At 42.5% G+C, this 113774-nt stretch overlaps 1 protein-coding gene across 3 annotated transcripts; it reads left to right on the forward strand.

Moving 5' to 3' along the window:
* The first annotated feature begins 10544 nt into the window (after positions 1–10544).
* On the forward strand, positions 10545–92466 carry SPATA7 (spermatogenesis associated 7). 3 transcript variants are annotated; one of them, XM_054024786.1, is made up of 13 exons: positions 10545–10664; positions 39621–39695; positions 40037–40099; positions 41234–41326; positions 44122–44169; positions 57241–57374; positions 71459–71940; positions 74391–74457; positions 81319–81386; positions 83820–83873; positions 89363–89440; positions 91074–91131; positions 91612–92466. In XM_054024786.1, exons 4-13 carry the CDS (start codon positions 41290–41292, stop codon positions 92092–92094), a joined length of 1509 nt encoding a protein of 502 aa, XP_053880761.1. In that variant the 5' UTR covers positions 10545–10664; positions 39621–39695; positions 40037–40099; positions 41234–41289; the 3' UTR covers positions 92095–92466. The 3 variants fall into 3 exon arrangements, with proteins under 3 accessions (XP_053880761.1, XP_053880759.1, XP_053880760.1); XM_054024784.1 differs by lacking the exon at positions 40037–40099; XM_054024785.1 differs by lacking the exons at positions 40037–40099; positions 41234–41326.
* Positions 92467–113774: the final 21308 nt, after the last annotated feature.

Here is a 113774-nt window from a genome sequence, read left to right on the forward strand (position 1 = left end):
GGGAACCCCAACCCCCTATACCCACCTTGTCTCAGTGGCTACTGCCATTCATCATCTAGACCCTTCTCTCAGGGGCAAATTGCAGTCTGTAATGGCCACTCATCACTGGCAAAGGGGTTGGACCTGCTGCCTTTCTAGCCCCAGCTGCCTCCCTGCAGCCCTATTGCCTCCCTGGCCTTTAGCAAAGCTTCCGCCTGGGGACTCACCAGGCTAGAACTCCCCAGCTCTGCCTGCCTTTCCCCAGTCCTGCTCTCCCAGGCAGCCTGGTCTTCTTTGCTCCCCAGCTAGAGCAAGAGTCTTCTCTCACTCTCTCAACCTGCCCTTTTATCAGAGTCAGCTGGACCCTAATTGGGTGCAACCACACCTTTGGCTGACTACCCAACCAGCCTCCCTTGGCTGCTTTTAACGCCTTTCTAATTGGAGGGGGGATGACCCTCCCACTACAGTCTTGTACAATGAGAGGTTACTGAAAACCCAATTCACTATACATGAGGTTCTACCAATCCCAAAGGGTCAGACACTTACCCCCAGGTCAATATATATTTCAGATCTTACCCAAATATTAGGCTGTCAGCCAATCCTTAGTAAATTAGCTAACAATTTATTAATAAAAAAGAATAGAGTTATAAATGGTTAAAAGATCATATACATACAAATGTTTGCAAAGTCTTTAGATCAGGTTTGTAGCAGTGATGGAATAGACTGCTGGCTTGCAAAAGTCTCTCTGGCAACTTCCAAAAGATTGGAAGGTCCTCAGTCCATTGTTCAAAATAATCCTTTTAGTTGCAAATCCACATTCCAGAAAATTGGAGTAGAAATGACGCAAAATGGAGATGCCCCAGACTTTTTATATCCTCTGCCATGAGCATGGATATTTAATATCCCAAACAAAGCCCACACCCCCTGCGTATGGAAAGTTACTGACAAAGATGGAGTCTGAGGTCACATGTCCACATCACATGCCCTTACATGTTTTGCTGAAACACAGGGTTGGCCATTGGCTCCTTGCTGTTTGAGGCGCTCTGAGGAAGAGCTATCTGGAGAGTTGATTTTTCTTAATGGCCCATCAAGCTTGAGTAGTCCATTCACAATAGGCTGGTGAGACTGGATATAAACTACCTTGTATGTGTCACCCTGAGAACAAACACATTTGAGATACAAATACATAGTCAATATTCATAACTTCAGATATAGTCATGATACAGGGATTTAACCAGGATAATCATACTTGACAGATTGTAACTTTTTCATTGACACCTTACATGATACACGTTGTATCAAATTGAGTGCAATTGCGCAGCAGTAGTAGCAACAATGATATAAATCAGGGGTGGCCAACCTGAACCTGAGAAGGAGCCAGAATTTACCAATGTACATTGCCAAAGAACCACAGTAATACACCAGCAGCTCCCCATCAGCTTCCCCCTTCCCCCGCTCCCAGCACCTCCCGCCCACCGGCAGCCCCTCTGATCAGTGCCTCCCCCTTCTTCCCTGCACCTCCCGATCAGCTGTTTCGTGGCGTGCAGGAGGCTCGGGGTGGGGGAGGGAAGAGCGAGGGCATGGCAGGCTCAGGGAAGGGGGTAGGGCCTGTGGAAGAGCCAGGGCTTGAGCAGTGAGCACCCCCCCAGCACATTGGAAAGTTGGCGCCTGTAGCTCCAGCCCCGGAGTCGGTGCCTATACAAGGAGCCGCATATTAACTTCTGAAGAGCCGCATGTGGCTCTGGAGCCCCGGGTTGGCCACCCCTGATATAAATGGTCATCTTCAATCATATAGCATCACACTTAACATATAAAATAGTCTGGGTGTGTATATTCCTGATTATTAATTATTAGTACTAAGCATTTGCCTATGGTCCTATCTCCTTACAGAGAGAATAACAACAGATCTTACATCTGGATGACTGATATTAGATTCACAGATACACAATTACTTTAAAATTCCAATTTTAATTAATTGCTGCCTGAATTCTTTAATACCTACCAATTCAAGTAAAGTAGAACAGAACAGCTCTCAGCACTAATACAGTACACAAGCAATTTTTCATGTCCAATCTCCTGTCTGAATTTTTGAGGTAACAGTAGATAAACAGAAAGTGGCATAGTATAAGAACAAACTGTAAGCAGATCTTGGGCCACATCAACTGCTAGGTTTTACAATGCATCAGAGTGTAACATTGCTAAACCATTTAGATGGTCCTAGGATTTATCTCTCTTTCTGCATTTAAAAATAAGCACTCATAGGCCACTTGGATGGGTGCAATAAAAGAACATGAACAGAACTCAACAGAAAGATTAGGCATAACTGCATCACATAGGTGGATTGTTAATATTTATTTATACTGCAGGAGAGTTTTTTCTAAATTGTTAAATGGGAAAGGACTGTGTCATTGTCCCCACTGCCAGCCTATGTAACTACATACTTCTTAGTTACCCTCATCCTCTCTTGCCCCATTCCCGCCTATTGTTAGTCACACTCACTCACTGCACCCAGGGCCGGCTCCAGCTTTTTTGCCGCCCCAAGCGGCGAAAAAAAAAAAAGAAGGAGAGAAGTGGAGTGATTGAGCTGCCACTGAAGTGCCGCTGAAGAGGAAGAGAGGGACTGAAGGACCTGCTGCCGAATTGCCGCCGCAGACCGTGCCGTGCCACCCCAATGACGGGTGGAGTGCTGCCCCTTTCAATTGGCCGCCCCAGGCACCTGCTTCCTTCGCTGGTGCCTGGAGCCGGCCCTGATTGCACCTTGTCTTAAGATTGCAAGCTTTTCAAGAATTGTTTGTATAGTGCCTAGCTCAGTGGGGCCCCAGTCTTGACTGAAATATTTGGGCACTACAGCCAGACAAATAATATATGTAAATAGTAATGGAGTAACCAAATGTGTTGCCAACATGCAGCATATATATGCACCACAGGCCAATGGAAAGAGTCCCCCTAACTTCAACAGACTTTGGATCAGGCCCAATAAAAGTATAAAACCCTAATATAATTTTGAAGGTTGTGAGGATGATTTCAGTGCTTAACATACCATTCACTTGAAGAACCTGCCCCTCCATCACAATTAAGGGAGATACACAGAAATTCATCCTCCCTCCAAACAAAAAATATGCATTTAAAAACACTATTTTAAAAACAGATACTTTAGTCTCAGTCCCCTCTCTTCTCCTCACAGCAGCTGCATGAGAGGTACTCCATTAATAATATATGGAGATATCTCAGAGAAGTGGAAGGAACCCTGAAAGGTCATTGAGTCTAGCCCCTGCCTTCACTAGCAGGACCCAGTACTGATTTTGCCCTAGATCCCTAAGTGGCCCCCTCAAGGATTGAACTTACAACTCTGGGTTTAGTAAGCCAATGCTCAAACCACTGAGCTATCCTTCCATTGGCTGACAATGGAATGTCATTAGTAGGTATCAGTAAACTGCTAGGACTTGAACAGTTTAAATGCACTTATAAAGAAACTATTGCTTCCTCTGATGGAGCAGAGGAATGTTTTTCTTACTAGACAGCAGTATCAGTGTGAACAGCAAGGTTTAATGGTCTGAATTTGCCAGTTAGGGATGCTCCATGACATCAACAGCCTGTTGAGAAACTAGTGATGAATCCAGAGTGGTAACACAGGGAAACCTGATGTGGCAGTTATCCCTGATTGGCAAAGGTGCACTATTGCCAAACCCAGAGATCAGCAATCAGAATATAAACCCAAATAAACCTATGAGATTTATTTCCAACTTGAAATGTACATTGTGATGGATTTGAAGCTGTTCTGTAATAGTTTGTAAATACTGTATGTTGACCTGGTTATTTGGGATGTTTACTATATGAATATATTGATTTAGTTTAACAAGGGCTGGAACAAGCAGAAAGGGGAAACAATGGCTCCAGATAAGCCGCCCCTCCACAACCACATGAGGGTTGTTAACGGACAATGCCTGAACAGTTAGCTTTGAAGATTTTACCATCTCCTTAACCAACCTGCAAAACTAGTTTTTTCTAGAACAGCCAACACTCACAATGCAGAAGAACAAAAGACTTTTGGCAGTTTTAAAAGTCTCTCTTTCAAGACGGGGGGAGTTTTGGGGGAAAGCCAGACTGAGATACATGACATCATACTGGAGGTGCCTGGAGAAGTTAGGCCTGTCTAGGTTACCATCAGGGGATTGTAAGCCTTAGGTAAGATAGACATATGTAGACTGTGGTTTTAAAATAATTTTTCTCTACAGGCTTTGTTCCAACTGTGGAAATAAACTATGTTTGGGTTTTAAGAAGGCTGCTTGATTGCAGATTTACCACTGATCACAGACTACCAAAGGGAAGAACCACAGGTGTCCAATCTCAGTCAGACTTGCTGGGTAAGTCCACGTGATACACAGGGTGTTGTAGCCCTGGGCCCAGTCTATGAATAAAATAATTGCAAATTTTCACCCCAGGAAAGGTAAAGGCACAAGGCCTGCCATCTGAGGGGGTGCGCTCAGACAAAGACCATAAAGGGGACAGAGGTGCAGCTAGTCCAGCAACCATGAAACTTGCAACATGTTCCCAGTGCATTATGGCACCATGGCCTGTTGCACTGTGTCCTGAAAAGAGTGGAAAAGACCACTACTGGGGAAGGGTGCCTGGGTATTCAATGCTGTGCCCCCTGTTTGTCAATTAGGGGAAAATATTGCAGACTCATTTGCATCACTGCTCCCTTTGTAGTGAGAGAGCTATTTCTTTTGTTTAGAACAGTGACTCTAACTGATCCAGCCCTCTTTCAGCCTTATTTTTGGTCAATATATGTAGGCACATCCTGGTGCGTTTGTGCAGAGTTATATATCTAAGCCCATTGTTTATACTTTTGGAGATATTCCAGCAGGTAAGAATGTGCCACTCTTAAAGCCAACAGGAAAAAGATTTACAAGAGGCAAAGGGAGTGTGAGGTACTTTAAAAACAGCAATGAAGCCATCTCAGCACAAGTCAAACTGGTGAGACATGCAGGAAGCTTTGAAGTGTGTGGCCATAGGAGGGCAAGAATTTCAGACCCAAGACATCTTTAATGTAATGTGGCAGCTGATGGGCAGAAAAACAATAGAAATAGCTACATTCTTTAAGTGATAGGGACAGGTTGCCTAGTAATCAGGGAATGGTTGTGATACTCTTGAAATGTTTTGCTCACACGATTAGAGTTGGGTTTTTTAATTCTCAGACTTGACCCACTAGGTTGTGGAGAGAATTGAGAGGTACAGAAAGAGAGAGACTGTAATGGAAGGATAATCTGAGCTAGGCTGATGAGCCTGGTTATTGTCTGACAGTTACACTGCTGGGAACTTAGGGTTTTATTTCTGGATGAAGGAATCATTCCGAAAATATCAAACCAGTTAAGAGAGAGAAAGCATAAGAGAAGAGAAGGGAGTATCTTCTGTATTATGTGCTAAAGTTCTAGCTTAAGCATATAAGTAAGGTTGTGTTTTATGACAATTTATTTTTATGTTCTGTAGCAGTAAATATCTTACTTAAGATAACTGTAGTATTTTATTTTAGGTAACACGAAATAAAATCATATTAATACAATCTCTGTTTCCATCATTTGAGGGTTTAACCCAGGGGTCAGCAACGTTCGGCACGCGGCTCGCCAGGGTAAACACCCTGGCGGGCCGGAGCAGTTTTATTTACCTGCTGACGCGGCAGGTTCGGCTGATCGCGGCCCCCACTGGCCACGGTTCGCCATCCCGGGCCAATGGGGGTGGCGTGAAGCGGCGCGGGCGAGCAATGTGCTGGGGCCTCGATTGGCCGAACCTGCCGCGTCAGCAGGTAAATAAAACTGGCCCGGCCCGCCAGGGTGCTTACCCTGGCGAGCCACGTGCCGAACGTTGCCAACCCCTGGTTTAACCATTTAGGCTAGGATTTTCAAAGTAGCCTAAAATTCAATGGGATTTGGGCACCTAACTCTCTTTGGCTCCTTTGAAAATCCCAGTTACCATTTAACATGTAATTGAGCATTCATTTTACTTTTTCCACTGTTTAAGAGCTCCTGGAGGTTTAGGGTGTGTCATGAGGAACTAAGAGGATTGCTTCTCTCACCGCCAGAAGAAACGTAACATGTAAAACAAAACTGATGCTCTGTGCACATAAAGGAACTTCCCCAAACCTCAAGGGAGGATTTGGCCATGTCAAAAAACAGGGTATTTGTAACATCATGATTCATACATGTGCTTAGATACCATGATGAGAGGCACTTTAGGAAAACCTAGATACACAAACTGACTGACAATCCCAGGATCTGAAGGGTCCCAAGGTGTACCCCTTCTCTTCTGCCTTCTCCCAGCAAATTTAAAATTGATCAAAGGAAATAATTTTTTTACACAATGCACAATTAGTCTGGAGAATTTATTGCTACAAGATATCAAGTTTCCAAAAAGGATCTGCTGTTTATATAGCTAATAAGAATATCCAGTGTTAAAATAGAGGAACTAAAAAATGTTGAACGGGATATAAATATTAATATTTCAAGGCATAAGCCAACCACTAACTGATGGAGGTTAGGAAGAAACTTTGCCTAAGGGCAAATTATTTTACAGTTCTCTTCCTTCCTCTCTAGTATTTAATGCTGGCAACTGTGAGACAGAATATTGGACTAGATAGACCAGGGGTAGGCAACCTATGGCACGCGTGTCGAAGGCAGCACGCGAGCTGATTTTCAGTGGCACTCACACTGCCCAGGTCCTGGCTACTGGTCTGGGGGGCTCTGCATTTTAATTTAATTTTAAATGAAGCTTCTTAAACATTTTAAAAATCTTATTTACTTTACATAAAACAATAGTTTAGTTATATATTATAGACTTATAGAAAGAGACCTTCTAAAAACATTAAAATGTATTACTGGCACGCAAAACCTTAAATTAGAGTGAATATATGAAGACTCGGCACACCACTTCTGAAAGGTTGCCGACCCCTGAGATAGACCATTGGTCCAATCCAGCATGGCAATTTCCATGTCCCTATAAATTAACAGTTTTGTCTGAGTTAGAAGTAAGAACAGAGCCCCTGTAAATACTATTTCATTGTTTTTGTAACAAGTTTGAACTGTTCCAGGTTTATTCAGACATTTCTCCAGGGATGCCAGAAAGGCAGCAAACCATATATTTTACCCATAATCAAATTATCTTTTTGGATGATGGGAAGGAATTACTTGCAGACAAAATGATCACATTGTAATGAATATTCCTTTACCTTCCATGTCTCTGACATCTCATGTTCAGATATGAATGATTTTAATGAAACACATTAAGGTAGGGAAGAAGCAAAACTCACAGCTATTATAGCATTAATCACTCTAAATATTCCTGATTTTTTCAGAGTAACTTCATGGCCCTCTACAGATGGGGGATCAGTTAGCGAATAATACCCTGTCAGTTATTTCTTACCTATGGGACTAGAATTTTAATCCATCCTTAGGTCTTCGGCACATGTGTAAACATCTGTTGTAGTATTAGCTAGTAAACCAGTGGTTTACAGCTCATATCTGTAAATTCATAACTAGCTCAACTGGTCGCTCCTCTGGGCGGGTTGAAAGTTAAATAGCACATGCAGATGTCAGCTAGAAAAATTTTTCCTCCCAAACACTGTAGTTCCACTTCCAGCTCAGCCATACTGGGGAAACGCCTAACCTTTCCTCAGGTGTATAGGGACTGAAGGGCAACAGAAACAAGGCATGAAGGGAGGAGGGCAGGGAAGCTGTGCTCTGCAGGAGTTTCATCCAAGGTAGCAGGGAAGGGCAGACAGGAGAAAAGGTGGAGACATGGTGAGTAGATCCATGACTAAAGAGATCAACCTCGCAAGGCAAGGTTAGCAGTAGTGGCCATAGAGCAACTCCACTGGTGCTTCACAGGCTGAGAAGAATATTCTGTGCCCCAAGCCCCCACAGAGAATCCTTTGTAAAGCCATCTTATTTGGGCTTTGGGGAGGGGGGAAACAAGTACTCCTGTTCTTCTTCTTACTGCCTGTTTGTGGCTGCAGTCTCACTGGATGACTTGCAGTTTAACAATTTACAGAGAAATGATGCTGCTATAGTTACTGTACTACGAGTGATAAAAAAACCTCCCCTTTTTAAAATATCACCTTTTTCAATACTTTATATAGGTGAGATTATTAGAAATCTCTTTTAGGCCAGCACTGTAAGAACAGGACTAATTTAAGCATACCGAGAGTTAGAGTCCCAAGTTGGCACAGTTTTTAATTATGCTGTCATGCTGGTGTTTTGACACTAATGGAGAAAGAGAAGAAAAAGTAGTCCCTCCTCCCACTGTACTACTGAGATTAATAATAAAATAGTCCTTTTTATTATTATTTACATTGGGTCATAGATGTGTGCAGCTGTTTACAAATTACGGCTTACAAATTATCCTTTTGCTAATAAAGGTAAAGCCCTATTCTTCTGTAATGTACTGCCTTTTAAAACTAAAAATTTTTTACTAAAAGATATTTACTAAAAAAATATCTGGGCAGCTGTGATTCAGTGTTCTCCAGTTCACTGTTAGAGTTCTCATAAAAAAATTAGAGCTTTCAAAATTGACTTTTATGTATGGATAGCCAGTCTCCAGGGGACAACTTTCCACGTTACAAAAACACCACCACAGAAGATATAATTGCTCCCATTTTTGACAGCCTCAGCACAGAAGTAAACAATCTGAGGGCTGATCAGATTCTAAAGACAAAAAGACCACTATTATCATCCAGTAGTCGGAGCTCCTGATAACACTGGCCACAGAACTCCCCTAAAATAATTCATACTTGAACTACAGCAGCAGCCCCCAAACTTTTGAGAGTCATGCCCACTCTTGCCCCGTCAGCACCCTGCTGGAGTTAGGCTGGGAGCGGGGCTGCGGCTCTGGAGGAGTGGGAGGGAATGTGGACAAGAGTAAGGGGGCCAACGCTGAGGCCACAGCTGGGGGTGGGTCTGGGACTGGGAGTGCGGTCACAGCAAGGGGCCAAGGCTGGTGGTGGGAGTGGAGCCAGAGCCACAGCCAGGCTGCAGTGGGGGCCGGCAGCTAGGCCAGGTGCAGCTCCGCTCCCAGCCTCGGCCCCAGGCTGGGAACAGAGCTGCGGCCAATGAGGGAGGATAGCATGGGAGCAGAGCCACCACCAGGCCGTGGTGGGGGCTGACAGCCAGGCTCCCGGCTGGATGTGGAGCTGCACCGAAGCTGGGGACAGGGTCAGGCACAGGGCTGGGAATGGAGGGACACAGCTGGGAGTGAGTCCGGAGCAGAGCTGGGGGGGGGTACTCCCTCTCCCCCTCCGTGTGGGGGCTGGCGTGGGCCCCACCCCTGGATGTTCCTCCACACACCCCTAGGGGGGCGCACCCCACAATTTGGGGACCTCTGAACTAGAGCATAGTGTTGTGCATCCTCATCTCTCACTGAAGTCAGGCTTTGTTGGTAGCTGGACACTGCAAGATCAGGGCCTTCTTAGTCTGAAGATTCACTTACCTATTCATTCTCTAGAGGGTGATGCTCCTGATAAGGGCTGAGGCTCCCTGGAGTAGCAGCATGGGTAAAGCTTGCCCTGCCACTGCCCATGCTGCACCTGATCTGTGTACTGGATGTCAGTCCCCAGGACCATCAAAGCAGCACCTTCTACCAGCAGTGTTTTAGCCCAATGGGGTCCCATCTTGGTTAGTTCTCATTCACTACTGTAATAAACATGCTAAATAATAATTCTTCTATGATGGGTGGCAGGTGGTCCTTCATTTGTTAATGTTACTGTTCTAGGAATGTCTCTGTAAAGAAGTAACATTGCCCACGGCCAAGAGACTCCCCCAAGCACACAAAACAGAGCTACACCCTTTGGATAGGGCCACTAGCTACTAAATTACCTATTGCCATGGCCTATTGTGGCTCCTAGCTACAGCCCAGAGATGGGTCAGGTAGCCCCAAACAGGGCCAGATGGGACTTTGATAGGGAAGACAACAGGTGTTGTACCAGCCAATGCCTCACACAACCCCCTCCATGGTCATGCCTGGGTGGGCTGCACCTTCTCCATCCTCTTTACCCTTACCCTCTCCTCTCCCCTCCCATCTCCATCCCACCCCCCGCCATCTCCCCTCCCATCTCCATCCCCCCCGCCATCTCCTCTCCCCTCCCCTCCCATCTCCATCCCCCCCCCGCCATCTCCTCTCCCCTCCCCTCCCATCTCCATCCCCCCCCGCCATCTCCTCTCCCCTCCCCTCCCATCTCCATCCCCCCTCCCATCTCCTCTCCCCTCCCCATCCCCCCCCGCCATCTCCATCCCCCCCCCGCCATCTCTCCTCCCCTCCCATCTCCATCCCCCCCCGCCATCTCCCCTCCCCTCTCCATCCCCCCCCGCCATCTCCTCTCCCCTCCCATCTCCAACTCCTCTTCCTTGCATTCCCGCCCTTAGCCTCTCTCTTCCCCCGCCCCCCTCTGAACTCTCTCTCCCCGGGGCTGCCGGGCCTCGGGACGTAACACTCCCAGCGACGTGACCGGGTCCGTGGTCATAGCAACCCTGCATGCGGCTAGAGCGGCCCCGCCCCGGCTGGTGGGGGGAGGGGCCGCCGCTACTCCGGAGCCGAGAGAAGGGGGCCGGGCCGGGCCGGCTGCGGCTCAGGGAGAGGAGCCTGGGGCCAGGCCAGGAGCATGGGCGTGAGGATGGAGAGCGGCAGCAGGAGGAGCCCAGGTAGCGCGGGGCCTGGCGCCCCCCGGCGGAGGGACGGGGCGGGCCTGCAGGGACCCTCCAAGGGCGAAGCGGGGGGGTGACCTCGGCAGCAGCAACACCTTCCACACGGTCGGAGCTGTTAGTCGCTAGCTGGGGGAGGGGAAACCGATAGCTCCCAACATCTATTGCTCTACCTGCTCCGACAGGGTGGGGGAGAGCTCCCAGCATGCATCGCTCCACCCTGATCCCAGGGGACAGGCCCATGCGGGGAGAGCTCCCAGTATGCATCGCGCCACCCTGATCCCAGGGGGTAGCCCATAAGAACGGCCATACTGTGTTTGACCAATGATCCATCTAGTCCAGTATCCTGGCTTCAGACAGTGGCCAATGCCAGATGGTTCAGAGGGAATGAATAGAACAGGGCAATCATCAAGTGATCCATCCCCTGTCTTTCAGTCCTAGCTTCTGGCAGTCAGAGGCTTAGGGAAACCCAGAGCATGGGGTTGTTTCCTTGATCATCTTGGCTAATAGGGTCCATGAATTTATCTAAGGCTACATCTACACTACAGCTGGGATCGACTCTCTGAGATCGATCCACCAGCAGTCAATTTAGCGAGTCTAGTGAAGACCTGCCAAATTGACAGCAGATCGCTCTCCAGTCGATCCCTGTACTCTACCCCCGACGAGAAGAGTAAGGTGAGTCAACAGGAAAGTCGACCTAAGGTACGTCAATTCCAGCTACCTTATTCACGTAGCTGAAGTTGCGTAGCGTAGGTCGACTTACTGCGGTAGTGTAGATATAGCCTTATTCTTTTTTGAACCCAGTTATACTTCTGGCCTCCACAACATCCCCTGAGTTCCACAGGTTGACTGTGCGTTGTGTGAAGCTTTACTTCCCTTTTTTTTTTTTTTAAACTGCTGCCTATTAATTTCATTGGGTGACCCCTGGTTCTTGTGTTTTGTGAAGGGACAATAGCATTTCCTTATTCACTTTCTCCATACCATTCATGATTTTATCATTATGATACTTCTATCATATCCTCCTCTTTAGTTGCCTCTTGTCCAATCTGAACAATCCCAGTTTTTAAAATCTCTCCTCATATGAAGCTGTTCCATACCCCTATTCATTTTTGTTGCCATTCTCTCTACCTTTTCCTATTCTAATCTATCTTTTTGTGTAGAGGTGATCAGCGCTGCATGCAGAATTCAAGGTGTTGGCATACCATGGAGTTATATAGTGACATTATGATATTTTCAGTTTACAGTAAACGCTCAGTAGCAACATATGCAAGCATCTGTTGCTGTTATGGGGAGTGTCATCTGACCAAAGGCATATGAAGAGTAAAGGATGTTTTGGAAGGAGAGGAGCAGCCACTTTGTGTGTGTGGGGTGAGGGGAGGCGGGAGTAGGGAACACCAAGTTTGAAAGTGGAACCCTGGGTTTGGCAGGGGAGCCCCCAGTCACAAAATGGCTGAGTGAGCCTGGCTGTCGGACTTCATGTTCCACCTTGGCGAGGCGAGGCTGGGGAGGGCACCGTGCACAGTCTGCAGGGGTGGAAGGGGCAGGCTCCTAGCACTGACACTGGAGATGGGAGGGGGAAGGGGACGGATCAGTGCCCTGGGGAGGGGGATTCCCCAATCCCCCACTGCAAAACAGCACACCCACACCCTGCCACCAGCAACCGAGATGGAGGGGATAGCTCAGTGCACGGGGGGTTCCTGATGCTCCCCACTTCAAAATAGCAACCTCCCGTCCCCCCAACCTCTTGCAAGCCAGATGCTGAGGAAGGGAGGAGGAGACCTTCCTGCTGCGCTTCTGCTGTTCCCCCTAACCCCAACTTCCCACCCCCAAAACTCACCCCTACACATGCTCTCCACGCAGGCTCTGTAAGGCAGGGCAAGTGGATGGGGCTGTGTCCCTGAAGCTGCACTGAAGAGCCAGGGTTGGGAGGGGAGTGAAAAGATGTACCCTGTGAGTACTGGGTCCCTGTTGGACAGAGCCCCCTGTTACTCCAGCCCTCGAGTGCGGCCCCATCTGCTTTCTCTATGCAGGCTTTCTCAGGAAGGGCAAGTGGCGGGGCTGTGTGTCCTGGAGCTGTGCTGAAGGTCCAGGATCGGGAGGGGAGTGGAAAGATGAAGTTTGGGGGGGCAATGCCTCTAAATGTCCCCCCCAAATCTCCGCCCTGGATGTGATGTCACAACTGTTGCTCTTACGTGGCAGCTATGTTGCTGTTACCAAGTGGTAGGGAAAATGTTCCCAGTGGAAATGTTGCTCATAAGTGGTGGTTGCACTTATGAGGTGTTTCAACAAACAAGCATTTACTGTATTATCTGTCAGTTTCCTAATGGTTTCTAACATTTTGTTAGCTTTTTTGACTGCCACTGCACATTCAGCGGATGTTTTCGAGTACTATCCACAAGATACCAAGATCTCTTTCGTGCGTGTTAACAGCTAATTTAGACTTCATCGTTTTGTATGTATAGTTGGGATTATGTTTTCCAATGTGCATTACTTTGCATTTATCAATACTGAATTTCATCTGCCATTTTGGTGCCCAGGCACCCAGTTCTGTGACATCCCTTTGTACCTCTTCACAGTCTGCTTTGGACTTCACTATCTTAAGTATGGCTTAAGTATCCCTCCTTTGTATTGCCTCCAAACTTTGCCACCTCACTGCTACCCCTTTTTCCAGATCATTTACAAATATGTTGAATAGCATTGGTCCCAGTACAGATCTCCCTGCTATTTATGTCTCTCCATTTTGAAAACTGACCATTTATTCCTACCCTTTGCTTCCTGTCTTTTAACCAGTTACTGATCCATAAGAGGACCTTCCGTGTTATGTTTATTTGGGGTATACATTAATCTGAACCTTATTGTGGAGTTTTTAGAAAGTTTCCATGCAGCTTGCAGGCATTTCACTCTTGTGACTGTTCCTTCTAATTTCCGTTTTATTAGCTTCCTTATTTTTGTATAGTTCCCCTTTTTGAAGTTAAATGCAACTGTGGTGGGATTCTTTGGTGTTTTCCCCTCCAACAAGGATGTTAAATTTAATTACATTATAATCACTGTTACTGAGCAGTTCTGCTATATTCACCTCTTGGACCAGATCCTGTATGCCATGTAGGACTAAATCAAGAATTGCCTCTCCCCTTGTGGGTTCTAGTACTAGCTGCTCCAAGAAGCAGTCATTAATGGTGTCTAGAATTTTTATCTCTGTATACCATCCTGAGGTGACATGTACCCAATCAGTAGCCTCTCTAATCTCCCTGAGCATTTCACAATCACCATCACCATCCTAGTCAGGAGGCTGATAGTATATTCCTATTGCTATACTCTGATTATTCAAGCATGCAATTTCTACCCGTAGAGATTCTATGGTACTGTGTGATTAATTTATTTTTATTATATTTTTATAAATTATTTTTATTATATTTGACTCTATGCTTTCATTCCTTTATTGTTCCACTCCCTCATCAGCACGACCCACTCTGTCATGCCTATATATTTTGTATACTGGTATTACCATGTCCCATTGATTATCATCATTCCACCAAGTTTCTGTGATTCTTATTATAGCAATATCCTCATTTAATATCAGGCACTCAAATTCACCCATCTTAGTATTTAGACGTCTAGCATTTTTGTATACAAGCACTTATAAAATTTGTCAATATTTAGTTGTCTGCCTTCATGTGATGTGACTGAATGAGTCTTTTTTTCATTTGACTGTTTCTCTTCAGCTCCTACCTGTACTTTGTCACTTTCTATCCTCTCCTTTTTATTAGGCTATAGAGAATCCCTATAAATAAATCCTCCCCTAAGGGATGTCTCTGTCCAAACCATGTGGTCCTCGACACTTGTCAGCTTTCCCCCAGCCTTAAGTTTAAAAACTTCTTTACAACCTTTACAACCTTTTTAATTTTACATGCCAGCAGTCTGATTCCGTTTTGGTTTAGGTGGAGCCCATCCTCCTGTATAGGTTCCTCTTTTCCCAAAAGCTATGGTGACCATATTTTTCTAAGAGAAAACAGAACACCCCCAGCCACTCGCCCAAGGCTTGCCCCCCCACCCTTGCTGTTGCCAGTTGCTGGAACCTTGCCCCTACCCTGAGCCAAGCTGTTGCCCGGTTGCTGGAACCCTGTAGGGGGTCCACATGCTGGAATGCTGCTTTCCCCCACCCAGCCCCATCTCCGCTCGCCCCCTCCATACCACACCGAACTTTTTTGACCAAAGTGGTCATTTGTCCTATTTGCTCTTGCCAACTGATCAAGTCAGCAAGAGCAAATGGGATAAATTCCTATTTGGGGGGGAAAAAAAGTTGGGACGGCTGAGACAGGGCTTAAAAAAGAGACCGTCCTGGCCAAAACGGGACTTATGGTCACCCTACTAAAAGGTTGCCCAGTTATGAAAATGCTCCTCCCTACACCATTATCTCATCCACATGGCCCTGCATGTGGAACTGGAAGCATTTCAGAGAATGATATGAAGGTCCTGGACTTTAATCTCTTACCTCGCAGCCTAAATTTGGCCTCCAGGACCTCTCTCCTTCATTTCCTTATGTCATTGGTACCTACATGTACCACAATCACCAGCTCTTCCCCAGCAATGCATGTAAGTCTCTCTAGCTGTCTTGAGAGATCTGCCACCTTCACATCCAGCAGGGAATTTACCATGTGGTTCTCCGAGTCATCACAAACCCAACTATGTATATTTCTAATAATTGAATCCCCCATTACTATTATTTGTCTCTTCCTAATAACTGGGGTCCCCTCCCCTGGAGGGTTATACTCAGTGCTAGATGATATCCTCAGTGGCAGAAGGGTCCCAATAGAGGGATTGTTGCCCTCCAGTTCAGTTTGATGTTCTCTTTCCCGAGACTAGCATCCTCATTAATAGCACAGAGGCTGTCAGACAGTGGCTGGGATGGCTCTATGTCTTGGAAAGTCTTGTCTATGTACCTCTCTGTCTCCCTTAGCTCCCAGCATGCATCACTCCACCCAATCCTAGGGGGCAGTCCCATAGGGGGAGAGCTGTCAGCATGCATCACCCAATCCTAATCCCATAGGGCAACTCCCTGGGGAGAGAGCTCCCAGAATGTACCACTCCACCTTAATCCTAGAGGGCAGCCCCCTGGGGAGAAGGCTACCAGTATGCCTTGCTCCACCCTGATCCCGTGGCACAGCCCCATAGGCAGAGAGCTCCAGCATACCACACCCTAACATGATTTCATGGAGCTGAAGCATGTTGAAGGGATTCTGCCACTGGAATTCCAGTCAGTATCAAAACAGAAGTTAAAAGTAGTTTCAGATAATACTATACTTGCACCTGAGTCCCTTTTTGTCAATTTTTTTAGCTTTTCAATCACATTTTCCAATTTTTTTAAATGGCACAAAGGTCCACATGGATCAGATTGTAAAACAGAGACCCTAGTGACTGTAATGCATATAAGCAGCTAATGAAATGAAGCATTATGCATGTTCTTAACTTTATGCACTGCGCTTAGTTCCGTTGACTGCAAAGAGATTACATCAGTACATAAAGTTAAGTATGCACATAAGTCTTTGCAGGATCAGGGCCTTAGAAGGTCTGCTTTATAATAATAATATAGCACATGTGTGTTTTTAATGGTATCAAGTGCTAATATGGTAAAGATTTGAGTTTCTCACTAATAACCACAGTTTTCAGAGTTTAGACTCTCAGGGTATTTGAAATCAACATAATTTTATTTTACCTAAAATTGTTATTAATAGTTTATGGTGAAAATAAAAATATAACTTGGATTCTGATTCAATTTTCTTGGTTTTGAGGTTTTTGGACAAGTTCTAATTTAAAAATAAAAGGTTTGGAGATTTAAAAATTATTATTTGCATGGATTTAATCCTTTGTGTCCTGATCCTGCAAACACTTATGCACACATGTAACTTTACTTCTGAGAATAGTCCCATTGGCATATATGGGACAAAATAAAGGAGTAAACTTAAACACACCTGTGTTTGCAGGATCAGGCCCTAGCTGTTTTTAAAATGCTCAAGATATTTTTATGTCTAAAACAACAACATGTATATAATATGTATGTGCTAATTTCCTAGCTATCTCTTGTGACAATTGTATAATGAGGATAGTACTAATCCATGGCTGCTATGCTATTCAGCACCATGTTGAAGTGCCATAGTGATATACAAGCAAGTTTAAGTCAACGGGGATGACATTACATTATCATGCAGTGTGTCAGTTCAAATCTGTGGTGACACTGACAAGATGATTTCTCCGCAGACATTGTTTTGCCCTCAAAACCACAGTTTTAATGTGAGTTTTAATAATGCTTAGAAAAATGAAATTCGGTGCAGAAAAATACTATCTGTGCCCAAGATTTTTAGTAGTAAATTCTCTATAAGGTATTCTCAAACTGTTTTACCTGCAGATTACTCACTCAATATAAAGAAGATCCACTTACAGGCTCACTTCCTTCCCAAATCCTCCTCCATCTCTTACTTTTGGTTCTCAAAATATTTTTTTGTGTGGTCCCATAAGGATTCTGTGGGGTTCTGGTTGTCCAGAGCTTCAACTGAGACTAGTAGTCTGTAAGATCTAGTCTTCCATCTGTGCAGTGGTATTTGCATGAGTTACTCCTGCTAGTGTGAGTGTAAGAGTGTAAAATACATTACACGCATGGAAGAATTAGACCCTTATATTTTAAATACAATTTTACACTTATTCCATATATCATATGAGACTTCTGTTCATGTCAATGTGAATTTTGGGCAGAGATCAAGCTTTAGGATATTCATTGCCTTAGGTTATGTTATATTATTTAGTGGTGTGGAATTCTTCAGGACCATATGTGATGGAATGTCTTGGCACAGTTCAAACAAGGGTATGGCTTCTTGCCCTATAAAAATGTAAAGTATTGTTGTTGAAATATAGGGTAATTGGTTCTTTTTTCACCTAGGATTAATTTGAAAAGAACATGGTTCACTTTTTAAAATTCCAGATACAGAATTAAACCCAACAGTTATTTACTGTACTGATCCCAGAAGCCAGTTAGGTTAGTCACAGATTCATGTTATTTATGGTGTAGTAGGTCCTAGCCGGGGCTCGACCCTTCCAGACAGGAGGGGAGCCACACCGACTCACTACTGTGGGAACAAGTAGTCAGTTAGTCCCGGAACTCCGGCTCTTTAGTGCAGAGTCGGAGCAACCACAGTTAAAGTTCAGGCCCTTTACTGCAGGGGCTGAGCGAGCAAATAGTTCAGAGCCCAGGCCCTGGATCAGGGCGGGGCAAACACAGTTAGGCTCAGGCCCTTGTTTGCAGGGGCTGAGCGAGCAAAGAGTTCAAAGCCCAGGCCCTGGATCAGGGCGGGCAAACACAGTTAGGCTCAGGCCCTTGGTTGCAGGGGCTGAGCGAGCAGACAGTTCAGAGCCCAGGCCCTGGATCAGGGCGGGGCAAACACAGTTAGCTCAGGCCCTTGTTTGCAGGGAGCTGAGCGAGTGAATAGTGCAAAGCCCGGGCCCTGGATCAGGGCGGGGCAAACACAGTTAGCTCAGGCCCTTGTTGCAGGGGCTGAGCGAGCAAATAGTTCCAAGCCCAGGCCCTGGATCAGGGCGGGGCAAACACTGTTAGGCTCAGGCCCTTGTTGCAGGGGCTGAGCGAGCAATTAGTTCAAATCCCGGGCCCTGGATCAGGGCGGGGCAAACACAGTTAGCTCAGGCCCTTGTTGCAGGGGCTGAGCGAGCAAATAGTTCCAAGCCCAGGCCCTGGATCAGGGCGGGGCAAACACTGTTAGGCTCAGGCCCTTGTTGCAGGGGCTGAGCGAGCAATTAGTTCAAATAAGATACGCCTAGGCTTCTGTAGCCAAGCGTTGGGTGAGGGGGAAGCCTGCCACCCGTGCGGCGGGTGGCAGGGGGGAACGCAGGCCCACCCACTCCACTGCGTTCCAGCCCGGGGCCCTAACAGCGGTTGCTGCCGCTGCTGGTCAGTGGGGTATCCAGACCGCAACACACTGATATAGGCTCACACTCAGTTGCAGCCGGACCGGTGTCGGCTATCCCCGGGCTACTTCCGTGATCCCCCTCCCAGCCTACCTCGTTCGTTACGCCGGGATCGGGCCAGTCCATCTCCATGGGCTCCTCTCTGCCCGGGCTCGGTGGCAAGTCTGGTAGCTCTGCCGGGAAGTCCGGCCAATGGTCCTCAGGCGGCTCCTCTGGATAGCAGCAGGGGCGACGGGGTTCGGGTCCAGTCTCACCCTCAGGGTTAGTGGGGTCCGGTTCCCAGGGGTTCTCCCAGTGGCGGGCGTGAACGGGCTCCGGCGGCTCCTCCTCGTAGCGGGCCCGGGGTAGCTCAGGCCAGCCAGGGTCCAAGCCCCGGTCTTCGACGGTCTCCTGGCCAGGAGCTACCGGCCGCACGTCTGCTCCCTGTGGTGGCTGAGACCCAACTGAGCTCTGGCGGCCGGCCTTTATACTTCCTGTCCCGCCCCTTGACTTCCGGGGGGCGGGGACAGGTGGTGGTGGTCCCACCCACTCTGGTGCCGGCACGTGGGCTCCCTCTTCTGGACAGGAGGGGAGCCACACCGACTCACTACATATGGCCATATAAGGAATATAACTATCCAAACCAGCTTTATTATTTAAAGCTAGTGGTCTACATTTGGTTCTTTATCTTCCACTGCCTTTCTTGGCACATTTCTGAACAGTAATAAAATTGTAGGCTTATTGCTTATCAATGATGCACAAATGTGATGTTGCTCTGTTACGGCAACACAGAAGTCATCATTTAATTACCACAAGGATGTTGCTATGATATTTCTGTAATTTGAATGGGCTTCAAAGTGTACCAAACAAAAATACTTTATTTATTCACAAGCAACACCAGCCCTTTCAGTTTCTTCCCTCAGCGTAGATACTGACACTGCTCTGATCTAACTATGAGCTGGAAGGGCATTCTGAGTATTTACATGCAAATATGACCACCTGTGCTGCTTGTGTATTTCTCTGTATAACACTTTGCTAACAAATAGGTTTTAAACTGGAGCAGGACTATCATATCCTCGGACTAGTCTGAGTTTTTCAGAAATCAGAATTGCCCCAAAATGTTCATTGATCGGTCAGGCAAGTGGAAGAATAATGCATTAGTGATGTCTAGGGGGAAAAAGCAGTCAGAGGCTTAGAAATAATGTTTGAAAGATAAAGGCACACTTTAGACATAGTCAGGAGAGTTTCCCATTTTGGGGGCAATTATACCTTAGGCTTCTATTCAGCAAAACACTTAAGAGTGTATTTAACTTTAAGCATTTGAATAAGTAAAGTATATGAGTAGTTCCATTGAATTTCAAAGAAACTACTAGGGAGAAAAGGTGGGCGAGGTAATATCTTTTAGTGGAAACAAGAAAACTACTGACATGTACTGCATAGGCACAGCTGTGCCACTGTAAGCTTGCTAGTGTAGACATGACCTGAAAAGCAGTAGCTGGATTGACAGAAGAATTCTTTCGTTGACCTAGAGCTTTCTACACAGGGACTTAGGTCGGCTTAACTATGTCGCTCAGGGGTGTGGATTTTTCACACTCCTGAGTGATGTAGTTATGCTGACCTAATTTTCTAGTGTAGATCAGGACTACACTACATGCTACAGTGGCACAGCTGCAGCGCTGTAGCTGTGCTGCTGTAGCATCTGTAATGTAAAGAAGCTGCTAAAGTGTTAGGCAATGTCTAAACTGAAAATGCTACAGTATAGACTCCTCACTACAGTGATGGGAGGGGTTCTTCCTAATGACTTTAACACTGTCTGCATCGGGGGTTAGGTCAGCATAGCTATGTTTCTGAAATATGGCTTTCTCACATCCATGAGAGACGTAGCTGTGCCAATGTAAGTTTCCATTGTAGACCAGCCCTTAGTGCTCCTCAGGGTGGATTTGATTTAAATCATGATTTAAATCACTAGTCGGGAAGACTCAATTTAATCATGAATTTCTACATAAAAGTGCATTCTTGTGGGTTGTTATAACCTTAATACATATTCTTCACAACTCAGAGATAGATGTAAGTTTCATTTTTAGAAGGTACACACTATACATTTTTAAACAGTGATTTATTTTGAAAACTTTTCAGATTAGTTTTACAGCTATATCAGAAAATGAATGATTGTTTGGTCATTTCATTTACCAAAGGTAATTGAAGGAGATATTTATGAAGTCATTGGGAGGTGAACTATCTCCAGTTCAACAGGTTAATCATTAATATTTGGAGGATTTTCTTGCCATGCTGTATTAAGAGGAGAGTGTCACCAGACAGACATTTAAATTGTTTTATTTAACTAAAACAACAACCTTAAGCATTCTGGATTTTTTTCTTCAACTGCAAACGTAGAATATTTTAACAAAACAAGCATATGTCCCTCGCTTCTCACATTTATCTCCAGTCTTCATCTCCTTGTCCAGATCTAGTCCACCCCCAACAATCTTCTATTCATTGAACTTTTTGAAACTTTGCACTTTTAGAGAGAGGTAAGCGATTGCAAATTTGTGTACACAGAGTCAGAGGGACAATAGAGTTGAGGTCTGTTATTTCTCACCTCTATATATTATTTATTTATTTTATTTAAAAACATTTTTGCTGTTAACAAGCATGTTACCTCTGAAGACATAAATCCACAGTTTGAGAACTGCAAAACTAAGCCTCTCTGATGGTATCTTCTAGACTGAGCATTGAGTCCCATTGGGCTTTTGGGCTTGGGAAACAAGCACTGAGTGGTGGCATCACATCGTCATGTACGTCTGGGATGATGATCAGTGGCTGCAGAACTTTCGGATGAAGAAAGCCGCATTCATAGGACTGTTTGATGAGCTCGCCCCAGCTCTGCGGCACAAAGACATAAGAATGAGAGCTGCCCTGTCGTTGGAGAAGAGCGTGGCGATTGCACTGTGAAAGCTGGCTACTCCAGACTGCTACCGATCGATTGCTAAACAGTTCAGAGTGGGAAAGTCGACTGCTGGATGCGTGTTGACAGAAGCGTGTCAGGCCATTAATCGCATCCTGCTCCGAAAGACCATGACTTTGGGCAACGTGCGTGCCATTGTGGATGTCTTTGCACAGATGGGCTTCCCTAACTGTGGAGGGGGCGATAGATAGTACGCATATTATAATTCTTGCACCAGCCCACCTAGCAACCGAGTACATTAATCAGAATGGGTATTTCTCTATGGTTCTCCAGGCGCTTGTGGATCACCGTGGGCATTTCACGGACATTAACGCAGGCTGGTCCGGAAAGGTGCATGACGCACGCATCTTTCAGAACACTGGCCTGTTCAGGAAGCTGCAAGCAGGGACTTTCTTCCCAGACCAGAAGATCACCATAGGGGAAGTTGAAATGCCCATTATGATCCTGGGAGATCCTGCCTACCCCTTAATGCCATGGCTGATGAAGCCATACACAGGGAACCTTGATAGCAGCAAGGAGTGGTTCAATAACAGGCTGAGCAAGTGCAGAATGACTGTTGAGTGTGCCTTTGGCCATTTAAAGTCCTGCTGGCGCTGCCTATATGGGAGGCTGGACCTGGCCGATGACAATATTCCTATTCTTATAGCTGTGTGCTGTACGCTCCATAATATTTGTGAAGGGAAGGGTGAAAGCTTCACTCAGGGCTGGACTGTTGAGGCTCAGCGCCTGGAGGCTGAATTTGAACAACCAGAGACTAGGGCTATTAGAGGGGCGCAGTGTGGGATCAGGGATGCCTTGAGGCAGCAATTTTAAGCTGAAAGTCACTAATATTTGTTGCTATGCTCGAGAGTGCAGTGCTAGTAATACTAGGAGATGATTGAGATTGGTGCATGTGATGCACTGTGAAGGTTTAAGAAAATTGCCTGTTGCTTTGAAGGGCTCTGTTTGCTTTCAGTTAATGGAATAAAGATTGCTTTCAAACCAAAACAATTCTTTTATTAAAAAACAACAACCGGAGGAGAGAGACAAACAGAAAAACACATCAGCACTGTGGGGAATGGGGGAAGGGAGGGTCTCAGGAGGAGGGGAGGTCCCGGGACAGTGAAAGATTTGTGTATGTCCAGGTATCATATGCAACCTTGTCCTTTGGAGTACAGTGCAGCAGGTACTGTACTTCAGCAGGGCCTAATTGCAGAGGGACGGGTGCTGAGTGCAGTGGGTACTGGGAGTCCGCAGTGCTGGACAATGACAGTAGAGGAGTGGAATGTCGCGGGTAGAGACTGGAGCCAGGAGGTTGATAAGAGTGTGTTGGTGGTGTCTGAGGGTCGCATGGGAAAGAGTTTTGCGACAGCGGCTGTTGGGGAGGGAGGGCGCGGAGCTGCTTGGTTTGCAGTGCTAGTAGCGCCTGGAGCATGTCCGCTTGGTGCTCCATAATGTTTAAGATCCACTCCGTGGCTTTGTTCTGGTGTGCCGTGTTCTCCTTTCGGTCCCTCTTCTCACTGTCCTGCCACTCCTTCAATTCTTGTTTTTCGGCCGGGGAGTGCATCATGACATCACGCAGAAAATCCTCTTTAGTTCTTCGTGGCTGCTTTCTAATTCTGCGCAGCTGTTCAGCCGGCAATAATAAAGAGGGAGGTTGGGCTCCCAGGTCATATCTCTGAAGCCAAAATGCAACATTTTACAGAAGCAGTATTGTTTGCAACACACAGACCACTGATTCAGTGATTTAAAACACAGCCACTATTCACATACCTGTCACTAACTGGCTGAACCCAGGCAAGCACATATGAGCCACAAGACCCCCAAAATGGTGAGTAACCACAGGGGCAGGAGAAATCAGTGTTCCAGGACCGTACTGTACACTGGGCACGTGGCTCTTGGGGAGAGCCAGCACTGTGGGGGAGGGGCTTATAATCATTACTGTCCCCACATTTTCCACAGGCTGTGTTCATTATGGAAGATATCTCGCTGCTGAGGGTGAGCAGGGAATCAAGGGAGGGTCTTCTCCAAGACTGCGGCTTCTGCCCTGACCCTTATGCGGCTCGCCTCTGTGCAGCAATGGTGTCTGTCCCCCCACCCGCAGTGACGGCAGAGCGGTGCGGGAAAGTTACCCTTAATGGGGCAAGAAACAAAGCAGCTCTGCCAAAGAACCTGCGGCAGCGGATTGCCCAGTATCTCTATGAGAGTTTCATGGAGATCTCTGAGGGAGATTCCCATGAAGTGAGGGAGTCAATCAGCACCCTGTTCCGCCACTCAGACTAGGCATGTGGTGGTACATGCATCATACAGACACAAGCCTGCTTTCTGCAGCCCTCCTGCCTCTAACAACTCGCTTCAGCGCTTCTCAAAATCAAAGCCACTTTCCAGGGGCCTCCTCTCTTGTTTGCACTTCGCAAAGTTCCGAAAGCTGTGACTGGCTAGCCTCCTCCAGGGTAGAGAAGAGCTCTGGCTGCATGCATCTCTGACCTCCTAGTTGTCCTCTGCCTCCGGGTCCCCCTCCTCCTCCCCATCCTCTTCTAAGATTTCCTCTTCCTGGCACAGTCCACTCTCGACTGGCATGCGAGCCACGGAAGTATCCACGGTGGCCTTCGCAGTGGAGGTGGGGTCGCCACCAAGTATCGCATCCAGCTCTTTGTAGAACCGGCATCTCGTGGGCACAGCACTGGAGCGGCGGTTGGCCTCCCACGCCTTTTGGTAGGTGTTCCGCAGCTCCTTAACTTTGACCCTGCACTGCAATGTATCCCAGTCATGGCCCCTTTCTGTCATGCATCGTGAAATCTGTCTGTAGGTATCAAAATTCTTGCAGCTGGTGTGCAGCTGGGACTGGACAGCCTCTTCTCCCCAAATGCTGATGAGCAAGTTAACACTGGCAAGTTTCTGCGCAGTAAAGCAGCTTTTTGCACTCAAACTGCAGGCGTGTGCACACTGCCAAGCCACTTTGTGCGCAGCAACTCCTCAGTTGCAGCGCTGCAAAAACCCACCCGATGAGAGTCATAAGGCTATTTGTGCAGAGGCTTCAGCGCTCTATTGCCAATGTAGACACTTGATTGCTTTGTGTACTGTAATTGGCCTCTGGAGCTGTCCCATAATGCCTCAGGTGACTGCTCTGCTCATTGTTTTGAACTCAGCTGCCCTGGAGACGTGCGCCCCTCCCCTTTCAAAGCACGGTTTCTGACAGCCATTGTGTGCTGTGCTGATCTGTTCTGGGACACAAAGCAAACCATAAATGTGGAATGCTAGTGCTGTTAAACCCAGAGGCAGGTGTGTGTGTGTGTGTGTGTGTGTGTGTGTGTGTGTGTGTGTGTGTGTGTGTGTGTGTGTGTGTGTGTGTGTGTGTGTGTGAGAGAGAGAGAGAGAGAGAGATTCCTGTGCAGAGACCCCAGGGAGGGAGGCCAGGGCTGATGTTGGGGTTTCCCCCTGCCTCAGGACTGGTTGTTTCCTGCTGCTGTCTGAACTTACAAGACAGCATGCTGACACACTCTCTGTCCCCCCAAAACACACTGTCTCTCTCCTCTGCTTCACACTCACACACACGCTTTCTCTCCCCCGCCCTCCCCCACACACTTCAGTTGAAAAGCAGCTAACAATGTAGTAGGATGCCCATGGGACAATGGAATTGGGAAACCTGCATCATGTGACGCTGTGCCTGCCCCATGAGGCATTGCAAACCCTTCCCAAAGCATCCTGCATCCAGGTACTCAGTGGGATAGCTACCACAATGCACTGCTGTCTTTGTCAGTGTAAGAGCTGCTAATGTGGATGCACTCGGGCGTCACAAGGAGCACAGTGTGGTCACACAACAGCTGTTTATTAATTCCAGCGTTTTAATAAAAGTGGTATAACTTGTGGGGCCGAAACTTGCCAGTGTAGACATACCCTAAGATGCTTAGACCCAGTGCTTTAAACATAGGACACAGCTACCCAATGAACTTTTTTCGGCATTCAGATTCAGTTACCTTTTAAACTAATTTATTTTTTCCTATTTCGTTTCTGTTAATAAATAAACCACTGATTGACACAGCCAGCAGTTTTTGCAATTGTCGCAAAGCAAGAGCAATAGTGCTTCATCCATAACTTCCCCAGTCAGCAAACTGAAGCTTTTAATTAGGGAAAAAAATGTTCATGAATTTTTTTCAAGATTTGCTTTCGTTGTCCTTTTGTTTGAGTCAGTTTAACACAAGATTATTTCATTCATCACATTGATTGATTAGAAAGTAATCAGTTAGGCTTTTTTTGGGTAGTGTTATTTTGCTTTTTGTTTGGGATTTTTTTTTAACTGTAAAACATAAGTGTCTTTCAGTTTGTTCATTTTACATTGTTTATGCAATGTGTTAGTAGGTTATTTGTCCTGGAGCACTGAGAAAACTAGCACACTGTTGGGCATTAATAGTAGATGTAAAGAAGAGCTTCCTGCATGTAATTCAGCATGCCTATTAATAGTACTTAATTAGTTAATGGACTATATAGCGTTACCATGGTACATATGGTAGACACTGATATTTGTTGTAGGAATCACGTCACTTTCATAACATTCCAGTTTTACACCCAAATGTAGTTGATTACATGCAAAATTCAAACACAGCAAAATTGGAATTTCATTTTAAATGCATATTATTGAATTTTTTTGGAATTGAATATGTTTTATTCAAAAAGTCTAGGAAATTACAAGAATTCTCATCCAGCAAACACCGCTCATCTCATATTAAATTATAAAGTTAACCGCATTAAAGTCAGATTAATGACCAAATCTTGTCCCATCAAAGTCAATGGGAGTTTTGTCATTGACTTCACTGAGACCAGAACTTGGTCCAGTATGCTTGTATTGTATTTGCATAAACAGAAAAAATCATATTTAAGACCACTATGTGCTCAATTTCGCCTTTATAATTTTAAAAAAAGTTTTTGTAGCTTCAAAAGTAGGTGCAAGCTCTTTTCACTTTGCATCCCATATGGCAGCCACAAACAAGCCTAATACCTAATTTTCAAATGAAATTGAGCTTTTTCAAAGCTGTTATTGCATCTGGCTGGCTCTTAAAGTGAATGACTCCAAAATGGCATGTAGGAGTTGAATAATCCCTCACGAGACTACAAAACCTTGCAGATTTCTTCCATGCATGTGCCCCATGTTTTTCTAAATAATAAAGTGATATCATCATGCTAGTATAAGTGGAAGTGGTAAACTCCTGGGCTGACATCTTGCTTATTAAGACCATGTCTACACTACCACTTATGTTGGCAAAACTTTTGTCTCTCAGGGGTGTGAAAAAATACCCCCTCTGGGCGACATACATTTTGCCAGCATAAGCGCTCTTGTGCACTGCACTATGTCAGTGGGAGAGCGTCTCACGCCTACATAGCTACCGCCACTCATTGAGTTGGTTTTATTTTGTCGACGGGAGAACTCTCTCCCCTCAGCATTATGCAGCTACACGAGCGTTCTTACAGGGGCACAGCTGTACCAATACAGACATGGCCTAAGTTTCAGGCCAATACAGAATTTTGGGGACACTTTATAAATCCTATTATAGGGCCTGAGTTCGAAATGCTGACAGACCCTTAATTATTGTAGTAATCAGATATAGGTTACCCTGTCCCTTCAAGCATTCCTTCTCAAAAACAGATTCAGGGCCAAATTCTTTCCACTTTATTCACGCAAGTAGTTCTACTGAAGACCTTGGGATTGGGAATGTGAAGGCTCAGCCCTAGGTTTGTGGGGTCCTGTGCAAGATGCTTGAGAAGAGGTTGGGTTGGTCTGTTAGAATTCTGTAATCTCTCTTTCATACAGGAGGTAGAAGGAAAGGATTTCAACAGCTGGTAGATGATGATGGATCAGGGGGACGGAGAAGACCTGGGGTCCATGTTTATCTTTCAAGGTTGGGGAGGGAGTCTTTGAAGGTGGCTGTACATGCCAAGATGAACACTAACAAAGATGCACTGCTCCCCTTCCCACTCCCATATCAGCCACTCGGTTAGCACATGGCTAGGATTAGCCTACAGTCTACAGGGAGAGTGGTATACAAGTCTATATGCCTGCTCCCATTCCTTGTCAGAAGTATCCCATAAAGCACTGTGCTATAATGACCACTCTGGAGCACTGCAGAAACCAATTCAAAAAAATTCTGTCATATCCAAGGAACAAAGACCTAAATGTGCAGTTATAGGAAAGAATAAGTGTCAGAAGATTCAATGGCAGGAAGGGGCATTTAAATCACTAAATTTTAAGAAAATGACTTAAATCATGCTGAAGTTTGTAAAAATAATTTGATAATCTGTGCTAATGCAACTTTAGATTTCAAAATTTAATTGTAGATGGGAATCATCCAGCAAGGGTGTCTCTGGAGGGATCCCACTGGGATCAGTTCTTGGCTCAGTGCCATTCAATATCTTTATCCATGTTGTGGAAGGAAATATAAAATCATTTCTGGTAAGGTTTTCAGGTGACATAATAATTGGTAGAATGGCAAATAATAATTGTGGGGACAGATAAGTTACACCTCTACCCCGATATAACACTGTCCTCGGGAGCCAAAAAATCTTACTGCGTTATAGGTGAAATCGCGTTATATCGAATTTGCTTTGATCTGCCAGAGTGCGCAGCCCCGCCCCCCCGGAGCGCTGCTTTACCGTGTTACATCCGAATTCATGTTATATCGGGTCACGTTATATGGGGGTAGAGGTGTATATAGAATGATCTGGATTGCATGGTAAACTGGGCTCACTTGAACAAATTTGTGTTTTAATACAGCCAAATGAAATGTCATATATACATCTAGGAACAAATAATGTGGGTCAGACATGGGGTGGGAGGACGGACTGTATTTTGGAAATCAGACATTCAGGAAAGAATGTAGGGATCATTTTGGGTTATCATCTGTACATGATTTCCGAATGCACTGTGGTGGCTAAGGGAGCGAATTAAATCTTTGGATAGGTAAACAGGGAAATATCAAATAGAAGTAGGAATGTGTTATTTACCAATGCATATGGCAGTAATGAGACCATTATTGGAATATTGTGTCTCATACTGTGTCCCATTCTGGTGTCCACTATTTGATTTTGTGATGTGTAAGACAAAATTAAGAGGGAGTCTATCATGATGTATATAAGTATGTATCCGGAGAAAAGATTCTCATAATAAAGTGCTCTTTACTTTAGCAGACAAAGGCATAAGAAAATCCATTGGCTGGATGCTGAATCTAGATAAATTCAGACTGGAAATAAATTGTACATTTTTAACAGACCTGTGTTATACAGGAGGTCAGACAGGATGATTACCATGGTCCCGTCTGGCCTTAAAACCTCTGAAACAGAGAGTAGAGTTAACCATGGAAATAGGGTTGCCAATTTTCTAATTGCACAAAACCGAACACCCTTGCCCTGCCCCTTCTCTGAGGCCCCACCCCCAGTCACTCTATCCCCCCTACCTCCGTCGCTCGCTCTCCCCCATACTCACTCACTTTCACCAGGCTGGGGCAGGGAGTTGGGTGGAAGGAAGGGGTGAGGACTCCAACTCGGGGTGCAGGCTCCAGGGTGGGGGAAGGGTGGGATGTGGGAGGTGGTGAGGACTCTGGCTGGGGATGCAGGCTCTGGAGTGGGGCTGAGGATGAGGGGTTTGGGGTGCAGGAGGGGGCTCCAGGCTAGGCAGGGAATTGGGGTGCAGGAGAGGGTGTGGGCTCTGGGGGGGGAGTTAGGGCGCAGGAGGGGGTTCCAATCTGGGGCAGGGGGCTGGGGTGCAGGAGGTGGTTTTGGGTGTGGGCTCTGGCTGGGCAGTGTTTACCTTGGATGGCTCCCAGTCGGCGGCGCAGCGGAGCTAAGGCAGATTCCCTGCCTGCCCTGGCTCCACGCAGCTCCTGAAAGTGGCAGCATGTCCCCCCTCTGGCTACTAGGCAGAGGGGCCAGGGGGCTCTGCGCGCCGCCTGCACCTACAGACACCGCCCTCACAGCTCCCATTGGCTGTGGTTCCCGACCAATGGGAGCTGGGGACCCGGTGTTCAGGGTCGGGGCAGCGGATGGAGCCCCTGTGGCCACTCTTGTACCTAAGAGCTGGACATGCCAGTTGCTCCCAAGAGCTGCATGGAGCCAGGGCAGGCAGGGAATCTGCCTTAGCCCCGCTGCGCTGCCAACTGGATTTTTAGTGGCCCAGTCAGTGGTGCTAACCGGAGCCACCAGGGTCCTTTTCAATGGGGCATTCCTGTCATAAACCGGACACCTGGCAAGTCTACATGGAAACAACTTACCTAGGAATGTAGTGAATTCTCTGTCAGTCTAAGTGTTGTACCATAGGTACTGTGCTATATAATTGGTTATGTTTTGGCTATATACAATGTATATTCTATGATTCTATTCTATGATTCTATATTTTATAGTAAGAATTAAGGTATTAAAATAAATAAATAGAATAATGAATACTAGTATTAGCCATTTTCTTTTTATGCCTTGTAAGTAGCACAGAATGTTATCGGTGTCTGTGTTAAATAAATTAAAGGAATTTTGGAGGCCGAGGCCCCAATGTGGGAAAGGACAGTTACAAAATTGAGTAAAGTCTAATTTATAATGCCTTTCTTGTTCAACATAAAACACTGCTATTTGTTACCTTTTGAAGGTCTCTGCAAAAAACTGTGTATGTGAATAAGGAATGTATGCATCAGGAAAAAATAAGGTGTAAAGGCCATTTTTGAAACCAAATGACCAAAAATAAAAAAAAAAGTAAATAAACTTAAAAAACTCTAAAATGCCAAAGAACCATCAACGCGCATCCATGGTTAAGGGGAGGCAGACTAACAACCCTAAGGTGAAGGATGGCACCCTTAAAACACAAAATAATTAATTAATTCAAAACCAAACAAAATAACCCTCTCAAAGGTGTTTTGGGCTATCAAAAAATAACACCAATTAAAAAGTAACCAGTCACAAACTAACACAGCAAAATCCATAAACTTCAACAACAACAAAAAACTATTAAAACAAATTGCTTTGCCATGGGACTTTGGGTTCGTCTTGCCACTACTCCAAAAGCATCGGATTGTGACCGACAGAGCCTGGCTCCCCTCTGCGACCAATCTGGCTGGCCACTAAATTAATCCAGACTCTGGATTAGTAACTATAAACATCGACTGGCGGAACTGTGTGCATGGTGTGTGTGTAACTAAAAAGCATATGCTAATTGCTGTATTCTCAATAAATGCGGCATGTTGCCGTTTCCCCTATAAAAAGATCTCGTGTGCTCTGTTTAAGCATAACATTTTTGGTAGAGAATGCGGGCAAATAGTAATAGCACCTGTGTAAAAAATGTTTTTAAAGAAAGTAATCCAAAAATAACAGATCTTGCTCTGTTAAACCAAACTCTAAAAAATATAGGCGTTTGGGCAGTGTAGTATTTTTTGTTAGTAGTAATATGGTAATTTCATAATTTTAAAAAAATGTTTAAAAAAAGGGACCAAAAGGGGTGGGGGCTAGTTAAAGAGCCCACCCTCCTTGCTAAATTGGTAATGGAACAAAGCCTGGTCCATAAAAAAACGATTCAGGAAAAAAAGCAAAATCAGGCCCAAACAAACAAACAAATAAAAACAAATAAAAAATAAAAAGCAAATTAAAAGTCCTAAAAGCATAATAGCAAAAATAAAATAAAAAAGTAAATACAAACATAAAAATTTCAAATCCCCAAAACAATACTTAAAATGGTAAAATCTAAATTAATAAAGGTGTCATTTTAAAAAATAAGCAAATAATTTTTTTAAAAAGTAAAAAATTAACTCTGCAAAGGCTAAAAAAAATTAAGCAGTTAAACTTTGCAGCTATTCTAAAAAAAAACGGGGGGGCAGGGGCCTTTTCCAAAAAAAGTCTATAAATAAGCCAGGCAAAAAAACAACCTAATTTAAATCAAATTTGGATGTCTGTTTCTAAAAGATATGCTCAAACTGAAAAAAAAATTGGGTTTGATGCAAGAATCATTTCATGAAATTCTATGGCCTGTGTTACACAGGATGTCAGATTAGATGCTCATAATTGTCTCTTCTGGCCTTAATTTATTAATAAAATTTATAATGAACTAAATTATAATTATTTTGTTTTTTAAAATGTCACAACTAGTATGATAACTTATTTTAATGTTAGAAAAATATTGATAATCAAGGCCTTCATCCCACACATATTTAAGTAGATATGTAAGTTTACTCATATTAATAGACCCATTATCTTTAGTGGAACTTCTCATGCTTAAAGTTAAGCATGTGCATAAAAGTGTATGCAGCATTGGGGCTACTATTGTATTTTTATTTTTAAAACAGTCCACAGCATAAAATCTTTGTCAAAACAGAAGCCTAAGGTTAATATCCTAAACCCAATATCTAAGCATTTAAAAAGGTTGTTTTCAAAGGTATATAAATGATTTAGGAATACAAGTCTGACTGGTTTCTTGAAGAGAGACTATAGCCCAGTCAAACCGTGTCATCTGTCTTGATGTGCAGAAGTTCAGTATGTCAGAAAGTGGTGTTGGTTGTAAAAATAGCCCTGCTGCTTCCTTATCAGTTTTGTATTTGAATTTGTGTTGATCTCACAGGAGGGATGTTAATGAGATATAGAACTGTCTTTTTCAGTATAGATGAATATTATAAATATCTTCTTAAAAATTCTATGTAAACTCTGAAATTCTGCTAACAATTAGGAAACTAATTAAGAAGGAAGCACAGAATATCCATCTTAGCAATTTAAGACTATAAAATGGGAAGAAAGTAAGAACTGGCAACAGGTAAATAAAAAAAATTAATGGAGAAATCATTTAAACAAAATATTTTTTAAACAAACAAAAAATCATGATTGATATCTCCCATTGGCTGGAGAAAAAAAATGTGAATGATTCTCATCCAGTTTTCCCTTCTGTACTGCAATGTATCTTTCAATAACAAGCAAAGCCCACAAAAGGAAGCAATTACAAGCATCAACAGTGTACTAAAGGGCCTAATTGATTTTTGATGTTTCTTATGTAATTTTGTTTACATTCTGTACCTTGGGAAGCTGCATATATGACAAAACTCTTGTGTAAATTACCTAGGGTGAACAATGCAATATCTCTGAAATTTGAATAAACGTGTGGCTTCCTACTGCAGTTATTTGCATTAGGTATCAAATATATATATCCACGTACTTATTGGCAGAAAAAGTTCATTTTCTGAAATGACACATTTAAATCTGACTAATTTCCTAAATAAAGCTAAAACTGGTTTGTACAGTTCCCAGTTAAGTTCTACATATGTGATAACAAAAAGTTTAAAACTGTGGTCAAAGGGTTTTTACAATGGGATCATTTATATTTACAAGGAAAGAAAAGCACAGGTAGTAAAGGTTAATTTTTAATCAGAAATTTTATTATTTATATTGCTGTTGTATTAGAAGTCCCCAATCAGGACTGGGAACCCATTGTTCTAGGCATGTACAAACATGATTATTTCCCCAAAGAATTTACAATTTGAGAGCCTAATCCAAAATTCACTGAAGCCAGGGGAAGGACTGTCATTGGAAAGACTCCCACTGATATAAATGGGTATTGGATCAGGTCCTAAATAGACAAAGCAGACTTACAACAGTAGACAGGAGTAGTTGTAGCTTCAAACAGCTAAATTCGATATCTTCCATTGTTGTATGCAGTGTAGTTGTATAGAACAGAGACACTGGATTTATGGTTTATTATAACAATCTAACCCCATCTTTTTTGTCTTATGACTGCAGAGGTGTTAGCCGGTTACTCTATCTTGAATGATCCCTTAGAATATATGCTAACTACTTTTATACTTAACAATCTGTTTCACATTGCGCTTAGCTGTGAAGCTTGGAGTACCTTTCCCAGACCTGAAGAAGAGTTCTGTATGGCTCAAAAGCTCGTCTCTTTCACCAATAGAAGTTGGTCCAATAAAAGATATTACCTCACCCACTATATCTCTCTTACAGTAGACAGAATGCATTTATATTGTTTGAAGTGATAGGTACAAGTCTTATTACCTTTATTCCCCCTTCCCATCTTCCCACAACAAGTCATCTTTACCCCTCCCCCCACAAAATATCCAACTCCCCCAGAAAACATCTCTATTGTCAAGCTTATGTATATTCTGTAGACATGGAATGGCCTCCTGTGCTCCCAAATATAAGCCTTACATTTTAATTTCTAGTCTTTGTCATTGTGAAGATAACCTTGAAATATGAACTGAGTGTAAACTGACATAACGTTGTCTTCCTACGTCTATGGAGAACGATAGGGCCTGTTATTAGATGGCGTTGTATCTTCAGCTAATTTCCTGAGGTCTGTGTAGCTGACTCTGCTCCTCCTGAGGAGAAAGATTCAGAGGAAACGCTGCAAGTTATCTCCCTCTTGGCTCTGTCTTTTGGGTTTTCCTGTGGTAGACGGATGATTTAGATCATTGTTTTGTTTTTTACAAATAACATGTATTAATAGTAAAAGTCCACTTGTTACAGTTGAACAGTGTGCCATCTGCTGGTGATATAATGTGCTGCTTTTACAGATGGCTATAATGTACACCTCTACCTCGATATAACGCTGTCCTCGGGAGCCAAAAAATCTTACCGTGTTATAGGTGAAACCGCGTTATATCGAATTTGCTTTGATCCCCTGGAGTGCGCAGCCCCACCCCCTGCGGAGCACTGCTTTACCGCGTTATATCCGAATTCATGGTATATCAGGTTGCATTATCTCGGGGTAGAGGTGTAAATTAATGTTAAAAATAAAGTGCCTGATTTTCAGGGATGCTGAGGAGCCACAGTTCCAACTGAAGACGGTAGGAGCATCACATCTCTGAACACCTTTAAAATCAGACCCAAACTGTACAAGTCACTGAATAGGATCAAAATTATAGTTACAAGAATGCACAAAGGGATACTCTTATGGTGCCTGTACTGTTCTCGCCATGGTTCCCTCACCTGAAATAATACATTAGAGATGATCTTATAATTAGACATCTGTCTATAAAATGTGTGTTTTTCTGGTATTATCAGACTCAGGTATACATCACTTACAAACTTAGATGGAAAACTTAGGTTCCATTTGATCAGCTCTGGATGAGAATCTGTTGATTCTATGATCTCCTCTCTGGCCCAGATTTCTGAATTATGTAGGTGCCGTATCACTTCATAAGCAGCTAAAATACTAGTCCCCTGCTTCTTGATGTTTATAATCTGTGGCCTCAATCCTTCAAAGACATACCCCCATAACTTTAAATGTGAACAGTCCGACTGAGTTTAAATAGCCATGCTTTGCAGGATAGAGGTCTAAATTAGATCATGAACGCTACACAAAAGTAACAGAGAAGGATAGATTGCTAGAGCAGATTGCTAGTTTATTACTTTCACATTTGTTGTTGGATACTTGGGATTTTAATATTTAAAATAAATGTAATTCAATTTAATATTTATATTCTAAAACTATAAATATAAATTCTCATTGGAGGACATTGTGGAAGGAGGGTGTTAAGGATGCCTTTAAATGGAGTGGCACACAAGACAAAGAAAGCTATTCCAGCGATCAGGACAACATGAAAGATGGGTTGCAGATGAGAGAAAGAAGGCTACAAATAATATATTTACATCGCATTTTCCTTCAAATTTCCTTCCATCATACTACCACTGCTAATAATGGTGGGAGTGCTAGTATAGACTATCTGCCAATATTTTAACCACTGTATTGTGTATGCTTGCTTAGAGCAGATCTAGGTGACATGATAGTTAAAAAGCCAGTAACCAGGTGTCCACAGTAGTGATCCCAAGATGGCGGAAAATTTGAAGGAAAATACTAGTGTACACACAACCAAATGTGATAACTAGTCAGGAGGCTTCAGTGAAGTCAGAGGGGCAATGTTTAGAAAGATACAAGAGCAGAGATGAAAGCAGGAGTGTAAATGTAAAGAGCCTCGCTGGTGAGGCTGAGAAATTTGAACCTGGTATGAAAGGTGAGAGGAAGTCAATGGAGAAAGTCATTTAAGGGGTTAAGCTGATTTGATCACTGATCAAGAGAGATGACTTTACTAGTGGCATTTGTTATGTATTGGAGGAGAGGCAAGTCAGAGGTAGGGAAGCCAGGGAGAAGGAGTTGCAGTAGTCAAGTAGATAATTGACTAAGGTAGGGCCAAGAGATAGTGATCTAAGTGCAGGAGAGAGGGCAGATTTTAAAGATGTTTTAAATGAAGACCAGATAGGATCTGGCAACAGCCTGGATGTGGCCCATTTTATTTCTTGTAGGGTCAATATTCTGTGTGTATAGTATGTGTATAGTTCCATTCTATGCATCCGAAGAAGTGGGCTGTAGCCCACAAAAGCTTATGCTCAAATAAATTTGTTGGTCTCTAAGGTGCCACAAGTACTCTTGTTCTTTTTGTGTGTAGAGTGGACATTCAGGATGTGAATATGTAGTAACCCAGATCACAATGTGCCTCTCAAATTATTTAGTTGCATGTGAAAATTAGCAACAGATATATCCTGTCCTTTTCAAGAGTAATAGCTTTTGCGGTACATCAAAAAATAGATAGATATGCTTTAGGCTAATGGACTTGATAGCTCCTTCCCTTTTCTATCCGGGGCTCCTAGTGAATAGTCAGAAGATTTCTATAGCATTTGTGCTTTGTTTATGTAAAGTGTAACATGCCTACATTTGGAATACAGTAAAAAGCCCATTAAAGAGCTTATATAATGGACCTATACATTCGCTGAGTGTTAAGACATCCCAGGTTTGGAAATGCTGTTATATTATAAAAGAAGATTCCATGTGACAGTGGCTTTGATTATCTATTCAGGATCTATAGTATTTAATGTAACTACGCAGAAAGAAATTTACTAATTTGCCCTCATTGAAATCATTATACCCATCAAAAAGAAGAATGTCATAAAAATATCTTAAGATTTCCCCTTCTATTTTGATTTGTATTAACGGTGCTTTAAAATACTACAGCCTTTAAGAGCCAAAAGTGTCCTATAGTTTATTGCTAGTTTTTAGAAATCATCAAATGCAAACCAATTTTATCTTGTTCCCCATACCTTCTTTACTGTTATGTTCCATGTGCCAGAAGCAACAAATATAGCCCTCAATTCTGTAAACACTCACCCAAGTGCTTAACTTTAAGCATGTAATTAGATTACTCATCTGGTTAAAGTTAAGCAGATATGTAAGTTTTTGCAGGATTGGGGCCATAATCAGAGAGCTGGTCTATTTTATCAGTTTCACTTTGTTTCTCTGCTTGTACATGGAGCAGAGGTGCTGGGAAGGGAAGCAGTGAGGGATTTGGACTGGGAAGGAAGGGTATGCAATCAAGGAATAGGAGGGGAGTTAAAGAGAAGCAACCAGGAAACAAGAAGGGATAGAAGCAATAATGAAGAATGGAAAAAAGATGCTGATGAAGAAAAGGATGGCTAGTTTTTGGTGTTGACCTGAATAGTAAAAGTTACATCCCTATTCCTAATGTGAAGGACCTTGAATTAGGGGATTAAAAAAAAAAACATAATATTTTAAAAAAATAATTAAAAAATACAATATATCCCAAAATAAAGGCATTTCTTTTCTCCACAATTTTTCAAATATCAAAATTTAAAAAAAAATTAATACAGTAAAAAGCATAATGTATTTCATGGAGTGTAGTTGTACCAGAGACCGAAGAGTCCAAATGTATTAGATAACCACACTTATTGGTTACCTTCAGCCTCTTACCTCACAGAGCACCTGAGATGTGTGTACATCTGCTTATGACCATACACCTTGTCATGTCTTTTTACTTGCACACAGTGGTGCCATATATCAGTTGTAAGGCAATCATTCACATGACCATTTCAGGCTCTCTTCACATCTACAGGTGAGAGAGAATGGGCTAGTTCAGCCCTTGACAATGATCATATGTTCCTTGAAATTGGCTGCAAATTATTATAGTCAATAGTAAGTGGAGCAGGTATGGTACCTTAACTTCAAGAAAGAAATCTTGTTTTAGAAGAGTCTTGTGGATTTTTTCTTTTTCTTTGTTTTATATTTTAAATTCTTGGGGATAGCCACTTAGAGTGAAGGCTCAGAGCATGTTATTGCTCATAACAATCAATATCTCCTTTTAAAAATTGCTTCAGGAATGTGGAGTTTCTCAGTGAAATCAGGTGGTGATTTTTAAGATCCTAATTTACATAAGAGACAATAGATGGGATTTTCAAGTGCACTCAGTGTGCTGAGCACTTTTGAAAATCATATTGACTGTGAACAGGATAAAATATTGACCAGTGAACAACTGCTGCTGCATTTAATATTAAGACATTTATTTTCTGAGCAGGCTATGTTGATTCTGTGATGCTTATTCTATTACGCCAAACGACTGGTACTAGAGTGAGTAGTTGCATCAACATTTGTCATAGAATAGCTGCACTGTGATTGTTTTAGATCTAAAGATATTAAATGGAATCTCTGCCAGTCCATCAAACCGTTGGGATGATTATTTTTTTAAATAACCTCAGCAAGTGCAATACCAGTTATCTTTATACAGTATTCTTTGAAACAAATGCCTTTTATTGTCAAGATGGTTTCTTATTGGAGGAGAACAGCCTTCCGAGGGAAACAGTGGGGGCGAAAGACCTCTCTGGCTTTAAGATGAAGCTTGATAAGTTTATGGAAGGGATGGTTTGATGGGATAAAGTGATTTTAGTCAATAGGTCAACAACGTGCCATCGCTGGTAATTAGCAACAATGGTCAATGATGGGATATTAAAAGTTACTACAGAGAACTTTTTCCAAAGGGTCTGGCTAGAGAATCTTGCCCGCATGCTCAGGGTTCAGCTGATCGCCATATTTGGGGTTGGGAAGGAATTTTCCTCCAGGGTAGATTGGCAGAGGCCCTGGAGGTTTTTCGCCTTCCTCCGCAGCATGGGGCAGGGGTCGCTTGCTGGAGGATTCTCAGCGATTTGAAGTCTTTAAATCATGATTTGGGGACTTCAACAGCTGAGTCAAGGGAGAGAATTCTTTCAGGAGTGGGTGGGTCAGCTTTTGTGTCCCGCATCATGCGGGAGGTCAGACTAGATGATCATAATGGTCCCTTCTGACCTTAGAGTCTATGAGTCTATGAGAAAGCACAGATTGTTTCCTTAAAGTGTTCAGAATTTAGCAGTGTAAATTATGGGCATGAAGCTAAATTACATCAGCATCTATCATCAGAAAAGATTATACATACATCAGGCATTTGATGTAATGGATTTAAAGTCCTTACAATAAAATATTAAAACAAGTTATACTTCAGCCAAACACAAGTTTTTATTGGGCTCTGTACAGGGGTAACTGAGTGAAATTTAATGGACTGTGATATATAGGAGATCAGACTAGTTGATCTAATAATTCCTTCTGGCTTTAAACTCTGTGAATCTATGAAAACATCACAGTCATACTTTGTATGCAGTGTTGTTGTAGCTGTGTCAGTCCCACAATATTAGAGAGACAAGGTGGGTGAGGCATCTTTTATTGGACCAGCTTCTGTTGGTGAGAGAGACAAGCTTTCGAGCTTACACAGGCTTTTCCCCAGGTCTGGGAAACATACTCAGAGTGTCACAGCTAAATAGAAGGTGGCACATATTGTTTAGCATAAGTAGTTAACATATTTCAAGGGAACATTCCTTTGAAGGGACCATTCTCTATGCTAAACAATCTGTGCCACTTTGTATTTAGCTGTGACACTCTGAGTACTTTTCCCAGACATGAAGAAGAGCTCTGTGTAATCTCGAAAGCTTTTCTCTCTCTCACTAACCAAAGTTGGTCCAATCAAATAAATTACCTCACCCATGCTGTCTCTTTACAATCATACTTTGGTATTTAGGTAATATGGGAAGCTCATTAAACTGTAATGATGTTCACGTTATAACATTAAATAAAGTCCACCCTACCAGTAATCTGATTGGCTGCCACAGATTCAAATTTCTCATAATAACTGATTTAAACAGACCTTTGCAGCTTTAAAGAAACATGTTCTGCTTTATCCTATTTGTCAAAATATGTATTTCCTTCTAACTGCTTGCCATTTCTCTTTAAGTGAGCGAATACCCAGCCATTCCCAGATATGGTCCAGCAAGCCCATTTAAAGGACATTTAAGTACTCAGAGTAATGGTAAGTAATATGTATGATTTGATAAAAGGGTTATCATGGTTGCTTTGTATGGACATGTTTATTTTATGATTTTAAAAAATGTTTATTTCATTAAAACCTTTGACTTAAACTTTTACTGAGGTTTGAATAATAGTAATATACAAATGTGCTTTACTGAAAGGACATTTGGTCTTTTCACATTGGGTTTTATGTATCTTGGTGCTTTTGCTGGCTAGAATACATAAAATTACAGCTAAAAAGGTAAAAATACTACCTTTTAAGTGTTATTTCTTATGAGCTAATGGCTCAAATAGAACGAATAATGTGTATTCTAATATGATACTGAGCTTGTTTCCATTCAGGTGATGAAGAAGCTATGGCTCCCACTGAGCAAAGCACTTAAGCATATGTATAACTTTAAGATTGTGAGTAGCCCCCTCTATTCTGTAGACCACTTAAACCTGTGTTTAAATGCCCTACTAAAACAGTGCCTATATTTATAGGGACTTCTTGAACTCTGTCCAAGCTAAAATTTTTGTGTCCTAAGATATCTTAAACAAAGATTATGTTTAAATAAAAAGAAATGATTGAAAATGGTTTATGACTCTATGGGACAAATCTGATCATGTAAGGTGCTGAGTGTGATGAACTCCCACTAATGTCAACATTTCACAGCATCAGGCCCTTATCCATAATGTGCTGAGTTTAGGAATCTCTGTTTCCCATGTAACAGTTGGTAATATCACTAAAACTTCTAACAATGTGAATAACATTTTCCTGCAGACCCTCACCTTGGGGGCTGGCAGGTAAATGGAGGGGAGGGACAACTAACTGAGTATTATTTTTAAATGTATGTATTTATACTGATAAAATTTAAATATTCTGTTACTGGTTTGGAATAAAAGTTTTTAAAAGTTTGGGGTTGGATGGATGTGGTGGAAGTGATGGAAAACTGGGACTTTATCCACTCAGCATTTTAACTATGAAAATGCTACCAAACCAGCCCATTAATGTGGGAGAGACAAAGTGCATGGGATTCATGGGTAGAACACCTGGATTTGAGGCTGTCAGACATACACTGTTCAGTTTTAAAGAGAGGGAAAGGAGCATTAGCACACTTTGATGACCACCAAATTTCAGTTTGGTTTGTTTAGAGATGCAGTATGATCTTGTAAAAAATGGAATGAGAGTGCTTAGCCACTGGATCTGAGGCTGTAGTGCAAACCAACACTACAGGGAAAGGAGAAAAGGTAACAGGGAGAGATGACCTTCTAGAAAGAAGGAGTGAGTGAAAGCCTCGGTACCCTTTCCCAAAAGTACCATGATTCTGAAGTTGTTAGGAAAGACAAGTGTCTCCTTAGGGCATGTCGTTTGTGAAGTTGGGAGGACAAAGGCAAAGGCAGGCCCATGCTCTGGTTCTTGTGGCCTCCATTATGTAACACCGCCTGCCATCTTTGCCACTCTTGTTTGGAACTGTGTTGGGTTTGAACTGTAATTAATTAATAACTATTTATCTTTACACTACTTTTTATAACATTCAAATGTGTTTAATTTTATAGCTTTTTGCATTGACTCCTCCCGGAGACTAAATAACCAGTACCTGATCAGGGATCACATGGCTGTTCATTATAACAAAATCCTTTCAGCCAAAGGTAAAAACATCCAAACATGAAACTTCTACACCCAGTTTTAGCTCCTTCCTTCACTTTGCATTAGAATAGACCTGTAACAGGAATTGGGTTGTAGAAAGTTTTTTGTTTTTGCTGGTTCGGTTCCTTGCTGATGTCAGTTGGCTGCTTCCCACTAATAAAAAATATGAAAAGTCATTCAGTAACTTTGTGTTTGGTTGTTTTTCTCAAATTAACATTTTGTTTTTTTATTCATTCGGGTGATGATAGAAAGTTACTACTTTTATTTAATGATGTTTAGTGCTGTGAGTCTGTCTTTGATTTCCCTTCATTTCGCTCTGTTTTGTTGCTGATGCTAAGTAAATTGCATAGACCAAAAAAAAAAAAAATCTTCATTAGGATAGAGTAAGTAAACACAGATTAGTTACATCAGAATAAATGTACAGCATTTCATCTTTTAAAAACAAACAAAATAAACCCCCAAAAGGCCTAATTTTCAAAGGTGCTAAACACTAAGGGTTCTCATTGCAGTCAGTGGAAGATGTGAGTGTTTAGCACTTTGAAAAATTTCCCCAAATGTTGGTAAATTAATATAATCTATTATTAATCTTTGTTATTCATACAGCAATATTAATAAGTTTTGTTCTCTACAGAGAAGTAAATTCAAACTTTAGAGTAATGTTTTCACAAAGCAAATGTTAGGAAGTCTGGAACTTCAGAGTAAAGGTTCCATGCACACCTTAATCTTCTTTGACAGAAGAATGGGCACTCATGAGAAGGATCAGGGAGATTGTTTTAGTTTGGGTGAAGATAAGGTTGGGTGAGTAGCTGTGATCAAATTGAGCATATAAGGGAAAGCTAGTCAACCACTGCCTCTTCATAACAGTGCAGTTTTATATTGATTCCTTATGAATTAAGAATCCAACACTTTATCCTCTTTCTTGCCTCATCCATTTTTGCTTGTTGTGGGATGATGGTCAAAGGAAATCAGGCTAATGATACTGCTAATCTTCAGTTATTAATAATCAGTAAAATTCAGACTCAGAGTATGAATAAGAAGATAATGCCAATAACTATCTTTATTAGGCACAGAGGAAGCACCGAAAGGTGAATCAGAGGCTCCAGTGTGTGCTTTATTTACTATTTTATTTTTCTAAAATTGCGATGGGAGGAAGAGAACTGACTCTTCGGCTTGTCTGTGCCAATATATTGTCAGTGTGCAGGTTGATGTTGTTTAGCTATAGCTTTTGCTTTTCTTTGGATCTCTGCCAAGGAATTCATTCTTGCAGCTGCAGCATGCTTCCAAATACACTCTCCTCTCCTGATTCATATTTGACAGAAATATACTAGAATCAATCACATTGCTTTAATATGCACTCATTCTCACTATCCATATGATCACAGTAAGTGATATGAAAAGTTTCTATCTGCTTCTCATCTGCTACTGTGAGTTCTGGCTCTCACAATAATATATGGCAATAGGGTGAAACAGTAGTTGCACCATTCTAACTTCCATATTAACTGAAATGCATATTTCTGTCCAAATGGTTTTTAACTTTGAATATCACAAGCAACCTGCTCCAGATATGATCTGAGGAGTTGCAGTTCTCAGACATTTATGCAGGCTGCTTCACAGATTTCCTTAACATGCACAACCTTTTCATTTTAATCTCTTATTCCAGTTTGGAGAGGTTAATTCCCAACTATCTCTGTCTTGTATTGTATATGGAAATTTTTTGCACCAAAGCACAATTCAGATTTCATACCACCCATTACAACTTTCTGAAGCAATACCTTTTCCATTTCAATTACATAGAACAGCTAATTCAATTTTTTGTATAAATTTAGTGCAAATCTTAGTACATTTTGCTTAATTAAGGCAAAACTATGCCCAAAGTTTGAATATTACTGAAGTTTAGAAACTTATGATGCTGTCCTTATGCAGTGTTTACAGTCAACCTTTCATTAAAGAATCAAGTGAAAAAAGTAGGTTAAAAAGCTCTGCCTAACTTTTTTTTTAAGTCAAATAATAGAATATAATGTGCCAGATCTGGGGCAGTGTCCCAAGGGTCATTGGGAATTTATTAAATATTTTGTGTGCGTAGTATTAAAAAAAAAAAAGTAGATTTTTTTTGTGTGTTGTTCGTTTTAAATTTCACAGCCTATTCCCATGCTTCATGGCATAAACTGGTCCCGATCGTGCAAGTATTAATGCTCATACTTCAGGCTGCGAATCATTCATGGAGGTCACGGAAGTCACGGCTTCTGTGACTTCCATGACCTCCATGAATTTTGCAGCGTTGGTGTAGCTGACCCCAGGGCCATCCCAGCAGCTGGGGAAGTTGGTAAGATTTAGTCAGATATTTTTGGTAAAAGTCATGGACAGGTCACGGGGCCGTGACTTTTTGTTTATTGCCCGTGACCTGTCCATGACTTATATTAAAAATAGCTTTGACTAAAATGTAGCCTTACTCATACTTAGCTTTAAGCAACTGAATAGTCCTATTGAAATCAATGGGATTACTCACATGCTTAAAGTTAAACACACATGTGTTTATAGGATCAGGACCTAGTTAAGGTCAGGAAGAAATTCCTCTCTCATGATATATTATCACAACACTAGATGCATTACACTTTTTCACCTTCTTCCAGCCATTCTCAGAGACAGGGTACTGGATACCTAATTAACTAAACTGTTAGCCTTTAATTAAACAAGTCTTTGTTTAGTGATATTTTGGTAATATATTGTTCTAACCATAGCAAATATTAAGAATAGGATCTTGCATAACTCACTTCTATTTTTTTTTTATTGTTTTCAGCAGCCGTAGACTGTTCAGTGCCAAAAAGCAGGTTAACCAGCATCAAATGTAAGTATTTCCTATGAGATGTTAATTCTTTAAAAAGTTTTATAAAGTTAGGGTGTTATTTGCTATTACTAAGGCTACGATTTAATCATGGGTATTTTAGTAAAAGTCATGGACAATAAACAAAAATTCATGGCCCGTGACCTATATGATTATATGGCTATATGACTTTTACTATAAATACCCCTGACTAAATCTTGTGAGGGGGGGCTTCTGCTGGGGGGGTGCTGTTTGTGGGGGGTGCCCGGGGCCAGCGGCACCAGCTGTCGGGGGCCGCCGACCGCAGCTGTTCCAGCTAGCCGCCCTGGGGACCGCTGCAGGGGGCTGCCCGAGCTGCTCCAGCGACCCCAGGGATCCGTGACTTCTGCAACCTCCATGACAGACATGGGGCCCCTAGCTATTAATGATGCAACATTCAAATTTGCAGTAGGGGCCTCACAAATACAAGAAAAATCCCGGTCCCCACCCAGAAGGGCCCACAAACTAAATTCCTCACAATATAAGTGAGGCTCATAAACAGAAAAGGGAGGGAATGAGAGAGGAAGCACAAGGGTAACAATAAAAGATCACAGTTACTCAATAAGGCACACTTGTATCTTCATGACTCTATAACACTCCTCATTCCCCTTTTTGTGGCAGTCTGTAATGAATTTAGCCCTAGTGAAATGCATCTAGCCAGTTATTGCCAACCTTGAAGTTTAAAGTCGTCTTCTTCCCCATGGTGGATGCAGCAGAAGCAGGAGCAGTGCAATATTCTCTCTCCCACCTCCCTTCCAATGTGTTACATCTCTGACCTTATGGCATCACATGTGGGGTGGGAGGTAAATTTTGTCTCCATATGCACTCAGCTATGAAGACTTTTAACAAGAGTGCCCATTAGTGCCAGTTCTGGAGGTGTTTTTGGGAAGTCAACACCTGCCAGGAACTGGACTGAGACCAATCAAATCATTTCACAAAAACAATCAAACAGCCATCAGGTGGTAACAACATAGGTCACAATCAACCCGGACTGAGCTGCAATTATTACCATTGTTAGTTATATCTCTGTATCAAATACTGTTTGTGATAAGAGAAAAGAGAAAGTTATTGTGATAACAGTGCAAGCTGAAATGCAGTGACTTTCAAGACATCAGCTTACTGACTGCTAAAAGAAGTATATCAGTCAAAGAGGCTAAACCTAAACTGCTTGTTAAATTAACAAACATATTTCTTCATTGTATTCTTGTCAAGATACATACTAATGATTTGTGTATCTGTTTCCATGCGTGTATTATAATTAGTAACAAAAGATATGTTTGTTTGTTTTTTAATGGAGATATCCTATCTCCTAGAACTGGAAGGGACCTTGAAAAGTCATCGAGTCCAGCCCCCTGCCTTCGCTAGCAGGACCAAGTACTGATTTTGCCCCAGATCCCTAAATGGCCCCCTTAAGGATTGAACTCACAACCCTGGGTTTAGCTGACCAATGCGCAAATCACTGAGCTATCCCTTCCCCCTGATGGTGGTGGTGGTGGTGGTGATGATAAGTGACTTATTAAAGCAGTCATTTTTGATGGAAGGAGGCTATGGAATGTGTTTTCTACCCAGTGCACAGGGCCGGCTCCAGGCACCAGCAAAGGAAGCAGGTGCTTGGGGCAGCCAATGGAAAGCGGCGGCACGTCCAGGTCTTCGGCAGCAATTCGGCGGCGGGTCCCTCTGGGAGCGAAGGACCCGCCGCCGAATTGTCGCCGAAGAATGAAGCGGTGCAATAGAGCTGCCGCCGATCGCGGCTTTATCTTTTTTTTTTTTTTTTTGCTTCGCCGCTTGGGGCGGCAAAAAAGCTGGAGCCGGCCCTGTCAGTGCAGAATCTAGACCCTCCTTCTCTGTACTTAGTCTGAGACACAGCCAAATCAATGTGTTGTGGGGAGACAAGATACATGGTTCACACACCCTTTGGGCAGCAGAACTCAGTTTCACTGGGACTGATACATGTCCCTGTGGAATGGGTTTTAGGGATGTTAGGCAAGAAGTAAAGCAGGGCCAAAAGGTCCAAGACAAGCTGTGGATTCATCATCTGCTGTTTTCAGAGGGTTCAGCACAGGCTGGAATGGTATCACAAGGGATTATTACAGCCTCTAGGCTGCAAGAGCAGCTTCATATCAGCTATCCTGCAGACCCACAGCTTGGGCTGTAGGATTCCTCCTGGCGCCCCAGCTGTATCAATAGCTCCTCTGTAGCATGACTACTTCAGCTTGGTGTAGGAGGGAGGATTAAAGTGCTTGGGTTTTTTTGAAAAAAAAAATTCACTTCTGTGACTTCTCTTGTTGCCTCAGTCAGGCCTTTATTTGAATTCCTACCTGGATAAAGATGATTCTCCCGCACCTGCTTAGACCTTTCTGAACTTTCTGCCATTTATTTCAGAGCCTGCTATTTTCACAAACAAAATACTCCTGAACTGTGAGACTATATGACACAGTTCATGCCATAGTGAATTTTTCTGGATTATATGAGTACATGTTGAAAACAGGGACAGAGCCTTAACCTTAACAGATAATTGTAATGGCACTAGGAGATGTATTCCATAGTGAGTAAAATTCCATTTCAAATGGAACTTGCCTAGGTACAGTATATTTCCCTTTCCGTTCAGTTTATTCAGACCACTCTCAGACTGTGTAACTTTGTCATGGTTACAGAATTTGAATTAATCACCTACCAGTGTGTGATGGAAACTTTACACTTTTGCTGCTGCTATTGTGTTTGCCCATCTGCTTGGTAAAAACAGTACACTAAATCCTCACTAAATTGCTCTTTCACCTTATTTTCAAACTGGACTGGAACTTTTCTTCCCATCCCATATCAAATAAGTGGTAGTGTCATGGCAATCAACAACACAAGCACTGAGATTACTAGAAGGGTATTGAAAAAGAAAATTTGAAAAAGATCATTTTAAAATAATCTCATATCAGTTGTCCTTTCCATCTGAGCCTTGGGACATGGAATAGTTAGTTTATAGCCTCTGTTGGAACATATTAATTTACTATTTTTTCCTTTTTATATTCCATATCTTACTACTATCTTACTACTTTTTACTTCTTAACTGTGAACATATTTTACTTGTGCTGCCATAATCTGAGATTTACAGTCACTTTATTGAGCTTTTGTAAAGTTTCCGCAATTACTTTTTCAGATGTTGAATTTTCTCACCGTTCTGCTTTGAAGTCCTTTCTCCCCTCATTGCTTCTCAAAGTACACATTGAGAGCAAATTTTCAATATGAAGTGCTGAGATTTATCGGCATGGCTTCTATTAACATTAATGAGAGTTGCAAAGCAGAATACCTGCACATCATGCTGAACGTTTCTCCCCAAAATTGTTGCCCTGCTAAAATAGCAGTTGAATAGTTCCCTTTGGGCTGTTGCCATGTATCAGTCATTGGTTCTTAAGCACTAACATGATACTGGAGCTGGCACTTCCTCTGAACAACTGAATAGGTCTGCCCTTAAAGTGTATTTAGTTTCCACAGTTCTTTTCCCACTATCCTAGCTGGCAGCAAAGCAGGCAAGCTGCCATGCCACTGAGCCAGCAGCAAGCATGCACATGTGTATTAGATCAGTTCTATTGACTTAAAATAGTTGTTAAATGTGAAACTTCTTGAAATCTGAAACTTCTATGTGCAGAATTACCCTAAGCATGTCCATACCAGTGGCTATTAGAAATCTCATTATTGTAGCATTTGTGCCAGAAAACTTGACAAAAGCCCTGCCAAATAAGATAGGTGCAGTTACACATGCCTGGATTCCAATAACAACAACTTTTGCAACCCATATGTTTAGAGGTTTTTCCACAGAATACACTGATAGGGTAGCCTGAACCTAGTGACTGAGAGTGTAGATCTCCTGCTAGGAAAAATCTGCATTCTGAGAAATTGCCCACCAGAAATCCGCACACATAGTGGATGAACATCAAGTATGAACCTGTAGTTACATTTTTTAGAAATCAGTAAACATACTCATTTTTAGGGGGGGGGAAACTAAAAATGATGCAGCCTAACTGATACTTTTCTTTGCCTGGACCTAGGAACTCATCAGGATTTTTATATTTTAGACCTGATTTTTTCCAGCATTACCTCCACTTGTGAACACGTACATTTTGTGCATGATCACTGATGATCTTTGTGTTGTGAAAAACATAAAATCTCTGTGTAAACAAGGAAAATCAAACTTGTCCATGTTTTGCTGCTGTACAGGAAGTTTGCACAGTCTTCCCTGAACTGGCCCTTCCACCGTCCCCATATGAGTCCTCCCTCATTTTCATGCATACTTTCGAAGAATCTATGCAAAAAGGGAGCCCTACCTCATTCCAGACACACCTGCATTTTTTAATGACTTGGGGTTTTCTTACATACACAGATAGTGCCAACAGAACAGTGAGAATAGGGGGAGGGGTTAACTTATTTACTACAACTGCCAAGTTTCCAAGTTCTGTCACTCCCTGAGGGCTCATTAGAGCCATTAAGAGCTGTGTATATTTTTCACTATTGTACTCAAAAATGGCAGAACCATTTTTCTCAAACTTTTCTAAAAAATAATCCTTCAACTGAGGTCAGACTCAGAAAATTTCAGACCAAAAGGTGAAGGTTAAAAGTAACTGAAATACGACCTTTAAACAGAAACACTCAGGCAATCTTAATTATCACTGTTGTTGTTTGCTCCAACTACAATATATGTATCTTTTCCTAAAAGATCCACTTGAATTATGCATATAAACTGTGCATGTTGGCACACACATGGTAATAGTGCACAGAAATTATACATATCTTTATGAAAATATAGTCCTTTGTATTTGTCATCTGAATTTCTTGCTTATAAAAATGAAAACCAAATGTGTAAATATCTCTATGTCCCTGCATTTTGAATTATAGCAATTTGAAATGCTTCTGCAGTAGATACACATTTTGTTCTCTATGAAAGGCAGTATCTCTGAGGAAGAAATTTATTTAAAGCAATAATACATTTTTCATAGATTAAGGCTAGAAGGGACCATTAGAGCATCTAATCTGACCTATATTACCATAGCCAAGAATTTCACCCAGTCATCCTTGTATTGAGCCCAATAACTTGTTTTTGACTAAGCACATCTACTAGAAAAGCATCCAGTCTTGATTTGAAGACCTTAAGAGATGGGGACTCCACCACATACCTTGATATTTTGGCCAAATGGTTAATCACCCTCACTTTTAAAAATTTGTGCCTTATTTCTAGGAATTTGACTGTCATTAATTTCTGGCCAATGGCTCCTGTTATGCCTTTCTCCAACTAGATTAAAATCCTTTTAGCACCTATTATTTTCTCCCTGTGAAGGTACATATACATAAACTAGTCACTTCTCAGTCTTCTTTTTGATAAGGTAAACAGATCAAGCTCTTTAAGTCTCTCACTGTAAGACACTTTTTCCAGTCCTTGAATAATTTTTGTAACTCTTCTCTTTTAAACTTTATACATAATGCCCAATAAAGATTGTCACAAACTTCATTGAAGAAAACAACATTTTACATATAAAGGTCAGATTTTCAGCCTAGTCTTGGCCTCTTATTTTTTCTCCCACAATTTTACAATTATTTGTGGGTGCAGTATATTGTATAGATATTATACTGATGGACACTCTGTGGGAGATTAAGATGGAAAGATATGGAAATTGTTTTAAAGAGAAAAACTTATTTTAAAAGTGTAAATGAGAGTGTTATGTTGGCATAAATTCAATCAACACCTCTTTGTTTTCTAACAGTGGCTTTGCGTGATCAATGCACTTTCTGTCATATGCAGCACCAAAAAGTCAAAAGGAAGTTTATATTACTGGCTCTAATCCATAAGAAATTAGATTGGTAAATGCAGAGGTGCAAAGTACACACACAACTGTTACCAGTAAGTCTGTAGTTAACAGATGTCCACTCTGTGACTCACAGGATGCTTCAGGACCTACATCTTCATTCTTACAAGAAAATCTAACCAATTCTCAAAACAGCGGATATTAGCCTTTCATCTTAAGGGCTCAATTACTTTACTGACAAACAGTATTTATAAAAAGATGGAAAGAACACTGCATTCTTTTTTTTCAAAACAGGATACAATGCTAACTTCTTTATTATTTTGTAAAACAGTTGCAAAACTTGGTTATTTTGGGGCGGGTATGGAAGGGGTGCATTTTGCCCTTTGCGGGAGTGGAAAGCCAAATAAGCAAAGGGAGATGTTGCAGTTATGCTTCCCATGTGGGTTGGTGGAGCCGGATGTGGGAAACATGCACAGAGGATCTGTGCCCTTACATTCCACGGATCTGTGCTTTGTGTGGGCTCCTTCTGCCACAGAGAGGGTTTGTAAGAAGTGGTGGGGCTATGGTCATTGGAGCTGTGTAGCCCATAGAGCATGTAGCAGTGTGCACAGCAGCTGTAAATATGAGTTTGCCTACTAAAAAGACCTAGCAATAAACTAGTTTCAAGTCAGAGCTGAGTATGAACCCCAGGATTTGGTCACATAGAAATATATTGCTCTTACTAAGTGTACCTCTCCTTTTAAATTTGCTAAATCAGGTATTCATTTTCCTGATTGTATTTATTAAAGTGAAATTGATCACTGCATTATTGTATATGAAGTACTACAAAATGCTGATGATACAGTGGCCAGGGAGCACTTAGTGCAAGTTTTGAGATGAGGATGCGAGTCCAGTCCCTCAGCATAAATTAGAGCAATTTGAAACTATCGTAATCTATACCAGTAGCCAGCAGCCCCGTGTGAACATTCCAGCAGCTGAGGTTCTGGTGGACAAAGGGATGACACACACTCTTTTCTCTGGGGACATTCCCTACATGGACATCTGGGAGAGTAGGTATTGTTGGGAGTCATTATGGCAATTCTATTTAATTTTAGGATCCTTCAACTGCATAGTAAGGAAGCTAGTTTCAGGGCAGCACTGGGATTCCTGAGGAGCACAAAATAGCCACATTACACTGGAGAATTGGGGCTAAATTTTGTGTTTTCCATTGGACTACACTAATACAGCTGTGATTCTTAGTCTGTTTACCCTCAGCTATGCAGGTGTTTAACTTCTGCCTTTTACTTGTAGCCAGATTCTGCCATCTGCATTCACGCTAAGTAATACCTTGCTTCTTGAGTAGTCCCTTTGATTTAAGTGAGACTACTCTGAGTAACGTTCCACTCAACATGAGTAAGGCTGGAAGAATCTGTTCCTAAATAAATATCAGGTGTCACCTTTACTCTTGTTGAGTGCTCTCTTATTCCACAAGTAGTGCCGTTGATTGAATGGGCTATTCTCAAAGTAAGGTACTACTTAACATTGAGGAAGTGTGACAGAATCGTGACCTATGAATTATGAAAACCATAACCTCATATTGTCTGTCCTTTTAATAAACAGTGAATTCTTCAGGGGTGAAATCATGGCTCATTTAAAACGATAGTGAGGCCAGGATTTCACCCTAGATGGCTAAGTTGTGGTGTGATTGGGACTTTTGTTAACTGAGACTGAGCTATGCAAAGGAGAAGGGTGTTACGAAAGACAGCACTTGTTTACAGAACTAGCTTCATGGCCTCTTCCAGCACATTCAAACTGAGGATGGCATCTCCACTTTGAAAGATACATGATGTGACTTCTTTGCATGCTCTTGGTCTGGGGGAATTCATATGGGAAAATAATGCCCAGAATTGAGTTGGCAAATAAATAGTTGGTTCACATGGGGAAGTATAGCATTACTCAGTGTTAAATTATGCTCTGGGACATGTGCTACCCTTAGCTAAGTTCAATAAGATAATATTTTATTTGTTCAATTTATGTTTCAATGTCTGAAATAGTTTATTTACATTAAAAATAAATCAATTCAGGAATTAATATTGCAAATTGTATTTAGCTGTGATATACGGTGACTGTAGAGATCTGAAATTCAGAGCAAAGGACAACCACTCATATTAAGCAATTGCAAACTCATACTGTGGTTATAAGCACCGGACTGCCAAACTCCTTACAAGTGTGACATGTCTGATAGATTTTTGAATTGCTTCCAAGTTTTATCATCTTCATTTCAGTCAGCCAAGCAATGTTTTGTAACTCCAGGCAGGTTTCTAGAAATATTGCTGAAGTGCTGGGTTTATGGAAATAGAGTCAAACCTGTAGAGGGAGCAACCACTGCAGAAAAATAAAATTATAATGAAGGGAAATTTGCTTGGTATCCTCTGAACTTTGTGTAATAGGCATTTGCCTAGTCAGTAGTGTAGATTCTAAATTGGACTAGTAAGAATTTTATAGCTCGGTATCCTTTTAAAAAGTTTTTAAAAGTGGGGGAGGAATAATATACAATACAGCCATACATACACCACTTTTTGTTGCCTGTAGAATTAACAGAACAGGCTAACGGACTGGGTAGAATACGTTAAGGAACTTATTCGTACACACTGTGCATTTAACTGTCAGTGCCTTGCTTATAATATAATGCTTTATCTCATTACTAAGCCTGACAATGATTGTGAGCAGAGTCACTGATGAAACTCATTGATCTCTAGATTCCATTAAGATTTGGAGATCTTGCAATTTAAATCTGCAGGATGCATTTTATACTCGGATATTAATCATTTTTTTTTTTTAAAGAGTGGATGAAACGATTTTTTTTTTACTTGTAAACAAGCAGATTTAGACATTTGACATTTTGATATTTTTGTTCAGTTTTGATCTTTAGTTTGGGGAGTCTCTGTACAATTAAGGCTATTTATAGTTCATCTATCAGACATTCCTACTAAATCTGTTAAAAGATGCATCTCCTTTTGTTTGAATTATTCTGCTGGCAGTGATGGGCATTTAGTCCATGGCACAGTAACAAGGACACAGAGACAAATTTATCCCTGGTATAACCCCATTGAAATTAGTTGAGGTTACATCAGGGACTAATTTGGCCCACACTATTTCTAGAGCAGAAGGAAGTGAGGAAGCTTATCTTAGTGTGTCCAATTAACTGATAACATTTCTCCCCCATAGTACTATGCTTCCTTCCAAATGCCTGCCTGTCTCTTGCTGTAATTAACATAGTCATAGCTGCACCATCGGCTCATGTCTTGGGGCCTGATCCTGTGTTGTGGTGGTGAATGTCTTCAGCTCCAGTTGGTTGCAGTGGGAGTTATGAGTGCTCAGTGCCTTATGGGAGCAAGCCCCTTATACAGATTCACTTGTTGTCTGAGTAAACCCATACTTTAAAGAATGGAGCTTCCAGACCTGATTCTCACTTTGCTTGGCGCAGGACCCAAGAGGTGGGGCGGGGAAGGTGGATCTATGTTACTTTTTTGTCTCCCTTAGTCTGGGGTCATTGGGAGGTTGCCTCAGGGCTACCCCAACTTGCATCCAGCAGCCTACTGCCCTCTAGATTCCTTCTACACAGGGGGAATTCCTTGGTGGGTGGCTTGCAGTCCCTTTGCACTGGCAAAATCAGCCTGAAGATGCTGTAGCATAACAACAAATCAGGATTTGTATGTGAGTAAAGTTTTCTACCATTCTGGCTAGCATATTTCTGTGATGCCATGTGACATCCCTGTGTGACTTTACAGCTTTTGGACCAGATTCTCTGGATTTTCTGAGCTGTGCATCGGTGAGGGGAAAGTTTTTTACAGTACCCAGAAACTTACATCTAGCTGCCTATAGACCAAAGATATCATTTGGGCAACTAGGAATAGCCAGAGATACTTTGGCCACTCCCTTTGTCTCCTTCCCCTGCCCTTCCCCAGAATCTGTCCATTTATTTTATTTAATTGAGATACCCTTAGTAGGCTCAATCCTTTACTGCTCAGATGTGAAATATTGCAAACATGTGTTGGGGCAGATTCCCCACTCCAGTTAGGAAAGGGTTAAAGAGCTCCTCTGTGCACAGTCAGTCCCAATCCAGCACACCAGTGAGGCTTGTCAAGGCTGGAGATGAGCAGGTCCTTAAAAAGGAGGGTCCCTGCTTAGTCCAGCGTGACATTCTGAAGGAGCAGGACTGCAACTCAGAGCACCCCGTCCCTTGGAAGTGGGGGTTGTTGATTGAGGAAATGGTTTCAGAGCCTTGGCCTCCTTGGCCCTCTCAGAAAGGAGAGGGGCCAATTCTTTTCTTTTTGTCTTCCCAAAGGCCCAGGACTCTGCCCTTTGTGGGCTGCTGAAGCATACTGTCTTTTTATTTGGACTACTTTATCACTCCCAGGCCCTTTGTAAGGGGGCAGATGCCATGAACAGCACAGGCAGAAGACTGTGCCCTGGATGCTGAGACAGGAGCAGCACCCATTCTCTCCTCAGAGGGGTGCCAGAGTAGTCTATCCTACTACAACATATAAATGCAAGATAAAAAGTGATGAATAAGACAAGGAAAGTAGAAGACTCTGATCCTTCATTAATGTTGATACTGATGCACAGTTGCTTGGATACTCTTCCCTAGTGTCAGGAGTGAGGCCTAAGAAGAGTGTGTAGCTAAGAATCTCATTATTATTGAACATTTTGCTTAAGCCCATCTCTTCTCGGACATACCTATTCTCGTCCTGAGCATTTGTGAGTAAGGGAGTAGGAACACACAAGCTTTGCAGCATCAAGACAATGTGTATTATATGGACACAGAAGAAGAATCAATGTAAAATATTCCCTGTGACTTAAATACTGGGCTTGTGCTGGAGGGGGAAAATAGGTTTCTTCTGAGCCATATCTGATTGAACTTATACAAGGTAGAGAGCTCTAAATTCTTGTAGAGGCTGAACTGATTTCTTCATTCTGCATTTACAGTTGATAGTATCCTGTCATTCTATCTGTCTCCCTCTCTTTAGGCATTTGTACAATGCTCATCTCAATAGTATCTGAGCAGCAGGCAAAGAATGCATTTTTGCAGCCTCCAACACACCAACTATATTAGCATAGTCTGAAGGCTGGTCTACACTACATAGTTAGGTCGACATAAGACAGCTAATGTTGACCTAATTATGTCAGTATCTACACTACAGCCTTTCTCCCACTGATGTAAGTGCCCTACTACACAGACATAATAACTCCAACCTCCATGAGAGGTGTAGGGCTGATGTCGGTGTAGTTAGGGCAACACAGTGTCTGGCGGGTGGAGGGGGGCAGGTAAACAGCAGGGAATGGGGAGCATGGGGTGGGCAGCCCGCCAGGAGCTTGTGGGGCAGCCAGGCTACTGTCAGGGAGCTTCCAGCGAAGCAGAGAGACCATGCTCTCAGCTCCCCACACTGCCTATTAGCTCATTGGAAGCGCTCCTGGTGAGGATGCACACCACCAACCCAAGGAGGGTAGTGTGGACATGCACCACCGCAGTAATTACTGCAGTGGCTGTAAGTCAACCTAATATAGGTTGACTTAAGTTTGTAGTGTAAACATACCCCGAGTGATTATTTGGATCAGGCACACAAAGGCTATCTGCTTCTGCTGGACTGGGTTCTTAAGACCTTTAGTTATTTTTCAGATGCTCCTACTGTGAGTTAGGATCCATGCGATCGGCAACTCCAATAAATTAGAGTAGCCATGTTTTAATTCTGATTTACAGTATTTAGCATCAAACTGCTTACATTCTTCATAGGATGGATTTTCACTAATGAAAGTCAATGTATAACATAAAGCACTCTTACAGAAAAGGCTGCAGCAATTAGCGGCTGTAGAAGCAATTGCTTTGCATCTTCCATGTCAATTGTAAGAATTAAAAAAAACAGAAAAGGGCATTTGGCTGAGAAATGATAGCAAGAACATTACATCTGAAAAGCACCAGTACCTGGCTTTGAGAAGGACTGAAATTTTTAATAAAACTAATACATATTTGTTTTTCCAAGTCATTAACAACTATCTGTAGGATTAATACATACAGAAGAATACATTTTAAAGGTGAATTAAAGACCCGCTAAGACCTGAGTTCTGGCCCTCAGATTCCTGTGGTTCTTCTGCAAAAGCTGAGAACGTCACCAAAGTGCTGATCCCACTAAGTTCTCCTGTAAAGTTAAATCTCTGTGTATTGGGGCCTAGCAGAGTATGGGCTAAATTCAGTATGGGATAGGTAAGGCAGAAATTGGTTTAATGGTGGTCTTTTGGGTTGCTTCAGGCAGACTGTTCATGCAGTGGAGAAATGCATTGAACTCAAATGAAGTCAATAAGAGTTGTGCCCATGGGGTTGAGGGTAAAATTGGATCCCATTTGCATGCATTTTACAAGTATCTGTATCTTCTGTAGGGCCTCTTTATTCACATTTGGAAATGAGTATGTTGGTGTTTTTGGTTGAGGCTGCCTCCACTGGGGCATGCAGCTTTGTGAATCACATTAGCTTTCAGAGTTTATGACACCCCACTATGCAGCTAGAATGCGCATGAAAAGCTTTGTAACATTAAGAACAAAGGGCCATGTTGCAACAAGCCATGGCTCCTTCCCTTCCCTCTCCCCCTCCCTTCCCAAAAAATCTTGATGGCATAGACCCTTTGCCAATCTTCTGCTCTAGAAAGGCATTTGGGCAAAGGTTCAGTAGCTTATCTGATTCTTCCCTCCTGATCCAGCAATGGCCCGTCCACACAGACCCTACCTAGACTATTCGTATGCCCGTTTTGGGGACCTTTCTACTTTTTTGCAGAGTTTGACTATGAATTTTTTGAGTCCTGCAATTCCCTTTGTACATATAAATTTAGCAAGATTTAACATTTACAGATGATTTTGTTTTTCACCAAAAATTTCAATACTGTTGTTCAGCAGGATTAAAATTGGAAGGGTTCTTAGTGCTGTATGGATGGGAACGGTGCAATGGGTTTTTGAGTAGACTCTCATATCGCTGAAGTTGGTCTTCCAATTCCACTGTATTTTTTTGTAGTTGTAGAACTTAAAATTTCTAACTCTAAAGGAAGCAACATAATTTTTAATATTTTCTTTTGACAATAGGCGTTATTTTTCATGAATACAGTATGTTCAAATTGGAAAACATGACAACATTTTACTTTTCTGACTGAATGAAAGGCCACACAAGGTAATGCATTTAGAGAGAAGGATTCAGTAACGTTCCTTTAAAATCTCACTAATTTTATTTGGTTCTTTCTTTCCTAAGTTGCAGACCAACAACGGAGAGAGAAACTCAAGAAGGAAATTGCCAGGTGTGAGAAGGAGATGAGCTCAGCAAAAAATGCCTCACGGTCCAGCTCCAGGGGGAGCAGGAGGCCTCTGTTATCCACTTTTGTAAAGGTAGATATTTTAACTTTGTTTCAAATTGTAGATATTTCCCTTTTTACATACAAAATTACCAAGATTTAACAATTAGATATTATGGGCCAAGACTTCAAGTCCTTATTCAGTTTTTACTCACTCCTTGGTCAGGAGTCCAAAGAAGTTCAGACTGAGTAAAAACTGAGTAAAGACCTTGGGATTTGGCCCTTTGTGTTTAAATGTTAGTGTAAATAGGCAGAGTCCCCATGCTGCTCTCAAAACACAGTGCTATACAACCCAAACCTCCCCTGTTCCCTTTTATTACTACTTGGGTTTTTCCTCTTTTCCTAAGAAAATGAAGATAAGCCTTAGCCCCAAGATTTCTCTTGAGCTGTCCTGTTCTTGCATTTTCCTCCTGCCTCACCCCTAATGCCTTTTTTCTTAGGGTAAACCTTGAAGGAGGAGGTTGAATAGTTGAAATTCCCACACACCCCAAGGGCAGAGGGCTAGTATACAGCATCCTCACCGACCCCCAGCTGCCATTCCAGCCTGTGGGATGGAATAACAGACGTAGCCTCTCTTTGTCAGTTGTACAGAGCATAGGGTTGCCGAACAGCCTTGCCCACCCTTGTCCCGCCCCTTATCCGAGGCCCCACCCCCACTCACTCCATCCCCGTCCCTCAGTCGCTCGCTTTCTGCCACCCTCACTCACGTTCTCATTTTCACCAGGCTGGGGCAGTGGGTTGGGGTGCAGGAGGGGGTGAGGGCTCTGGCTGGGGGTGCAGGCTCTGGGGTGGGGCCGGGGATGAGGGATTTGGGGTGCGGAGGGGGTTTTGAGCTGGGGGTGGGGCTGAGGGGTTCAGAGTGTGGGAGGGGGCTCTGGGCTAGGGAGGGGGTTGAGGTGTAGGAGGGGGTACAGGCTCTGGGCTGGGGTACAGGCTCTGGGCTGGGGTGCAGGCTCTGGGCTGGTGCCAGAAATGAGGGGTTTGAGGTGCGGGAGGGGGCTCCGGGCTGGGGCAGGTGGATGGGGGGGGCTGAGGGCTCCAGCCGGGGGTGCGGGCTCTGCGATGGGACCACGTATGAGGGGTTTGGGGTGCAGGAAAGGGTCTGGGCTGGGGTTAAGGGATTTGGAGTGTGGAAGGGGGTGTGGGGTGCAGGCTCCGAAAGGGACTTTGGATGTGAGAAGGGGCTCAAGTCTGGGGCAGGTGGATGGGGGGCATGACTGAGGGCTCTGGCTGGGGGTGCAGGCTCTGGGGTGGGGCCAGATGTGAGGGGTTTGGAGTGTAAGAGGGGGCTCTGGGCTGGGACCGAGGGGTTCAGAGTGTGGGAGGGAGCTCGGGGCTGGGGCAGGGAGTTGAGGTGTGGGAGGGTGTGCGGGCTCTGGGAGGGAGTTTGAGCATGGGAGGGGGCTTAGAGCTGGGGCAGGGGATTGGGGCATGGGAGGGGGTTCGGGGTGCAGACTCCAGGCAGCACTTACCTCAGGCTGCTCCTGGAAGCGGCCGCCATGTCCCTCTACCTAGGCGCAGGGACAGCCAGGGGGCTCTACGCACCGCCTCTGTCTGCAGGCACCACCCCCGCAGCTCCCATTAGCCACAGTTCCCATTGGCAGTGTATGGAGCCACCCTGGCCGCCCCTGTGCCTAGGAACCGGCAGGACAAGGCAGCCACTTCCAGGAGCCACGCGGAGCCAGCCATTGTGGCCAGCCGGAGTTTTGGTGGCCCCGCCAGGGTCCCTTTTTGACCAGACATTCCTGTCCAAAACCAGACGCCTGGCAACCCTAACAGAGCAGTGGGAGGCAATGGAGCAGCATAAATCCAGAGCACCTCCCCCGGCTCACCATTGGGTCATCTCACCCTACCCCTGAATTGGCCTTCTGCACCAGGCCTGCATAGACTGGAGCTGAGACCAGTTTTGCAGCACCCGGGAGTGGCACCCCTGCACAACCACTCAGACAGCTGAACACCATCCTGTGAGTGTCGCCACCATGCAGGATTTAGGTGATGGGAGGAACTGCATGGTAGACTATTCTCACAGGGTTAAGCAATACTCCATGAGAATAAGGGTTAGAGATTTGGATCCAGTGCCCTCAGTGGTGTTAATATAGAAAATGAAATATTTATAGAATGGATAATAGCACTTTTGCAGACAAAGTAAGATTTTCCTATTTGCATTAGACAATTACATTCCACACTATTTCAGTAACAAGTTAGGCAGATGTCACCAAAATAAAACAGTGCGAGGTTTTTGATGATTAACCAGTTACAGGTTATCTTCACCAAGAAAGGTAATTCAAGTGTGGTGTTTCTGTGTTACTACGTGTTTGCATTTTACAAAATATACACAAATGTAACTATCATAGATATCTATGCAGAGGTTTGGAAATATGTGCTGCTAGATCTGTTCTAATTTACACATATGCAGCAAATTGAAAATTCTTTTATTTCCCTATGCCACAAAATTCCTAATTTGGGGAGATATTCCATTAGTTACATGTTCACACAATTGCTATTACTAGAAAGTGAATTTTCTGATTTCCAACATGCTACTTAAGCCATCGAAACAATGGAAATAAGACTTTGCTATCTATATTCTTAAGTTGAATTTTGTTAGCAAGAGCTTCATCAGATATATTAAATATATTTCCAAGAAAGAGAGAAATAAATTGCTGAAATAAAGTATATTAGTCTCGTTAGTGTTATTCACTAGTATGGGACAGAATTGCATTAACCAGCAGCAAAAGCTTTTGCCAACTTTACCTAAGGAAGAATACATTATTTTCACTGTATTGACTTCAGCACAGAATGCTTGATATCTTTAGAATTTATTCTGTGTTTAAAGCATGCACAGAGATACAGTACATTTCCAGCTAATATATAAAACTGATCATTAGTTGGTTTCTTTCTGCATGGCTGTATTTCATAGCAGACAATTTGAGTAATAACTTTATGAGAGTGCCGGGTAATAAAAGTTTGAAATTTTAGGCAAGACTTTTGCATATGGATGAATTCACAGATCTCTATTGGAAAAAGGGAGGGAGGGATATGTCAAATTAAAGCTGTGAGATCCCATCTTTTAGTCACCATTATATTTTCCTCTTTCACTGTTATTTTCTGAATATTTCTCTTGTTCTTAGATTCCTACCTGAAAATCCTGAGCAACAGTTACTAACACTCTGTCTCTATTATACTTTATTGTATGGTGTAAAGGAGTCCCCTGAGGTTTGTCTCCCAGATGGTGGGAGAACCTGATCACACTCAGTTACTTGCACTGGTTGGCTCCAGCACTGGCCCTAGTTCCTAACTTCTTACAAGGGGCACCTACCCCTTGTGGGTCTCCTTAAATCTCTCCCTGGGAGTTCACTGTACACCCCTTAGGGTTGGGATGAAGCTCTTCTGGATGGAAGTTCTCCCTGTCGCTCCTGGGATCACACCAGCAGTCTCCTGCTTGGCAGTCCTGCTCCTTCCCTTCTCACCCTTGCTGACTGCAGTTTTCTCCCTTTTAAAGGCCTCCTGCCTATCATATGTGATTGGTAAGTCCACAGGGGCATGGCTAGCCTTGCCTCCCGTGCCTCTCTGGCACCTTCGTCTTCTGTGTGGGGTCTATACACCCCATCAAATACAGGATCGGAGGTGGTTTTTTTTAAGTGTTTTAAGTGTGTGTTTTGACATAGCAATGTCAGAGCATTGTAGGTCCTTGCCTGTATTTTAACCTCTCCCCCAAAGAAGAGCTCTCTCAAGTAGTATGTGTCACTTAGCACTACTAATTCCTTGTAGGTACCTGTTCATCAATGTTTGACTCGCATGTACAGTGACTACAGAATGATTGTCAACAAGAACATCTCAGTCTTGCCAGCATTTGTGTGTGATTCAACCAACTGCATGTTTGAGTGAGATATGAATAGGCAATCATAATATATTTTATAAGTGGTTTTGGCAGACTTGCCAGTTTAGGTAACATTGGATAATACTTAATGTCGCCTATTTTGAGCCCTTTTCTGGAGATCTTTTAATCTCCATGTAGACAGGAAGCAGATATTCCAAAAGATAAAACTTGGCACTAGGAGAGTCCCATGAATTCCCTCTCTGCATGATTCAGAACAAAAAATACAGCCATTAACAGCTTTTCATCTGAGCCATAATGATAGACATTAGATCATAATATGGAAAATCTTGCTTAAAGATTTACAAAATATTTTTCATCAGCATGTGAATCGAAGCACCATTGCATTAGTAAGAAGTGAATATATTTCTGCAGGAGGCTCCTGCTATAAAGTGAGCAGTGGTAGTAATTGGGCTTTCATATATCTGTACCCAAACCAAAGCAATATTTAAATATTGTTTCTTTTACCAGACAGTGTATTGATTTTACTATGTTTATTGATGTACCTAGGGAGTTTTATTCCTGTTGATCTATTGGATCACTCCTAATGCATCCTTAGGGTCACATAACTTCTCAAATTGTATTTCTTTAGCCATAAGAATAGATAAGTAACTAGCAGCCATAAGACAACTTCTACACATGCCTATTAAAAGATATGATAGGACACAGAATTATCACCAGGCAATATAATCGTACTGCTGTTGGTGCTATCCCCATTTCCTGGGGAAACTGCTGATCTCAAATTTTCTGCTTTTAGAACCACTGCAAAATTTTGAATATTGAGTCAAAAGATGCTTATGGGGCATGATGGTAATCAATTTAAATATCAAAATGTAAGAAATACTGGTGCAAACAATGTGGAACACCACCAGGTGCTAAAAAGATGCATAGCAAGAGTGGAATATTACTGTACTTGATAAGCACCTTGCAATACCTCAAATGATCTATTCAGCATGTCCTGTTATACACTGAGTTACCAGGTTAGTGAATGCATACGGTGTTTGTTGCACCAGAATGGCCTACCGCTGCGTTGTTTTTGTGTAACTTTAACTAAAATTAACTACGCATAAGACTTTAAATTCATTAATACAGTAAGTTCTTTAGTTGTAATTCCTTCAGTTATAACAGTAATACTATATTCTGTTTTGTTTCTCAAAAACTACTACACTAATATGTTTCAGAACTGTTACTTCTATAGTTACTTCATGCAGATTTCATATCTTATTTTTTACTAGCGTGAGTGCTCTTAAAAAGGAAGCATTTAGCTCACGATGATAAAAATGCCTCATCACAGTATTACATACCAAGACCCCATTTACCAAGAGCTGGCACACACAGGTGTCTGAAATACTACAAACATTTCCCTACACTTCTGCCTGATTTTTCATGTGGCAGAGATGTCCTTTGGCGCCTGCTGTAGTTAGCACAACTTAGAGCACTCTTTTTGCTGCTCTTAGTTACACTGGGGGCTGTTTTGTCCTAATGTCTTGTCTCTAAATATTTATTGTTATATTGCTATTAACATTCTCAAGATACGTTATACTCAAATTAGTACTTTCTGAATTAAATAAACAAATTCCTAAGGAAACCAAAAATACCATTTAAAGTCTTAAAATCCTGGCCAAGGATGAGGGGAAGCATAAAGATGGAGTAGAGCCACCTTTACTTCTCCTCATACTCACTACAGCTCAGAATTGAGCCTAATACTATGATAAGTTAAATGTTTCCTTTTAAAAGTTTCTCATTGTATTTATAAATATTATACAAATACATTTCTTAACATTTCCCCTTCTCCAGTCCCCATAGCAACACATTAATGATTGCTGGCACATATGAATGAAAGGTACTCAGACACCATGGTGATCAGCACAATATAAAAAAGTACCTAGGTAGAAAGAGGCACTTAACTTAAAATTGTATGTATACATGAAAAAAAACTTTGTTAAATGAACGAAAGTTAGGTTGAAAAGTCAAGCACTTAAATGTTAGGAATTGAAAGATTTGTGGTTGTCCACACAATCTTAAAAAGAAGAACAGGAGTACTTGTGGCACCTTAGAGACTAACAAATTTGTTAGTCTCTAAGGTGCCACAAGTACTCCTGTTCTTCTTTTTGCGGATACAGACTAACACGGCTGTTACTCTGAAACCACACAATCTTAATTCTTCCCCCTTGTCCATCCATTCTGTGCAATGCATGAGGCACATTTATTCCTTTTTAAGTGTAGCTACTTTAAATATTTTAATTAGCTTTCCTGCAACAGAAAAGCGTGTATGGACACAGGAGCTAGGGAGGGCAGAGAGGTTTATTAAATTTCATGAAATTTAATATTTCTAAAAGTAACATTGTGTTTCTTCACCTAGATGGTGAAGGTTTCCCCCTGTTCAATAAAACGTAGTGTTAGATTGCATATTTCAGCATCTCCATTTAAAAGTCAGCCAAAGTTATCAGGAGTGCTGACTTCTTTCAGTTTCACTTGCAGATCACATTCATAATAAAAATTTACTTATATAGTGCCCTTCTCCAAAAGGCTCCCAAAGTACTGTACGATCCATCTACGCAGAGCACCACTGAAATGCAACCACCCACAGGATAGATAGCAGCAACCAGGAAGATAGCACAGTAGCGTAGTGCGCAACACAGGGAGCAAGGGTGGGAAGGTTTTACCCCAGTAGAAATCCTTGCCCTTGTAACAAGTGCCATGGCATCTTTGATGCCAAGGCAGAACAGACCTTGGTTTATAAGCCCTCATCTAAAAAACCCACAGGCATCAAACTGGAGCTCATCTTATAAAGCATGCATAGCTGGGCTGATCCTACCATGAGTCAAATCTGTGATTCAGGCAAGGCTGGGTATTTCTTATCTGATGCTCAGACAACCCTGCTAGTGGGTGCTTCTGACTGACCAGTTCTGAGATGAGGAAATTTTCAAGATATCAGCCATGCCAAAAGCCAAACCTGGATGCCAACGTCATTTCTGAGGTTCTTTCTTCTGGAGAATAAATCCCTTCAACCACTTAAGTTATTAGAGGATGAAAAAATATTGAAGTCAGTGAAATTACACTGGTGTGTAAAAGCTATGTAAAATGAGGAGAGAATCAGGCCCAACACATTTCCCATTTTCAATTATTGTTGCAGGGTTTTTTCCCAGAGAGAGATGGCACAAAACTGGCGGTAGCTCTTAATGTGTAGTATGTGCTTAGCTGAGTTTCAGAAAATCTAGTTGTAATGACAGCTATGACAATATGGAAATCTGTGCATAACAAATACGTATTAGGAAATGGTATTAAGTTTTTATCTATATTGTTAATTTCAAATACACTGTGCATGCATTCATAGCTATAATTGCCTAATCAGATGTCTTGTCTCTAAATATTTATTGTTATATTGCTATTAACATTCTTGAGATACGTTATACTTAAATTAGTACTTTCTGAATTAAATAAATGAACTCCTAAAGAAACCAAAAATACCATTTAAAGTATTAAAATAAAAACCCATACTTATATTGCGAACACTTAAATACAAACGGAAAATTCCTTCATGGCTTCATGGTGTCAACCACATTTTTTATGCTAGAAGTCCAAATTCATATATTTTCACATATACATTTAGTTGTATCTCTAGTTAACAAATTTAATCTATGTCTACTTGTTGAAGATAGGAATATATCACACTATACACTCTGAATATTGCATAATAGATTACAGTCAAAAATATTATTGTATATATGAATACCAACACTACAGGGTATTTTGTAAAATGAGAAAAATCATGAATGTTAATATATCTGCTTGTAAACAAATTAGATCCTTAAGGCTCTAGTCAGACCACCCCTGAATGACAGAAAGAGGTTTGTGTGAACTTGCTCCCTCATTTTATTCATTCATTATGTAAATATTAGAGTGTAATTAGATGGACTGATAGTATGTACAAGGGGTGATGGAAGCACAGATTATGTAAAATACTAATATTTACCAAACGAGATCTTATTTTCTGCTCTATTCAAGCAAGCTACTCTGCAGATATGACAAGCACAAGTCAGACCTGCCATGGTAGGTGCTGGAACTAGGGATGCTGCCCCACCTTCTGGCTTGAAGTGATTTCCATCATATACAAGGTTTACAGCTTGATTCAATGGCTCTCAGCACCCCCACTATACAAATTGTTCCAGCACCCCTGCCTGCCATAGGCATCTGTAAGTAGCTATTACAACTCAGGTTGTCTCAAGCTAAAAGAACTAGCAGTTCAAAATGATACAAAATTGCAGCTTCTGCATTTTGATAGTATAGCTTTCAAAGTGCCTAAATAATCTCATTAAAGGAAACCTCTAAAGTCCACAAGGCTCTTGTTGCTGTCTCGACTATTGCAAATATTTTTTAGTCAGACTGAATGAATATTAAACTGTAAACTGCTCTCTGCAGCAAACATGAGAATACATCTTATAATTCCATCCTTTATTTAGCTTGTAAAAATATTAAATTTTGTGATGAATTACCTACAAAGTTATAAATCATGAAGCTTGTTTTCTGACCATTAGAAGATGTGCTGTCATATTCTAGACCCTCACCTACAGCAAAAATTAATTTCCTGAGCCAAATTCATCCTTGGTGCATTTCTGCTGGCTTCATTCGGGGATGAATTTACACCTTTGTATAAAAGCAGATCTTTTCAATGAACTAGCCCGATTTTAGGAAGCATCTGTGACATCGAAGTGGGGTTTTGGTTACGTAATAACGCTTTCTTTTTGAAAATAAAAATAATTTAGAGGCAAATCCATTTCTCCCCGGCTTGTTGTGTGCATCTCTTGCCCACCACTTAGCAAGCTGAGGCCTTGATCTGCAATTTGTTCTGTTCTGATGGACGGGCCCTTGCTTCCATGGCTTCAGTGTAGGTTCAGGGGTCCACTGGTGCAGAGCTCACAGCAGGGTCAGGGCCTTGCTCTGTAACTAATGCACTTTTCACAAAATTGTGACTACTGACATTCAGCCAATTCAGTACTTCATGATTATTAGTAGTAGTAGTATTCACATATTTTCTGGAAGCCTTTTTTTTTACTTCTGTGAAAACTGCCTGTTTCAGGCTACGACTTCACTGCAGCTAGGGGTGTGATTTGCAGCTTATGTAGATGAACCTGCATTAGGTGTAATCTAGCTTGCTCACTAAAAATAGCAGTGAGGATGCACAAGCCTGCATAACCTCACCTAGGTGCATTCTTTTTGTGCAGTCCATGCTGAAGCCCGCACCGCCCCAAGTCAGTGCTATTGTGAGCTAGCTAGATTAAAGCTAGTGTGGGTATGTATCATAGAAGTAGTCTTAGTAAGGTTGTGTTTGTAAGAACATAGGAGTTGTAAATTACTCATTCATATACAGTCGGATCATAGAAAATAGAAGTGAAAGAGAAGTCAGCTCAGGATTGTCCCTTACAGTATATTTTCCAGTACCATACTCAGTCTAGTTTTACATGTCCCAAACAATGGGGTTTCCACTATTTATTTAAAATTGTTTAGTTTTGTTTGATGGATAGAGTAAAATCTCCCATGCAGTCTCACACTGAATATTCGTAGTATTGTGTAAAATTAGTCATATTTTCATGGTTAGATAAATCTCTCATGTTAAGTAGATTCATGACATCGTAGTATAAATGAATATATATACACATACATATATAAATCTATAAATTAGATTGCGTATACAAAAAGAATTGTTAAACATCAGAATCAGTTTGTTGTACACATAGGAGTAAAGTGCATGCAAACAGCAGCGCCTAATTTTGCACTAGCTGACACCCCTTTCACTCAGCTCAGTGTGTCTAAGGACTGGGTCCAATGTATTTTCATGAGATGGAATCAGCACAATAATTGACCCATTACCCTTAGCAACAAAAAGTCATTACTCTATTTTATTTTAGATGTGATTAAGTTGTCATATGTACTAAGTGCTTCTAAAGTTTGATTTACGCTGAAACTCCTTAAGCTATTTTTAAAAATAAGAGCACCAAATATACATTGTACAACAAAAACAAAGTTGTTGTTTATGTAAATGCTAAAGGGTTTGGAATTTGCTTTCCAAAACATTCATATAGGTGGATTTTGAAACATTCCAGTCTTATCTGTTTTCCATAGCACCAAACTATAGCTGCAATTATTTTATATCCAAATAATCATGTAGTAAACCTTATTATACTGCTTGCTAATACAGGCATTTGTTTGGCATTGTTATTGCAAGTTACCAGTTCAGCACTTAATTGTGCTGTAGTAGTAAAATTAAGTGTGAAATACCACAAAGAAGGGTGCATTGCATCCTTACTAACTGTAAATATATGAGCTGTTTGCTCTAGTTATTAGTATGTAAACATATCTCAAATGATTGTTCTCACTAGAAAAGTAACATTTGTATTAAATTTGGAGAAAAGTGTAATGAAGGCAAAGGGAAATATCATGTTATATGTGAGCAATGTGTACTGTGATTTATTTTTGGTGGTCTTCCTAGAGAGAGGTTTTCTTTGTTTGTTTTAAAACTATTACAAAAACTGTTTAAAATACCACAAAAGGCACGTTTGGTTTTTAGTTTAAAACACCATGGAGTTCTGAGAGTGAAAAAATGGGCTATTGGTGACACAGGGATTAATAACACAGTTATTAGGAGGTAATGTAACATCATTTATACAGCAAAAAGGCACATTTCCTGGATCTTAAAAAAAAAACCATTGCTTAGGTGCACACAAGAGAGCAGAAAATGTACTATCAGGAACTTTTAGAAATAGGCCTTTGGGATCTGCGGAGCTTGGGGAGGAGGCAGTGCGCAGAGCTGCCTGGCCACACCTCCGCCTAGGAGCTGATGGAGGGATGTGTTGTTGCTTCTGGGGAGCCGCGCAGAGCCAGGTAGGGAGCCTGCCAGCCCCGCCCCCTCAGCACCAGCAGGAGTCCTGGGCTGCTCCCCCAAGAGCACCCATGGTGTCCCCCGGACCGCCACCTCACACCTGCCCAAGCACCTGCGGCACCCCTGGGATGCCCCCCCAAGATTTAGTCAGGGATATATAGTACAAATCATGAACAGGTCATGGGCCGTGAATTTTTGTTTATTTCCTGTGACCTGTCCATGACTTTTACTAATAATGCCCGTGACTAAAATGTGGCCTTAATCATGTGGCATTTGTGAGTAGGACATTGCTTAGAATCAGGGCTTTGTCAAGTGATAATCTGTAATCATTTGTATGAAAGCCTGCTGATGGACTGAATTGCATATTATTTTTTAATTAATCTGTATAAAGAGCTAGATGTTTAAGATAATTTTAAACTCATACACATTCCTGAATGTATTTTATTCATGAATTCAACTGCCTTGGCTCCCTTCTTTTATCACTTCTAAAGTACATGCTGCCTAATCTTTAGTCATATACCCGTGTCTTCTGATCTACCTATTCCTAATTAATATGTTGGGTATATATCATATGAAAGGTTTCTACTTGCGCCTGTCTGAAGCTAAACTTCAAGTTCACAAGAAATCTGGTAACTAATTAGCCTAATGAATTAAATTCTGTCCTTCAGAAATCCCTTTTCTATATTACGTTAATTTACATTTTACAACATTTGATGATATGAATGCTAGCCAGGCAGGCCCATTGAGTGTAACGAACAATGAATCCCTCATTTTAAGAAGCCTCTTTATTCAGTTTAAAGTGAACTAAACTGGCAGGTTTTGTAAGTTGCTCTTTTAGATTGAGTGCTGCACTATATTGTTTACACAGTATGATAATGAGATGTGCTAGAGTAACACCGTATCCTTGTGGCTTTTCGCGTGGGCCTACATGCAAATGAGATGTTTCTCTCTCAAGGCTATCCTAGTGAGCAGTTTTAAATACATATAGTATGTGCTGTGCCCCCACCCTCACATAGTTTATACTTTTTGTACAGATGAAAAATATATATTTAAGTTTTTGGCAAGTGGTGGTTGTCTGTAAGCTTCTGAGTCAGTTTCCTAGCTGCAGCTTGACCTTGGAGTTAATAAAGTGTTAGAAATAACTCTTGCCAGTTAGCAGAGTCACTAGAAGTTTTACTATCCTTCAAGTCCAACTGTGACACTACACATTTCCAGGGATGTGTTAAAGGCTTGTGCAATAACTGTCTTGTTAGGATGCTTCCTGAACATTTGGACTCACATCAAAATGGGCCTGACTAGTGCTGATACATTACACAGCCATTCACACTTAACTTTCTAACGTGCCTTTCCTCATTTAGTGCCTCTGAATCCTTTCCACACTGTCAGATGTTGCTTAGGGCTGAGGAAGGCCAATGGAGAGCAGGACAGGTCCACGATTGGTTCTTGCAGAGCCTACAGCAGCGTCTATCAAAAAATGGCTCCTCTCACCCAGGCAGCCACCTAAGGCAGCCCAGGAGAGGGGATAAAATGGAGAAGCTGAGAACCAACAACCAATTCTGTGCCCCAGCCCAAGTTAGAGCAGCTCCCAAATGGCTCTAAGTTTCACCACCTGGTAATGGTCACCTTGGGGATAATACACCATCTGAGGATAGCAGGAATGCAACATGCTCCCACCAGCAAGGAACAGTGGGGAGGGAGGTATAGAAGCAGGCTATGCCAGCAACACACCTGCTAGAGGATACCCCCTGGTGTGGGAATACCATGCAGGAGAATTGTGGGTGGTTTCTACTCATCTTTCTCTGTCTGTGCAGCACAGAGGGAGCTGAATAGGTCAGAGAACCTGTGCCAAAGCATTGATTGTGGTCCTTTGACCTTTTTGAAATACGGTTGGCCCTCAGGCTGAAAAGGTTGGACATCTCTAGTCCAGAGGTGGGCAAACTATGGCCCATGGGACCATCCTGCCCGGCCCCTGAGCTCCTGGCCGGGAAGGCTAGCCCCCGGTCCCTCCCCTGCTATCTCCTCTCCCCCGCAGCCTCAACTCGCCGTGCCACCAGCGTGCTCTGGCCCACCGCTCCTGACGGGCAGTGCGGCAGTGTGGCTGGCTCCAACCACGTGGCGGGGCTGCAAGCTCCTGCTGCTCCGAGCAGCATGGTAAGGAGGGGGAAGGTTGGATAAAGGTCAGGGAGTCTCGGGGGGGGGGGGGCAGTCAGGGAACAGGGGGCATTGGATAGAGGGTGGAGTCCCCGGGGGGTGGTTGGGGTGGGGGTCCCAGGAGGGAGTGGTCAGGGGACAAGGAGCAGGGGGGGTTGGATGGGTCAGGGGTTCTGAGGGGGGCAATCAGGGGGCGGGAAGTGGGAGGGGGCAGATAGGGGGCGGGGACCAGGCTGTTTGGGGAGGCACTGCCTTCCCTACCCAGCCCTCCATACAGTTTTGCAAGGCCGATGTGGCCCTCAGGCCAAAAAGTTTGCCCACCCCTGCTCTAGCCTATACAAAGGCTATATGTAATATGGCACCTCAGCGTTTGTAGGGATGTTCTGATTGTAAGACATCGCATTTAATTTTCAGTATCCAGCCTACAACCTTTGAGCTTTAAAATCCTTCATTGTTTGGAGGTGACTAAAAATACCACCATTGGTGTTTCTTGCTAACACATTTGACTTCATTGAAATGCAAAATCTTTATAGAAAACATCTCCAACTTGGTTAAAACCACAGCCTGAGCTGCAGAGACAGATGTTCTTTCTTACTGGCAGTCCTGCAAACTTCAACCTGGGATCTGAGAGTTACGCTAGGGGTTTTTCTTTCTTACACATCATCCTCGGCAATGAAGGTGTTCTGCAAATCAATCCAGGCCTTCAGTTACACCTGTACAACCTCATTGTCCTTAGTGGCTTTTTGCACTGGTGTAAATGATTGAAATTTTGTACACAATTCTGTTGGTTATGCACAAGAAACAGTAGGGAATAGTGAGTTGGATTCGACCTGTCTGTTGGTTCTGAAGTGCTAATAGTAGTAAAGATTACTATGCTTTTGTCTCTAAAGCCCACAGGGAGCCTATCTATTGAATAAGGATGTGCAGTTTTTACCTTGACACTTTTCAGAGTAAAAGTGTACAGACATTTTACTGTATTAATAAGTGTAATTTGTTACATTTTGTTCAGTTTCATAATTTATAATTATTTCATATTTAATGATTTCTTTTATTTTGGGTCAAACCAATTGTTCACGCTGATTTTCTGAGATAAATAGTTGCTCTTTGACACTCTTTATGTGCCTCATGCTTTAGATGTGCTCCATGTAATCTCTTGGAAAAAAAACCAGTTAAGCAATCATTTCACAGAACATTATCATTTGTGTTTTTCTAGAGTTCATTTGAAGCAGAAGCCAATGACCAGCTATCTCCTCAAGCACAAAATGCACAGAAATATTTGTCTAGATCATTATTGTCTTCGGAGAGGCAAGGCCTGGATCTTCCCAACCCTGCAAAATGTGTTAGAAAAGATACTCGGAAAACATCTAATGCCTCGATCTCTAATTCAAGTGTCAGTGTTTCAAGTCCACAAAGAAAATACTCTGGAGTTTCATACAGTTCTTCTGCTGAAAGTGTTATGAATATCAGTCCTTCTCACAAGCATCAGGATACTGAATCAAAAGTGTACAGCGGGGATCTCCTAGATAGGCACTCTGACCACTTTACTGACAGCCATCAACCGTTCACTCCACGCACCTTAAAATCAGATGCTAAATCCTTCCTGTCACAGTATAGGTATTACACACCTGCTAAAAGAAAAAGGAAGGACCCCCCCAAGCAGCAGGTGGAAGCAGAAACACAAACTGACTTGAGCAGGTACAGAGACTAAAATTTTAAAATAGTGTTATTTAAGTGTTAATTATGTCAGGATCTGCATAAAGCTACATACTGCATTGAAGTCTTCTCCCATCTATACAGGTGTAAATCCAGCATAATTTAATTGAAATCACTACAATTCTTCCAGACTTATCACTAATGTAAATTAGAACAGAATTTGGTCTCTTGTGTTAAAAACCCTCCAAAGACCTGCTCCAATCTGTATCATAGACTGTGGACATGATTCTCTACTCCCTTTTACCTTGTGTCACTGTTTACACCTATGCAATCTGGATTTCAAATGCTACCAGATCCAAATGGCAGTATTCTACATGCACTTTGCACTGGTGTCAATGCCAACACAAGGTACAAGAAAGTGGAGACTCATTCCTCATGTATCTGTTCTCCTCCCTGCTCTCTCTGTTTTTTACACTGGCTTTCTTTCTGTCTTTTCTCACAGTTTTACACATGAACCTTCCCTTCTGTAGCTCCTGCAGTCTATATAGGGAGTACTCTGGTGTCTCCCTAATTGACTCTCCATCCCTTTTTGAAATCTCACTCAGAATGCCCTTTTCCCCTTGAATACATCTCTTAATGCCTTTTTTTCTTTTTAAGATATGTGATTCTATTTTTAGTTCAAACATTTTAAGATACAGTTTGTGTGAACATTTTATACAAGATAAAATTGTTTTCTCTTGCACTGTGCTGCTGCTTGGAGCAGTGGACATGTTAATGCAGAAGAAGGCAATTTTATTTTGTATAAAATGTTCTCATAGGCAGAATTTTTGTTGTCAGATTTTTCCTTCTAAAGTAAGTTTCTTATAGTCTTAGGGACCCTAGTTGCCTCAGTGCCTGTATCGCTAATGCTCCGCTCGCTTGTATGAGCTGTCTTATCCTGCCTAGGGTTTTTACCATGTCCATCAGCATAGTCTCTGAGCACCTTTAAATGAGAGCATTACTGTGCATGTTTTGAGGAAACAGTGGATAGAGGATAATCACTGTGGGGCCAATATGCAAGATGCTGAATGGCCTCCACTCCCACTGAAGTCAATGGGAGCTCAGGGGGCTCAGCACCCCATAGCATCAGGACTGAAATCCATACTATTGGATTTCAAGTGGCAAGTGCAGCACCCCTGAAAGCACTTGAATCTAAAGCAGGAGAATTGTTTTCCAAAATCTTGGGAATATTGAGGTAGGAAGAGCTCAACCTCTGTCACCTTCCTTGGTCATTCAAGTAGGGTTCCAGATCTGAAACCAGGGCTTGTCTGGTGGATGTAATGAAATTATGGAACAAAAAATTTGCAAGAAACTCTGTGAGCTTCTCCTCCCTCCCTTACCTCTGTTAACTTCATCATTTCCTTTTGATATAGATTGTGACTAAAGTAATATGGTCTAATGGCAAATATACTTCACCACAGATAAAATGCCAAAACACCTTTAGACATTAAAATTCGGGTAAGGTAGTCCCTTTTTATAGACAGGTAGATAGATCACTTAGATGAAATTTCCATTGATACCTAGAGGAGAATAGGCATTTTAATGTATATTTAAAATTAATACCTGTGCCCTTTTCCATCTGCAGCAAAAAGGCATATAGAAGAAACATTAAGTTTGGCTGTTTTAAATAGTTCTATTAAGACATTTGACTTCAAATATCTTTTTTCTAATACATGAACCACTGCTGATTGAGTCTGATCATTTAAACAAAGATCAAGATTCCCAATATCATTGGATTTATGCTTCTTACCACAGGTCTTTCATAAACCTTTTTGAGAATGTCAGTTACTTTCTATTTTTAATTATTTTTTCCTTAGCAGTTGAAGTTTATGTCACATATTTAAGTTAATTTTGTGCTCACAAAGGGTGGTATATTGGCCAAACTGGACACTCAAGCCCTCATTTTATTAAAAACACAGGCAGTAGCAATGCAAGTGTCTCCTATACTCTACCCTGTACTTGGAGATGATTGATCTTTGCTTATTTTATTCCATATATTTTGGAATTCAGAAGACTGCAGTGGTGGTAATTTACCATCTTTCATATTTGTACTATTGATTTGCTGTGTGTAGGTTATATAATGGCCCTATTGCATTTTATATTAATTTTTTGGCAGTCTCCACTCCCAATCCCAGACAATTATTCTGAATATTTTGCTATGCAGTCAGCAGATCAATTTGGATGATCTGGATATGGCTTTATTACCTTAAATATTGCCATCATTGAAAATTGACTCTTAGTTTCATTATGAGAGTAGAAGCTATAGCAAAGATTTTCAAAGATGTCTAAGGGATTTGAATGCCCAATAACCTTTAATATTGATGGGAATCAAGTGTCTAGATCCTGTAGGTGGCTTTGAAAATCTCCGTCAATGTATAGTTGAAACAGCTGTTTCAACTACAAGGCATGTATATTCTGAGAGATCTGTCTAATATTCTTTTTAAACTTTGTAGTTTTCAATCTGAGGACAGAGAACCTGAGAGAAAAGATACTACCATACTGCAGAAGATCATAACACAGGTAATACAAACAGCTCAGTGGTTTGAGCATTGGTCTGCTAAACCCGTGGTTGTGAGTTCAATCTTTGAGGGGGCCACTTGAGGATCTGGGGCAAAATCAGTACTTGGTCCTGCTAGTGAAGGCAGGGGGCTGGACTCGATGACCTTTCAAGGTCCCTTCCAGTTCTAGGAGATGGGATATCTCCATTAATTTATTTATTTAATATCTCTATCAGTCACTGAGGTGTTTTGACTACATGTCCACCATGCAGAGAACCCATATTTTATCTTTGCCACTACAGTGTAAAGCTGAATTAAATTTCATATTCTGGATGGGTGACAGATTAATTTGGTGTGTGTCAAGCTACTTGTTCCAAAGGAATGAGCTGGAATGATAAGAAAGAATATGGACAAATTGAAATAGATTCTGAAAAACTAGTTTTTTTAAAACCTATGTGTAGTATGTGACATTCACAGGTAAGCACACATGTAAATATACACATATGAAATTGAAATACAGATAAGAATGCAGACACTTGGCCCAGTATCATTAAACATGATGAAGTTGGTGCAGTATTGTAGGTAGGCAGATAGATAGCTCATAGATACACAACCTGGTGTATGGAATTTTTGTACATATGGAATACAGTCCTAGAACTTTTGGAGAGGGATTTGAAAACCAGAGCCAGATCTTTAGTGACTTTTATTTTAAATACTATAGCTCAAAAATGGCATTGTTTCTAAGCTGGAATGTAGCAGCCCATTAGACAATAGTGTGGACTTTGGGCTTTTGGGGAATCTTTGAGGGAAAAGAATAAAAAATCAATTATTTTCTTGAAAAAAATGACTTAAGAATCATGCACAGGAGAATTTGTTTGGAGATGGATTCTGTAAGGATTTTTAGCACTTGCGCTTGAATATATGTTTGAGAGCTGGACAGACACACGAACCTGAATATTAATAAGGAGCCTTTATATGCTGTTAGGTTAGGGAAGTAAAAAGTACTTGGGAGAAACCATTCAGTTCCTGAATATGTAGTAAAGAAGCTTCTGGTACTCCAAAAATAAAAATAATTCCTGCTGTCGTCCAAAATGGACTCTTGAGAGCCATCTCTTAGTATGGACTTTATTGATACCAGTTGTTTGAATCAGATAGCTCTGTAACCCATCTTCTTCTTCGAGTGCTTGCTCATGTCGATTCCGTTCTAGGTGTGTGCGCGCTCACATGCACATTCATTGGAGATTTTTGCCTTTAGCCTCTCATGCTAGCCCATCAGATGATTTTAAGGAGCACCAATCTCTGCTCCAAAGGGTGTTCACGAACTTAGGCCTAGAGGTGGAGGAGATGGTGGCGCAATTGGACACCTTGTTTAATGTGCTCTCCGCATCAACCCCTGCACGTGTCACGCTTCCGGTGCATGATGGGGTCCTAAAGATTGCCAAATCCCTCTGGCAAACACTTCTCATGAGCAACTCTTCGCTCAGGAGGTCGACAACCACCTGCAGTTGGGGGCAATGGAAGAGGTCCTTCAGGAAATGAGGGGGAAAGTGTTTTACTTCTGCTATTTTTTATTCCTGAAAGCAAAAGGGGGTCTAAGACGCATTCTGGACCTGCGGAGACTCAACAGATATCTCAAAAAGTTGAAGTTCTGCGTGGTCTCCCTGCCTCCATCATTCCCTCCCTGGATCTGGGAGACTAGTACACCACTCTCAACTTGAAAGATGTTAATTTTCATATTTCCATCTTCCAATGACACAGACGGTTCCTCTGTTTTATGATGGGTCAAATTCACTTCCAATTTATAGTGCTGCCCTTTGGCACCTCGTCGGCCACGCGTGCATTCTTAAAATGCATGGCCCCAGTAGCCACTTACCTGAGACATCGAGGGGTCCAGATCTATCCTTATCTCGACGATTGGCTCATCAAGGGCAGATTGCAGGATCAAGTGCAGAGGAGTCTCAATCTGGTGCGTTCTACCTGTCACGACCTGGGCTTATTAGTAAATGAAAATAAATTGATCCTCGTACTAGTGCAACAGATAGAATTCATAGGGGCGGTCCTTGACTCCACGCAGGCCAGAGTATTCCTTCTGGAGGCCCGTTTCTAAGCTATGTCAGACTTGAACTCCCTCATAAGGGTCCACCCGCTCATCATGGCCCACACCTGCCTGAGGTTGTTAGGCCACATGGCAGCTTGTACTTACGTGGTCCATCATGCCTGGCTCCATCTCCTTCACTGTAAGCATGGCTGGTGTCAGTCTACACCCCCAAAGGGCATGATCTAGACCTGGTAGTCAGGGTGCCAGACCACATCCGGTTGTCACTGGAATAGTGGTTGGACCCCAAATCGGTGTTGGATGGGGTTCCCTTCGTGGCCCTGTCCCAGTTGCTGACCCTGGTTTCCGATGCCTTGGACCTTGGCTGGGAAGTCCGCTTGGGCGAGCTCAGCACGCAAGGCCGCTGGCTGCGGGACAATCGCTCCCTCCACATAAATGTCAGGGAGCTCAGAGCGGTTCATTTGGCCTGCCAGACTTTCCAGTCCCACTTGAAGGGCAGAGAGGTACAAGTCCTGACAGACAACACCACCGCAAAATTTTATATCAACAAACATGGTGGAGCCAGGTTGACAGCCCTTTGCTAGGAAGCCCTCCAGCTCTGGGACATCTGTGTGCAGAATGCCATTCATTTTGTGGCCGTGCACCTCCTGGGGACCTGGAATGTATTAGCAGATCGCCTCAGCAGAACCTTCATATCTCACCATGAGTGGTCACTCCATCTGGAGGTGGTCAGCATGGTCTTCCAAAGGAGGGAAACTGCCCAAGTGGACTTGTTTGCTTCTCAGAACAGGAAATGCCATGTGTTCTGCTTGATTTGAGGGATCGACAGAGGCTTCCTGTCAGACGCCTTTTTACTCCCGTGGTCGGGGGCCCTGATGTACTCCTTCACACCAGTGCCATTAATCCACAGAATCCTCATGATGATCAAATAGAACAGGGTGAAGGTAATGCTAATAACCTTGGCTTGGCGTCGCCAGCACTGGTTCAGCATGCTGCTGGACCTCTCGGTGGTGGCCCCACTGCAGCTGCCTCTCTGGCCGGATCTGCTGTCTCAGAACCATGGCAATCTTCTGCACCTGAACCTGGCAGCACTGCAACTGACTGCTTGGCTGCTGTGTGGTTAAATGCGGAAGAGCAGGAGTGCTCAGGCCATGTCCAGCAGGTACTGTTGGGCTGTAGGAAGCCCTCCACCAGAGCAACCTACCTGGCCAAATGGAAACAGTTCACATGCTGGGCCTTGGACCAGAATATTAGGCCTGAGCAGGCCTCGATGCAGTCGATTCTGGACTATCTCCTACATCTTAAGCTCCAGGGCTTGACCCTTTCATCAATTAAGGTCCACTTGGCTGTTATCTCAGCTTTTCACCCTCCAGTCCAGGGCAGCTCGGTCTTCACTCACGACATGATGGTCCAGTTCTTGAAAGGTCTGGGGTGACTCTACCCCTATGTCTGAGACCCAGTCCCTCTTTGGGACCTGAATCTAGTGTTGGCACAGCTTATGGGGGCCCCATTTGAGCCATTGGCTTCCTGTTCCCTTCTTCTGTTCTCCTGGAAGGTGTCATTCCTAGTGGCAATAACATCTGCTCATAGGGTCTCTGAGATTAGGGACCTAACCGCCCTATGTAGTGTTTTTCAAGGACGAAGTCCAGCTGCGGCCACACCCAGCTTTCCTGCCCAACGTTGTTTCAGTTTCATGTGAGCCAGGACATATTCTTGCCAGTCTTCTTCCCAAAGCCTCATAGATATGAGGAGATGCGTAGATTGCACTCTCTGGATGTCAGAAGAGTGCTAGCCTTTTACATTGAAAGGACCAAGCAAGTAAGTCGATGCAGCTGTTCATTGCAGTGGCGGACAAGATGAAAGGTCATCTGGTGTCCACCCAAAGGATCTCATCGTGGATCACTGCCTGCATTCAGTTTTGCTATGAACAGGTGAAAGTGCCTCCTCCAGCAATTGTAACTGCCCATTTGACTAGGGCGCAAGCCTCATCGGTGGCCTTCCTGCCCCAAGTGCCTATTCAAGATATCTGCAGGGCCACTACCTGGTCATCTATGCACATGTTTATGTCTCTCTATGTGCTTATCCAGCAAGCCCGAGACAATGCTGGCTTTGGCAGAGCAGTGCTGCAAGCCACACAACCGTGAACTCCGATCCCACCTTCAGGGATATTGTTTGTGAGTCACCTACAATGGAATCTACATGAGCAATCCTTCAAAAAAGAAAAAACAATTACCTACCTTTTGTAACTGTTGTTCTTCGAGATGAGTTGCTCATGTCCATTCCAAACCCTGCCCTCGCCTGCTCCTCTGTCAGAGTTGCTGGTAAGAAGGAACTGAGAGGGCATAGGGCCGGCGGTGCCTGATATACTGATGCATGAGCGCAGCATTCCAGAGGGTGCCAAGGCCAACCCTACGGATACCACTAAGGCAAAAATCTTTGATAACCGGGCAGGTGGGCGTGAACAAACCTAGAATGGAATGGACATGAGCAACAAATCTATAAGAGCAACAGTTACGAAAGGTAGGTAACCGTTTTTTATTAAAGACTTAAATAAGTATTTATATAAAAAACTATTATAGCTGCTTAACCTCCAAATGTGTATTAGGGATTCAGAATCAATAATCATGTTTCAAATGCCCTGTAAATATGTATTTTACAGAATCTTCATTTCATAAAAAGTATAAAATATGCAATAGCTGTTAGATTCTCATAATGCAAATGCCTAGGAACTGTTTTATCAGGGTATAATTTGGGAATTTCCTTGTTTCCTTGAATAGTTAGTTAGCTAGCTTGTGTGTGTGTGTGTGTGTGTGTGCGTGCGCCACACACACACACGTATGGTATCTCCGTTTTGAGCTTAATTCTTGATTTGCTTCAACACCTACACACAACAGGATGGTTTGAGATAGAAGTCTCAGCCTTTTGTGTATTGGTGCCATCAGTCAATTTGTCTTTACACTACACCAGGGGTTCTAAAACTGGGATGATTTAGTTGGGAATTGGTCCTGCTTTGAGCAGGGGGTTGGACTAGATGACCTCTTGAGGTCCCTTCCAACCCTGATATTCTATGATTCTATGATTCTATGGGTCTGGACCCCAAAGTAGGTCGCGACCCTGTTTAAATGGGGTCGCCAGGGCGCAAGGACTTCAGCCCTGAGTGGTGGGGCTCAGGCTTCGGCTTCAGCCCTGGGTGGCGGGGCTCAGTTTACAGGCCCCCCCCACTTGGGGCTGGTTTCGGCTTTGGCTCCTTCTCCCCCCGCCCAGGGCAGCGGGGCTGGGACAGGCTCAGGATTTGGTCCCCCATTCTGGGGTTATGTCGTAATTTTTGTTGTCAGAAGGGGGTTGCGGTGCAATGAAGTTTGAGAACCGCTGCACTACACTATTAAATATACTCTTGACAGTCATAGGAGATTTTATAATGATTGCGGTTAGCTGGTGCTTAGTTTTGTCTTTTATACTAACAGATCTCTTTGTTAGACTCCGCTGCCCTTACTCATGTTGAATAGTATCTTACTCTACACGTAGTGTCATAGATTTCAGTAGGACTTTGAGGAGTAGGGTACTGCTCAGCCTGAGCAAAGGAGGCAGATTCTGTCCCTCAGCTAATATTTTTCAGATAAAATATATAGCTTGTGACAATAATTGCAATAGCACAGAAATGTCTTTTACCGGAGGAGAATTTTCAGTAGTTTTTGAATGCACATTATTGATTTGTGGTGATAAGTGGCTTCAGCGCTGAAGATATTTTGTCTTAACATTTTCCCTTTCTGCTCATTTTTGTGTTGAAGAGAATGACCTGGAACTGAGATTTTTCAAATAGCTACCGAATTTTGGACCTCATCCTATAGCCTGTACACAGACACGTATTCCTTAAACAAATAATCCTGTCAAGGTTAATAGACGTACTCACATGAGTAGGTACTGGACCTTTAACATCTCAGATTACGAATAAAGCAAATAGTTCTGTTTATGCTTGCAGGATATTTGCTGCTTTATACCTTCCCTGAAAATGACAGAGTGGCTGCATCTGAACTGGGTAGAAATTGGTTCAGACAAAGCTTTAATAATTAGGGAGCTCCCCTCCAGTCCAACTGAGTACTATGTATTCATATGGCAACATCTGTCACATCAGTCTTTTCCTTGCTGATGAAAGAGTGACAGTCAGTAATGGAGCATTAATGGCCTTTTCTGAGTGTTGTCGTTTAAAATGCAGGCAGTAGACAACTTTACCATCTCTATGTTTGTGCGAGTGCCTGAAGTGAGGGGGAATGGTCTGGTGGTTAGTGCAATGGAATAGGACTCAGCACGGCTAGACTTTACTCCTACTCTACCACTGACACATTTTGTGTGGTTAGATAAGTCATTTTTGCCTGATTTGCAGAGGAGGTGAGTACTCACATCTCCCTTGGCTTCAGCTGGAGATTTAGGTGTTTAGCCTATGTTCAAATTAGGCCATTAACCTCCAGGTGCCTTAATGTACTGTTAATATTGACCTCAGAAAGGTGTTGTGAGGTTTTATTGATATTTGTAAGTACTCTGAGATCCTTGAATAAAAGATGCTGTATGCTTATAATATTATAGCAAAGGATATTAAGAACATAGTTTTAAAACTAATGTTAATAGATTAGCTGAATCACATGCAGATGATAAAATTTTAACAAAATTCTCCCCCTAGTCTTCTAAGCTGGAATTTCCTAAAGACTATGTGTGTGGCACAAACTTCCCGTCCCCCCACACTCCTGATGCCTTATGACTAACCATGTTCTGAGCCTTGTTTTGCTATGTAGTGTTGCATCAATAATAAAGATGTTATCTCTGTGTTTATAGGCTGAAGTCACATCTGCTCCAGATGAGTCTGAGGGAAGGATGGATCCTTTTCAGTACTCCTTGCCAAGGTGCCTGATTTGCAGAAGGAAATATTTCAAACATTCTTTATTGCTTGCCTTCCCACTAGTTATTAGGCTCATTGGTCATTATTACCATTTCTGTCTGCGAGCCCTGTTTTATAGCAAGGAGTTTTTGGAGATTAATGACTTTGTGCATAGATCAGGAAGCAATATTCACATTTTCCTTATGATAAAATTCCAACATGAAGCCAATATAGTGAGATATATGTGAAATAAGTGAAGAAATCTTTATATACCTTAGCATCTCTTAATATGTAGATCACTGTGTTCTTGCATCCAAATTTCCTGTGCTTATTTGAGCAAGAGTTTCCATTAGCCAGGAGTGAGTATGACAGAGTCAACACAGCTAATAACTCCTTAGACATACTAGAACTAAGATCAGAACTTACAAGCTATTTCTTTTGTTAGGTTGGTGGTGATGGTGTTATTGATGCACTGCCATAGTCATGCATGAATAAGTACCTTTCAAGGGAAAAGAGATCCCCAATATCTGATCATCTAAATTACCCATGAAGCAAGGCCATATACTGAATAGGTTCTTACCTCTATGTAGCAGTAACTGGTGATATTAAGTTAGACTGATGGTGGTACCCGGGCTTTCACCTTTTTGTTCATGGCTACCTTTTCTCCTCCCTTTTTACAATCCCATCCCTCCCACCTGTGCTTCAGCTTCAGCTACATTGTGATGCTACCTATGCCCAAGATAGCAGACTGCCTCCTATGAGACTGTAATGCTTTTATGTGTCCTGTTACCACAGCCTACCCCATCCTCTACCCTAAACAGCCACACTGCCAGCTGAGCCCATCGCTAATTATCCCTGATAATCCACCTGTTGTCTGCCATAGAGGCTAAAAATAAATACTAAGTCTCATCTGAAGACAAAGCACAAGTGTGTTTTGTATTCAGTTCACGCTATGTTGCTATAGCAGATATAGTCTCACTGGGTAAAACATCAGGATTAAAACATCTGTGTGATGTTTTCTGTAACGTAAGAGCCAGTGATAGGCAAACTGTAAATCGGTGAGTCAATCAAAGCTCTACTTCTGAAATATTTTCCACTGGAAATCTAGGAAATATTGTAAATCTTACAATGCTAAATGGCCTTTCCGGTTCTTGTCTCAGTTTCTACCTGAAAGACAGACAGAAATTGATCTAGTTTTCAAGTTCAGAAAGGGGGCATTAAGATGGAACTGATCTTTTGAGCCACCTCAAATTATCATTATATATACATCACTTGTATACAGGTGCGTTAGGAACCTCATAGAACAGATAGATAAGCTCTGTGCTCCCAAATGTTTGCAGTCTAGAATTTATACACAATAGAAGTTATGAGGACATGCAAACAAGAGGGCACTGGGTAGGGTTAGGTAGAGTCACATAAATAAGATCATGCAGAGAATCCATTCATTTGTGTACACTTCTTGATGAACTTTGAGCCTATAATTTAAAATGATAGGTAGCTCACTTCTTGGTAGAAGTGTATGTGTCTCTAGAAGAGATTTAAAAGAGGCAAGAGTGGTGGATTGGTGGGCAGTCTCTGGGACAGTGTTCCAAGCATATGGGTGCATTTTTTTATTATTATTATTTTATTATTTTATTTTGGCACATAGTTTTGTTTGACTGCAAATGCATTTATCAGTGAATAAACTATTTGCAGATTGGTTTAGAAATTTAGTTATATTTGTTAGAGATTTTTTTAAAGGGTAGAAAACACCTGAAAACTTAATGAAACAAAACAATGGAAGAATGTTGTTTTGGGTCGGATTAAATGTTTAGTTTGACCCGAAACAAAAGTTTGTTTGGGTTTTTCTGTACCTATCAAAATCAATTATTTGCTCAGCTCCATATATAGTGGCATGGAAGAAGTCATGGAAATGTTTGTATGACAAGAAATTAAATAATAGCCTCCTTTCTGTGCCAAGATGATATGTGAGTGCAGTGAGAGTACTTGCATGAGTAAGAGTTACATGCAGCATATTAAATGTTCTACTAAAAGCACTAAATGGATTATGGGATGCTGTACTGCCATGATGGAAACCCAGCCTCAGGTGTAACATTGGGACTTTCTTTTCAGTCTGAGGGATACCTTCCATCTTTGGGGTAAGGGTTCTGACTGTCCCTTTCCTATTAGAGGAAACTCTCATCTGCCTTGAAGTTAAGAAGTGGAGTTTACCACTGGAGCAGGGGATTGTTTTCTATAGAGATGAAATGGATAAAGGATGTTAGTGACATTCCCATGACGCTCACTGGTACAGCTAACCCAGTTATTACCACTGGGGTTCGGTGTTCTTTGGCAGACACTTTTGGGTGAGGGCATCTCATGATTGTGGGTTGTTCCAGAAAGAGAGTGAAATGCAGGGAATTGGAGGTTTCTGGGAAATTGCCTAATACTATTTTTTAATATCTATTTTTCTGACTAGTGTGACATCCATGTATTCTATGGAATCCCCAGCAATGAGAAAAATCCAGGCTGAGTAAGTATATTTTTTCCTCTCTCTTTTATTGGGTGAAACAGTAAAATGGCAACAAATTTTAAGTTTTTACAAATATAAATTTAAGTTTCATTAAAAGACATCTAGAGGCAGAAAGGTATCAATTAAAAATTGGAAGTCAAATCTTACTGAGGAAAATAGAAAGGAGCATAAGAACAGCCATACTGGGTCAGATCAAAGGTCCATCTAGCCCAGTATCCTGTCTACTGACAGTGGCCAATGCCAGGTGCCCCAGAGGGAGTGAATCTAACAGCTAATGATCAAGTGATCTCTCTCCTGCCATCCATCTCCACCTTCTGACAAACAGAGGCTAGGGACACCATTCCTTACCCATCCTGGCTAATAGCCATTAATGGACTTAACCCCCATGAATTTATCCAGGTCTCTTTTAAATGCTGTTATAGTCCTAGCCTTCACAACCTCCTCAGGCAAGGAGTTCCACAAGTTGACCCTGCGCTGTGTGAAGAAGAACTTCCTTTTATTTGTTTTAAACCTGCTGCCCATTAATTTCATTTGGTGGCCCCTAGTTCTTGTATTATGGGAATAAGTAAATAACTTTTCCTTATCTACTTTCTCCACATCACTCATGATTTTATATACCTCTATCATATCCCCCCCTTAGTCTCCTCTTTTCCAAGCTGAAAAGTCCTAGCCTCTTTAATCTCTCCTCATATGGGACCCGTTCCAAACCCCTAATCATTTTAGTTGCCCTTCTCTGAACCTTTTCTAGTGCCAATATATATATTTTTTGAGATGAGGAGACCACATCTGTACACAGTATTCAAGATGTGGGCGTATCATCAATTTATATAAGGGCAATAATATATTCTCAGTCTTATTCTCTATCCCCTTTTTAATGATCCCTAACATCCTGTTTGTTTTTTTTGACCGCTTCTGCACACTGCGCGAACATCTTCAGAGAACTATCCACGATGACTCCAAGATCTTTTTCCTGACTTGTTGTAGCTAAATTAGCCCCCATCATATTGTATGTATAGTTGGGGTTATTTTTTCCAATGTGCATTACTTTACATTTATCCACATTAAATTTCATTTACCATTTTGTTGCCCAGTCACTAGTTTTGTGAGATCTTTTTTGAGAGCATAAACTCTAGCAAGTCAAATATGGAAGTATAATTAGGCAGGCCAAAAAATAATTTGATGAGCAAATAGCAAAAGACACAAAAACGAACAGCAAAAAAATGTGTAAGTACATCAGGAGCAGGTAGCCTGCCAAACAATCAGTGGGGACACTAGATGATCAAGATGCTGAAGGATCACTCAGGGAAGATAAGACCATTGTAGAGAAGCTGAATGAATTCTTGGCATCTGTCTTCACTGCAGAGGATGTGAGGGAGATTTCCACATCCAGTCCATTCTTTTAGGTGACAGATCTGAAGAACCATTCTAGACTAAAGTGTCAGTAGAGGGTGTTTTGGAACATACTGATAAAATAAACAGTAATAAGTCATCAGGGCTAGATGGTATTAACCCAGAGTTCTGAAGGAACTCCAATAAGAAATCACTGAACTACTGACAGTGGTATATAGCCTATTGTTTGAATCAGTTACTGTACCAGATGACTGGAGGTTAGCTAATGTAACGCTGATTTTTTTAAAAGGCTCCAAAGACAATCCTAACAAGTACAGGCCAGTAAGCCTAACTTGGGTACCAAGCAAATTAGTTGAAACTATAGTAAAGAACAGAATTATGAGACACATAGATGAACATGATATGTTGGGGAAGAGTCAAAAGGAAATCATGCCGCAACAGTCTATTAGAATTCTTTGAGCAAATATGTGTACAAGAGTGATCCAGTTGATACAGCGTACTTAGACATTCAGAAAGCCTTTGACACATCAAAGGCTCTTAAACAAAGTAGGCAGTCATGGGATAAGATGGAAGGTCCTTTCATGGATCAGTAACTGGTTAAAAGATAGGAAACAAAGGCCAGGAATAAATTATCAGATTTCACAATGGAGGGAGATAAATAGCGGGGTCCTCCAGGGATTTGTACAACATGTTCATAAATGAAGTGGAAAGGCGGTAATCAGTTAAGTGGCAAAATTTGCAAATGATACAGAATTACTCAAGGTAGTTAAGACCAAAGCTGACTGTGAAGAGCTACAAAGGGATCTCACAAAACTGGGGGACTGGGTGACAAAATGGCAAATGAAATCAATGTTGATAAGTGCAAAGTAATACACATTGGAAAACATAATTCTAACTGTAGATACAAAATGATGGGGTCTAAATCAGCTGTTTCCAGTCAGAAAAGAGACCTTGCAGTAATTGTGGATAGTTCTCTGAATTCTTCTGCTCAGTGTGCAGCTGCAGTCAAAAAAAAGTTAACAGAATGTTAGGAACCATTAGGAAAGGGACAGAGACAAGACAGAAAAATATCAGAATACCACTATATAAATCCATGGTAAACCCACACCTTGAACACTGCATGTAGTTCTGGTCGTCCCATCTCAAAAATATATTTTAGAATTGGAAAAGGTAAAAAGAAGGGCAACAAAAATGATTAGGGCCATGGAACAGCTTCCATATGAGGAGAGAATAAAAAGATTGGGACTATTCATCTTAGAAAAGAGACAATTAAGGGAGATCTGATAGAGGGCTATAAAGTCATGAGTGGTGTAGAGAAAATGAATAAGGAAATGTTATTTACCCTCCTCACATAAAACAAGAAGCAGGAGTCGCCCAATGAAATTAATAGGCAGCAGGTTTAAAACTAACATAAGAAAGCATTTCTTCACACAATGCAGTCAACTCGTTGGAACTCGTTGCCAAGGGATGTTGTGAAGGCCTAAAGCATAACTGGGTTCAAAAAAGAATTAGGTAAATTCATGGAGGATAGGTCCTTCAATAGCTATGAGCCAAGATGGTATGGGATACTAACCCCTGCTCCAGGTGTCCCTAAACTGCTGACTGTCAGAAGCTGGAACTGGCCAACAGGGGATGGATTGCTCGATAATTGCCATATTCTGTTTCATTCTCTCTGAAGCATCTGGCACTGGTCACTGTTAGAGGATAGTATGCTGGGCTAGATGGATCATTGGTCTGACCCAGTATTGACATTCTTATGTTCTTATGTTAAAACAATAAATGAGGCATTGTAATAAACTATCACATCAGAGTCTGATCTGGATCTGACATGGCTACAAATAAAGAAATCCATTTGACAGCATGTGAAATATCCCCCACGGATCTAAAAATCAGAAAAACTAGCTACAACTTTTTTGGGGAAAAGTGACTAGATTCTGCTATTCTTGTTTATTCTTGTTCTTGTTTATTACTAGGAATATTTCTATGAAGACAGGACCTTTGTTACTGCAGAGCTCCTGCTACTAGTTCCCCCCTTGATACCATGGTCTTTTCTTTGTATTGACAACAGACATATACAACAAACATTTCCAGAGCAACCAAAGTGTAATGTTGCAATCAGGCATCAGGTGGAGAATAAGTAGCAGGAACAGAGAAATTTCTGAGAACAAAGATCCCCTTTACATGCAATAGGAATGAAGAGGAAAGCACACTGAAGAAACAGGATATTCAGAGAGGCATTAATATTATTTTGCACTTCCATAGACCCTTCCATCTGAATAACACAAAGTGTTTTGCTGACATTAGTGAACTGAGCATTACAATCCCCTAGTGAGCTAGATAGTTATCCCCATTTCATAGATGTGGCAACTAGGTTCAGGATGGGTAAAGCCAGGAATAGAACCCAGATCTCCTTCCCAGTCTTGTACTTGTAGGGATGGGCAGCCCGGTTCAAATAAAGTCAGAACTCCTGCCCCTATCCCTCACTCCTTTTTAGAACCCAACCTTTTTTGACGTTTTAAAACACATGGATAAGTTGGTTGATTATTGTTATTTCCAGTTTATATCCAGGAACAGAACTGATTACGGAGAGCATTCTCCTAGTATTTCTGGCCAGAAACCTGGTGAGACCCTGGAGTCAGAGATTGAAATTATATTCCCAACTCTTACACTGACTTACAAGTCACGTAATTTCTCTATATCAGGGGTAGGCAACCTATGGCACGTGTGCCAAAGGCGGCACGCGAGCTGATTTTCAGTGGCACTCACACTGCCTGGGTCCTGGCCACCAGTCCGAGGGGCTCTGCATTTTAATTTAATTGTAAATGAAGCTTCTTAAACATTTTAAAAGCTTTATGGACTTTATATACAACAATAGTTTAGTTATATATTATAGACTTATAGAAAGAGACCTTCTAAAAATGTTAAAATATATTACTGGCACGCGGAACCTTAAATTAGAGTGAATAAATGAATGCTCAGCACACCACTTCTGAAAGGTTGCCGACCCCTGCTCTATATCTTAGTTTCCCCATCTATAAAAGGAATGATAATGCTTCCCTATCTTGAAGAGGACTTGACTGAAAAGCTTTTTGGAATCCTTGGAAGATGCTATAGAAGGGGAACATATTACTGCGTTGTTATTATTGTTGTTATTATTAGATTGTCTCAACAGAACTCCAAACTTTTGGAGGCTCTCCCAGCCATAGTGATTGGCGTCACCACTGGTTCTAAGGAATGTTAGCCAAAGAGCTCCACAGCACCTCAACACTCTTCAAGGCATTTCTTTCTGTATCTCTCTGACTCTACAATGAAAATTGGCTATTATCATTATTATTATTACTTGTATTACCATAGTGACTAGGAGCTCTGGTCCTGGAGCAGGACCTATTGTGCTAGGTGCTAGTGAGTTTCATTCTCTGATTCTCCTGCACTAGCTGAATGCTGCAACATTTGGGTTGCAAACACTGCAGAGGAATGTTTCTGTCTTGCTAAAGGGTTGTTTCCGTTGAAATTTAAAAAAAAAAGGATCAGAATGAGTGAAGTTGGCTCCGAGAGGTATCCATTACCTCTCCCTGCACCAGCAATGCCTGAAGTAAGGGAGGTTTTCAGTGGAAACACTGCCCTTCCACCAGAGAGTAGCAATTGAAGTTCCCTAGAAACCCCTGTGAAAGCTGTTGAATCAGAGCATTGCGCTGCATCATGTCTCTGCCCCCTACCTGGCTAGCACTACCCATTTCTTGAGCAGTGCTAGCCTTCCAGATCTCATAGCACAAAGCAGGTTGTGATCTGTCACCCCTCCTGCAGGACTGCCCACCTCAGGAGCACTGGACTAGTTTATACAAGAGCAGGAAGTTAACATAAAGCTTGACAGTTTTGCTCTGACATGCAAAGGCAACATTTCTGCAGATATCATCGTACTTTATACAGAGCTTATTTTTATTCAACCTAAACATGGGACCTAAGTAACTTGTCTTCTGTAAGACAAGAAGCTAAGTTGGTCCCAAGAGCTATAAGTGTTTCCATTTTCTCCATGGTATTTGCTAAGTAATTTCCCTTAGCAGGTAAAGCTTCTTGCTCTGTTGTGTGACAGATGTCTCTACTTTTAAACATTCAGATTGGATTTTCTGTTCTCTGTGCAGAGAAGAAGAGCTTCGGTATTTGAGTTTCATTGAAGATGTAACAGATGAAATTCTGAAGCTTGGATTATTTTCCAACAGGTTAGATATCTTTGTTTTAAGGTTTGTAGGGACTGTGCGCAGAACAGATTGGATTCTGTAAGCCGTGTGGAGTGCAGTATCTCTGACCCTGGTGACATTTTTATAATAAGATTTTGGCATTTAACCTCCTATTAAATACACTTCTAAAAACATAACTTCCCTTTGCTCTCATTCTCTCTCCTTTCCTTTTACTTCTGTTGTAGATCTTGGCACATCTTCATAGTCTGCTCTCTTTCTTCCTCTCCTTCTCCATCTCTTGTCACTCTTCCCCTATCAGAGATACATAGATTTTAAGGCCATTGTAATAATCTAGGATGACCTCCTATATAACACAAAGCAAGGAACCTCACCCAGTAATTTCTGCATCAAGCCCATAATTTCTGTTTCAACTATAATGTATTTACTAGAAAGATCTCCAATCTTATAGACTTCAAATGATTGAGAGTCCACCATGTCCCTTGGAAAGTTGTTCCAATGGTTATTCTCCCTTACCGTTAAATTCTCTCTGTGCACTGAATTCTCTTCCTTCTGTCTCTCTTTTTCTCATCCCCAACAACCGGCCTGTCCTCTTTCTCTTTCCCTGTTTCCAGTCTCTCCTTTCTTTCCCTCACTCTCACTAATTCTTTTTTCTTTCTATTCTCAATCTGTTTCCTCATCCCCCCCACTCTTTCCTTCGTGCACATTCTCCACCCTTCTACTCCACTTCCTCCTTCCCCCCACTTCAAATCAAGTGGAGCAGAGGGGCACAGCCCATATCAATCCTCGCACTGACAGAGGTGCCCTAGCAGCATCTCCTTCCTGACTCTCTCCTCACAGTTTCTTCTCCCCAGACTCTGAAGAAGGGACCAGAGGTTCTTTCTCTCTGCCTTCCCCACAGGCCATGATAGAGGGCCTTTAGGGCCTGAGGGATCTTCTCTCCCTTGCCATAGTGAGCTGCTGAAGCTGTGTTTTGTCTCTTCCCCCTCCCCTGGGACAGGGGGTCTGCTGGGAGTATAGGGCCTGGGACAGGGGATCTGCTGGGAGTATAGGATTTTGCTTGTACCTCTGCACATCAGCAGCCACTATGGGGAGGGGTTATGGGATAGTGAATACTTCAGCCTGTGGCATCCGCTCACTCTATCTGAGCTGAGACTGGCTAAGACAGAGCAAGGGGTACATCAGTTAGTGTTCTCATTCAGCCCTATGACAAGGCCTGGCCCACTGAGTAAATGTCTGTTAGCATGTACAGGTCTGTCGCATCTTACGCGCATTTAACATGCGCGAATTCAGCTTTACGCGGTTGGCAAAAACAAAAACACAAAAAAAGAGAAAAATAACAATTTAAATACTGTTCCTGTAGTGCGGGCGATTCCGCCCGCCATTACACTTAATGTAATTTTGACTATACGTGGTTTTCGCTTTACGCGCTGACCGCAGAACGTAACCCCAGCGTAAGATGCGACAGACCTGTAGACACAATGTTGGCCTCTTTGTGACAAAGTATAATGAGGGGAATCTGATTACTTCCCCTTAGTAAATGCATGAAGACTCTGGAGCTTGGATCCTTTACTCATCTAGGCTTGTTTAGGACATTTTTTCTTTCTCTTCTCAAAATAATTATCTGCCTGAGCCTTATTTATTTATTTATTTTTAGGGTTTTGGAGAGATTGTTTGAGCGTCACATAGAGCAAAATAAACACCGTTTGGATGAGGTATGTTCTTTTTCCGAACAGAGTCTGTAATGTTCTCAGTCCATGTAAATGACTTCAGAGAGGTCTTTCCAAAGTGCACTTTTAAAAATGCTGCAAATGTAGCCATAACCCTCAGTACAGATCCACCTTTTAAATGAGAGATTGTGTGGTGGTACTTCGTCAGCAGTGCAAGTGGGAAATGTGACCTTTCTAGATCACCCACATCATGCATACTTTCATGCACTGGGTAACAGTTATTTCAGAAACTCGATCATTGTTTTCTGCAAAGTAATTATAAGAATAATTAAGTTACTTGATTTTATGCATCCTGTATTTCCTCATAAATGTAACTAAATGGAACATGCTAATTTGAAAATAAATTCTTAATATATTCAGCTATTTGGACTATGAAATCTGTTACAGATCCTGTCTTAAGACTGCAGGCAGCTGTGGAGCGGGCCATAAGTGATTAAGAACCTTATTTCTTCCCTTAAATTCTAGAACAAAATGCGCCACCTACTGGATGTCCTCAAAGTCGACCTGGGCTGCAGCACAGAGAAATCTGAGAGAGTCAATGGCAGCATGGAAGTGATTGACCCATTTGATCTGGAAAGATTTGAGACCTTGGACCAGCTCCAATTTACCAGTAAAAATTGGAAACAAAGTAAGACTACAAAAAGTGAGGAGTTCCTAAAAGCCATGGCTTTATTATCAAAGGAGACAGACAAACTAAAACACCCCATACACAGTGAAACTTCAAAGCAGATTCATGACAAGGATATCTTTTCAAAAGATAGAACTGAAGTGGCGAGTGTTGGAACAGATCCTTACTCTTCAGTGCAATCTGAAGAAGCCCCAGATATTTCACACACATTTGAGCCAACACTGAACTCAACCACGTGTGACAGTGACTTTGAATCAAATAAGGAACTTGATGATCTTGAGGAAAACTTTGCAGAGGCCCTTCAAATTTCCTCTATGTAAAGTAGTAGACAAGAACTAGCTGCAGAACAGGACAGTAGACTGTTGCAGAGAGCTGACGTTTGTTAAATAAATGCTAGTGAATCATTCATTTTACCTTTAACTTTTCTCTTTGGACACTGCTATAGCCTCTCCAGCAGGAGTACAAGTATTATTAATCAGGCTTTAACCGATTCATGCACTAACATACACCTGTAGTATGTCAAATGTCACTGGTTAAAAAGGACTTTATATATTTCAGCTAAGTGTCTAATTTGGAAATAATTGTTGAAAGTGCTAAAATTAGAGGTATATATTTTTAGGATTATTAGAGATGTAATAATAAGTTATATTATTTATTCTTTGTTTTTATAATAAATGAGTGCAATAACTGAAGCATTTAAAGCACAGTTGTAATATAATAAGCTTTTGCCACCAAGAGCTAATATCACAGCTTAAGCTGTTACTGAACATTTCAGTATCACTTTGCAGGAAGAATTCAGGATTGATCAGCATCAAAAAACAAGACACAGAGTTTAGTGTCTGCAGGAAATGTGCAGAGTGAACATGGAGTTTCTTGCATCGACGTTGGAGGGGATTTCTGCATCTCTTGGCACTCCTAGTCCATTGTTCAAGGCTGTCCTAAATTCCCAAGAGGAGATGAACCCCTCTTCAAATCCAGTTACATAGTCTGAAACATGAGCATTTCTCTGTGCCAGTGACTGGCTGCTAGGGGGTGATCACTCCTCCTTTCACTCCCTTCTTTCCTGTATTCATCGCCAGATCTTTTCTGCCCTGTCTTTACCTGCTGTAGAAAGCAGTGGGACTTCTCCCATAATAGCAACCCTCAGTCTTCACTTAACCTCCTGCCGTCTTGCTTGGCTAAGAAAGGATATCTTTCAGTAACTGCTGCAGTTGGCTGGCTTTGTTGGTACACTGTTTTAATCTGGATGTTCATGACTCAATTGATATTTTAGGAGGGTGGAGATTTTGCAACAGTTGTCAAACTGCACAACACTAAAATGTACAGCTCAGTTTCCTGCACTGAGGAAAGCCTTGATTTAAAGTGCTGCATATATTTTTGTTTTAATAAATTGACGAAAGTTGGGCTTTAAATCAAGATCTGGAGTGTTTGGCTAAAACATCAGGCATCATGTAGAAAATGTCGAAAGGGCAGGTTTTTATGTAAATATGTATTTCTACTAGTACACATGAAATGTACTGCACTGACAAACTGAGAGACTGAAGTTCTTTATCTATAGTACAGCTACAGCCTGAACAGTGCCTGAGCAAGCTTCATGCAGTAGCTGCACCGATGTGTCTCCACCAGTACCACCTGTTAAAGAGGGGTTAATGCCATAGGGAAGCACTGTGGGTTGCTCGACATTGTCCTGGTATCTTACACTGTCTTACACGTCAGTATTTTTAAGTGTATAATTAGTTGGTTCAACATTTACCTAAATGGATTGGGCCTGAGAATACATATGGATAAGTCACATCTTGCTACTTTTCCCCTTAAATTACTGACATTCATCTTCCTGATCCAGTTCATCCTGAAGTATCTGTGAGAAATAAGTAATTGTCTTTGCTGTAGTGGAACAGCACAACTGAAGAGGCTAAACAAAGGCTATGATTAATTATAAGAAACTTTAGGGACTGGAAAAGGGCACCTGTTCCAGTGTACCTGCTCTTTTCTTGGTTTTATCTCTTAATCTCCTTCTTCCAAAAACAAGGTTAGGTGGCTAGAGCTCATTTACACAACTCTACCTGTTTCCTTCCCTCCATTTTCTGATTGACTGTCTTTCCCAAACAATTTTGCAAAATAAGGAACTAGCTACAACTGCTAACTTCAGCTCCAATGGGTGCAGTTACTTGTGTGGTTGCAATTTTCAGAAATTAATGTAACAAAGGCCACCTCATTGATAAGATTTATCAATAGTGCAAGCTTGTTTTTCGGTCTGTCTGTGTTCTTCTGTATTGCCTTAGTACCACAGTATCTGTTTTCTCTTGCACAATATTCAAGTTTTGCCAGAAGTTGTGTTAAACCAAAATATTATGCTGGGAATGAGACAGTCACAACCTCTACCATTAAGATTGTAAATGCCGTGTCCTGACTTACACTCTGTACATTTCTAGTCAATAAGGGTCTGTGTCAGAGAAGAACGTGACCCTAATAGTGTTCATCTTTATTTCAAATTACACTTACAACTACTGCACCAGTGGCTGTTACTTAATTATAACTGGAGACTTTGCTTACAGTCAAATATTATCACCTTGTCAACACTTTCCCTAATGATAAAAAATGTTTCTACTTATTAGTCCTGCATAAGACAGTAACTTATTTGGGTTCATGATAACCAGCATTAATAAATGACTCTGGTTCTCTACTGTTCTTGCACCATTTACACCTGTCCAGAATAGGGGTAAAGATAGCAGTTCACACCCACTTTGCCTAGATGCAAATGACCATTCCGGGCAAGTGGAGAAACAGACCCTATATCTAGTAATTTAGAGGTGCTGTTTCTTGTTGGTACTAGCACTGTAAAGGGGCCTGAAAGTAAGAGTAACTTATTCCTTTTGCACTGCTTGAAGCACTGTAGAGGCATCCTGATGTGAGGGAAAACTAGGCCCAATAACTCCAAATGTAGTTTACAATAAATATCTAACCCACACAATGGTAGTATGGCCCAGAGGACAGAAGTCAGATCTGGGCCTCAAGAGATTTTGTATTCCCAAATTTGCTGCTAGTTGGTTCTGTGGCTTTGGACAAGTCACAACCTTTCTGTGTCTCTGTCTCATAGAAATGTAGGGCTGGAAGGGACCTTGAGAAGTCACCAAGTCCAGCCCCTTGCATTGAAGCAGGACCAGGTACCCCTAGACCAGTGGTTCCCAAACTGTGGGGTGCCCCCCTCAGTTCAGGGGCGCACACAGTGGGGCCGAGGCCAGCCCCCATGGGGGTGGGGAAGGAGCGCCACCCAGCCCCACTTCACCCCCAGCCCAGTTCCATCCCCAACCACATCTCTACTCCGCCCCCTGTTCTGCCCCCAGCCCAGCTCCGGCCCCCATTTCCTCTCTGCCCCAAGGCCAGCTACACCTCTAGCCCCAGCTCCTCCCCCATCCCCAGTTCTGTCCCCAGCTCCACCTGCAGCCCCAGCTCCTCTGCTGAGCCAACTGTGCTGTAATGGAGGGAGAGGCACAGACAGATTCCATTACTGGAAGGGGAAGCATGACAGGAAACGTTTGGGCATCACTGCCCTAAACCATCCTTGACAGGTATTTGTCCCGCCTCTTCTTAAAAACCTCCAGTGACAGGAATTCCACAACCTCCCTTCAAATCCTATTCCAGAGCTTAATTGCCCTTATAGTTAGAAGTTTTTTCTTAATATCTAACCTAAATCTCCCTTGCTGCAGACAATAGGTTCTGGGCTGAGAACTATTATTTAATGCTGTCTTTATAAACGCCAGAGTTTTTATCATTTGATTATAGTCTGACTCAGCGTGGAGTGTGTTTTAGACATTCAAGAAGGGACTGACACCATCCCCAGCAGCTCACAGTCTAAGGAAGGGCACACAGGTAGATACCGGTTAGGGGGAAAGGAACAGCAGGTAGGGATTAAAAACAAATGCACAAACAATCAAATCTTTCAGTTTTCTTCTATAGAACCCTCCTCCCCAAAATTGAAATCTGCTCTATCCAGCAACGATCAGTTTCCTTAACAGTGATAGTAATTACACATGAACAGGCAAATAGTAAAACAAACCACTGCAGCAGTTGTTGCAACAGGTCACATCACTACTAGCCAAGAGGTCCAATTTCAAACACCCACACATAGGTCTTGGGCCAGCGGAAGCCAAACATGTCACTGGGTAATGTATCTCCGGAGTGGGTGGGAAAAGAGAAGAATACCAGTCATCGCTTAGATGATGGCTACTAATGAATCTGCCAAGCAGCTCTGAGCTCATCTAAAACTGGACCTGCTCAATGAAAAACTGGGAAGGCCTCAGTGTCAGCCAGCCCTTGATCAGGAATTAGGATGGTTCACAGAGAGGAAGGAAATTAGAGCTAAAAATATTTTGGTTTACTGTAAACATGGGGGTTTTTTATATGTAGAAAACTACCTTAGCTGCTGGACTCCGTCTTCAGTAGTGAAAACAAAGGGCCTGCTCATGCAACCCTTACTCTCTCAAGTAGTCTCACTGTACAACTAGGGACAGGAGCTGTGTCTGATGAGCCCATCAGCAATTTGCAGAAGCCAGTTATACTTACCACCATCATTTATGCAGGCACTTGAGCATCTAAATCCCTATGTAGATCTAGCCCTGAGTCTTTTGCAAACCAGCCAAACTCACTTCAGGCACCTAAATCCAAAATGTAGATCTTCAAAACCCCTGCTTTGCTGCTGCCTCACCATGTAGGTACCTAAATTCCCTCCATGCCTAAGTTTCCACTGATAAAATCCCCTAAGAACCTAAACATTTGCTGTTGGGCATGTGCCCTGCCACCAAAGTTCAGGGGCCTGGGTGCCTAGCCCATCCCTAAACCCTTGCAGGATCTTCAAATTAGGTATTCCCCACCTATCTCTCTGGCGGGGCCCAATCCAATAGGCATGCTTAGGGGCCACCTAACAGATCAGGCCCCATACAAGACACTTTATAACTATTAGCCTGGTGATTAGCGTTCTTATCCAGGATGTGGAGATACTGAGTCAAATCCTCCCTGTGCCTGATGTGGAGCAAGGCTCAGAACCCACAGCTCTGGACACAGCTATGAGATAGCCTAGAGTGTGGCTCTGTTGCTCTCTCCCACTGAAGCCATTCTGCTTTGCTTAAATAAATAGCCAGTGGAAGGAGGACTTGAACAGGGGTCTCCTACAGACCAGGAGCATGCCCTAACCACTAGGCTATAGTCACACCCACCCTTACTTAGCTCTGCCTCCCCACATGACTATTTAAATCAGTGATATGAAGTAAAACAGCTTCAACAGGAGATAGCCTGGTGGTGAGGGCACCCTCCTCAGAGGCAGGTTGAAATCCCTGGTCCACATCAGGCAGAGGGAGGAAGTGGAGCTGGGGCTCCCACATCCTGGGTGAGCAGGCTAACCACTGGCTAAAGTTATAAGGCAGAGGTTCTGCCTGTTTTTGGAAGAAAGGGTTGACCTGGCACTGTAACACCAGGAGAGAGTTCACAGCTGTGAATCCAGCATGGGGCTTGGCCCGTAAGTCCCTTTGAGGGGCAGGACTTGGGACTCACCCCTTTCCTCAGCATTTCCTACTGGCTACTCACTGCTGAGTGAGCTGGCTTTTCTGGATCCCATTCCTAGGCATCTAACTCTCCTGAGTGCGTAACTTGGGCCTGTGGATTCCATTAGGTGGCCGGATGCCTGAACACAGCATTGCAACATTTACCATCTAAGTCCTTTTTTGTGGAGCTAGCCCTCAGGCAATATAGCCCAAGCCATTCTCTTGCCCACTCCCAGACCAGAGTGGGATGAGAATGCTAGAGGAGCAGAACACCCAGTCCCTATGGAATAGGCATGACTCGCATTTCCAAGCAGCAATCTCGCTTGCTGTTTACAAAATCGTACTCATAGCCTCCAGTGGAGTGAGGCTTATCCAGTCCTCAGCTGGAAGGATGGTGTGGGTGACATGAGCCCTTGAGAATGGTAAGTAAGGGCTAGAATAACTGAGTAGTGAGGTATCTGAGACAAACAAAACAAACCCCAGCTAGGCAACCCACTGAGCTATGCGAACTCATACTCTCAGAGGGCAGCATGAGACTGATCCATTACACATGATCCTGTGCAGAGTCATCCCAGGAATCCAACACCATAAAGAATGTTGGACTGTTCCAGTATCTGTGCAAGAGCTACTGCACATTGCAGAGCTAACAGGAGATAGAAGCAAGCTGGTTCCAGAAGATGAATCACACAGCACAAGATGACCCCCCCACAACTATACCATCCTATATACATGCATATATATGAGAAATTAAGCTAGTTGTAGTAAGATATCAAGTCATCCTGTCACCATCAGAGCATATTTACAGAGCCAGCTAACTCTCCAGCAAGGATCAAGATTGGAAACAACATCTGGCACATACTTTACTGGCAGTTTACAGATACAAAAACATAGTTGATACAGATACCAGAGGGCTATATGCTGGCTGTTTGGCTTCCCAGAGGCAGGGTGCACATGTCCCAGGTGCCAGTTTCACACTGTAGCAAGGCTTACTCAGTCTGCCTTCAGGCCCTGCTGCTGCCTCAGTTTCCCCTTCTTCCCCAGGGCCTCACATTTACACTGCCAGTGTTTTTCTCACTAACTCTCCCTTTTGATGAATTGGTTTATTAATATCAAGTTTAGAACCCCACAGCCTTTCATAGCCGGCTCACACCATTGGTATAGTGGTCTTACTCCTCTTCCAGCCTAAGCTTTCATCTTATGTGGCTCCTACTCCCTGCAGGCCCCTCAGGCCTTCCGGAGTGTTCCTCAGCCTAGGCTTCCTCACTGGCCTTTTCCTGACTGTTCTCCCTCTGCTTAATGACATGTACTCCAGGAAGGCTCTCCCCAGCTCCTCTCAGGCTGCCCTCATACCCCCCATGTTCTTAGTCACGTCCTCACCATCATGTGGCCCTTGTATTCATTCCCTCCATCTGGGGAGGAGGGCTAAGCCTGGCATAGGTGAGGCTGAGCCCCAATTCCCTTCAAGGGACAGCTCACCCTGTGACACACATCGACAACAAAAAGCCAACTTCAGAACAAGCAAACCAGGCTTTTAATGATATATGAATGGGAAAACCCAACCCCAAAGCTGTCTGCTAATATAGATCAGTAATGGGCTTAATCTGTAGCAAGGCAATTTTAGGTTAGATATTAGGAAAAACTTTCAAACTATAAGGATGGTTAAACTCTGGAATGGGCTTCCTGGGGGAGTTGTAGAATCCTCATCATTGGAGGTTTTTAAGAACAGATTGGACAAACACCTATCAGGGATGGTCTGGGGTTATGTGGTCCTGTCTCAGTGCAGGGGGCTGGACTTGATGACTTCTTGAGGTCCCTTCCAGCCTTACATTTCTATCATTCCATGATCAGTAGAATCAGACTCAGTTATGGTTGAATGCTCACCAATGCCATTTAGCACATTTTCTCCAGTTTCTCTGCAGATTAGCAACACAAAATGTAAATTAATCTCACTGCTATTTACTTTTCATTATTTAAGTGCTAACAGTGTGCTGTGGGATAAGTAGGATAACCTCGTTCATGCAAATTGACTCATATGGAGCATTCATTTTCCAGCTTGATGGCACAAATACACTTGGCAGCAGTCCTAACTCAGTGGTACTAGGGATGAATTTGTTTCAGACAGTGACCACACTCCAGCAGTACATAAATATTAGATAACCCACGTACTCACCATACTCTCTATTTTATGCAAATTGTTTCCTAACATGCTACAGTGCATCAGATCAGTACACCTGATACTTGCTGTATGGATTTGTATAACCCATGTGCTTGATTCTGATATGGAACAGCTCCTTCTATACTCTGAATCAAAAGCTACGATTGGGAAGAAGACAAACACTTCATTTACAAACAGTGCATGTTTTAATTTTAATGCACAACTGCACTTTGCTGATTTTTCCTAATTAAATTCTGCTCTTGATTGCCTGCAAAGTACAATCCACTCTCCCCTCTGTATCATGCAGGGAACTGATGTGCCTATTTGGATCGTGTATTGGTTCTAGCATGCACTATGCAGCCTAGAGAGAGTAATAAGGGGGAAAAAACAGGTTACTTACTATGTACCTGCAGTTGATAGAGGATTGTTCTAACTTTGGAGGGTGAATTCCTGGAACCAAGACACTCTCCTCAATTAAGTCAGAGGCCTTGTTTTGACAGGCAAAAAGACTGCGTTTTTCAAATGTGTTAGCTCAATCAAGGTAGCTTAACATGTTTGAAAAATTCCCTCAGGATGCACGTTTGAAGCCATGTTAGCTGGCTGTGGCTTGCGCCTATGCGTCACACACTTCAGCCTCAGAGGGGCAGCCATGTTAGTCTGAATCTGTAAAAAGCGACAGAGTCCTGTGGCACCTTATAGACTAACAGACATATTGGAGCATAAGCTTTCATGGGTGAATACCCACTTCGTGTCTTGAGGGGCCTCGAGTGAAAAAAACAAGTCAAGCTACATATAGCTGGAGCAACCAGGCGGAGACTACTGAGACTAGGCCAGTGTGGGTTTGTATGTCAGCTCCCCGACTTCCTGTCAGAGCATAGAGACCATGATGCATGATGGGATAGACTCCCTCACATGCCCTGTGTGCAACAGCAGGGAGTTCACAATGGAATCAACAACTGTGGGGAGGAAGAACAGCAGTTGCACCAGCATACTCAGGATACAGCCTCTGTGATCTCAACTCTTGGGAAACTATGCAGGTGAGTCTGAAATACCCACCCAGAGACAGACTGTCCCCCTGAAGGAACCAGGAGCCCTCCGCCAGCTGGAGCCCCTGTGGGCTATGTATGTAACATTATAAAAGGAGTTCATGTGGCATTTTGCTTGGTTTGGCTGAGATACCGTAGTCGCCCTTCCACCTTTACTGTGGTATATGGGCTCCACTCTTCCCCTCCTGTAGTGGCTGCTGGAGCTCCAGATAGGAGAGAGCACATTGGGTTGTCAGTGAATAAATCACAAACCCAAAGGCTTAATAGCCTCAGTTTGTGTTTAAGTCCTACTGAGAGGGAAGCATAAAACCACCAAAAAATCTAATCATGCTCTTTAGCTTTGGCCTGCTAAACCCAGGGTTGTGAGTTCAATCCTTGAGGGGGCCATTTAGGGATTTGGGGCAAAAATCTGTCTGGGGATTGGTCCTGCTTTGAGCAGGGGGTTGGACTAGATGACCTGAGGTCCCTTCCAACCCTGATATTCTATGAGTTTAGTCCTTGTCACTGTAGCAGAGCAGTTGATACTATGAGGAGCAGAACATTCCAGCAACTTTATTAAAAATAAGAAGTGTTATGCAAATGAGGTGACGGATAGTCATTAGATATGAAAATAGAGGCACTGCATCATTTGCATAAAATCTCCAGATTCCTGAACCCTCAGCCTCAATAGGTCCATCAGTCAGTGCTTCTCAAAACTAAAGGAGTTATCTGAAAATTCAGTGACTTATACCTACCTGAGCAATCTAGAATGATGGGGACCTGCAGCCCTCAAGAGAGGTCTGATTTTGTGCAAGATCAGGACATTCACTATTTCTGGCGACTCAGAGATGAAGTCACGAAGGAACAGATGTACATATTTCTCTATTGCCAGAGTACAGGAAATTAGCAACTGATATCTGGAAGCTCCAAAAAGCTACAGTAAATCTAACTAAAACAAACTAGATTCTGCAGACAACTGACTCACTGGAATATTGTGCAAAAGCATTTGTCTACACAGGATTAAATTTCAATTGTATTCAGTGGAAGAATAGTTGTGTGTGTGGGGGGGGAGGTGTTTGTGTATGGGCCTGCACACAAGACTTTCTTTGTAGGCACTTAACCCTAGTGAAAATTCTTACTTTGCCTCTGAACAGGAGAAGCATGTCTGGGTCTTTTCTTGGAAGGATTTGATGTTTAAATGTATGTAAAGGCATGTGACTGTCACTTTAGAAATGCTATTAATAAAATAATAATCTGAATTTAGTAGCCTAGATTAACATACTGATGAGCAAGCCCTCCAAGTCTTTCCTAGTAGTTTTGTTCATTAGAGCAGATATCTTAAATCCGTAGAATAAGCAGAGCTGTAAATAATACTGGTTTGGTATGTCTGGGATGACAGATGTTTGGTTTAAATTTAGGTGTCTGTCTGAGGTCTTGTCATGCAGATCAGTTTTGGAGCTGTAGTGATTAGTCAGAAATGGGACAGGAGAAGTTTGCTTAGCTCTGCTACATATAATCTCCTACATTTATGTTGTGCCCTTTCATCCCCAAGTGCTTGACAAGCTATAGGTCTAGTGTGAAGTCCCTACCCAGGCAAAACTCCTACTAATGCTCCCAATAAGGACATTGACTCAAATGTTTCTCCTTATCTCCACCATTACACAGCATGGAGAGAGAAAGAAATCTCAAGATAAATGGCCACTGACATGCCAGTATCCTGCTCTCTGTACTGGTTCCCCTATGAACACAGTGTCCCGCTCAAGATCATTGTCCAGATTTCAAAGCTCATGTGAAATTGGTCCTAGCCACTGCAGCTGTGGCCCTCTGTGGTGGTTATATGCTACTGGGACAATTACACTGTCAACTAGCTGAACGTGACTCATGATTGCAGGACACAGAACCTTCATAAGAGCTGGAGTGAGATTATGGAAATTACTGTCCCATGAAATTAGGATCATCACCTAATCATCATGTTCCATTCAAAATTCAAAACTCACCTCTTCAGCCAGCTTTTCCACAACAGCACCCTGCTCGCAATAACATTCACACTTACTGTGACCATTTGGGGAACCTATGCATGGTGTATGAATTCTGGATGATATTATGCAGTTGTTACTATGAAAATTGCTGTGTCGTGAGTGCCTCTCTGTCATCGTGTATCCATCATTCCCAATCAACCTTTAAACCCTACCATTCTAGAGACAACAACAGATTAATTAAGGACCATTAGCATCTAATAGGCCTTACCTGTGGAGAACAAACGAGGAATTGCACCCTAGGAGAAACAGTTCTCTCTAACTTGTCTGCTGGGAGGGGTGGAAGTGGAGCAAGAAGAAAATTCCCAAAGTGGGATACTCAACGGTCACAAAACAGGTTATAAAGGGACTCACAGGGGAAAAGACTCAGGGCATGGCTACACTTGCACATGTAGAGTGCTTTAAGTTAAACCAGCCCTCGGAGACCGCAGCAGGGAAAGCACTGCGGTGTGTTCACGCTGTCACCTGCAAGCGCAGTGGCATGGCCACATTTGTGGAACTTGCAGCGGCATTGGGAGCGGTGCATTATGGGCAGCTATCCCACAGAGCACCTCTTCCCATTCTGGCGCTGTGACTTGTGTGAAGGCGGAGTGGTAGTGGGGTGCATTCTGGGTCCTGTCCCAATGCCCCGTGATGCATCACTTCGCATCCCAGCAATCCCTGTGCTTCCGTCCACATTTGGCGCCATCTTTGAACTTTTTTTATACTGCATGCTCGGTTTTCCTTTTCGGTCTGCAGGAATGGATCCTGAACTTGTGAGGAATTTGCTGATGAGTCTCACCAGCACGTCACGAATTGCAGTCTAGTTACTCTTTAAGCTACAAACTGACAGTGAGGAGTCCGATGATGATGTTGACTCACATAACGCATACGATACGAGATTGTTTGTAGCTTTCACAGATATGCTCACCACAGTGGAAAGCTGCTTTTGGGCTCAGGAAACAAGCACTGAGTCGTGGGATCACATAGTCATGCAAGTCTGGGTTGACGATCAGTGGCTGCAGAACTTTTGGATGAGGAAAGCCACTTTCATGGGACTGTGTTCTGAGCTCACCCCCACCCTGCAGCACCAGGACACAAGATTGAGAGATGCCCTGCCAGTGGAGAAGCAGGTGGCTATTGAAATCTGGAAGCTGGCAACTCCAGACAGCTACCAATCGGTCGCTAACCAGTTTGGAGTGAGAAAGTCGACCATTGGAATCATGTTGATGCAAGTTTGCAGGGCCATTAATTGCATCCTACTCAGAAGAACCGTGACTCTGGGCAACGTGCATGACATTATGGCTGGCTTTGCACAAATGGGTTTCCCTAACTGCAGAGGGGCGATAGATGGGACTCATATTCCAGTTCTGGCACCAGACCACCTACTCTCTGAGTACATAAATCGGAAGGGGTATTTCTCTATGGTTCTCCAGGCACTTGGGGATCATCATGGGCATTTCATGGACATTAACGCAGCCTGGTCCGGAAAGGTGCATGACGCACAGATCTTTCAGAACACAGGACTGTTCAGGAAGCTGCAAGCTGGGACTTTCCTCCCAGACCAGAAGATCACCATAGGGGAAGTTGAAATGCCCATTGTGATCTTTGGAGACCCCGCTTACCGTTTAATGCCATGGCTCATAAAACCCTACACCAGGAGGCATTCTCTCTGTCTCAGTGAATATTTAATGATGCATACAAAGTGGAACAGCTCCAACAGGAGAGCTTGAGCCACTTACCCTAGAATACGCAATAGGCTGCGTATGAGGGCCCTCAGCTAGGATGTGGGAGAACTGGGTTCAAGTCCCTACTCTAAATCAAGCAGTGCAAGGATCTGAAAGCAGATGCCCCAAATGCCCCCACCAATTGGCTATAATTGGGTGGGATGGGTCCCTAGATGTGAGAAAGGCACCTAAGCCAGATCAACCCTAACTCCAGGTGAGGGTTGATGGCTGAAGATCCTGTGTGGAGATAGGCACCTCCCTGTAGCCTGTCAGTCAAGAGGCGTAAGGCCTAGATCCATGTGACTTAGGTGTCTAAGTTCCTTTGTGAATCTGAGCACCACCCCTTTCCTGAGCATTTCACTCCTGGCTAGCTTAGGCAGCACCCTACTCAGCATGCTGGCTTCTGATGACCCCTTTCTTAGGCACCTTACTCTCCCCCACATTGTCTGGAGAGCCTGGATGCCTAACTCAGGGCCGTGGCATTAGGCCCAAGTCCCGTTTGTGAAAATAACCCTGGGCTACCTTTTGAGTTTGACTCAACACATTTGACTTAAGGTGACCACCTGTTCCGAATTGGGTGGGACAGTCTCAAAATGCAGAGTTCAAGTCCCGGTCCTGGGCTGAGTGACCCTGGGACAGCATTTGGCCCAGATTCCCTGTGGCATTGCTCCACACCTGCCTGAGGCGCAGGGGCAGCGCCAGCTTTTTCCCAGGGGTGGGGGCGGGCCTTAGCCCCCCCTCACCACAAGGCCCTGCCCCTTGCTTTTCCTCTTCCCCCTGAGGCTCCATGCCTGGCCAGGCCAGAAGCTGGAGCTGGGCAGTAGTAAGAGCTGCCGAGGGAGCCCGGGACCCTCCACCTGCCCTGGACGGTACGCTCTGGGGGGTGGGGACACTGGCTAGGGCTGCTCTCAGGCTCCCCGCCCAGGGCAGATGGAGGATCCGGGGCTCCCCACAGTGCCCAGGCTCCCTAGGCATCTCTTACCACAGCCCAGCTCCAGCTTCTGGCCTGACCAGGGGGCAGGGCCTCACGGGGGGAGAGGAGGAGCTGGGGACAGAGCCATGGAGGGAGCGGGGCTCCTGCATGTGTCCTGCTTTTGCATTTTGAAAATGTCACCCTAGCTTGACTGGAAGAAATAATTGTAGTGAGCGCTTAAACAGGGTCTATGCTTTTGAATGTGAACTGCAGGAAAAGAAACAAACGTTAAAATTGGCATTGTACACTGACTGGAAGCTAGCTTTACTTCAGTGTCCACATATCAGGCTTCCATGACATTCCCATGACAAACTGATGCTACCGCCCAACAGCTAAATTATGGAAAATGCCCTATACACAGTGCATGAGAGAGGCAAACAATTCCCCAAAAGGCACAGAAGTTGTTTGCCTTCCTGTCTTTGGATTAGTGGGGAAATGCCCATTTTACCAACCGCCGCGTTTCTATGACAGACCATTGTAGTGAAACTACTTATTCACCAGTGAGCAGGTTCATGAATGTGTTAAGTGACAAAGGCTGCCTATTGGTTAGAATGGTGCAGTGGGGGTGGCATAGTAAGATTATCATAACTGGAAAACGTATCATTTATATCAACTTTATAGCTGGCATTGGTCTCTGTCAGAAGACAGGATACTGGGCTAGATGGACTATTGGTCTGGCCCAGTATGGCCGTTCTTATATATTTCACAGTCATGATAGCACCTCGTTGTTGCTTCTATTGGCTTAGCTCAGGGATCAACAACCTTTGGCATGCGGGGAAATCAGGTTCGGCCAATCACAGCTCCCACTGGCCGCAGTTCACTGTGCCAGGCCAATGGGGGTTGTGGGAAGCAGCGTGAGCCAAGGGACGTGCTGGCCACTGCTTCCCACAGCCCCCATTGACCTGGAACAGCAAACTGCGGTCAGTGGGAGCTGCAATCGGCCAAACCTGCAGACGCTGCAAGTAAACAAACCGTCCTGGTCCGCCAGCGGATTTCCCTGATTTCCCCGCATGCCAAAGCTTGCCGATCCCTGAGCTAAGCCAACAGAAGCAACAACAAGGTGCTACCATGACTGTGAAATATATAAGAACGGCCATACAGATACACTGTGTTTTTGCAAAGCTACAGCACATAATCTATGGGTAAAGATGGAATTTTCCTGGAGTTTGTCAACTAACTCTGTTATTTAAGTTACAAATCATGATGATATGGCTAATCAAGTTGGCTGCAGGGGATTTCATACATAATTAACCCTCAATCCTTCTATCCCAATCTTTTTGTATCAAGTTATTAAGGTTATATATTCCATAAACATATCTATAAGGCGGTTTATCACCACCACTCTGTTTCTAGTGTACATTATTTTCAGAGCTACTGAAAACAAAATTTTCTAGGGAGGTCAAATGTTATCCCTCCCTTTCTAATTTTTCATTGAAGGGAACTGCTGGTATTCATAATTGAACATTCTTAATATTACTCTCACTGCATAATGCAAAATGGACTCTGAGGTGATAATGGCAGGGCAGAAATCATGAGGCTTTTGCTGCAAAGGGGATAATTATTAATATCTTTAATTTTCAGTAGCAAGAGATTTACCATCTCCTTTAGGTGCATTACAGTATCTGCTGTAGACTTTAGGAAAGGGGATCTATTATACTGAATGTATCTTTGCCATCACATCTAGGAGTTAGGAAAGTATTTGGACTGATCATAATTAAGTTCACTGACTGCTTTTTTCAGTACAACTCAAACAAAATTGCTTCAAATATTTATTTCCATGGCAAAAATAGACTATGATATATTCATTTCACATATATTACATATTCAGTAATACAAGCTTTTCTGTCTATGAAACACAATTTGTACATTGTTTTACAAACCAATTTCAGTTTTACAAGAATTAAAGCTGTACTGATTACATTTTTACAGTATTGATGGCAATACAGCAAAACATACATATTACCTACTAGCTTGATACTAGAAAAATAATACTTGAAAATCCACGTGTGCTACTGTTTAAACAAAGTAGTGTATACATCCCTGCATACTGGCTCGAAGGAAAAGGATGCAACTGGGGCCAGATCCTGCATTCCTTTGCCACATAGGATTCAACCCCACAAGCTGTTGAAACACCTTGACTCCCACTAACTTTAGTGAAAGTTAAGCAATCTCAGCAACTTGCAGGAATGCTTAGTCAGAACCTGATGAGTGTTCAGGACTTTGCAGGATCAAGACCCTAAAACTCCCACTGAAGTCCCATCCAATCTCAGCAATACAGTTGACGGGCATTTTGGGTACAGAAATAGTTCAGGAGAGAGTCCTGTACATGGACTATGTTTATCTTCTTTGTGAGAATTCTCCAGCATTAGCAAGGAGATGGACTGGATGATCTAACAGATCTTTTTCCATCTCTAAATTCAATGATTCTAGAAATCCGGTGTGCTGAAAGTTTCTTATTATAGTAATTTCAAGTCTAAGTTTTACTTTAGCATTTCCCAACAGAAAAATGTCATCTAATTTCCCTTTATAAGGTTAGGCATCTTCTGAAACAGTGCTTCATAAGGATTATTTGGTAAGATTCTTACTGCTGGATATTTTAAAATGAAATACTATGACAAAGTTTATACAAAACAATTGTCTAGCCTGCTGCAGTGCTGTATCTTTTGTCATCTGTATTCATTAGCTCCTTTGTACATCAAATTTAATTCCCGCCTCCCATCATCATCATTTATAGCCAAAGAAAGAACACCCGAAGAAAAAATACAGTGGAGGCACATCCTTCATTTCACAATGCAGTGTCTTGTGGAAAACTGTGACAAATACAGTCAAAGCTCACTTACTAACTTTTTGTTTTGAAATGCACATTAACAAAAATTTTGAATTTTTTAGTTAAGTACAGAATCCCTGCTGATTAGTAAAAAATAATATACATGACCAAAACAGAATGAACCAAGTTAGCTGGTCCCAACAGCATCTTAGTAATAAGGTTTGACTGTACAGCCATGCCTAAAAAAAGCTGTGAAAGTTTGTGTGATTATTTGAAGCGTTAAGATCACTGCATGTGGTGCACTGAAATAGGACTTCTACGTTCATGGTTAAACGCTATAGCTTAAGGGCCTAATTTGTAACCCAGCCTTAACCTGGCACAATGTAGGTCAGTCACGTCTATTGTAAATACTTGACTGCACCCAGAAAGTATGTACCTGAACATCTAAATGACTTTAATTGCACACACAAATAGTTGCCAGTGCAAACACTTATTTTCCCCTGCTGTTTGCAAGTGTAAAACCAGAAACCAGTGCTTTGCAGACCCTAAGTCTGTAAACAGAAGCTGAGCTGATAGGTTGCACAGAATAAACTTGCAAAAGAGAGTCTGGTTTTTTTAATAAACACAGCCTCTGAACTAAAATGTTCGGCGTTTCAAAAAGCACTTTTTTAAAAACCCTGCAAAACCAGAATCTGACTACATAGTCACTTTTCCTACTAGGTCTCACAAAACATCCTATATGAATCAAACCTTTCTAGCTGCTCTAGTGTCGATAAAAATTGTTCCAAAACCTTCTCCATTTGCCTCTAGCCACTCCCTTCACCCTCACCCCCCATTCCACACGTCAGAGTTAGTACAAGAGACAGATTTGGAGAAACTCTCTTACCCGCTTATCCTTTTCATTTTTCAAGAGTCTACAGATGGAGAATCCTGATCCACTGTTTTGGCTTATTCTAGGTATCTGTGTTTAAATTTAAAAGGAGATGTGAGTATTTAAGCTCTGTGGGCCTTATCCTGCATCAGTGCTGAGTGCTTTCAACTGCCACAATTGATTTCACAGAACCGAGGGAGCTTTGCATGTTGCAGGATAGAGTTTATAGATGTGAATCAAATTAATTTGCAATTCTTTGCAAATTTCATTGTTGGACTGGTCAGCTTTATGGATTAACATAGTCTCATCCCCTCACCTGCTCTTAGAAAACCTCAGTTTCTAAGAATATTTTCCACACAACTTCCATAAATATCTTTGAATGACAGTTTCACTTATTTGAGAAAGAAATGAAAGAAATTATTTAATCCTTTCCTTAATTTATTAGCATTACGTTGGGGGGGGGGGGAAGAAAGACGGAGAAGTTCACCCTTATGTGAAACACTTAAAAGGCAAGTGAGTGAAATTTGTAAACTGTGAAGAAACAAGGTAAACACAAAGCAATCAGCCCAATCTTGCAAAATGCCCATGACTTCATTAACCTGGCTGCAGGGTGTTAAGACAGAGGCACCATAATACAAATACCTCTTTGGAAGGTAACTGATCAAGCACCTGGGGCCTGAGCCAGAGAAGTCAATAGAAAGATACCCTCCTCTCACCTCCATTGACTTCAATGGACTTTGGATCAGCTGTTTAATGATTCTTTAGCAGCGGAGTGTGGCTTCTGGTAAGGAAAAGCCAAATACAAATAGTTCTTCTTTCACTGCTCAGTCCTGCTTATTAATTTAAGAGGCTACTTTGGCAGAATTCCCCGCATGCCCTAAGTATTAACCCAGCAATACACATGCAGGATTACATGGTGAGATAGAAAAGCACAAATACACTAATAGTAAAATGACATTCTTTCAGTTATAAATATCACATAGATGTTCTAAACACTTCTACATTTCTCTTTGAAAATACTGATTGAAATTTACTGCTGCCTTTATAAAAAAAAAAAAAAAAAATCACGGGCTCTGCTTTGCTAAGTTCCTTGTAATTAAATGTATTTCTAAAAATATCCATAGGTCCCTAGAGTTGTATTTTTAACTTGTTCACTAGTGTAAAGGGTTATTACATGCACAGTGGACACTATAGCCTAAATCTGGCCCCGCTAGCCACAGGGGTGGACATTCCTATATGCAGTGCTACCACCACATAGTTCTACTGTGCAGGCTGCGGAGAAGCCACACACAGGAACTGTGTGTATGTCATGGAGTAATGCTCCATGGGACTCATGCCACAGAATTATAGAGGAGTGATTTACAGCCTGATCCAAAGCCTACTGAGTCGCTGGGCATCTTTCTATTGATTTCAAAGGGCTTTGCATCAGGCCCATAGAGAAGAGCTTGTCCATGACTGTACAGATCCACTGGCCCCACATCAGGGGAGTGCGCAGAAGCCATTGCTACAGCCTCCAACTTTTCTAGTGATTCTTAACTCAGGCCTGGTCTAAACTAGAGTTAGGTCGACGCAAGGCATCTTTAACTATGGAAGTGTCTACACTTAAATTTGGCTCCCGCCGACATAACTGCCTGCTATGCCGACTTAATACTCCACCTCCACAAGCAGCATAGAGTCAAGATCGATGTAGTTTGGTTGATGCAGTGTCAGTGTAGACACTGCGTTGCTTACATTGACCATTACTGGCTTTCCGGAGCCATCCCACAATGCCCCACACTGACGGCACAATGGATGCAAGTGCTCTTAATGAGGATGTGCACCGCTGACAAAAAGGAGCGAAGTGTAGACACGCACAAGTGATATAATTCCTGGAGTGGCTGTATGCCAATGTACGTTAGCTCGACTTAATTCTGTAGTGTAGACATGGCCTCAGACTTCGCAGAGTTTTACAGAATTTTATCCTAAAGAAGCAGTTTCCATTTAGTCCTACAAAAGAGAGAGAGTGAAGTCTGACTATATATTTCCAGTAGCAGCACCCTTAATTGTCCCTGAGAATTCTAAAATTCTGAAACTTCTTATATATAGAATTATAGTTTCTCCCTAGCATTTCAACATCATTACGGTAGAAAAGTGGATTTGGTGAACCTGGACCCACTTGGAATGGAATTTTAAGCCTTTGGCAAATAAACAGACCTGTAACCCTGGCTGGGGCTGGCTTTGGAAACAATTCCCTTGTAATGCTCAATATTCTATGAAGAAACATGGTACAGATATCCATCCATTTTGCATGGACAAATGTGTGGTTTTGAAGGTTCAAAGCATTTGAATGCTAAAACCTGAGTATACATTTAGACTTAAACACAGTTTCTTAATTAGTTCAATAGCAATTTTAAATTTCATTTTGTTACAGAGAGCTGTTGAATTTCATTCTGATTGATAAACCTTTTGGAGAGAAACGGGTTGGCTAGAGTGCTCTCATAGAGCTGGACCCAGCAATTCTTACTCACATGAGTAATCCCACTGATTTATATGAATGTTCATGCTGAAGTAAAGTCTATATATGAAAGAACTGCAGAAGTGGGCCCATGAAGCCAGATTCTGAGAGGTGCTGATAAACCATTTGACATATAAGTTGCAGGTAGTCTGTAGGTTAGCAGATGTGAATTATAGTGTGCCACATCTTCAGTGATTAGTTTCCTCTGTATCAAGACATTGTTCCTGCCAGGTGTGGTTCTGGTTGGGCAAAGACATGGTAAGCATGTTATCTCAGGCCCACCGTTAAGAGGAAGAGAAGGTTTTCTCTGTTGTGCTCAAACTCATTTTTCTTCATCATCATGTCCCTATTACGCCTCTGGTGTTTAGGGCAGCGATGAAGCTCCTCCACTCCTGTCTGTTTCTGGCAAGTCTTTCAATGGTTCGCCAGCTGTGTTCCAAGTTTTTCAGCTCGGCTTCCACAGCTCTTCACCATGTTGTTTTCGGACGGCCTTGTTTTCACTTGCTTTCAGGTGTCCAACTTATTGCCACTCTGGTGATGGAATCAGTTTCCATCCGAAACACATGACCGATCCATCTCAAACGCCTCCTGGCAATGATGATGCTCAAATCCTCTTGGCTGCACTGTGTCAGTAGATCTTGGTTTGAAATTGTTCTGGGCCAAAATATACGGAGGATTTTTCTGAGGCAGGTTATATAGAATGAAGATTGTTTGGACATGTCATACTTTCTCATTCCCCAGCATTCCGCACTATAAAGTAATGTTGAAAGTACGCAGCTCTGATAAATCTTGAGTTTGGTTTTGGTTTTGTATGTTGATAATTTCCAGACTGTATTTATGCTCCTGAAAGTGTTCCTGGCTTTATTGATTTTGTTCCAGATGTCCTGGCTTGTTCCACCATCCTGGCTGATGGTGCTGCCCAAATATGTGAATGTTTCCACATTGGTGAGAACATAATCCTCTATCCGTACTGGTGATGGTGAGGCAATATTATTTCTTATTACAGTTGATTTTCAGTCCAATTTGCTGGCTGAATGCATTGAATAAAGTTGTTTTTTCTTGTATATGGTGTTGGGTATGTGATCGGAGAGCGAGATCATCTGTGATGTCCAGGTCTTCAAGGGATGGGTGTCCATTTAATGCCTCTTGGCATGTCTTCTGTTGTACACTGCATTACCCAGTCAATGGCAATGCTGAAGAGGATTGCAGACATGACACACTCCTGAAGTACTCCTGTTTTGACTTCAAAACTGAGCTCACTGTGATCAACACTGCAGGTAAAGTTGAAATAAAAGCTTTTGATGATGTTGATTATACGTAAAGGGATTCCATATGCCCGCAGAATGTCCTCTGATGTCCGTGTCTTGTCGTGGCAGGATAGCTTGCATGCTCTAACGATCCCCAGAGTCTGTGTCGGCGGGGGCTTTTTGCTCCTGGTAGGTTCAACCATGCCGGATTGGTCTGTGGGGGAGGGGACAGACAAAACAGACATCCTGGTCCTCCAGGTTGCAGGTTAGGCACAGAGCTAACAACCCTGTCCCATAAAAAAAACAAAATATGTTACGAAAACAGTGACGGAGAAATCGACCATTACTGTATGTGATGGCTTTCAGGAGTCAATGACCCATATGACTGCCAGGGGTGACAGCCAAAAGGAAGTCACTAGCATGAAGACTGAAGTGCTCAACACCAAGACAAAAAACAGACTTGTTTTTTGGACCGTACGGACAACGTACGAAACAGAGAAGCTAGCTCAGGTCACAGCAGAGATGAGACACTACAGCTTACACATCCTGGGTGTCAGTGAGAGCAGATGGACGGGATCAGGAAGATTAACAACAGCTTCGAGAGAAACTTTGCTGTATTCTGGACGGGATGATGGACAACACTATGAGGGTGTTGTTCTCCTTTTGAAGAAGGGAGTGGAGCATTCCCTGCTTGAATGGAAATCCATCAGCAGAAGACTTATGAGATCCAGACTGAAAGGGAAACATAATATCACCCTGATTCAGTGCTATGCTCCGACAAATGACAGTGATGAAGAAGTAAAGGAAAAATTCTACCTTACACTACAGGCGGAGTTAGAGAGAGTACCACACCACGACCTAACTATCGTCATGGGAGACCTGAATGCCAAGGTTGGTAAGGACAACACAAACGACAGAGCAATGGGAAGACATGAGTGTGGCACCATGAATGAAAATGGAGAGAGGCTTGTTGGTTTCTGTAATATGAATGACGTAGGCATCGGCGGAACCCTATTTCAACATTGTGAAATTCACAAGCTAATATGGTGTTCTCCAAATGGCAGAGATAAGAACCAGATTGACCATATCATGATCAATGGCAAATGGCAACGATCACTGATAGATGTGAAAGTGAGAAGGGGTGCAGATGTTGGTAGCGACCACCACCTTGTGACAGCCTCCATCAAGC

The sequence above is a fragment of the Malaclemys terrapin genome, chromosome 4 (assembly GCF_027887155.1).
Source record: "Malaclemys terrapin pileata isolate rMalTer1 chromosome 4, rMalTer1.hap1, whole genome shotgun sequence".
Taxonomy (NCBI): domain Eukaryota; kingdom Metazoa; phylum Chordata; order Testudines; family Emydidae; genus Malaclemys; species Malaclemys terrapin.

Excerpts from the sequence above, each read along its gene's own strand:
- SPATA7 (XM_054024784.1), top strand. The coding sequence starts at position 10,625 with ATGGGCGTGAGGATGGAGAGCGGCAGCAGGAGGAGCCCAG. Across the intron at positions 39,696-41,233 it reads TTTAAGTACTCAGAGTAATG|CTTTTTGCATTGACTCCTCC; the intron begins GTAAGTAATATG and ends TTAATTTTATAG. Across the intron at positions 57,375-71,458 it reads TGTTATCCACTTTTGTAAAG|AGTTCATTTGAAGCAGAAGC; the intron begins GTAGATATTTTA and ends GTGTTTTTCTAG.